The 121,896-nt window shown below is 48.9% G+C and overlaps 1 protein-coding gene across 3 annotated transcripts; it reads right to left on the reverse strand.

Moving 5' to 3' along the window:
- Window positions 1-53,375: 53,375 nt before the first annotated feature.
- FGF18 (fibroblast growth factor 18) lies at window positions 53,376-118,007 on the reverse strand. 3 transcript variants are annotated; one of them, XM_066196956.1, is made up of 5 exons: window positions 117,702-118,007; window positions 117,406-117,442; window positions 95,256-95,436; window positions 69,731-69,837; window positions 53,376-54,540 (listed from the first exon to the last, which is right to left on the reverse strand). In XM_066196956.1, exons 1-5 carry the CDS (start codon window positions 117,731-117,733, stop codon window positions 54,274-54,276), a joined length of 624 nt encoding a protein of 207 aa, XP_066053053.1. In that variant the 5' UTR covers window positions 117,734-118,007; the 3' UTR covers window positions 53,376-54,273. The 3 variants fall into 3 exon arrangements, with proteins under 3 accessions (XP_066053053.1, XP_066053054.1, XP_066053055.1); XM_066196957.1 differs by lacking the exons at window positions 117,406-117,442; window positions 117,702-118,007 and adding an exon at window positions 104,988-105,069 and having other exon boundaries at window positions 53,377-54,540; XM_066196958.1 differs by lacking the exons at window positions 117,406-117,442; window positions 117,702-118,007 and adding an exon at window positions 100,354-100,514 and having other exon boundaries at window positions 53,378-54,540.
- Between the last annotated feature and the right edge of the window lie 3,889 nt (window positions 118,008-121,896).

Raw genomic sequence — 121,896 nt, forward strand, 5'->3', positions numbered from 1 at the left:
CTCTGCACTGTCCTAGATGCTTTCGGTTAAGGAGCAACACAGTGAACATTAACCAATGAAGCCTCAGGTTACCAGAGTTCTCCAGGAAATTCTGAGCAGTCCCATTCTGAGCCAGAGACCATGGGACATCTCAGCTCCGTGTTTCCAAACTGCCTTGGGCTCTCTTGTTTCTGCCCTCACTTCAGCTGAGGGCAAGACTTCCCGTGCCTTCAAATGAAGCAAAGTTTCAGTGATTTTGTGGGGCTTGCTTGAAAAATGTCAGGTTCAAAGGTAATAGAAGTGGAATTCAAAATCCAGTCCGTGAAAAGGCAGCAGCTGGTGTGGGGTGTGGGGCCTGCCCTGTTGGCATCTCCCTCTGACCTCAGCAGTGGTGGCACAGAACTTTTCCCCCTGCCATGTTGCCCAGCTACCCAGGCTGCTGGCAGATCTTAAGTACAGATCCTTTGGGATAATTTTTTTTAAAAAAAGAACCCTGAACATTACAGGTTACCCCATAGAATTCTGTGATTCTAGACCGATTTTTATTTTCTTTCCTTGCCTTTCTGGGCAAGGTTCCTGTAATTTTCTAGCTGCAGTGTTCCCAGTGTAAGGCTTGCACTGGTACTGGTGAGATGGTTGGGGAGGGGAGGAAGAAAAGGGGTCCAAAACGCATTAAAAATCCTGGGAAGACTTCTCTGCTGCTGACCACACTCAACAGACAACACACCACAGCATTCCCTTGGTGTTCTGGCGGGATGCTCAGTAAATTGAGCTGTAAATAACCCCATAAACTGTTTACTGCTGAAATTATGTTTCCAAAAGCAAAGAGCTCTTGAGAGCAAGTGTGTGAAGATGCAGCACCGTGTGGTGGGCATGGAGGGGAAGCCAGGCAAGAGGTGGGCGAGCATGCAGGGCTGCTCCAGCCACTCCAGGGCTGGTTCTGCTGCTCCAGCCCCTCCCATTGAGCCCAGTGCTTCCTCAGCAGCTGCTCTGGTGGGAGACTTCGTGCTCCGTGAAACCCTGTCTTGCTGGGCTCGGCCAGGCAGGAGCTGCCACCAGCCAATCCAGAGGGATGGTTTTGAGAATTTAGCACTGCTATAAACTAGTCTGGGCAAGTGAGAAGCTAAGAGGACTTTCTGGAGATAATTATAAATATTGAGAAGTGAAAAACGCAAAAGAAAGAAAAAGAAAAAGAAAAAGAAAAAGAAAAAGAAAAAGAAAAAGAAAAAGAAAAAGAAAAAGAAAAAGAAAAAGAAAAAGAAAAAAGAAAAAAGAAAAAAGAAAAAGAAAGAAAATTGGGATGTGCTGACAGAAGGAAAAGCAGAGGAAAGTGCTTCCATGCCAAGTTTACAGCCAAGCTGTCCTGCAGTAGTTGCTGGACTCAGGGAAGATGTGACTTTGGAATGGAAGAGGAAATCATCTTAGGACTTCTGAACCACAGGAAAAATTTGGGAGACAATGGCTAAAAATAACAAACAGACCGAGCAATAACAAAATTCCTGTGTAGAAAGGGGATTCCTTCACCACATGAATGTGACCAAGCACAATCCCCAAGCCTTTAGTCATCAAGACCTTTATTGTAAATTCTGGTTCTTTCTCATTTAAGCTGGAAATTTCTCTATTTTCTGTCTGTAAAAGTGACAACAGATGCCCAGTGCAATAGTCTGGGCTCTTGGAAAGTGGTGGGAAGAACCAGGCTGAGAGAGTTTAGGGTGTTCAGTTTGGACAGGAGAAGGCTCCAGGGAGACCTCAGGGCCCCTTCCAGGGGCTAAAGGGGCTCCAGGAGAGCTGGAGAGGGACTTGGGACAAGGCATGGAGGGACAGAACACAGGGAATGGCTTCCCACTGCCACAGGGCAGGGATAGGTGGGATATTGGGCAGGAATTGTTCCCTGGGAGGGTGGTGAGGCCCTGGCACTGGATGCCCAGAGCAGCTGTGGCTGCCCCTGGATCCCTGGCAGTGCCCAAGGGCAGGTTGGACATTGGGGCTTGGAGCAGCCTGGGACAGTGGAAGGTGTCCCTGCCCATGCTGGAGTGGAACATGGTGATGTTTAAGATCCCTTCCAACTCTTATAATTCAATAAAACTGCAACATGGCAAAAAATATAAATAAAGCAGGCCAAGAACATTGAGTTGTTTTAATTTATTGGAACTTTTCTACATACACTGGTCTCCTTTTTTCATTTGAAATTGGGATTCTCCATGAAAGTGTGTGGAGAGTGTAGAACTGGATGGGCTTGAAAGGTCACCTGGCTGAGAGTCCCTCTGCCCCCAGCTGAGCCTTGGCTCAGTCCCTTTGTAGAATGCTCAGCAGAGGAGGTGGAAAAAGTAGGCCAGGTTCTGCTCACAAACACACCTCTTACACATCGCCAATTCTAGTGGAATCAGGGAATGAATCAAAATTAAAAGCTGGGCAAAGGAGTTCAAAACCTGGTTGAACTCTCAAAGGGACAGTGAGTCCAGCTGTAGCTACTGACTAGCCATGTGTAAAAAAACTTTAGAAACTGGGCAAAATAGGTCTGTGTGTTCTTAGAGAGAAAGGGACAGTGAAGGCAAGGGATGAAAGCAGCCACCTTCACACAGCATTTGATGCAGACAAAGCCCTGGGCCCTCCTTGACTGCACCCCCATCTCGAGTCCGCTCCCTCAGTCCAACACTGCAGCTATTTTTTGGTGATTTATTTCACAATCAAAAGCTGCTTAACAAGAAAAAAAAAATTAAAAAATCAAACAACAACGCAGAAAGCTGTCTGACTCATCCAGGCAGGACCCTGTCGGGTTTGGATGCAAACACTGGGAAAGCAGCCGTGGGGTGTGGGAGCAGCTGCTGGGACAGCGTCTCTGGGATGTCAATTCAGTCCTGACCAAAGTAGCTTCTCTTTTTTTCTTTTTTCTTTTTTTCTTTTTTCTTTTTTTTTTTTCTTTTTTCTTTTTTTTCTTTTTTTCTTTTTTTCTTTTTTTCTTTTTTTTTTTTTTTTTTTAAATACCCTGACAATTAGTGGTAAAAAGGTCACTAGTAAAAATGAGTTTTGTGGTTTTGCAACTTTGCATTAAAAAAACCACCACACTTCTGGCACAGCGTGCCGGGGCTGGCAGCCATTCCCCAGCCAGCACTGAATAAGCACACTGCCTGAAAAGCCCATTCACATCCGTTCCTCTAGGTCAAGCTCGCCTTACGTTAGCAGGGTATTTGGGAGTTTGTGTTGCACCTGCCTGCGGTACATCTGGCTGGAGAACTGAAAAAAAGCAGGGGTTTAACGTTGCCTGGTCCCAGCTTCTCACTTTGCATGAGCCCTGAAATATATCATTTGCAATTAAAATATAATTAAATCAAATTGTGAGATCATGTCAAAGTTAGTGACCCTAGTGTTTGACAGGGTTTAACAGAAAGTTTTGAGAAAGGCTGAGGTGATAGAAATATTTTATTCCATATTCTTTATCCTTCAGAGACCTCAGAGTAATAAACAATTAAGTCGAATTCAAACTAACTGTGGATACTAGAAATTCTCCTTTATTGGGTGTCCAATACACTGCTCTTTTTCTTCACTCTCCTAAAGAACTGGGACCAGGCTTGAGGTGCTATCAGAGATGATGAAAGTAACTAAACATCATAGTTCCACTGGAAGTTTTGCAAAGAGAAATCATATCAAATACAGCCTGAGAGGGGTCTGATGCTCTTGTCTCGAGGACTTGCAAGCTGGCATTATTTCAAGCAGGACATCTGGGGCCAGATGCCTTGTTAGGAATTTAGGGCTTGTCTGAAGCTTCAGTGAGTTTCATGGAAGAAGCAGCAAGTTGTTGTATGAGATGTTAAATTTCCGAGACTAATTTCTCATGGATTTTGTCCTCCTCTTAGTCCTTGCACAGTTTCCTCTCATCTCTATGACACAACCCAGCAGCCTCTCTGTGTGGAAGAGCCTCAAGTGCAGTGGTATTAATGAGGTTTCTCACTACGATATTTTTACCTAAGAATTACCAGTGTCAATGACCAGCCCAATCCATCTTGTGACTGGCTCTGGTCTAGAAGTGAAGTGATTTTTTCTGAAGTTGTTATAGAGTTGTAATCCATTTTCTCCCTAATGGGCAAAATTACTTTGGCAATGCTTTGGTGGAACTCCAGCCACATTGGAAAGGAACAGAAGCAGCATTTTTTTCCTTTAACAAGCTAGGATTTCATTTCTACACTTTCAAAAAAGCTCGTGATGGGATCTGTAGGAAAACAGAGGCAAAATCCTGCTGGGTCTGGACTTCCTAATGAAGATGCACTGCAGAGCACAGTGCTGGCTCAAGGACACAGCTTCCAGCTCTTTTACACCAAGCAGTTCCAATGCTGCAGTGTTGGGGTGGGTTTCAGAAGGAGAGAAAATTACAAGACTGTGGCAAACAGCAAAAAATAGTATACAACACCTGCATAATGCAGGTGAGATCACTCAGTAGCAGGAGTTCAGGTATCAAAGCATGAAAAAGGGAAAAATTAATCTGTTTTCTCTCTGGATGATGCTCCCCAGGGATGAGCAGATTCCCTCCAGAAGCCTCACTCTCCACCCAACCTGTGCCATTAGCCAGGAGCTACACCAGTGACTCAGGAAAATGGGGAATTCATTAAAGCCTTGACACCTGCCCTTGCTGCTGTAACTTGGCAGGATTTATGGTGTTGTTTTGGAGGGTTTCATGGAGCTGTGGTCCATCTGTATGGAAACACATCAGGGCTGGAGGGGGCTGCTGCCAGGGAGGGAGGGGAGCTCAGGTCGGGCCATCTCCTGCTCCCGGGCTCGGTTGCTTTCGAGATGCATGGTGCTCTTCTTTCATCTCTTGGATTCAAATCCACCATAATAAATAAAATTCTTCCTGTCTGAAAGATACATTAATTTTGGTGGTCTCAAAAGTAATGAAAATAAATACTTGACTTGGCATGCAGAGCCTGACTGGAGCAAGGAGCAGAATGTGTGTACTTGGAGCTGTTTTTACAAGAACATAAGCTGTGGAAAAAGCTTGGCTTTTTGCTCATGGGCTCTCTCCGTCTGAAGAGACATGGAGAGACTTGAGAAGTTCAATCAAACAGACAGGAACACTGTCAAATATGAGTTTTCTATCTCGGTTTTAATGCTTTGAAAAGTGCACATCAAAGCATTGCAGGGAGAGGCACTGTCTGAACCCAGAGGGATGCTTGGGCCAGCCCTGGCGCAGCACTGGCTCTGTCAATGGAGAGGTGTCAGGGTTGGCCCGCATCATTTCAGGCCTTTTTAAAACACATATGGGGATATTGCAACAAAAACAAGCTTTTGTTAAATTAAAACCATTAAATTCCCTAATTAGAAGGAACCTCCACCATTCACTGTGGCTGTGGTTGGAAGAGCCTGGTCCTGCTGCCCTGGGGGTGAGTTGGTGTGTGCTGGTCAAGTTAATAATCTGAGTTCTAACCAGTGCTGGATCCAGCATCCTTTCCTCATGTGGCAGCCGTGGGAAGGGCTGGGAGAATGGGTAAAGTGAGATGTGCTCACGGCCAGGCAGGATTGGAGGTGATCCTTGTGGGTCTTGTGGAGCATGTGGCCATGGGCCTTGTCTGGCACCCAGGCCTGGGGCTGCCAGGGCAGGGGAGTCCTGGGCTCTTGGTGCTACTCTGTGCCCAGCTCAGAGGGAGAAAGTCCACTAGTTCTTTGGCTGGTGTTTCTGGTTCTCCACTGGTGTTTCTGGGCCACCTGGGCCGGGTGTGTTCACACACACGTATACACATATGTACACATGGAATCATTGCAACACAGAATTGTTAGGGTTGAAAAAAATCCTCCCAGCCCATCGAGTCCCAGCTGTACCCCATTCACACTTTGTCCCCAGCCCAGAGCACTGAGTGCCACCTCCTGGCCTTCCTTGGACACCTCCAGGCATGGGGACTCCAAACCTCCCCAGGCAGTTCCAGTGCCTGGACACCCTTTCCATGGAGAAATTCGTGCTGCTGTCCAGCCTGACCCTCCCCGGGCATATGCCCATACACACACCCACACACACCCCCCTCTTGCTTCTGCCCTTCTCATGCCCCACTGAGAGCAGGGCAGGACATGTCTGGACACTCTAAGTCCTTCTGCAGCTGGGCTTTGGCTCGTGGTGTCAGTCCCTGCATAGCTGCTGCTGCTGCAACAGTCGAGGTTGCTGAGACCACCAGTGCAACCACTGACACATCTGACCTCAGCAAAGATGGCACTGGCACAGGGGGTGGCACTAGTACAGAGGGTGGCATTAACACAGGGGGTGGCACTAGCACAGGGGATGGCATTAGCACAGGGGGTGGCACTAGCACAGGGTGTCCCAGGGCAGCTCTTTGCAAGCCAATGGGTGCAGCAGCCCCATCACTGAAAAGCTGAGCACTTCTCAAGCTTTGCTGCAATTCAACATGAGACTGGGTTTGGTAGTTATGTTCATTGAATGATGTTTATCATTAGAGCATAGATGAAATGTCGGCCATTATCTGTGCGTATGAACTATGGCAAATTATATTTACATTATTCAGAATACAGACAGAAGCTGCTGATGACTTTGGACCACCTCTGACTTGCTAACAATTGTCTTTTCCTTTGTCTAAAAGAGATGTGTGCCTCAGGAAGGGGTGGTCTTACTCTGCAAGCTGAATATTCCTGTGGAATATTGGCTGCTTGGTAGTACAGAGAGTGATGAAGTACAAAACACACTTTATTAAGTTTTCTAGAAAATATCTGGCATCTAAATGTTGTAGAATGAGAAAGCCATTTCAGTCGTGAATTATTAAATTGCATCACAAAGCCAGCTCTGAGACTGACACAGATATGAACAAAAACCAGCATGTGTGCCTTACAAAGAACCCCATATTCTATAAAGTGCTGCAGCAATAAAGAGGTTAATAAAAAGCTCATCTTATTTCAGATAATTAATAGGGAGTCTAAGAAGTGCACCTCTTCTCTCTGCTGATAACCAGGATCTTTATTGGCAGGTTCTTGGAGGGGAGATGTGACGAGTGGCACCTATTTGAGATGCAGAGTCAAGAATCACTCCAGGCTGGCTAGGGGGGAAGGTTCCACTCTAGAAGGTCTGTGATGGTTGGGCAGCACTGGCTGAAGGTTCTTGAGAGAGTCAGACACCACTGGGTGAGTTCTGTGTTCAGGGCTCATTCTGAGCCCACTGATTTCCCTTCTCTGGAAAAGCCAGCAGAGACACGGCAGTCTGGAGACAACAGTGCTTCATTCAACACTTCCGACAGCACTTCCAGCGGTGTTTCAATGAGTTGGTATTTTGATAAACAGCATCCATGCCAGGACCTTTCCAGGTGAAAAAGCACACACTCAGCACTTCCCAGGAGCTGCAGCATCCTGTTTGGATGCAGAAGCCCTGTGATTTCATCTCCAGAAGCTGCTTGCTTTCATTATAACGTTGCTTTGTGCTGGTTGTGTTTTGAAAAGCTGGCTACTGTGATGGACCCAGCCCATGACAGGGTTGAGAAAGGGTCAGTTTAGATACAAAACATCCAGAAAAAGCAGCTGTGGGGCTTGGAGCTCCCTGTGTCAGTTGTTTTTAGCACAGGCAGTGCAGCAGGGATGACACAGGCTGCTCAGCACAGGGAAGGAGCACTTCCAGCAGCAGCACTGGGCAGGGCAGTGATGAGCCTTGTGTGACTGTGACCAGCCAGCCTGAGCAAAGGGATCACTGCTGGAGACCACCCCTAAACCAGGGGCTGTCAGACCCCATCCAGCACCAGGCAGTGTGTCCAAGGACACTGAGGGAGGCCATCTCTTACTGGCAGGTTATTTGGTTTGATTGTGGTGGCTTGTGTCTCCTCTTCGCCATCTTCTGTCTCACAAGGATTGCTTCCAAATAGTCCACAACCGTAAACTACCTTAACTAAAAACAAGCAAAAATGGGAAAATAAAGATATATCCATGGTAGTAGAGAGGTGTCAAGTTGTTGAATGTGCCACAAAGATTAATTTAAAAGTTGGGAGGCACAAAAGTCACCCAAAGCCATTGCTCCCTGCTGCAAGGAGCTTGCCTCCTCTTTCCCTTTTCTCACACAGCCTCTCAACCTGCTTGTCCCTCAATGGGTGAGGAGCTTTTGAAGTATAATTTCTAGCAGGCTAATTCAGATTTCAACAAAGAATTTAGTACCAATGTTCTGGGTCAGGTGATACTCGTTTTTCCTATTTAGCTTTGGGAAGCAGAAGAATTAATCAGACTGTAAGCACACTGATGCAAAAAAAGAAGGAAAAATTTAATAAAAGCTACAGTGTTAACAAATACTGAACTAATGACCTTTGATATATGAAGCAAATGCTTCACCCACTAGCCCATACAAGGTTTCATTACCAGCCATGGGGATTTACAGGTGTTAAATTAGCTGCAAGATAGCTCCCATATTGTTGCCTGACTGCAGTAGAGCATATTGAAAAAGTTAATAAAGAATTGAGCATGGGGGCTGCAGGGTTCAAACAAAACCCACTTGCCAGTTCAGTCTGAGATCTTCATCAAGCTAAATTCTACCACAAGCCACAGTTTTGTGTGTAATTGTTCATTCCCTTTGCTCAGGCTGCAGGACAGCATTCACCAGAGAGGCACCTAGTGCCAGAGAAAAGGAGAGGCAACATGGAGGCACCTGGAGCTGCCCTGGTCAGGTGGAGTATTGACATATCCCCTCTTTTGGTTTTTAACCTTTTTACCACAAGAGATGAAAGTTATTCTAAACGGGATACCTGGAGTTCCCTTTTTGAATCAGTTGCCATCAATCTCTTGGGTAATTGTAGAGATTGAAAATGCACCCAGACTTCCCAGTCAGCTGTGATCAGAGCACAGCTAACAGCTACATCCCTGCATTTGACAGTTGGGTGTTGAATCCCGCACAAAGGGTATTCCACACTGTTCACAAGTCTTGACGGAGACAGGATGTCCACATCACTGCTTGGAGTCATTCAGTGCAAACCTGATCCCTTCTATAAATGCTCTTGTGCCTTCCACTGACACCAGTGGTCACTGGTGTGATGGGAAAGGGCTCCCTCTGTACACTTTTTGGGGTAGTTACTGATTCCTCTCCTGTAGATAAAAGTATGCCTTAAAAGTGCAATGTATTACACCTGGGTGGAGGAAGGACAGGTGAAGGGAAGAAGGGGGTGAATTTAACATAAATGGAACTCTGAAGTGAAATTATCTATTTTTTTTCTTAGAACAAGATTTTGTGTATTCAGAAACCCCTTGGGATCACCAAACCCCCAGTTCAAACACTCAGTTTTATCTAATAATATGAATAATTTAACAGTACCAAGTCTTTAATATACATCTCATAAATATTGAAAAACATGGGATGATGGTGCCATCAGTGGCAGTGCAAATTGCAATAAAAACTGGGAGTGAAAAAGCAAAAAAACCCAGAGAAGGAGTTTCAGAAAGCCTTGTTAAAGGCCCAGTGTGTACTCAGAGCATCCCCAGGCCTGCCTGCTCCTCAGACTATGGTGTCACAGCCCAGATTTTGTGCTGGGAGCAGGAGACTGGGGACAACTCACACTTCCCAACAGACACTTGCTATGAGAAGGAGTTGAATCTAGAGGCTTTGACTGAGCTGAACAGAAAAATCAGAAGAATCAAAGACAACAGAAGAAAGGCAAGGAAGGAAGAGCAGATCCACCTGGTTATTCATGTTTTTATATGTGTGTGTGTGTGTGTGTGTGTGTGTGTGTGTGTGAAATCACGTCTCCTATGGCTGAGTTTGCACCCAGAGCTTGAAGGGCTTCACCACCAAAGGCAGTGAACTGCTCCAGTGAGAATCCATCTCTCAGCTGGGCACTGGGAATGCAGAGGGGATCACTAAAGTAAAAAAGAGCAATTGCAGCTCTAACTTAGGTAGATGAGGTTACAAATTAAGGCAAAAGGCTGGCATAGGAGAGGAGGGGGCAGCCCTGTCCATTTCCTGACATTTGGGTTTACAGACTTCAGACATTCTCCTTGGTGCTATGGAGAAGTTACATGTTGTTCCACAAATACAGCATTCGTTTTCCATAAACAACAGTCATACAATTATTTTAAAGCTAAATTCGCCCATGTGCATCATGCAATGTCCCCCTGTAAAGAGGGGAAAATGTAACAGATGGGAGAATATAGTAAAGTAATTTTATGACAGTTGTAACAAGCCAAGAAACTCTAAAATGGCAGCAGATAGAAAACATAATTATAAAATACATGCATTGTTAGCTCTTTTCACTGGCACCGAGCTGGTTGGTAAAATTGGAAGACGATAACTAAAATTCCCAAACCCAACAACCTTTGATTGCTCCCCCATGCCCCACTGGCCCTCCAGGGGAGGCAGCAGGGTGCCCCAGATCTGTGCGGGGTACAGGGAAGGCAATAATGAACATCCAAGTGCTGCTTGCCCTCAGAGAGCTTCCAAGCATGGAGGAACAGTTCTGCATTTGCTATTTCCTGCTGCTCGGGGCTGCCTCGCTGACCCCTCTCCTGGTAAATGAAACACCTCTGGCAGCACAGTGAGTTTGATTAAAGCCCAGAAAATATAGGAGGTAAGGCGTTTTCAATAATGCTCCCAAATTGCACCTGAGCCGATGGCCCAGAACGCACCAGAGTCGGGGCAGCGATCGCAGAAGAGATGTGCGCTCTCGTCCTTGGCTTGCAGTAAAACCACCTCTGGAACGAATCTCAATTGTTTTTCTTAATCTTTCTCCTTTTCATTTTTGTTTTAAACACAAGTTCTATATGGCTTTCTCTGATGGTGTCTCCTGGGGGTTTGCGTTTTCTCTGCTCTTTAGCACTGAATCACAGTATCTTACATTTATATGGTACCCAGAGGAACCCCAAGCATGCAGAAATTATAAGCCAAATTTTGCTCTTGGAAGCATGAGCTCAGCTCATACCAAAGTTAATGGGAGGTGAGCACAAACATCTAAAGGGAAGAATTTGCCCTTTCAGACAAAGAGGAATCGTTTCACCCACTGCTGAAGTGCAGCTGCCTGTGAGGCAAAACATGGCAAATGGTTAAAGGTTCAGACCTTGGAGGTGCTGATCTCTATCAGCTCTTGAAGACAACGAGACCTAAGGATAGTCAACACCCCAGCGGGGTGCTGAGCTGAGTTTCAATTGTCTCGAGGCACTGTCTCATCAATACACAATTTTCTTGGCTTTTATCAGCAAAAAATTAAAAGGCTGTTAAAATTAACTTTCTTTGTTTCTATTTTGAGCCGACTTGGACTTTTCAACTTGAAACATTTCATTTCAGGGCTTTTTAAGGCCAAGATTTGCAGACTGGGAAAGTTGAGTGGAGCTCCTGGGCGCTGGTGCAGAAATCACCATGGCAGAAAGCTGGGCTTGTTCTGTTTGCACTGCTGATGGAAGGGTTATTTGCACATTCAGGAATTATACATCAGTTTGTTTTTCTTGCTCTAAAGATGCTCCGGTGGAACAGACAGTTCAATGCAGAGGGTGTTAAAGCTCCCTTCGCTGGCACAAGCCAGCGTGTCAGGTTAGGTGACAGTGGCTTATGGTATATCCGGCTGCCTGAAGTATTCCCTGCCTTTCCTCCACCACGTGATGACTCTGACAAGTACTGAGATAGATCCTGGGTTTAAATCCAGAGTCCAGCACACCAAATAGCAAAGAAGAAACTCCTTTCCCATGGTCTTGTTTTCCTTTGGTTTTGTTAGCAACGGCTAAATTTCCAACTGCTCTGCCTGAGCTCTTTTTTGGATAACCCACCCCCAAGATGCAATCCAGATGCATAGCCAAGTGCCTTAAACCTCTGAACTGACTAAACCAAGTTATATAAAATCTTCTGAGTTTGCAAAATTGAGTTGGGAGTCTTGAGAAAACAGGCATGCTTAGGGGATTTCCAGCACTTCCTCCTCCTCCTCCTCAGGCTGGCAGTATCACAGAGCAGCCTCTTCCCGTGGTGTTCTGGCACTCAGGGGCTCCATCCCAGCCAGAAGTCATTTGCGAAGGTGCCCAAAGTTTAAAAAAAAATGTGGGGGAAAAATATTATTTGGCCTCTTCAGCACACAGAAGGCTTCTTTGAAGCATGGGACAAACTGATGGCTCATTGCCCAGGCAGGTTCTCCTGTCCCTGACTCTTTGGGTGATGGTTCAGTCAGACCTCAGCGGTGAGCCAAGCACTGCAGGGACCTGCGAGTAAGTCCAAAAGGCTTTCCCCCCTTCTGTTTCACTAGTGGATGGGCTTTAACCAAAAGCTAAGAGCCATATTGAAGGAAAACTGGAATAAGGAGCCAGGACCAACTCTCACACAAAAGTCCTTCCACTCTCTGTTAGTGTAATTAACACCCTGAAGGCAAACCTAGGCTTTGGGAGCACCTGAAGGAAGCCTGGAGGTTGCAATTCACGGCCATTCAAATACTCAGTGGCATTTGCTAGCATGGTTCTGCACTTTGCTAAAGGCAAATGTAGCTCCACTTGCCTTTCCAGAGGAGCTCTGCCTCTCTCCAAACGCACTGCTGTACTCCAAAACTCAGAATAAACCAGGAGCCAGATTACCTAATAAATCAAGAAGCTTCATCCCCTCCCCATCCCCCCATCTCAGCTGTGGGAGCACAAAATACCCGGCTGTGTTTCGAGAGGAGATGTTCAAACTCAAGTGGCTAGGACGCACCAGCAGTGCCTCGTAACTGGTCTGAGGATCGCTGCCAAGCCAGTGCAAATCCGCAGGAACTCTCTTAGCTCAGATCCTGGGGCTGGATGAATGGGAGCGTGCTTGCACGCACACACACAGGGCTGCTGCGGCTTGGCAGATGAGCAGCGGCTCATTAAGTTGCAATAACTCAATCACCCGCTATCACCCCAATCTCGAGTCTCTAACGCAGTGGGTTGGTTTTTTCAAAGACTGGGGAGCGCTCGCAGGTCCCAGGGGCAGCGGTGGGTTTTGCAGGTGCTCCAGCCCTCTGAAGATCAAGGAGTTGGTGCAGGTGGGTGAATGCAGCCCGGTGCCCAGCTCGGGGCAGCCGGGCTCCAGCGCTCCGTGCCCGCAGCCTCCGCACCGGGGCAGCCCCTGCCGGGAGAGGAGGGCGGGATGGGCATCGCCCAGCACACGGGAACAGGCTGGGGTTTGAACGAGGAAAGGCAATACTTGCCCAAATCATGGGGGAGCGCCTGACCTCGGTGTGACTCCGCAAACCCTAATGACTATTTATCGTTGTCATTCTCGCTCTTTAGGCTCCCAAATGCAATGAACCAGTTTCCCTGAGATCATGTTTTAAATATACTGCCCCGGGGCTACTCTTTAAAATTCAAAACATTGAAGGACACACAGGGAGGGCGTTTCGAATCATTTTTGACAAGCAGAAATTCTCCTTGACAACCTGAAAGGTGAGCGCCGGGAAGCCCTGAACCCCACACACGGTGCAGCACAGCATCAGAACAAGACCACAAAAATGCAGTTTTCTTGTCAGACACTGCCTTTTCATCTGCACAATTTGCCAGCAAATCTGAACCACGTTGCCGAGGGTTTAGATGTTGGATAACCCCTCGGAGGAGAGGAGGTGGCAGGGGAGCTTGGCTCTGCACGGCCTGCTTCAGCAAATGCAGAACTGATGGTGCTGAGGCCAGAAAGACACAAAGCTAGGGAAGGGCTCAGATGATGGACACTGTCCCTTCCCATCTCATGCACTGGCTGTCCAGTCTCTCAGATTGGAAGGAGAAATCCAAGGCAGATGGTCTGTGCCCTCTCATCAGAGCCCCGAGGCTGTGTCCCTCCCCATTTGGGGCAAAGGAAAACTGGCAGAGTTTAAAGCCATTACTTCGGAGTTCAACCAAAGCTTTGCATTCCTGCCAGCAGCCATCCCAGTGGACAGACCATATACCTTTAAGTGCTGCTCTCTTGCCCCCTAAAAGGGAGAAAATAACTTAAAAAAAAAAAAAAAAAGGCTGTCAGGAGTTATATTACCTGCAACAGCTGAATTTAATTAGTACAGCAATCACAACAAATATTTAAAAGGTCTAAAAAGCTGTGAAGGGAAATTTTCTTTCCTAGCAGAGACCTGTGCCTCGCGTGCTCTGTGCGGGACAGAGCTGCCATGAATGACTCATGTTGGAGACACTTCACACAGCTGTGGGTTTTTGCAATCATGGCATGAGATGGAGTCTAGAGACAGGACATGGAGATTTTGGTACAAATCGGAATTTCCTCATCCCGTTGCCGACACTTTCCAACCATTGGCCTGTTCCTGGATGTGTTGTTGGTGCTCTGTGTGCTCTGGTCACTGCAGTCCCTCCCTTAGCTCTGCCTCCAGATGGGAGGGGAGTTTTTCCTCTGATAAAACCTGAAAAAACCCAGCAACAATTAGGAGAGGGTAAAAGTTTTTCTGCTTAAGGCCTGAGAGCAGTGCAGCAGCCACCAGGGAGATCCCAGTCAGTACAGGGGTAGCTGGGTGACCTCTGTCCCAGCACTGGGCTTCAGATGGGGTGGGTGGAGATGCTGCATCCCTCTCCACAGCACACAGCCTGGACCAGGTAGAAAACAAAGATATTTGGCCAGCTGGATAGCACTAACACCTTTATCCTTACCAGGTTTCCACTGTGTATTTACTAGAGCCTGAAAGATCAAGGATCACGGCTTTCTCCAAGGGATGGGCACAGATGGCAACAGCCTTGGCATTCCTTAAAAGCCTCATGGTAGGAAAATACCCCTGGTGGAGAAAGGATCCCACAGTCTTGGAGCTCAAGTGATGTGGGTTGTGGCACTGTCCCAAAATGTGAACTTGGAGCATCCAAAGGGTTCATTTGGAGTGCCAGAATGGTTTTGTAGCCCCGAAACAGCCCACAGCCTCCTTCAGCCCACTAGGTTACTCCTTCTCACGCAGGCTTGCTTTTGTGTTCATGGCCATTGGCAAGGGTCATTGTTACTGGTGCTGGGTGTCTCTTTTCCTGCCCTTGTGTTCTATTTTAAGGACAATATATGACACAGAATGTGATTTAACATGTTTACATACCAAAAAATGGAGGGAGTGTAAAAGAGTCATCTTTTTGGAGAGGAATTCTGCTAAAAAGGAACCAGAGTGGGGCCAAAGAACTACAGAAATAGTTAACTTAAACATGACACAGTTTGGTGCAGCTTGGCTCTGCTCACAGCCAACACATGGGAACTCTGGGCAAAACCATATTGCACTAGTTACAGGCTCATCCTGTGGACTTAGCGGTGGAAAAGGCTTATTAGGTCATTGAGTCCATCCCACCTGCCAGTGAAGGATTGTTCCCTGCAGAATTTCCTCTATTGCTTTGTACAGTCCAATTTTAAATGATCCAAGTGATGTGGGCTCAGTGACTTCCTTGGGGAGGCTCTTGCACAGATATTTTGTTTGACTCAGTCCTTTAAATGGCTAACCCTTTTCTTTCCCAGTGTATCTTGCATTTTTCATTCTATGTCTCCACTCTCTGAAACATGGAGAGTTTCATTTTATGTTTCCCTTGCCCTGTACTTACACAGTTATGGTTGTACACCATTGCTGCTGCTGGCTCTGAAACACAGCATCATCTCCAAGGGCTAAAAACATGACAATGTATTGCACAAAATCCCCAAATTTGCTTTAGCCATGTATGCCAACAAGCTCCTCAAACCCAAGAATCATTCGGGACATTCCAGCACAACATAACTATCATGTGGATGCTCCAGTACATTCCTGTTTGGTAGGAAATCAACCAGTTTCTAGCTCAATACATTTCATTGTCACCATTAGGACGTAAAGTCAGTACAGTTCAGAGCTCAATGAAGGTATTGAACATTGGCAAACTCATCACAGATTATCCCTGTTACTTTGGTACCTAAGGGCAGAATTTAACCCCGGGACAATCCTGGCTTGTATTTTGCCCATCTCAGTGGAAGTGATAATATAATAATAACTCTGGATAACCGCGTTTGTGCTAGATATCAAGAACAGAAAAATCCTGACCTGGCTCTTTATTGTTTCTCTCTTTCTCTAGTTGTTGCTTTTGGCATTTCATGTGAAGTGCACCATAAATACTGACCAATAGCTGTCAGCTCACAGGGCTGTTTCTGTCGCTGACACAACTCAGCTCTCATGGCAGAGTGGGAAATCAGAGCCCCGATGCCAACATAAAGGCAGGCACTGACACAGGGTTCTTGAATGGAGCCTTTGGGGTTTTTTCTTCACGCTGCAAAAAGCAAAGAAATCCAGGACATGCGGCTCCATGACTTGAGGAGCTGCAAAGAAGGAATACAGACAAGGAGGATGGTGTACAGGTTACAGAGCAGTGTCCATCCCTGCAACACCAAGAACATAACAAAAGGTGTTGCAAAACCTTGTTGGTTTCCCTCAAATCAAATGCCAGGGATTGCTCCATTAATCTCTTAATCCATAGGATTCATAGAGATTGTGCAGTTTCCTTTCTAGAAAGGAAATTTGCACAGAGATAAAGGTAGTAAATTTTATCAGACAAACCAATGCAGATGAGAACAACCTGTGCCAAGTCTTGGGGTCCAGAGGACAGCTATGTAAGACACTGTCTTTAAAGCTTGGGGGTTTTTTTCCCCCTGCCCATTGTGATTTTAATATCAGACAAGTTATATTCCTCAGACATAATATACATATATTTATATACATACTAATATATTTAGATTTTGCTGCTGCTGTTTCTTCTAAGACCTTTTCCCCAGAGAGCTGTTGATCAAACACTGGAGGTGTTATGCCTAAAGACAGCTTTAGTTCTTTGGCATTTCAAGGAACATTTTAACTGCTTCCCAGCAGCAATCCAGATCAATCCATCCCATGCTGATTTAGTTGGTGGAAAACAATGTTCCACACAAGATGAACAAGCCACTCAGATGACCACCTCTAGGCTTTGTTTTTCTTACCAGTACAGCAGTAAGAGTAACCAGTCACCAGTAACAGAGATGATATAGCACAGCAACTCAGAAGGGTGGGAAGCAAAGGCTTTACGTGGACTGTGCTCGGTGTCCTGCAAGGACCACCCCAGCTGATCCCTGGATGGCTGATCCCGCCCCTGCTGGTGCTTCTCTGGCTTAGGGCTGGGTCGTGCTTGGCCATGACTTTGTGTGAAAGGTGGCTTCTCTAGGTAAGCAAGAGGTAAGCAAGAGAATATCAGCAGAAACCACAACCTTCCGCTGGTTTTTGTTTGTTTCTTTGTTTGGCAACTCCCAAACCACACAGCCTATATTTAGAGGGAGGATCAGGAAGTGGTGGAGAGGGAAAGCTGTAGGTGAGAGGCAGGTAGGGGAGGAGACTCCCAGGTGGAAATGAAAACACAGGCAGGAGCCAAACTTGGCAAGAGCAAGCTCAGCACCGGCCCCAGCTGCAAGGGGCTGCCAGGAGGACGGGAGGGGAGCAGAGGCATTGCAGGGGAGATGCCGGGTGGAGAAGGGAGAGGGGAGATGAGGTCAGGGAGGTACTAGTGGGTGGAGTGGGTCCCGTGAGGGAGGTCACATCCAAGAGTGCAACTTTATATAAGCCAGAGAGAGTGATGAATTATCCTGTTTAGTGCAGCACAGATAGCAGAGAAGGAGGCTGAGGCTATCTCTGACTCAGGTTTCCTTATTCTGAGCTTTCTAAAAGATCACCTTTTACTGCCTTGTCTACAGCCAAACAGATAAATAACCCCATGCCTCTCCCCCAGGCTGGCTTATCAAAAGGGTGTGAGTAAGCCTTGATGCCTGGATCCAAATCCACACTCCCAGCCTCCTGGGATGTCCATCACGCTATTCTATTCAGACCTACATCAATCCTCAGGATTGAGCGTATCCTCACCAGGGGCTGTTCCATGAACCCCACACCACTTTCCACGGGAGACCTTCTCGGTGTTCTTCAGAGAGGCCTGCTACAGTCACTGGTAACCCCATGGGCTGGTAGTCAGAGAAGCTGTCCAACAGATGAAAGGAGTTCCTCAAATGTAGCAGGATCCTTCCTGGAGGGTCTAACTGGAGATTTCAGCTCCAGTTGTTTATCAGTAATTAATTCCATCACGTAGTGATGGTGGTGACGCAGGCAAGAACCAGTTGTTGGGCACTGAGCAGACCAAACCTGCTGCCAAGAACCAAACACTGCTGAGCTCTTCACCATTCCATCTGTGCAGACAACAGCTCTCCCCACCTTCCCAGACCCCTCCTGGTTTCACCCAAAGCAGAGTCTGCTTTAAAGCACTGTCTCTTTCTTCCCATACAGATCTGGAGGTGGGTAACAGTTGGTAGCAACACCCTGACCCTAATGTGCAAGCTGAAGCATTTTGAGGCTTGTGCAGGAGTTGGTGTGAATGGACGGTAGTGATAAAGACTCGAGAGTGGTGTAAAAACTGCTGCTGCAGTCTCACAGATCTGGGTGGGTGACCCACCAAGCCAACAGGTCTCACCAGCTCCAGGATGTAGAAGCATCTCCATCCAGACCTAAATCAGTGAATCCAACCTATGGGGCTTCATGTCCCTTCCAGTCCAGTCAAGTTTGAAGCCTCTGAAGGTTCCACCAAACTCCAGAGATTTCAGCATGGCTCCTGAGGTTTTAAGGACCCAGGAGCCAATGCCCTCACATACATGTGTAACACAGCACAACAAGTGGTGATAACAAACCAGTGGATGAAAAGCATGTTCCTCTTACATTGCACATGATGAAATTGGTAATGTGTTGATAGAATCCACTACCCTTCAGGTAGAAGGTACCACCCTTCAGCTGAGATGCAGTAGCAGTGATTTGGATCCTCCCAGAAGCAATTTGGGATGGTACCAGCCCTCAAGGTGCAGGTCACTAGGCACCGTAAGCCAGTCAGGAGCTCCTGACCTGATGCAGGGAAAGACCAAATGTTCTCCATCATTTCCAAAGGAAACAGCAGAGTCAGCACAACCCTACCTACATTCAGGCTCTGGTGAGTCAGCTCCAGATTGGAAAATCCCATTACCACCCATGGAAATCTGGTCAAACAATGCCACAGTGCCTCTGCACTTACAGGCTGTGCCTGCCTGGGTCACACAGAGGCTTCCCAAAGCTCTTAAATCCACCCAATTCAGTAATGCAACTTGTTGGCCCAACCAAGCTTTGACGGAGAGTGCTCCGCACCACCTACAACCAGGCTAGCTCTGAAATTGGGGTGTTTGGGGCTGCTGCAGAGTGCGCCGTGGAAATACCAAACATACCATGCAAAGTGCTCTGCATCTCAGCCCTCGCTTGGCTGGAGGTAGAACTCTTCCCAAAGCAAGTATTCCAGGCTTGCATATAAATTAAAGCTCATAAATCAGTGGAGAAAAAATCTTCTCTATGGAAATGGCCAGCTTGTTAGAAGGGAGTTAAAGGCTGCAGACGGTTTCAAGGGAGCCTTCCTGGCTGTCAAGAATGCACAAGGCAGCAGAGTTGTTTGGGTTGGGAGCATGAGTCGGATTTTTCTCCCCTCTTTTGAGGACAATGAAATGTAACAGCTTTCCTTCCCTATGAGCTGCTCCAAGCAGCCTGTGCTGGAAGACAACAGCACAGATACCATCTCTGGAAATCATGAAGTGACTTAAGAATGGCTGAGGAGTTCTGAATAGCTAAATAAAGCCCTCTGTGTTTTCTTTAGCAAGTAAAGAAAATACTTTTAGCATTTTAGTGTGACTTTTGGGGTCAAGGGGGAATCTCAAGTCCAAATACAACAAACCGGTGTGGAAATTATTGCCAAGAGTCTGATAGGCTGGGAGCTTGCCTTAAAGCTCAGATGAGAGAATACCGCTCACAGAAGGCAAGGCTGAATCTGAGGTTTCGCTCAGATCATGGGAATCTTGGCCTTCCTGGACATTCTTGCTTTTGAAAGGTTGAGTGTCCCTCAGCAGCCCATGGGAACGGCAGGGACTGAGGTCCAGTGCTCCCTGGAAAGGAAGAACACCCCGGGAATGGTGGCAGGTCTCATGTCCAGCAGCACTTCCAGGACACCAAGCACAGAGTCACTATTCAGCCATCAGCAAGTGCTTTCCTGACAGAAAACACATCTTCTCCTTGGAATTCTCAGGTCCACTTCAGAACACCTGAAAATGAAATGCTCCCAAACTGTTCACCATGGGACAGCGCCGAGAGGCTCCACCCAGTACCCAGCACAGACCATTGCATCTGTGGCAACCCAGTACGTCTTTGGCGAAACCATTCTGCTTTCACCAGTCTTTTCCCCAAGCAGGAGCTTTCAGATTTCCTTCTGTGTGCCATGATGAAAGCAGCAGCTTCCCAGCATCAGCTGGGAGATGGAAACTGTATCTAAAGGAGCACATCAGCACTGGCTCCAGAGAGATGTGAGCTGGGACGAACTAAAAGGCCCAACAAAGAAACAGGAAATGAAGAATTCCCATTTCTCAGCTTCCTGATTTTTGATGCATTTACTATCAGAATTGCGATCTCCACCCATCCCACTGAAGTTCTAGCCTTTGTTTGGCTTGTGCTGTTAATTCCAGTGCTATAGTCTGAATAAAGTAAATATTAATAATTCTAGCTTCAAATATGCATCAATAGATTTTTGAAGAGGATTCTTTGTTGGCTGAGGTAGTAAATGAATACTTACATTTGTACATACACCAGAGACATGTCAGACCTGGTTCCAGTTTCATTTTCCCTGTCTGTCGTCATCAGCCTGGGTCGAACAACCCTGCTACCATGAAGAGCAGAACAGCACATCAGAAGCATCACATTTATTGCTTAAGCTAACAGTGGTACTGCTGGAGCATGAGAGGCTTTTGTTAGCCCAATCCAGCTGGAGAAACAGACGAGCTTTCAAGTGCACAAGTGCTTCTTCTGCTGTCGTGGTATCACCACAGTTAGCCTAATAAAAGCCATGACCTCTCTCTTCAAAATGGTCTTTGTTATTCATGACATTCAGTCAAATGAAAAGAAGATTACAATAAATAGCATGTGGTTTTTTGTCTTATTTTCTTTTGTTTCATTACTGTGTCTGCAAGTGAGGGGCACAAAGGATTCCCAGAGAATTTCCTGTGCCTCATCTAGTGTGGAGCCTCATTGGGAGCCCTTTGCTCCCAGAGCCAGCCAGCATCTGACACACTGTGTCCCAGGGACCATGGCACAGCCTCCTGTGGCAAAGGATACCCTGCATCTGCTCAGCTCACAGTGATTTCCAGCCACCTCAGGTTTGGCTGCAGCAGCTCTCCTAAAGCCCAACACATCTGCTGGCTTAGAGGCACCACAGCAAAGTAGACTAACAAACCAAAGCAATTGGTTTTAGTAAGAATCTTGGCTTGTTTTGACAACGCACTGAATCTTCACGTTGGCACAATGAATGTTTTTTTAGGAAAATGTATGCATCTTTACAGCACTCAGCAACTAAATCCCCTCTTCTCCTCATGGAAAGGGTTTCCTGGCTATCCGCTTTCTAATGGATTCCAAGTCCCTCGCAGCTGTTTGTTGTCTGAGCTGGAAATACTTTCACATGGAGCTCGGTGTGCCCCCGTTGTGGACCATGTGCAGGCAGGGGTGCAGGGCACGGGCGGCACACCCCATGCCCCCCATGCTTCCCAACGTGCTCCCAAAGTGTGCAGGGGCATGCAGGGATCCCCGTGCTCCTGACCCTGTGGAGCAGAGGTGTTTGCCATGGCTGTGGGAGTGGCCGTCTCCTGCTCCCGGCCCTGTTACAGGCAGTAGCAAAACTCCCGGAATTCAAAGGCATTTCATGCTCACTGAGCGTTTTTCAGCAAGAAATCTGAGATTAAATAAACTTGAATCCTCTCTGAGGAGAAAGCAGAAGATGGAGGGCGAGGAGCTGGCTCTCAGCTGCACAGCACGATCCTGGTGTACCTTGGAAAACTCCCAGGTGAGGTGCACCTCAAACCCACATCTGGCCACGTTTCCCTGTGGGGCCAGGTTTGTGCCTGTTGGCAGCGCTGTGGATTTCAGTGTGCTTATGCCACAGCTGCCAGCCTGCTGCACACCCCAAAGTCACCCGAGATACTTTCTAGCCTTTTGTACCAGGAGATTGCTGAGGATGGAATTTACAGTGGATTCACATCTTTTCTCTATTTTCATCCATAACTGGTGACCAGTTAGCTTGCCACCAACAGAAATGCCCAGCTGTCAGTGAGTACAGGCATGACACCCTACCTCTCTGGAAAGAGCTGAGCTGTTCACAAGCAGAAGGCCACATTCACCGCTTGTACTAAAGAAATAGAGCCCTGAGCACATCAGCAGCTGTGGACTGAAAGGTGGCTGACCCAGGACTCAGAGAGCACAAAAAATCCAACCATTTGATGTTTTCCCTCTCCCTGACAACTCTGCCTCTTGGGAAAAAGAAAATATTTGGGTCACACAGCTGACTGAAATGTCATTCCCAGATACGCGGGCTGTTTGTGCAGTCTCAGTGATGGAACAAGTTGGAAATGCCTGTCCTGGGCACCACCCCCATCTGACTCCAGGACACCAGCTGAGTGCAGGTGAGCTGGGAGGTTTTATTCAGCAGGTGAGACCATTCTCCAGAGCTGGGGTAAGATGTGTGCTCATCTTCCAGGCTGGGATTCACCATCACCAGGCTCCAAAAGGTGCTGGTGTTCCTGCAGATGTGCAGATGTGTCCAGGGCCTGGAGACCCAGTGTGTTTCAGAGCTTAACTCCATTGACTTCCAAAGACAGACACATAACCCCACTGAGGATATGGGCCCAGTGTGATTTGGAAAATCCTGCTAGATACCATTCCTCGTCTTTAGGTGACTAAATACTTCTGAAATCCCATCCCAAACACCCTCAGAGACTTCGGATAGTCTGCATATAGTCTTTCCTAGGCTGCCCAGTTGAAAGCCTGGCTTTGCTGGAAGAACTTTCCAGGTCAGGTCTGACTTAGGCCTGTCCTTGAAAAAGCCATGGAACTCTCAAGCTGAGAACACTGCAGTGGTAATTAGCACATCTTCTCTGCTGTAGACAAGACGAGTCCAGGACAGATCTGAAAGCTTGAGAGACAGACATACAAGAGCGTTATGTCCTCTGTCTGAGAGCTGAATTCCAGGGAGGGTGGAAACAGCAATGTAGGACAGCTGTAAGTTTGCTTAGTATTAATATCAAATATAATGGTAATTCAAAACAGAGTCTTTTGGTACAGATCTGAACTGCATGAGCCAAGTTATGAAATGATATTAGCAGCTGGATCTGAGAAGCAGCTGAGACTAAGCTGGCCAGCAATTGCCATATGTCTCATCTGCAGAGAATATTTAAATAAGTAAACGCAATGAGTTAATAAATACATGAAATGACTTTGCAAGATAAGCACCTAGTGGTGTGGCAGGTTGTCAGAACGATCATATCCAGGGGAAACCCTGAAAGGGAAAAATGTATATGGCACAATTCTGGATACTTTTTGAGTATTCAATTGACTGAACAGCCTAACACAGAATGGTGAACATTTATGATGATCCTTATCTGCTGGCAGGTGAGAGGATCTTGTTGCCATTGCCTTAACTCATCTTGAAACCATAAGCCGAAACCTTTTAAAGACCTTCTTGTTACATCCCTGTGTAGGCAAAAGGGGCTATCATTTTAACAGCATCAAAGGTATAGAAAGTCAAGCTGCTTTCCAGTAATTCCGTGATAACACTTAGCGGGTGGAAGAAATCTGCTGGTGGTCTAATCTGAACTGGAGGAACAAAAAAATGCTAAACATTGATTCTGGTAAAGAAGCTATTCCTTGAAAACAAGCCAGACAGATCCAGTGTCCTGAACTCATCTTAATTTGTTCATGTGTCTAAATGTCTCCAGTGAGGGCTTAACCTACAGACGACTTCAGGATTTGACCCAAGGGAAGCTCTTGAGAGACCACCAGAGTTCAAGGGTTTTATTAAGAAATCTCTCCTCCTTGAACAGCAGATTGAGGGCTTGAGCATGAGGTCAATGGCATCCAATTGCTCCCCATCCACAGCTCCCAAACACATCCAACCCCCTTGAGCAGTTCCCTCTGACTCTGAATCACATTCTTTTATTGACAGAGGAGGCAGAATATTAATTGCATACCAAGGACATTTTTCACAGAATTTTTTTGTAATCTCAGCATCTCCCTAGAAGATGTTAACCATTTGATTCTAATAGGCTCTGGCAATGCATGATACCATCAGTTTATCAGCCTCAGCTTTTTTGCTTTGGATGGTACAAAATGGTACTGAAAATTAACACTACTATTAACAATAGGTGCTCAAAGTGATGTTTGCAGTCATTTTAGAAAAGTGCAAAGCCCAAGTTTATTTTGGCTCTCTAATCTAGATTGCATAACACTGGTTTAATTCAGAACAGGACCTTGCTTCAGTTCTTGCATGGGTGGGTTCAAACAAGACTGACCATCTCAAAGATACACAAGTTGAATCCTTCTGACTTCATGCTTGTTTGCTCTCCTTTTATGCAGGATAGGATACATTGGATCATTCAGTAGATTCAAACTGCATCCATTTCCTGGGGTTTGTATCCAACAGGTGTAAAATCCCTGTTTTAACATAAAGCAGCAGTGCGTCTCTCCAGCAAGTCTTCCACCAATGAGAAAGGTTTACTCCATGACGGCAAAGAGCTGTGTCAAGACCTGATACATGAAAGCAGGTCTCACCGACTATCAGTATCACTTTTTCCTTGCCTCTTGTGAATAATTCATGAACAAAGTTAAATTTTACAGAGGCTGGTTGTGATGGGTAGTAGATTAAATGGTTGCGATGCTTGGAGGACAAGTGCTTTAGGATTCAGTCTGACTGGCACAAAATAAATTCAGTTGCTACCCCGTCATCTTCTCCCCATTTTGCTCCCTTGTGGGCAGCTACACATCTGCCAGGCAGGGGAGGCAGAGGAGCTGTGCACCACGGGGCTGTGCTTGGGTTCACTACACCTTCCCACCTCTCCCAGCCCTGAGCCAATAACATGAAGGCTCCATACGCCCAACAGCAGCCCTCAAAGGTAATTTGCACTTTCACAGCCTGGTTTGAAGTTGCAAAGCATATTGAGGGAGTTAGTTAATGATACAGACAGGTATAAAATATATGCAAGTGAATGAAACAGAGGAGTGAAATGGCTCAAACCAACCAGACAGAGCACTCAGCCCAAGAGCACAAACACAGAAATATGATGGGTATGAAATCATTGGGAGCCAATCAGTAAGCTCCAACTTCTAAAGCAATTTCATAATTGAGTAATGGGACACAGCAGGGTCTGAACTATTGTGTATTATAATCTGAATGGAATGCTGTGAGAAGGCTGGAGCAATCTGATCGCACCGAGCCCTCGCTCACCAGAAATGCCTTTGACATATTTCCTTAAAGCACAGCAATGAGAGCAGAGTAACTGCTTGTTAATGACACCCTGATGGGCTGTCTGCAGCACTGAAACTGAGATAGCATAGATTGGAAAGCATGTGCCTCTCCTTGGCTGGAGTTAACACAGCAGCCCCCACGGACTGCCCACCCACTGCAGCCGTAATCGCCGGCGTGCCTGTGCAATCACCAGTTTCACTTCACTACATATTTCCTCCCCCAGAACGTTGCTTATAAAACAAGAGGCACTAGTAATCTGAGATGATCCCACGCCAGCCTCCTGTCATGGCACAGTGCTCCTGCTCCGTGCTGGCCAACCCATGGATATCTGCACAGCTATATAAGCTGGGCTCTGTTCCTTTCCCATTTTTCAGCCCCTCTATGGATATGTGTGTACTGACTCCACCAAGAAAATATCACCTCTTTCCATTTCAAAAGACATCACCCATTCTACCTCCTCTACACCCCTTCCCTCTGCTCTAGTTGCAGACAAGCCTGGAAGGAGACAAAAGCTGAGCTCTGCAGGAGTTTGACAGTGGTAGAGTAGGGATGGGTTTGGGTCTGGATCCCAGGAGATGCTGTGGGAAGCAGGCCATCCCTCAGCCTGCTGTTAGGCAAAGGCTGGAACACATCTCTCTTGTTCAGATCTCGTTCATAGATGTGCTCCACTGTGGACAGGGCTGTTCTGGGGCAGCAGACTTTGTCCTGCTTCCTGTGCTCCAGGCCAGCTGGAACCATGGTGTGCAGAGGGAGAAGGTGCAGCTTTCTGGGGAGTAAGAGACAGGCTTTGCTGGAGAAAGCTGAGTGGGTGCAGCAGCTGTGGCAGAGTTTGCACCATGAAGGCAAATTGGGAGACTCGTGAAAGAGTCAGGAAGCATGAATGTGGTACGGACCAGACTCACTGCCAAGCCTCAGAGGTGACACAAAGATTGGGAGACAGAAGAGATCTGTGCAAATCATTGAACCGGCCACTGAACCTTCTTGGGTTGCAAAAGAGCCCCTTTTCTTCCTCAGAGAGCAGCTTGTCCTTTTGGTACTTTGCTTCAAGAAGCCGCCTTGAGCACTCTTGCTCTTGTTCAGCATTTCCACGCTCTAAGAAGACATCAAATGTTGCTGCGGTTGGGCTGTGGGCTCCAAGGAGCCTGATGTGCTTCATCAGCCAAAGTCCCAGCAGGCAAAGAACAGGGAATGAGGGAGATTTTCAAAGAGTTGAAGGGCTCCTGGGGACAGTCGAAGGAATTCACATTACAGAACCAGATTTCCGTAGGTCCCTGAAGATACAAGAAAGCTCCAGTTGGGAGTTCATAAATGGGAGCTGTAGTCCTGGAAACCGATGGCAGCACCACAGTACTGGATGTCCCAGGAGCTCCCCTCCCAGCACCTCACAATCACAGGTGGCACCTGTGGCCCACCCAGACCTGTGGTGGTTCTGGGGGAGAGATGGGTAGCTGGGTATTGCCAGGGCTTAGGAGTCAGGAACAGAGCCAGCAATGAGAGTTTGAGTGGGCAAACCAACACAAGAGAATGAAAAGAAAGTGGGAGTTGGGCTTGGAAACTGGAAAGGCACTTTCAGAAAATTCATCCCACATAATTCTAGCCCTTTAAATACCAGGCTGACTTCTCTCCTCTGCCCAAGAAGCTATTTTCAAAACCCTGTTAAAAATCCCTTGCTAAATTCTGAGCTTACAAGGACGCTGCCCAAAGCTCAGTCAGACTTGTTGCCAGAGGAGTTACTGGACGGGTTTGTTCCCTGAACTGACAAATGTTGAGCCATTATTGTAGAGTCTCAGCAAGCATGATGAAAACCTATAGCCAGGTGCAAACATGGAGAAACCTATTCTGGAGTATTCCTGTCCCTTTCAGATCAGGAGGTCCTCTCCATCAAACTTCCAGGGCCCAGCAATGCCAGCAGGAAAGCTCCCTGGGTTTTAGACGGATTTAATCAGGCCCATGTGAGCTGTGTGCATGCATGCAAGACAGCCTGGACTTGGACTATCAAACACTAACAACAAACTACTCACTAATAAGCTCCAGACCAAGATTTTTTTTCTTTTCAGAGATTTTTTTTTAAACCTCCAAAAAACCAAGTTTCTCAAAGAAAAATCCAACCTTTCCACATAGACAACTCACATACTGGAAAAACAGCAGCACTGCTATTTAGACTATTCATTACAAATTACCCACCTATTTCTTGCCACCAGTGGTGCTTTTTGTACACCTGGAGCTGTGGAAAAGTTAGGGTCACCGCAGAGAGAAGGGAAGGGTCACTAAAAGCAGCCCTTGGGTATCAAGCCAGATGAGGTTGATGGTGGAGTCTCCTAACCTGGCATTTGTCACATGTTCACCAAAATCTCCTTTTCAGCCCATCAGTTTTTGTCCACCCAACTCTAACCTTCAATCTCCATCAAAATGCAATCAGGAGAAGTTATCCAAGATGTTCCCAGCAAATCAGCATAAAGATTAAAAAAAAAAAAAAAAAAAAAAAGAAGACTAAGAAAGAGCACCTGTTTACTGAGAGCTTCCTAAGGGTCAGCAGAAGCAAACAACAGAACTTCACTGCAAAGCAGAGCTTTGTTCTGTGCAAGCAGTGTCCCCACGTGTGTTGGGATGCCTTTGTTCCCTGTCCGTGTCCGAGGCCTGTGACTGGCAGGTAACAGCTTTCATCTCCCCCTCTGCAGGTACTGATCCCCTGTGTCCCGCTCCACCGCGTGGCCAAGCTGCAGCACAAACACACCCTGACTTCCCTGGGCTCACAGCACCCCAGAGTGTTAGGGTTCACAAATGAACACAGCTTGTGTCATTGCAGTCGTATTCTACCTTCTTCAGGCATTCAAAAATGGTCTTATTTCCTACCATGAATCTATCACATGCATATTCCAGCTGTGAAATGCTTCAGACAAATCCTCCTGTAGTGTAATAGTCCGAATGCACAACATTTGAGGAAACCACAGAGTGGGGGGATGTTCTGCATCTGTTGTCTTCCTACATTTTGCCAGTATAGCCATGGCCAGACTGGACCATGTACATGGGTACCTGTGGCTGAAGATCCTCAGGCTGTGCTGAGTCTGGCTGAGTTTTCCACCTAGAGACAAAGCAGCACATGGTTATGTACCCAAAAACCAGGCATACGTTTTTCTGACTGACAGCTCTTCTTAAGTGTTACATTATTATTATTAGTTTTTAGCATTTCAAGTATATAATTTGACTAGCTTACAAGGAATTGCTGGAAGTGAAGCAGTTGTGGAATTCAGCATGTTTGTTTCCTCTAGCTCTGAAGCTGACCTCAGAACAAAGTGGGCTTTCAGTCTTAGCAGATAGTTAAGATCCATGTGCCATGGATACACATGAAATCACCTTAGAGGAGATCTAGTGTCAGTTTGAACCAGCAGTTCCTCAGATCTGATGCTCTCATTTGGCAAAGGCCCATCCAGCAGAAGACACGAGCACATATTCCAGGAGGTCTGTTCCAGAGAACAGCTCCTCTCACTATCTTCCTCTTGCTTCCACATCTTACATCTGCTTGGAATTTAGAGGCTGATTTAAGACCTGACTCTGGCTCCTGGCAAAGACGTCCTGACTTGTCAGTCTCTGCAATGGCTGCTGCGAGAAGCCTTGATAACAACTTGGGTTGTGTCCACTCTCCAGAGCCAGCGCCTGATGCAGGGCCATCTGGACACCCCCGAGGTGCCAAACGCTGTCGTTCTTGTCCAGCCCAGCTTCCTGCTCCAGGCAAATGGTGTTTGATGAGTGGCTGCTCAGGTGCTGGGGGTTTGACCCTCACATGTCTCCAGCCCTCCCCAGCAGTGACATGGTCTGCTCATCAGCTGTTGACTCAGTTTGCAATAGAGCCAGCTGAAAATTTTTCAACAGAGCGATTTCTCATCCAGTAAAGTCTATTTAAAAATCAAAATATTTCTCGGCAGTTTGTCAATTTCAATGAAATTTTACACCAGGAGAATGTCAAAACACAGTGTTTCATCACCGCTGTGCTGGTTCTTCTCAGTGGCATTGACGTGCTTCATTTCATTCTGGTCTTTTTGCTTCCACTGCTGTACATAGCTGATTATTGACTCAAACCTTCTAGAGATTTTTGATTTTCCACTGTCTTCGTTTTTCCTGATTTTGGATAATAGGAAAGTTGGTACAAATCATTTAAATAAGGCTTTCTTTTCTGAACATTTCCTAAATTTACATTTTGTGAGAAACTTCCAAATTTCACCTTTTTATCTTGATTCAATAACAAAAGAAACTGTGTCAGAGCGTCTCCTACAGTGGAAATTCTACCTTCTGAGCAGCTCACATGAATGCCCAGCCTGACTCAGCTGCAACCCTTAGGTTTGTGGGAAGGTCCAGAGTAGATCTGCTTCCCAAGCCCAGCAACAGCCGGAGAACACAACTGGCAAATCAGCCCTTTGTGAATTATCACAGCTCCGATGGAGCCTGTCCTCCATGCAAGGAAAATGTACCTCTGCAACAGAAATAAGGTCTTAAATCAAATCGGACACAGCTTGAAATATTTATCTACTGTTCTGGGAGGAAGGATTGTAGTGGAACAAATCCTCAGAGTTATTTTGCTCCTAAGGTGGGAAGAAGATAAGAAAATCTGAATGCAGTTTGACCAGAAATGAGGAAGATGACACACAAATGTGAAGAAACTCTGGCCACCAAAGTAATAACACCAAATGACACTGAACAGGCAGCCTCCCCACAGGCTGAGGAGCTAGAACCCACACGAGATACCTCCAAACACAGAGGAAACACATGCTGGTGTAAGTCATGACACCAGTGCTTGTGAAACATGAGACTGCAGAGTGCAGAGCATCAGATCTGGGTGAGATTCAGCCGCTCCCCTCTTCCAGAGCAGCACTCTTGGGACAGAGATGCTCCATTGTTTCTGAAGGTGCCCTGTGACTGCTGGAGCTCATCTGCCGTCTGCCTGAGCCCTGTTTCAGATGCTGCAGCTCCTCACTGTGTGTTTGTTGATAACCTGGCAGGGCAGGAAGCAGGGGGCAGGTGACCCTACAGGCTGTGGCACCATGAGGTGACAGTCATCTGCAGAAAGACAGAGGAGCACAAGCGGGCAGGATGAGACATGATCCAAACCAATGGTTCCACACTTCTCTAGAGGAGCCACCCCAGAAATCAGTAGCACCTAGGGGAATGTTCGCCTTTGAAAAGGCTTCAATCCTGTTACAGGGGCAGTTTCTAAGATCACCCAGAAAATTACTTCACCTCTGCAAGGCAAACCAAGGGTTCCAGTCCTAGGAGGTGAAGAACCTGGTCTGTAAGAGAATTTAAAGGATCAGCTAGTTCCAGGCTGATCTTGACCAAATGGTTCCAGTTCCCTCAGCCTTTGCCCCTACACCCACCAGCAATCTGTTTCACCTAAACTGGCTACAGCCTTTGGATCCCATTCAAGAGGAACATGTCCTGTCTGTGACCTGCTCTTCTCTCCACTTCCCTACAGCCGTTTTCCCTGGTCATCCAACTGGAACTGAGTCCAGTTGTGAAATGACCACACTCCCAACACAAAGCAGGGGCAGTGAGTTTTCCCTCTCATGGGTGCCCACCCCCAGCCAGAGGGTTACGAACTACAAGGTTAGACCATAAGTAAAACAGAGTGGGAACTTCCTAGCAGAGCAAGGAAGCGTCTCAGGGCAATCTCAGTGCAAATAAACAAATAGTATATTTCAAACGTGACTGATGTGGAGCCCCAAATATTTGGGGCTGGCTACCCTGAAGCAGAGCCCTGAGGACTAGAGGCCCCTCTGAAATGCAGGGATTAGAGTGCAGTAGCCGTGTACTAGGAGAGAGTGAAGTGACAGAGCCAGGCTGTGGTTTCGCAGCTGCACTGGCCTGGGCGATGAAATCAGGCCCACACAGGAAGCAGTTTTCCTCAACAGTAATTTGCTATTTTTACCCATCTCAGTTCTCCGGTCTAAGAGACATTTGGGGTCAGTGGACTCTGTTCTGCTGCCTATCATGATAGCGCCAGTGTCTGGAGTGGGGCTGGGCAATGAGCCTGGCTGGCTCCCCTCTCTATCAGTATCCCTCTGCTATCTCAACATCCCCCTGATCATCTCAACTCCCCCCTGGTCATCAGCATCACCTGCACAGGTCAGACCACTCAGGCCTGAATCCCAGTGGCTGCATCTGCACTGTGTAAGAGGAGCAAGTTTGATTTCCAATGGAACAAACAGCCGCAGGCGAGCACAAGAGGCTGCAGCAGCCTCACCAGCCACTCACCCTGCTGCTGCACCACCCAACACACAGCGTTAGCCTCCAGAAATTATGGAGGAGGAGCTGCAGGGCATGGACGTGTCCAGTGCTTTCCTATCTCAGCTGCTATGCGAGGATCTCATACTGCTATTTATACATGGAGGCGATGGTTTCCTTCAGCTCCTGCATGTCCTGGCCCTGGTCACAGCCTTGGCTCCCATCTCGGAGCTGCAGCTGGGCTGGGCAGTGCAGGCAGCTCCATCTGCCACTTTGTGCAAGGTGACTGCTCTGTTTATTCCCCATTTCTGCTTCTCCCCACCCCACAGCAGCAATGTGGGCTGAGGGAGTGGCAGCACTTCCCAAATCCCAGAGCAATAGGTCTGGAGTGAAGTCACGAATAACTACTGCTCCACAGGAACAAGCTGGAAAATAGAACTAGGAATGGGGAACAAGCTGTTTATGCCAGAACTGCTGACATTCAGTAACACCAAAAAGCAATGAGGGGGAACATTACTGTCCCCTTCTCCAGTGGTTGACTTTCCCCCAATTTCAGTGCTTTTCTGTGGGAAATCTGAGCTCAGCTGGAAGAAGGTGAAGTGAGACGAGCAGGGGTTTGCAGCTTTGGCAAGAAGGAGTCCCACCCTGGCCCGGAGTCCGACTGAGGGCTGAGGCAGCCTCTGTGGATCTGTGCCATCCTCCTCCCCACCAGGCACCATTATGGGCATTCTTTCAGCCCTTTGCTTGATGACTGTGCACGTGCAGTGACCAGAACATCCCATCACACCACCCTAACACTGTCACTGTCCTTTTCAGCAGATGTTCAATAGCAGAAAATACTCTGATCTCCAGCTCCCAGTGCTGTCTCCCTTGCTGACTGAGGACCCTGCCACACTGCACAGGCAAATCGGGAAGCTGAAGACTAGACTTAATGAAAACATATAAATTAACATATGCCTCCTAGGGGGGTTGTTAGGCTCAGCTCATTAGTGGTTTAAAGCATATCCAATGCTCTAAGTTATTTGTTTGTTTGTATTTTTGCAGCTGTCCTTAGTTTTCTTAGGTCAAGTAGAGGTGTTAGGTCCAAAATAGCATCGGGATGGCTGAGCTTATGTTTCCAGCCCTGAAAAAACAATGAAGTGCTAATAAAATAAAAAGCCTTGTGAGAAAGATTTCACTCCAAAGCTCTTTGCAAACAACACACACAACAGCATGGAAATGCAGGAGCCTCTTCTCCCTGGGGAGGGGAGCTGCTGCCAGCTACTTTGGGAGGAGAAGTGGAATCTTGGTGGCCTGGGGAGAAATTTTGGATGTGGATATCAGAGTAAGAGAAGTCACTGAATCTTTGCTTTCTGAGCACTGCAATTCAGCTGGGCAGCCGACGGGGTCAGAGGAGCCCGTCCATCCAACCCTGCTGGTCACTACCACTGAAATCCAGCTCTGCCTGCACCAGCTCTCACAGCTCTGTGGGAGCAGCCCCAGCCCTGCAGTGCCTCTCTCAAGCAGAGGCACTCTAGCCCAGGGTCATTCTCAAGATACAAAGCAAGGGGGTGCATGTTCTGAAAACACAGGGACCACGCTTGGGCTGTGCGGAGCAGCTCTTCCTCAAGGGAGCTGCTTTCTCCCCATACACTGCCTTCAGAAACAAAGAGGTGCTTGAAGCAGACCTGTCCTCTGCTCCTCCCTCTTCCAGCTGAGCACAGCATTAGAGATCTGGAAGTGCAAAGGAATAAGTAAGGCTTAGAAGCCTCAAAAAATGCTACAGAAAAGCTGTCACCCCTCTCTGGAGTGCACTGAGCCCAGCAGCTTCTGCACTTCCCTGTGCAGGCTCTGAAAGAAAGAAGATCTGACTTCTCCTCCAGCTGGCAGTGTTGGCGTGGACCCGCACGTTTGCATCCTGGAGTGAACAAATATTGAACTGTGGTTGGAGAGTCCCATTTCTGCAGGGAGCAGAGACAGCTCTCCAATGGACTTGGCCTCATTTGGTGACAACATCACTTGTTTGAGATCTACTGGATGAGAGGCAGCACTGAGGGGATACGGGGCAGCACGAAGGTGGTGTGCTGAGGGCAGGGCAGCATGTTCACCTTTGGATGACATAAAATCAGACGGAGGGTTCAGGCAAAGCCTGCAAACCAACAGAGAGTTTACGAGAGGACCTCTTCACTTGCTTTGGTTAACTCCATCAGGGACGTGTCATCATTTTTAAGCAAAGAAACGCCACTAAAAATAAATGACACCTCAGCTTGTGATGGCCTCTCCATTCCTGGCTGTAAACACTGCCGGGAGGTGATGGAAGAACAAACCATCAAGCAACAGTCTGATGGAAACTTTATCCCTGAAACTTGCCCTGAGCATGGCAGGAATTACTGCTCAGTGTCCTACCTTTGAGAAGAGGTCAGGGAGAGTTTTCCCACAAGACCCTGCTCTTTCTATAGCAGTCATTAACTGCAACCCTCTTCGCCATCAAGAGAAAAAAATCGCATCTTTAGAGCCTCAGAAGTAAAAGCACAGGGTTTATCACAGTGTCCAGTGATGGGGTGACTTTTTGAGCAACACTGAGGCACTTGGACTGTCCCTTCCATTTAACAGCAGCCTCTTAAAAAGCAAGACCCTTCCCTCCCCTGGCACTCCTGTCCCCACTTCCACCTCACAAATTTAATCTTAAAAGTCACTAACAGTGGGCTCAGCCCAGGCAAAACTATAACTCTGTGAAAACCACCAGGATTCCAATTTTTTTGGGGTGGAGCCAGAATCCCACCAGCCAGATTTCAGATGGGCAAGAAGAGGTTCACTCTCAAGTAGGAGAGATGCTCTGTGGCTGCAGGAGTAGCTAAAGGAGCCCTCAGGCAAGGCTGCATAGCCAGGCAAGGGCTGAGCTCCATTCCTGCAGGCAGGACAGAAGCTGGGACAGCCTTATCTCACACTGCTCAAACTCAAGCCCATTCCAGGAAAGTGTTGTTGTTTTGATCCATCTTCAAGGGAATGAGCTCAGATGAAACTGAAGCAGGTGCTAATTAAAACCAGGACTATTCTTCAAACTGGGCTTTTAATTACTGTAAATATATGTCAAGGAAAGTTGCAAAGAAAAATAGTAATTTCTTGTGCTACCTGCCATTTTCACTTGATTACCATCACACTTTTCTATAGAGCAAAAACATCAGTCCTTCATAACAAACTCCTCTCTTGGGGGCTAGTGTGAATTGAGAGCTGTGAGGCCCTGCCATGGGTTCCAAAACTAGCAGCATAATGTCTGTAACAGACATGCTACCTAATTAAATTGTTAGGGAACAGGCTTTTATATCTTTAACACCTAATTTACTATTGTTTCTTTGAAAGTGTTTGGCTTCCCTGTGGTTTTTTGGGCCTCCCTTCTCAGTTTTACGATGGCTTTTAAGTTTTTCGTGTGTGTTTCAACTAAATAACCATTTTGGAAGTTTTGTTAGGGCCCCAGCTCAAGTTGGACTGAGGGAAGCAGAGGCCTGTTTTACTGTTGTTCATGCTGGGTGAGTTACCACTACAGTGCTAATTATGTAATTACCCTATTTAAATAGCTATTGTACACTACTTTATTGCTAACAAATCTGACTTCTTTTCTTTGCTCACTGATCGAACAGTAAAGGCAAAGGGACACACACAAACATTATACAGCTCCATAAACCTCAACACCAGAACTGGCAGGGCTCTAACCATAAAAAAGCATCTTCAAGGCAGCAGGTTTAGCCAAATCTACTCCACACTAATGACAATATAATTCTTGCTTACTGGGAAGACACAAAATTGAATTCATTTCTCAAGAACCAAGTGCTCCACAGCTGTTGCTCAAGGAGTGTATAATGTGCTCACCACAAAAATCAGGGGCTATACCTGAGAAGTTTAGACTATGCTGTACCCGAAATGAGTAATGAATGTATTAATCAGCTACTTCCTCCCTTGCATTTGAAAAAAAAAAACAAAAAAAAAAAACCCAAAAAACCAAACAAACAAAAAACCAAACCAAATCAAACAAAACAACAACAAAAAAAACCCAAAAAAACAACCCAAAAAACCCAAAAAACTGAGAAATATTTGGCCCCGGAGACATTGGGGAACATATGTTCCAAAATATTTCTGAATTCTGCACAGTCATTTGGAGTCCATGGCTGACAGGACAAGGTGGGGTACTCAGGGATATCAGAATGCAGAGGGGCAGGATGAAAAGGGGAAATGTTACCCAGCACCTATCCCATATGAAATTCAATCATAATAGCAAAACCTTCTTTTTCTCCTCTCCTTGTTTTTGCCCACAGCCAGCCCCAGGTCTTGTTCCCAGTTTATCTGAAGGAGAACCAGTCTCCAGGCAGGTAAAACATACATTGAATTGAGCTGTACTTTCAGCAATAAATCATTGTGCCTGCTCCTTTCCACTGACACTGATGGGCCCCAGTGCCCCCACTGACCCCACTGATGGCCTCCTCTGCACTAGGAGGATCCCTGCAAACAGCAGCAAGCTCTGACGCTTCACATTCCTCCTTAAATCCATCCGTTGCCAGCATATCTACTAAAAAATTGACAGGAAGAAACATTGCATTAGGCTGCTGGTGTGCTAAGACCACTGTCTATCATAGTGAGCAATATTGGCTCGGCTCTCCCTGTGCTCGCTCTCTGTCTGCACCCATCTGCTGCCTTTCCTCTCCTGCTCGTCACTGGGTCAAGGACAAAAGCTTTGGGATGCTGGAAGGGTAGCAGTGAATACAGAGAGGCACACACACACGTGTGTGTGTGTGTGTGTGTGCGCGCGTATGCATAAAGGGTGTTTGGCTGTCTGTGGCTGTATGTGTGTTTATGGATGTATAGGCATGTGTATGTATATATTTCTGTATCTATGTATATCATCTAGATCTATGTCATGCATCAAAAGCAGTGTGGGCAGCAGGGGAGGGGGGTTTCTGCCCTGGTGCCCCTGTGCTCAGGTGAGACCCCACTTTTGCAGAGCTGCCCCAGCCCTGGGGCCCAGCACAGGAAGGAGCTGGAGCCGGGCCAGAGGAGGCTCCAGGATGAGCAGAGGGATGGAGCAGATCTGATGGGAGGACAGGCTGGAAGAGCTGGGATTGCTCACCTGGAGAGGAGAAGCTTTGGGCTGAGCTCAGTGTGGCCTTGCAGGGCCCGAAGGAGCTGCAGGAAACATGGAGGAAGACGATTTCCAAGGGATGGAGGGACAGGACACAGGGGATGGCTTCCCACTGCTGGAGGGCAGGGATAGATGGAATACTGGGAAGGAATTGTTCCCTAGGAGGGTGGGGAGGCCCTGGCACAGGGTGCCCAGAGCAGCTGTGGCTGCCCCTGGATCTCTGGAAGTGTCCAAGGCCAGGTTGGATGGAGTTTGCAGCAGCCTGGGATAGTGGGAGGTGTCCCTGCCCATGGTAGGGGATTGGAATTAGGTGATTTTTAAGGTCCTTTCCAACTCAAATAATTTTGTGATTCTCTGATTCCAGGACTCTGGACTAGTCCAGAAAACCATCACGACCACACTGACTGAGCTCCACCTGCAACCTCTGCCTTTCAGACCCCTCATTCATTTCCCAGCCTGGCTTTTAGGATGTCCTTCAGAAGGGTCCAAACCTGATCACTTGGTCACAGGCTGTGCTCCTCAAAGCTGTATGGATGTCAGGCCTCTGAGCAGAGATACCTTGCACAAGCTCCATTCCACCACCTTCTGTCTCCCACCCTGAAGGAGTTAAGCAGAATTTATAGCATTTTTAACTTATATTACTCACTTGTATTGAATTATTCTTGGATCAGATATTAAATGGAGATTTTCCATATAATATCTGTCACAGAAGGAAAAAAGTCCATCATCTATGGATAAGTGTAATCCATTCATTGGTTTACGGATGCAGCCCTCTCCAGGGAATGTCAGAAATAAACACGATGTCCCTGCTTGCTGGATTTTTGCATTTGGATTGCTGAGCTAGCTGAAAAAATGTGTGAAATCGCATGAAAGCCGACAGCTCCCTATTGACTCGGCATACGAACAAGCTCCCATGTGTTATTTATTCCAGCAAGCCCATGGACTGTGGCATGTACGTGAAATGCAAGCCCGCACTGAAATTCGAGGGGATAATAATCAATAATGCTTTGTTTGGAATGCAGCTTTCATCTGCAGAGCCCGGAGCGGTGGCAGAGAGCTGAGGGAGAAGGGAGGGGCAGATGCACAGACCCTCACTCATAAGACAGAACTGGAACCTGTCTCTCCACTCTGCAAACCCCAGGGACAAGCTGCCTGCTGACAAGGCACCTTTGGCATCTCAGACATGCTAAATCCGTGGATTTTTGTTTCTTTTCTTGTTTTTTAAGAAAACAGTCTCTGCCAGAGCAGCTTTCCAGATACCTGCAAGGATGAACTGCATTGGTTAAAAACTACTTGTTCTTTTGGGAATTCCTGGGAGGAATTAGGGATATCAGTATGCCCAAAGCAAGTGTACGGCGAGATGGGAAAAGCCAAGCCTATTTCCAGCCCTTGCTTTGATTCCTGAACATGCAGTTTACTGCAGCATCCTCTTGCCAGGCTGGTATCACCACGTCCCCCGTGGGTCACCCCGGGTGGGCTCACCCCGCTCCCTCGGCAGCGCAGTCTCGTGCTGAGTGGCGTGGCACAGCTCCAGGACAGCATCACCCTCACCACACAGCTACCATTCGCTCGGGGATAATTAGTATTTCCCCCATCTGCTAGATGAGCTTGGGGAGGGGAGGCAGAGGAGCGTTGCCAGGGTGTGCTTAACTCTTCCATCCTCAGGCGTTTCTCTGCCGCTCCCACTCCCAGGCTCGTGGCAAACCCAGCTGGAGACTCGGGAGGTCTGGGAGAGGTGGCTGGATCCTGCCTCCCACCTGAGCCTCTGAGGGGCTGTGGAAAGGGTCTGTCCTGCTCCAGTGGGAGACACCACCAAATCCCTGCGATTCCCTGGCTGTGGCAAAGCGCCCGCTGCCGTGCCCAGCACGGGCAGCCTCCAGGTGAGGAGGTTTGGGTTCCTCAGCTGCAAACCCTCCCCAGCAGGCCCTTTCTGCCCTCCCCAGCCAAGGCAGGGCCCCCTATGCCCGGGACAGGGTGTGGGCACCCCTTGGAACAGGGCCCTCGTGTCCAGGAGACAAAGGAGGACGTTAACAAGCCCAAAAGGCAGTTGCAGGATTTAGTGCTGCTCCCGGCAGCAGGCTTCTTTCCTGCATTAAAGTCAACACATCACCCAACACTTACTTCCCACCTTCCCTGGGGTGGCCAGAGAGCTCCCTTTCTAAGATTAATGCCTCCTCCTCCCCCAACACCCTGAGAGAAACAGGATATTTCCTAGCTAATTTGTATGTGTCTAATTTTCATATCAACAAAGCAAAGTCATGATTTGAGGCTTTTTCGGCTTAGCTTTCTTTTTCACCACATTCCTGCTCTTTCTGAGGCCGTTTCCATTCCTCCACTCCTTTCCGAGATTTCAGTATCCATAAGATTCTGGGTTAACAACAAATTAACACAGGCTGGAACCTGTTCAGATGACATTTTAATTAATTATTTTTATTTTCTCGCTTGGAAAACCTTTTCCCCTCTCTTTCACCCTCCCCGCCAGGGAGTTCAAAGGGACATGTTCGCAAACAGGGGCAGGGCAGCTCTCCACACCCACACTTGCCACCTTGAGGGAGGGAGTGGCACGAAAACTCGCTGGTGAACATTTGTGCAAATATTCATTTGGCATCTGCTAATGTCAAGTCTGGCTGGATTGAGGCTCGGAGCTGCAGAAAAGCATAAATGAGTCAGGCAGACAGCAAAAGCCGAGCTCTTCGTTATGCAAACAGGAGCCTCTCACAGCAGCTCTTGTGCACAGGGAAGGGGCTCCTGCTCCTCACCATTTCTGTCATGCTTTGTCCTGCCCTTCAGTTACCATGACTTTTCTCATGCAAAGCCCCCTGTGCAAAATGCTGGACAAACCTCCAGCCCCCAAAAGCACAGCCTCAATAAACCCCGGTCTGACGAGGAGAGCTTGGCAGCCACGGGCAGCAGCAGCAGCAGCAGGGATGGGGGCTGCTCACACTCTTACCCCATGGCTGTTCTGCTTTCTTGCTTTTACTGCCACAAAACCCTGGCAGGACTGAGTTCCTGGGACATACATGGAGCTCCACGAGCCTTTGGTCCTGCCAGTTCCCTGGCTATGGCAAACGCAGCAGAGCAGGTAGCGAGGGAGGGAGAGCTCCTTGCCAGCACAAGCAAAATGCTCAAACAAGTGCAAAAAACCCACTCGCCCAACGTTAACAGGGCAGCCACAGGTGGGGTATATGTCTTGTTAGTAAAGTGTCCATATGTGAAAACAGACCCAGGTCTAAAGGTTGGAGTCAGTTCCCACTTACCTGGTGAAAAACCTTCCCCAGAATCAGCAGGACCTGATGGGGCACAGTTGAGCTCCCACAGCCACGGGAGAGGTTTCACTGCAGGAAGTTCATCCCTCCCGTGTAAACTCAGCAGCACCATTGCAGTGGCTCATGGACCACACAATCTCTAATTTATTAGTAAATTAAAAAAGGAGCAGGATTGATTCCTGGAAGTGATGCCTCCAGCACCGAGCATATGGATCCTGGGAAGGAGGTCACAGCACACCTTGCTCTGGGGCTTCAGACACAAACTACTCAAATACTTGGATGGCTAGAGCTGGACTGACCATGTCAACACAGCCCTGACTTACCCAGCAGCTGACCTCCTCCCTGGTCCCCCCCTGCTCTTGCTCAGTACTGCCCTGCCATGGGTGACACAGAGCTGGGGCCAAGAGGAGAGGGCCTGGCACTGCACTGTTAACCATGGGAAAAATCAGTGTTGCTATTTCAAATCTTATGAACTGAATAATCAATGTCACAGCTGACTGGAAATCTCCACACATTTACAGGTAAGCAAAAATTTTGCATTGAAGGAAGCTTGTATTTCTGTAAAAAGCAGAAAACCTGCATTCTTTTCACATCTCCATATTTCTAGATTTTGTTTCTAGGCTGGAAAAAGACAAAGGACTTTCCAAAAAAACCCCAAAAAACCAAACTCGTTTAAAAATGCAAAATGTGATCCTTTTCCTTCAGCTGTACTTTCCAAGGCACAAAGGACAAAATTCCCAGTCATATTTCACCAGACCCCTAGCTGATTCCTGATTTAATGTTTAGTCCTTGTTCAATCATCCCAGTCCAACCCCAGGTTCAGCACGGCCTTGGTGAAAATGTCCCCTGAGGTGGTGACAGGCACAACTGAGGATGTCCATGTGTGCGCAGGGCAGGTGGTCACTGGTGCACAGCAGGGTGGGAGCTTCTCCAGGGCCCCAGCTGCACCCCGCTCCTTGCCTCGGTTACACCATGGTCAGAGCAGAAAGGGGCACTGACCCTCCCAGCAGCTCTCACCAAGTCTGGCTGCCTCCCTGTCCCTTTGAGGGGCTTTCCCCTGCCAGTGGGCAGGGTTAGATTGGATAGCAGGAGGAAATTCTTCCCTGTGAGGGTGAGGAGGTCCTGGCACACGGTGCCCATAGAAGCTGTGGCTGCCCCTGGATCTCTGGAAGTGTCCAAGGCCAGGGTGGATGGAGCTTGGAGAGGCCTGGGATAGTGGGAGGTGTCCCTGCCATGGCAAGGGGTGGGACTGGATGGGCTTTAATAACTGAACCAGTCTGTGATTCTGTGACACATGCCAGCCAGAGAAGCCCTGGGAGAAAACCTGAGCTCCTCCAGGGTGGTCCAGTGTAGGTGTAGGTGTAGGTGTTGGGTGTAGGTGTAGGTGTAGGTGTAGGTGTAGGTGTAGGTGTAGGTGTAGGTGTAGGTGTAGGTGTAGGTGTAGGTGTAGGTAAGCAAAGACTTGTTCCTTAATGATGCAAACAGGTGATGAGTCCATGGAGCAGGACCAGCAGGTGAGTCAGGTCTCCAGCTTTCACCATTGCACCCACAGCCTGAGCAACGATCCCTGGATCCCCAACAGCATCCCTGCTCACTCTCAGAGCAGCAGGGTCTTGGGTTCCTGGGTTTGACTGAAAACACTGGGGAGATGAATCTGAATTTCTCCTCATTAGCCTAAAGACTTCCTTATTATTTATGACTGAGAAAGAGTCCCACCAGAAATGTGTAGTTGGTTATAATTTAAATGTTTCTCCTAACTTGGGAAATTTCCAGGAAGGTCTAAGAGTAAACACAATAATGTGCCCACAGGTTACAAACCAGTGATCCTGTTTGTTTAATTCATCTGCCCAGAAAAATAATGAATAGAAACTGGTGGTGGTTTTTGTTTGTTCCCTAAAACAATATTATCAGTACATGCCCTCGGTGCATTTTTACTGCAATTATAAAGGTTTTTCCAGCTGGAAAGTGAGTCAGCTTAACTTTTTTCTTTTAAACTAATGACTATTTAATGTCAGATAAAAGGTTGAAAGGAAAGGATTAAGTACCACTTTCAACAGAGATGGTGGGAGATAATTGACTAAATTTACCCCTGATATCCTGCAGGACACTGAATGCGTGTGTTTGAGATCCAGCAGAGCAAGGCACCCCATGGGAGGTCCTGCACTCTCCCCATGCAGGTGGGTGCTCACATTGTTCCCTCCATTATCCCAGCACATCCAGCATCCCTAGCGGGTGTCCCTGTGCCCTCCAGGAAGATGCACTTCCTGCTCAGGAACCAGCTACACCTTTCAAACAGCAAAGTTGCACAGCAGATGTGAAGCTGATAATGTGCCCCCAAAAGGAGATAATGGAACAAAATGCTCCAGTTCAGATATTTGCCAGCAGACAGAGGCACAGCCCTCCCAGCCACAGTTAGATTCTCTAACCTCCAGCCACAGTCGCATTTTCACCTGCACCCACCACAACTTCTCTGGAAACCAAATGACTTCTAATCTTTCATCCTGCACACTCCTTTGATTCATTTTTTCTGCCATTTTCAAGGACTCGGGGTAATTTCTCCTGGAGCAATCATTTTCTGACCTCTTTGAGCAGGACAGACCCCACCAGCAGGGCTGCTTCAGGTGTCATTTCTCCCCTCTGCTCACTGCAAACCCACCCTGGAGCGTGTTGTCTGTGTCCCAGGGGCAGTATGGCCCTTTTCTCCCCGGCTGTGAGGCTGCCAGGAGAAGCTTTGATTGCTGCTCTGGTGTAGGAACCTCTTGGCTCGGGTGGAAAGGTGTTTAGTGAAGCACAACCGTAAGGCATTCGCTCCATTACTGCTCCCTCACTACGCAGAAGTCACCTATAAATTCACATGTCATGAATTCCACCCAAGGGCAGGGTTTTGGTTCATTTGCCAGGTCAGTCGCTTCCTGAAGGTGATCCCTGCCTCCTGAGGCAGCTGGGAGCTGCCTGTGGGATCCGGCTTGCTCCGTGCCCTTGGAGAGTGATGCCCTGAGAGGGAGAAGGGCCTCGTGGCCTTGCGGCTCAGTTGGTGGCAGGCGGTCGCAGCACACGAGCGAAGCCACCCTGCGTTTGGAGGAGCCGCCTGGAAAGAGTGAAGGTCCGCCCTCACTGCGTTCTCTCACAAGCAGGCCGCCATCTGGGTTCACACCTCGCACAGGTACGAAGCAAACAGCCAGCCCTGAGTCACTTGGCTGCTGCCGCAGATCAGAGATCAGGGCACCTTGGGCTGCGTCCAGACCACCCACGGCAGCGTCGGCGGGCAGCACCCACAGCCGGGCCCATAGCTGGACCCACAGCACCCACAGCACCCACAGCACCCACAGCACCCACAGCACCCACAGCACCCACAGCACCCACAGCTGGACCCACAGCACCCACAGCACCCACAGCACCCACAGCACCCACAGCACCCACAGCCGGGCCCACAGCCGGACCCACAGCACCCACAGCACCCACAGCACCCACAGCACCCACAGCACCCACAGCCGGACCCACAGCACCCACAGCCGGATCCACAGCACCCACAGCACCCACAGCCGGGCCCACAGCACCCACAGCCGGGCCCACAGCACCCACAGCACCCACAGCACCCACAGCACCCACAGCACCCACAGCCGGGCCCATAGCTGGACCCACAGCACCCACAGCCGGATCCACAGCCGGACCCACAGCACCCACAGCACCCACAGCACCCACAGCCAGACCCACAGCACCCACAGCCGGGCCCACAGCACCCACAGCCGGACCCACAGCACCCACAGCACCCACAGCACCCACAGCCGGATCCACAGCCGGGCCCACAGCACCCACAGCACCCACAGCACCCACAGCACCCACAGCACCCACAGCCGGGCCCACAGCACCCACAGCTGGACCCACAGCACCCACAGCACCCACAGCCGGGCCCACAGCCGGGCTGGGCCCGCCGCTGGGCTGCCCAGGCCAGCCCTTCCTGCTTCTGGAGAAGACACCCAGCCACGGCAGAGCCCCAGAGCTCCGCAGCCGGACCTGCTCCTGCCCAGCAGCTGTTTGTGCTGCTTTCCAGCAAACCATTCCATGCAGCCATTTAGATCCCCAGAGCAAAGGGCCTGCTGCATGCATGGATCTTCTCCCGAAACCACAGGAGAAATCTGGCTTCAAGATGCCAAACGGATGGGATTTGAGCACCCAAAGGCCCCAGGCCACAAAAGATCTCAGCCCAAATGTGTGTGAGAAGCTTGTAGGATCAGGCTGTGAAACACAAAAGGCAAAACTTGCCCAGTTCAAGAACAGACAAGTAATCCCAACTTCTCCACCTCCAGAATAGGACCACTTGTGCTCAGCTGTCTGTCTGGCTGATGTGAAAGGCAGCAAAGTGTGGGCAAGTCTGGGTCACCCTGTGAAGGGGTAGGACAGTTCTCCTCTCCAACTCCATGCAACACACAGCCATACATCCCTGCCACATCCCACACTGGCACTGTCTCGATGGTGAGCAAATGGAATGGTCCCTCTGTGACACAGGAAGGGCCTGGGAATCTAAAAAGCACCGAGAGAAACGGCAAGGTAGGGTTTGCAACCAGGGTTGCCACATGGGGAAAAGTCTCCTTGGAAAGAGGTGCCTGTGGAAGCTTCTTGTGGGGATGGAAAGGCAAAAGACTGAGGATGGACCCCACAAGTGTCCTGCAAGGCCATTATGGAGCATCTTTGCTGCTCTTTCAGCCAGCACAGGAGTGTGAGAACAGCAGGCCTCTGCGACACAGGACAGGGCAAGGACTCAGAGCACATGTGGAGTTATTTCATTCTTTCTCCAGAGCTATTTAACGTGGATGAAACAAGGTTGAACCCCAGTGGTTTTCACTAGGCAGGATGGATGAAGCACCAGTGTGCTGCCCAACATCCTGCCCCTCTGAGGCTGCTCTCCAGGCTCCCACTGTCTGAGCCCAAAGCTAATTTCCATGCTACATGTTAATTTTCCCCAAGTCAAGAACCCCTCTCTTTCAGCAGTTTTGACATTTGCTGCCTTTCATTGAATTTCTCTGTGTTGGGAGAGCAGGTGAGTGGGAGATCCCAATTTACTTTCTCTGCAGTCTAGACTATTCATTACTTTCCTGTCTCTAAATGAAGCAGGCACAGTCCTTTCAATACCTACATAAAGCATTCCCTCACCAGGCCTCTAAGTATTTTCATTGTCAGCCTCTGAACACTTATTATTTCCACTACATCCCCTTTTGAGATCAGATATCCAGAAAGAAACTCGGCATGTTAGCAAGGGTCTCCTCCAGACCTATCCTGTGAGCAGACAGGAATTAGGGAATATTTTACATCCCTCGCTTTTACCATCCTCATATTTTGTTTTACTCTCACAACAGCAAAGAGGAAAAAAGACCCCAGAGTGGCTGTGACTGTGCTCGTTTTGTGAGTGTAAATGATTACAATTAATGTGGAACCCGACAGAGTGCAGGCACAGCTCGAATTATTCCTTGCCATGCCTTGCCTTGCAGTTATCAGGGGTGAATTTTATCTGCCATTGTGCTGCCCATTCACCTAGCTTTGTGTGGTCTGACAATATCTCAACCCAAGGTGGTATATGGTTGCAGGCACTGCCGCTCTTGTTATTTACAATGGCTAATTAAGATCCTGCTACAACCTTCATCCCACCCTTAATTCTTATGAAGCAGCCAACAAAAGGTTTTGATTTCCTTTTTGGCTGGAAGACCTTTTGGCTTCTGCAAAAAGGGGATTAAGAATGAAAGCACATAAAGGTATGTGCACAATCACAAAGTCATAACAGCTCTCCCAGTGCAGTCTCGCAGGAATGAAACGCAGCATTAGCAAGAAGGGCTAATTGGGACCGGTTTAAAGAGTGCACATTGTGTAGCTCAGTCCGGTAACACTTTTGATCAGGCAGACAACACAGCCACAAATTGCTTTCTTCCCCCTCCAAAATATCTGACCCTGCAGGAAATGGTGTTTTACCTTTCCCAAGGAATCCAGACAGGCAGGCAGGCAGACGGATGGTGCACACGAGCTGTGTGAGCACCCAGCTGCTCTGCGGGGCACAGCCTGCATAAGCCCAGATCTCTGTCAGCTCTGGGCAGATGCAGGGTCCCTATACCTCACCCTCAGGGTCCCCTGAGGCTGAGGTTGGTGCTGGCTCTGATGGTGGTTGCCACTGTCACTATCATGGCAATTTTAAGATCAGATGGAGTCACACACAGGCAACTCACCCAGACTTTCTCTCCAGAGAGTGCTTTAGGCACTGCCGTCAACTGTGGGTTTCCAGGCAATTGCTCTCCGTCACCCTTTTGCCTTCCAGAGGAGTTGGGTCTCAGATCCCTGTTCTCAGGCTGCTTCTAGAGAGCCTCCCCATTGCACACCTTTCTCTGAGCCTCTCCACTGCCCACCTTGCCCCATGGGAATCAGCCCTCCCCACTGCCCTGTCCCACCATGGGCAGGCACCCCATGCAGGGGTGTGGTCCCTGCGGTGCTGTGCTCCCCAGAGGCAAAGGCCTCTCAGTCCCTGCATCCCCAAGCCAACTCTGCAAATCAAGCCTGGGAATCTGGTTTGTTAGCTCTTGGCAATGCCACCCCCCCAAATGTCATGGCATGCAGAAATCTATGAAAACCAGAGGCCTGGGACATGTGTTTTTGTTTGTTTGCATGTGCCAACATTTCCAATGGCTCAGAAATGTGTGCCTGTGAAAGCTGCATGTGTGTTATTCATTTAGGATTATTTTCAGTCCTTATAATAGGAGGCTCATTTTATCCTTTTGAAAGCTTTCGAGCAGAGATGATCACAGCCCAAAAGCCTGCCATGGCTGTAAACAACATCTAAGCTCCACATAACTGTCTCTCCTTGGAAAATGGTCCCACCAAGGAGTGGAAGGGTTTTCACTCTGTGCTCATGTCAGATACACAGATAAAGAGGCAGCTCATTTCTCTAGACTCCTTTGTAAATCCCAGCCAAGATTTCTATATTCTGATTCATGCAAATCTGATCATCTGATCAAAGTAACATGTGCTACCTCCCAGGAACTCAGGGCCTGCTGGCTGGGCCATGGCTCGTTCCTCGCACACCATTGCCTTCCCTCTGGTTCCTGGCTGCTCCCTTTGGCCTCACACACAAATCCCTCTGGCTGGCAGCAGCTCTAGGCCTGTACCGTGGTCACCTCCCAGCTGGCCACGGTGGGGTCTGCTTCCAGCCAGCTCCAAACTGGCCACCACAGGGGCTGCTGACCCTGCACAGCCTCACAGCACACTGGGACAGCCTTTCCCTGCACCCTCACTGCTCCGCCCACGCCAGAGTTTCTGGTGGCACCTCTCTCCTGGGTAGTCATAGTGGTGTACCACAAAATGGGCACACGTCTCTGGATCCCCAAGCTGCAAAATTTTGGGGCGAAATTTGTCAATTACAAATTTCTCCCATGATTGCCACAGCTCATTGCATTCTCTTGGGACAAAAACAGGTTCAGAGTTTACTCTTCGGCAGAAAAAATTGGCCCTTCCAAGACTGGGATTGCACGAGCCGCTGAAAACACATCCCTAGGGAGGAACAAGCCCTCAGCTGGGAAGGGGAACGTCAGCATCACCTGCAGTGCTTCCCCCAGCTGGGCCACGCTGTCCTGCATCCAGGACATCCCTCAAAACACACCGCAAACCTCAGGATGCTTGCACTGCTTAACACAGGAGGAAACTCCCATCGGAGGCTTTGGTGCGGTTACGTCTTCTGTTATTCCTGGCCGCTGCAGTTATTTTTTTCAAAACAAAGGCAGTGTTTTCTATCCTTTAGGCCTGAGCAGACCAATTCATCTCTCTTTAGATGGGTTTGATGTGGCTTGGGAAACTCAACGGGTTGTTTTCCAAGCCCAGCATAACTCAGTTATGCTTCCTGTGGCTCAGCCACAGGTCTTCCAGCCTGGCAGCCACTGGGATGTGCAGACAGTTGCCCTTTAGTCTGCTCCAAGGCTGGGAATCAGCCCCTGCCCAGGCAGGTGTCAGCCACCTTCACGCTGCACTGGTTGGACTAAACTTTCCGTAATTTTCTGAGTAGAAACGAGTCCCACCCACAACAAACACAGTCAGAGACTGGTCACCATCAGCCCAGAGCTCACAGCTTGGCTTCTCTCTGTCAGTTAGCACTAAATTCACAGGTCTTGATGGCCACGAAACCCCCAGTATGCGCCAGACCTTGCTGAGGGATGAGAATTCTCTGGAGGATGCTCCCAGTGTAGAACTCCTTGGGTTGGCACCTTAACACAGGCACTGCAAGATTAAAATGCCACGGGAGAAAGGAAAAATTGTTCTGACCTTTGCTACCAACAGCGAGGATTCAGCCCCTGATAAAAGGGAGAGCAGAAGAAGGGCAGCAAGAATGCATGGGACAGGGAGAAGGTCTGGGTCTGCACCCATCCATGGCCTCCAGAAAAGGTTCCATCCAAGGCTTTAGCAAGTGGAGAGAGGCAGCATTTGAGAAAGCAACAGAAAACTGCCATATAGGATTGAAGGTTCAGTGGGGGGCTTAAATCAGTTTCAACTGACAAATAGGCAGGGGAGACTTTTTTTACACATCACATAATTGTTTTTTACTTTTGAAACTTCTATTTTTTTCCCCTAAGAAATCACATGTATTTAAAGAAATTAAAGAAATCCTTAATAGAGTGAATTAAATGTCTCTGGTAAACCCAAATCACTCCACTCAGTACTTTGTCTCACTTAAAAAGAAAAAAAAGAAAAGTTTCAGTTTGACCTGGTTTTTCCTCCCTAATTTTTCAGCTCACACTGTTGGAAATAACAGTCTACATAGGTTACATCATTTGTGAGGAATCTCCTCTCATCTGTCTCCAAATGAATAACAACAAACATTCAAAAAATAATTGAAGTTTTATATATATCCCTTGGCCATTCAGGTGGTATGGCTGGCACAAGACATAGGCACATTAAACAGCTGTTGTGAATCTTAAGTATAAACTTCCACCCTTTGGCACATGACCAGGAAATTCTGCATAGGAGTATACCTGCTCTGCCTCGCAGCAGACACAACCCATGGTGTTTAATACCTTGAGAGTGGACAGCAGAGAAAAGCTGTTTTCCTGCAGGACGCCCCTGCTTTGTGTGACCCCCTTCCCTCTGTGGGATGAGCGTGACTGAGTGGGGCCTGGGGGAATGTACAGACCCACATGCACACAGTTTCTCTTCCTCCTGTATCAGCAGATACTTAGGTTGTACAGTAATCCAGTGGCCTAAAAAAGCTCAACAACCACTACACACACACATTTTCACCTATTCCAACTTTATTTCTCAAAGGTAGGCACGGTAACACAGCGTGCTCTGGGAGCCAAAGTAACCCATGTTTTCTGTTACTCAACCTGTCCCACCTAGAGTTGGCTCCAATTGTTCAGTTAGATCTTCCTTGGTCGACAAACTCTCCTAGACAACAAAAAGACCATCTTCTCCAGCTGGAGTCTAAAATCATGGCTGAAATCCTATTCCACTGCTTTTGTGAAGGTACAGATTGAGTACAGTACACCAAACTGAGCAGAGAATCAGGGAAAGCTGATGGACATCACCAGGCACATGGTGCAGAACACCACCCCTATGGCTACACGTGTGCCTGGCAAGCCTTGCTCCAAGAGCTGGTCTAGGCTGGTTGTTTGCCTAAGCCAGACCTAACTTCCACCTTGCCATGTTTCCATGAGCCCAGGTAAATAAGCTGCTGCAAAGACCGAGGCAGTGCAGCAGGCAGGGCTGGGAGGAGCACAGGCCTCATGGTGCTTTCAGGGTCCCCCCCAAGCTCTATCCCGCTCCAACACCCCTACAGACGCACAGGGCTCACAAGCTTGAGAGCATCCAGCCCGTTTAGACTATGGCCTTAATTCCAGAAGCCAGGGACATAGAAATTGGGTCTTCTTGTCACTGAACTACTAGGGTAGCACCCCTTCCCAAAACTTCATTATTTTTGACCCGACTGCTTCCTTCTCCCCTTGTCCCACCTCATGACATTTATTGGAGGATGGATCAGCCATGGTCCCAGAAGATGTTATAATTGCAACTGCAGATATCACACACGCTGATGTGTAAGAGATGCAGTTGAAGGGATCAGTTCTTGTCACAAGTCAGCTACACCTGGTGCAGACGGGCAGGGCCAAACTGCAAACATGCTCCTGGTCTGCCCTGCTGCTTCATGTCTGTGAAAATGCATCCAAACTGTCTGTGTGACCCAGCACCATGGGGGTGATCCTGAGCTAAAGACTGCAAGGACAGCACAAGGAAAAAACACAGATTTCTCATGCCTGTGCTCCCAAGGAATTGTTGTCAAAAGCCAGCTGCTGGCTGAGGGGGGCAGATCAGGCTCTGTTGGGGTGCTCCAGGTCAGAGCCTGCCTTGGCAGCTGCATTTTTATCAAAAAGGCAGACACAGAACAAAACTCTGCTGCTGGGCAGGAAAGACCACACCAACTTTGGGGCTCCAGCTGCAGTGATGTGAACTCAGTCACCCACTGACAGCTCTGTGGGCCAGGGCAGGTTGGCAAGGGGCTGGAAGACACCTTGCACAGGGACCAGGATGCTCTTTGTCCTCTTGGCCAGTGGTAAGCCCCAGTTAGGGCACAACACCGCCGTGGTGAAGAGTTTGCCCTGCCTTGACCAGACACTGAGCCTAGCTGACCTGTGACCACTGATCCTTCACCCTCACAGGGACAGCACAGGAGAACAACCACAGTCCTGGGTTGTAGCATAGGATGTGCACAAAGTATTCTATCACCATCTTCATGAACTGTTGAATCCAGGTGGGGCAGTGCTCTTCCCAGGCCCCCTCCCTCAGGACTATCTCCTGCTAATGGCCCATCAAATGCCTTGCCCATGACTCATAGATAACTCCCTCCGGGGGTTGTCTCTGTTTAATGGGCCATCAAAGACCCACTGCATGACCCATCATCCCATTGTGAGATGCTCCGCCCAGGGGGAGGAACCAAGCATTCTCACTTGGATATAATGTGGGATTTGGGACAGTACAAGCAGCCCTTACCCACTGGATTCCCAGAGGAACAGAACTACCAGACCTTTCTACAGGATCACTGCTTCAGGAAGACCACCTCATCTGGACTGCTTCCATCACCCTGCTCAGGTTGTATTCTGACCCTGTCAGTGGTCTTTTGTATTATTGCATCTATTTTATTTTACTTTTTTATTTTCTTTTCTTCCTATTAAATTGTATCTTTAACTTGGAGCCTCTCATTTGTTTTGCTTTCAAACCACTACAACCCCCCACCCAGAAGGTCTCATCAAACAGCTCTGGTTTGTGCAACATGCTCAAAAAACTTCCTTGGACCCACAAAGTTTCCCTCCTGGGCGCAGTGGCTACTGACCCTGACAAAGCCAGCCCAGCTTTATCAACCCATGCCTCTCTCTGATCTTAGCTATCACAACAGTGTGACAAATCCAGCAGTGTTTCTGAGGCAGTAGCTCCAACATGCTTTTATTAAAGCCAATTAAGCAGAATACTGGTTATAGGATGCCCGCTCAGAGCTCCACACACATTAATGCCATCACAGAGTGTTACGTCCCTCGCTCTTGAGGAGAATCCCAGAATAGCAATTAAATCCTCATTAACAATCTTCAGTTATAAAGTAAATCAAATGCAAAGCCTTCATGGGAAATCTTAGCTCATCTTCAGAGTGACTGAAGATTTTCTGAAAGGACAAAATGAAGTAAAATACCACAGACAAGCTACTTCTCTGCTCTGAAGGTCAGAGAGGGACCTGTCCAGCAGGCTGTCCACCTCTAACCACTAACCTCCACCTCTAACCTGGCCCGACCCCCAAGCACATCCCAGGGCAGGAGTACCATGTGCCCCATGCACAGGGTTGTCCCTCACTGGGCACAGGATGGATTTCCCCTATTTCTGTTCACTCCTTGAATGTCTCCCACCCAGAGCACCCTTCTGTCCAACGTGAAGGTCCTCTGAAGGGGACCTGGTGTGAATTCTTCTCACCTTTGCCCCTGCTTTTGTTGTTAATAAAGCCTGAAAGCAGATGTTCAAAAACAAATACTTAATGTGCACCATCAGCCAACAAATCCCTCCAGCATCACCTAATCTCCTCACCACCCTGCCTTTCCACAGCCTGAGGAACCTGTCCCACTGCTGTGCAGGAAATACTTCTGTAATCCCATGACATGAGAGACAGAGGCCCCAATTGCATTCTAATTGTAGGGCCCCTCACTCCCATGTGCCAATCTCCCATTGTGGGACAGGGAGCAGATCCTCCCTGGTTGCTTCCAGCCTCAATCTGGAAGAGGGGATCCCTTCTGCCCAGCCTTCTCCAGCCTTTACTGCCCCCACCCCTTCAAATTCCTCCAATGGCAAACAAATCCTGTCATTCTAACAGTGAAACCATTAGGGCCATGGCAATATTTCAAGGAGAAAAAAGGTACCCATAAAACCTTTCTCTCTCTAGAAATCAACTGGGTGTCTCCTCTTGGAGGTACTAACACAGCAAATCTCCAGCTGCTCCCAATCCTCCACCCCAGCACTCTTCTGAAGTTTCCCCAAATCCTTCCCACATGAATCAATCCGAAGACAAAGCTGGCAAAGCCTTCCAGCTCCCACTAACCAATTCCACCACTGGGTCCTTCTCCTTTGCTTGTCTCCAGGTGCCCCAGGAGAGCAGCTCCCAGAAATCCCCTGGGACAGGGGCTGTTGAGTGACCTCCCGTGCTTAGCTGGCATGAGGCATCACCTGTACAGCTGCCCAGCTCCTCCTGGAGCAGTGTGGAGTTACCCTGCTTAGCACTGCTCATTTTTCTCTAGGCTTGCAAGGTTTGGAGATTGGTTCAGATAAGCATCCTCAAGCTTGCATGCTTATCTGCACCATCTCCCAAACAGCTTTGATCTACAGGATTTGGCTGCAGCTCTCAAAGTTATCTTGGGAAAGCTTATTCTAGGGAGAGTCATTCTCCTGATTAACAAGAAAAAGCTTTCTTAGTGGCTTTGAGCATTTCCAGCCCTGGCTGTAACCAGGGAGCGTAGCCATGTCTGCACACAGAGAGAAAGAAAAGCCAAGTGAGCTTCTCCAGAAAACCACTTGGGCTCCATTGCCATTCCAGCTAAAATCTGAGGTCAGATATTTCATCTTGCTTCTTTTACCCATTTTCTGTTTGTGGGACACTTTACATCACCCATAACCTGTGCAGAATTCCTGGAAGGAAAGCTGATGGGACTGAGCAGGGAAACAAGTCCCTGGATGAGCTGGGTGAACCATGCAGGACAAAGGAGAGGGATTTGTCTGGCTGAGGGCAAGTTTTAAAAGGCACAATTTTGAATTAAACAGTTGAAAGCAAGAGCCCCTCTAAAAGCTCTAATAAAGGAAACACAAGCTACACATAAGTACGTGTTAATGCAGCCAGATACTCATTTTCCAGTTTACTTTCTGCTTGGCCACAGCTTTAGGAAATATTCCTTGGACAGAAACGTATCAAATGTGCTGCTCTTGAAAAACACCGGCGTGGATTCCCTCACACTCAACCCTCCACCACTGCACTGAGACTCTTCTCTGTGACAACAACCAGGGAGGAAAAGGAAGATGGTATTAAGGAACAGGAGGAACTACAGAATCAGCAATGAAGTTTATAGTGGGTATACTGCCCCGAACATTTCTTGTTGGCCTTGCATAAAGGATAAATATGCATTAAAAAACCACTACTCAGGGAGGGGAAAGAAGTGTGAACAGCAAAAATATGTACATACGTTTTAAATAATTTTTTAATTGTTGAGGCAGTAATACTTGGTTCATGGAACTGCAATATACAGAGAGGTGAAATAAATAGCTTATATATATATAATATATATAATATAGCTGGTTTTAAAATATTCCCTTATCATTGGTGTACTAGGTCATCTTGTAGTCACTTGAATGTAGTTAGCAGCATTCTCCAGAAGTGAGCAGGATGCAGGATCACGGAGCCGTGACTCCCTATGTCGTCAGGAGGGTTACAGAGGATCGGTGCGCCAAGAGCTCCACGGGCCTCATCCCTGCAGCTCACACCGCCTGTCCTGGCCGGCGGGCAGCAGGCAATAAATAGATTACTGCCAACCGGAACTTGGCGGGGCAGGGTCTCAGTAACTTTGGGAAAGAACTTTGGTTTTCTTTGGTTTTATTTATTTATTTTTAATAATTCTTTTGTTTGTTTGTTTGTTTTTTCCCCTCTGGGGATATGCTTGAGAAGTTGTCCTTTCCAAAAAAAGCAAAATAAGCACCTGTGTGTCATCAACAACAAAAAGTCAATTTAAATAGAGCAGTTCATTTCATTTTTCAAGTCACAATAAATCCCGAACAGCTTTCCCCAGCATTTGCCATCTAGTCTTTTATTAATTTTTTTTTATTTTTATTTTTTTTTAAACACAATGTACAAAAATAGAGCTTCTTCCTTATTTTTAATGTAAAAATATTCCTCTGGTGCAGTTTTTTTTTTTTTCTTTTTGTGGTTTCTTATTGTGACACTATTTTTGTCTATTTTTAGCTGGGGTTGGTGGGTCGTATCCTCTTAGTCCTCTTGGTGACTGTTGTGTACTTGAAAGGTTTCTGTATCTCCATTTGCCCCTTTGGGTATCTCTTCATAAAGTGTACATCTTGCTGGTTTTCCCGGGTCTTGGGCCCTTTCCGTGGCCTCCCTTTTTTGGTGAATCCAACATACCAGCCTGAATATTTCGCAGACATCAGTGCTGTGTAGTTGTTTTCTAGGACTTTTTCAATGAAGACACACTCCTTACTGGTGCCATCAGGCTGAAAAAGGAAAGAAAAAAGAAAAGAAAAAAATATAATCCAAATGCAAGCTCAGTGACCAAAACCCAATTTGGCATAAATAAAAACATCACATCTGGACCTCTTTTTTGGTTCAAACATTGTTAATAAGAGCCATAACATGCATCAGCTGAAATAGAATTTTTTTTTTTTTGTTAGCATGAAAGCGTGAGGTCATAATTTCTGTTTTTTAAAATGCTCTTATCCAAGGGGAGAAAAATTTTTGAAAGACAACAGTTAAGTTTATCCAGTCCAGTGCCTTCAACTGCAAGCAAAGTAAGACATCCAGCTTTGCTTTTTTCCATTAGGGAGAGAGGATGAATTGAACTCGTGCCAGGGAAACATCATACTTAGTCAGAAAATCCCAAACCCCAGAATCTCACGTGGTCCAAACAACAGCATTTCCCCTTCTACCCCTCATTTCTGATGTTTTCTGAAATACCTTATGGGTTTTCACCCACAACTACCCAAATCCCACTAAAATTATTACAAGCCTCAGTCTAAGCCTGCACAGGAGTTTGAAAACCCTCCCCCATGTGATTCCAGGGCAAACCCTGACAGATGGACCACATGTGGTGCCCCAGGGGTGCTGGAGCCACTGGCGTCTCCGGCCCCACTCCAGTCCCTGGGACCCTGGAGAGCCCTGAAGCCAAACTGGTTTCAGCTCAGCCTGGAGATCAAGACTACCAAACACAGAACTGGGCTTTGAACTCGGCAGAACATGGATCTCTGCATTCAGGACTCTCACACAGCACAGGCAGCACTGGAGGGAGTGAGAGCATCACACAACTGCATCTTCAAGTTCTTAAGCACAAAGGAAATTCTTCTCACCCATAACCTCCTGCCAGAAAACATTTTACCCTTTAACTGTTGATTACTGGTGCTGTACCTAGAATGCCACGTCATGTGCACCCGCACTTTGATTTATGCATCAGAAGATATTCAGGATAAGTAGATATAAACCATTGCACAGGACTTCATTTAACGCTCAGCAAAGCCAAAGGAAGGATTTCCATCATAGCCCAATTCAGCTTGCCACTGAAATCAAATGAGTTTTTCAGAACTGCAGGCCTACATTTGCTATTAAACCCTGCTAACACCCAAACTAAACTGTCAGACCCTCTCAGTCTTTAGCCATCACATCCTGAGGGGGCAGGGAAGCCACAGCAGGGTGAGCTGCTCAGCCCCCAGCCCCGGCTCTGCTCAGGGGCTCCTCTGGGCATCAGGCTGGGGCAAGGAGCCAAGCCCTGCATGGTCACCATCCCTTCCCTAAGGACAGCTCAGCCTGCCCTTCCAGGGGAGTCATCCTAAAACATGCTGCGCAATCCCTGTGGAGTTTGCTGCGGTTGGTGAAAAGAGCAGGGGATCATGGAACAGGAGGGAACCCCTGTGGGCCACTGAAGACAGCAACAGAGGAAAGCCAGGAATGACTGGTCATCACCAGCCCCCAGGGCCAGCCATTCCTCCAGGACTCAATGCCTTTGGCAGAGCTTTGGTTCCACCCGTGTGACAGAAGGTGATGTTTGCCCTGAAGTCAGCACTGCACCCCCCTGCCTCAAGACTTTCAGCACGAGGGAAGGTCTCATTAAGAGGGCAAATTCTGGCAACTTTTGCAACAATTCTGCTAATCCAGGGCCGGCACAGGGGCTCTGCCTTAGGACCAGCAGTCTCCATCCTGGATAGGCACAAAGGTCCTCATTTTACCATCCACAAATGGAAGCTCAAAAACACTTTAATGAACAGCAGAACTGGGCAAAGCTCAGTGGTTCCAGTTCCTGGGGGTGTCATTCTCCGAGTCCTGGGTTTGATCAAAGCCACATGAGTGGCAAAGGGGGAAATCAGTCAACACCACAGGGTTCCACCAGATTTCAATGGGAAGCCATAAAACCAGCTCCAGGTTTCTCAGGGCTCAGCCCACTACAAACCCTTCCCCAGTGAGTGGAGAATTTTTAAACAATACCATGGCTGGGATTCAAATCCACCCAAACCCAGGTGCCTGTGAACCGACCGGATCCATACCGCAGGGGGAGCAGGTAATTGGAAGGGTTGTTCCCCCCGTGTTTGTGGAAAGGGACTGGATTTGAGCCCTGACCTTGTTGCTAGGAGAATTAAGGGCTTTTCATGCAATTTGGGAGGTTTCTACTTGTACTGCAATGTCAGTTTTTCACAGAAAATGAAAACTGGAATGAAAAGAAAACGTGTGTAGGAGGGGGAACTTATTCTATTAATAACAAAGAAGTATTTACTTATACCATCAAATTTGCCAACAGAGCCTAAGACGGAGACAGGAGGTGAAGGAATAACAAGGTGCAACTTCAGGCCAACCTCAGGGCTAATTTAAAGTAAACAAGGTACATGAGATAAAATAACTTCATTCTGGAAGAGGAAGAACTAAATGGTTTGATAACATGAAATTACAGCAACATTTACAAGTACCTAAAGATAAATCAGGATAAGGAGCTCACTTCCCCAAACAGAGCATTCCTGTATGTGCTAAGACACGTCACAGACACACAAATGATTTTCAAATACTGACAAGATAATTTTACAGTTTCTTTTATGATCCCCAACAGGATAAATCATTCACACAAGTTACCTACACCATGAAGAGCTGTACCCACAGCAATCTATTAGGGGGAAAATCGATTTGTGAAGGTTTTCAGTAATTTTTAAGCATCAGGTGCCCACCACTTAAAATTTAATCAGTTCCCTATTTAAGCCATAGCACATCACTCCTCGGGTCTGTCAGCCATCCCCTCACTCCTCCAAAGAGAGGGGTGTGAAAGAGAAGAGGGAGACAGCTTTGGCCAAGCATTACGCCCTGCTCCAGCCACAGGCTCACCCTTCTCCAGGAGCTCCTGGTGCAACTGACCCAAGGCTGCACCCTCCATCACCAATGCCAGCTGGGAGCTGAGCTGCTGCCAAGCCACATTTCACACACACTGCACTGGCAGGGATGTGCCATGCAGAGCACCCACCCTCCAAAACACCGAGCTTAGTGTTTTCAACTGCTTCTTGACAATAAAGAAGTTCTTGAAAGCCCCAGAGCTGCACAGGGCCACCTGGCCCAGTGTGATGGCCCAGCCACAGGACAGAGGAGGTCCCACATGCAGCCCCACATCCCTGCCCCCTCCACAGCAGGAATGAGGGATTCACGTGCCCCATGTGTGCCCTACTGGCTGCTCCTGCCTTTTGGCCTCACCGTCCAACTGGCAGCAGCTCCAGCCACACTCCCTGCTCAGAGCAGGACACAGCAGAGGCACAACCCTGCTCCTGCAAAGGTCTCTGCAATGAGACCAAATTGTTGGTGTTGGCCCAGGGGCTGCTGCCTGGCCATGCAACAAGGCTGTGCCACCTTGCAGGTCAGTTCTTTGCAAAGAAATAATTCAGAGAATGTCTTGTTTAAACACACCCCAACAGCTTTGGGAAGATGCGGTATCTGTTAGCCAAATTTCTGATAAATACTTTATAAAATTCCTGATCTGAACGCCACCTTCCAGGGAAAGCTCTGGGGTGTGGCCCAGGTCTGTGCAGAGGGAAGGGAAAGCACAGCCTGAGCAACACCAAGGGCTGGCTCCAGCAGAGCATCTCCCGGAACAAGGGCTGGGGAGCAGCCCTGCTGGCAGTGGGTCAGTGCCCAGTGCCAGGCAGAGACCTGAGCAGTACCAGAGCTTTTACAGAGCAGGGTTAGACCAGCAGCATCCAAGGGCTTGAGGAGAGTTTCTGCACGGTGAGCCGGCTCCACCCTGCTTGCAGCTGAGGGCAGCAGAGCAGAGGGGCCATGCTGAGCCAGGGGCTCACCAAGGAGGAGCCCTGCATTGTTTGTGCAGAGCATTTGGCGAGGGGCTCTCCAGTCTTAAACGTGAAACATGTTGAACTGACACTAAAGCAGAATTAAGTGCCAAAGCATTTGCTGCTTCTACAATTACACTCCGGAGCGCTTTGGTGCTCCTGCTCTCCTTTTTATGACCCAACTTGGTCTTATTGTAGTTTGGCTTTCTCGTTTTAAGTTCTCCAAATGGAAAGGATCAAAGAGCTCTTTGTTGTCGTAGCAGGAGTGCTCCTCGGAGCGAGGCATTCCTGCCACGAACAGCTTGCAGCTCAGGGGGAATTCGCGGCCGCTCTGCGCCACCAGCCTGAGCCAAAGCATCAGCAGGTGCAGCAGCCGCCTCCGCCTTCCCCCCGCAGCCTGCCATGCTGAGCCACCTGAGCAGCTCTTTATGGCACAGGGAGGCCAGGGCAGGTTTTCTCATTTACGCTTCACAAATCTGGCGCAGTGGGCACCGGAAAATCCAAACTTCCCTCGGCTTTCACAGCAACAATGAGCTCGCGCCAGCAGCTCGGGTAACACCACCGAGTGGGAAGAGAAGCCTCCAGGATGGAAAAGTTTCTCCATTTGCAAAGATCAGGGCACAAATTAAGCTGTTGTGAGCTAAGTTTAGGTTAAAACACTTTCCCTCCTCAAGCACTGCTGCAATTAGGAGTTCTCTGGGTAAGCGACTGGTGATGTGCTGCAAATAACAACAAATCCCAAACGCCACCAAACACGTCTGTGACGAGCCAGGAATGCCGGCTTGGCACAGGCCACAGCAAGCCTCAGCACTCCAAGTGAGAGGGGGCTGAGTTTCTGTCTAATTATCACCTTTCTGCCAGCTCATCCCCCTGGCTCGAAGTCAAACTGTGGTGACACCAGCCCCGTGCACGATGAAGAGCATCCCCCTCTGCAAGGGAAGCAAGCCCCCACCTCCCAAAAATCCTGGAGCAGGGAAAGCTCCCATTCAAGCAAAAGGTTTCCAAGAGCTGCACACACCGAGGCTTTTACAAAGAAAACCACTGAAAATGGACCCTTCCTGCACCCATCCTTCTCTCCCCCTCCACAGACAGACAGACAGACAGACAGATGGGGTTCCCAAGCACTGGTACCCCACCATGCTGGGTTTCATGCCACCCCCAGGTGTGAGGCACATCCACTGAGCTCAGCAATCATTTCAAAGGGCTGCTGAAAATTCCCTCGGACACTGACACGCTTAGATTCACCCACTGCATTACACAGAAGAAATCCTACCCCGTGTCTCCTAAATTTCACAGCAGTGACAGCAGGGAAGGCTTGGGTGTCCAGAAGCAGCATGGCTCAGCAGTGCCCACGAGCTGCTCCTGAAGGACACCCAGCTGAGGACTCAGGGCTGGTGCCCCAAGCAACACTTATAACCCCTGACAGCCCCAGAGCTGTTGCTCCAGCAGTGCCCAGCGACGTGTGGCTTTCAGGAAGTTCCTTCTCTGCAGTTTTGCACAAGCTTAGCTCAAAGTCAGAGGGGCAATGCTCGGAGCCACCTCCAGACTTGTTCCACATGGCTTGGAAAATCCCAGCTGGAAGGAGGCAATACAGGAGCAGTGTTAAGGTCTCAGCTTTTAGCACTGCCCCTCTCCCCCCTTGACACACACGCCTTCTAAATGCAGGCCAGAAAACATGATGGGGAGGTGAACACAGCCCTGCCAGAGCCCACCCGGGGTGGCAGAACCTGCTCACAGCAATGAGCCTCAGTGCTCAACCATCCCCTGCACTTTATGGCATTATCGGGACAGATCTGTCAGCAGCATCTTGATGCTCAGCATCCTGGATTTATGACAAGGCATCCTGACCACAGAGACACCTCTTGACCCAAATGCACATTCCTGCTCCTAGAGCAGGCTGTAAATCAGGGAAGCTACATCCATAACTGCCAAGAGTCACTCAGCCTCATGCGCGTTTCCTCCAGCTCTCTGCCCTCTGAACCTGCACAATCCTCCGAGGAAAATACTTAGGAGTCGTGATGGGCAGTTCAATAAAAGTGTCTGCCAGCACAGCGGAGAGGTTAATTATGTATATAGGACATCTAAGTGCATTCACGAGGCAGGGAAGTAACACGAAACCACGCGGAGGAGATGCTCCGTGGAGGGCACATCTCCCTCCAGAGGCCCCGTTTCAAAGCAGCCCTGCCCACGTTTGCCCCCAGCTGCTCCCACACACTGGGAACACCCCATCCCTCCCAAAAACAGGCAAAAAAGGGCATGGTCCTGCATGCGTGGGACAGGATATCCAGGCTTGGCAGAGCCCTGTGCCTGTCTGTGTCAGACACAAGCTGCAGGAACCAAGGAAGGAAGAGAACAGTTTAAAGTTTTTCTTTCCTTCTACCTTCCATTCCAAAATTCTCCTTTTCTAAGTTCAGTAACCCTCACATTGCCCTGGGAGAGCTCTCTGTCACAGGATAAACAGGAGGTCACAGATGAAAGAAGTCTCTGTAGGCTGAAGCGGGCAAGGCTGGGGTTACACCGGGACAGGCCTCCTCACCTGCTCCTTCCGTCCCTGCCACGGCTCCTGCCAACACTGCAGCAGCGTGGCCACGGCCCGAATTAGGGCAAACCAGGTGGCTTCAGCTGGAAAGATGCACATTTGCTTGATAGACATTCCTAACTGTATCTCAGCTGCATGGACTTACTGTTAATCAGGAGAAGTATCAACTGCTTTTTAAATGAACTTTATTCAACCAAGAGAAAATTTAGGAAACTTAAGTCAAAACTGCAGGTTTCCTGGAGCAGGAAGCTACTGCTCTTCAGGAGATCCAAATCCCAGGCAGGTTTCAGATGTGATATCTGAGCAGATCTATGGCATCTCCTGTTACCTGCACCCACCAGGTCCAGTTACATGGAAGTTGGGAGGGGCTGCAGATGGTAAGGTGTTTTTAGCCCTTTGTACAAAGCACAACCTGTTGCTGAAGGGCTTCTCTGGGCTTTGCTGGGAGTTCTTTTCCAGCAGTCATTTCCAGCCTGCACAGGCCAGTCCTGAACTTTCTGCAAAAGCCATCTAAGAGCAGCAGCATATTTCATGTAGGCTTAAATTCAACATATAATTGTAGCAAGGTGGGAGTCGCTCTTTTCCCTGGGAGCAAGTGACAGGACAAGAGGACAGAGACTCAGACTTGGGGGCAGTTCAGGCTGGACATCAGGGGGAATTTCTTAAACATGGGAAGGGGCTGCCCATGGAGGTGGAGTCCCCAACCCTGGAGGTGTCCAAGGAAGGCCTGGATATGGCACTCAGTACTCTGGGCTGGTGACAAGGTGGGCATCAGGCACAGCTTGGACTCCATGGTCTGGGAGGGCTTTTCCAACCCCAGTGGTTCTGTGATACAGAGAGTTGTGCCACTACAGAAAATGTTTTCTTAAAAAATTGTTTAAAACACCAGGTATAGACGATGAGTGAAGCAAGACAAGCAGACTAGGAACAGTTGCTGACCTCATAGCAAGTCCTGGGTCTGTCCCACATTTATTCACATTAAACAAACACACACACTTACTGTATGTTATAATTTCAAACAAATGCAATCTCATCCAGCCAAGATTCCAGGAGTGACACCACTTTCCCTGGGGCAAGCTTAAATGGGGGGAATTTAATGGGGGGAACCAAGAAAGGTCACTGCTTGTATGCAGGATTGCATTAGTTCTCTTGATGTCAAGTTATATTACTAAGAAAAGAGAGAAATCCATCATCAAATCAAATGCCATCCATAAAAAGTGATCATCCAGATTTGTTCCAGTCTGTGAGTGACCAACTTCCATCCCTATGCAACAAATGCAAGGCTTGAGACTTGTCCTCCCTCAGGAAAACTTCATACCTTTGGGTATCCAAAAGACAAGGAAAGAAAATCTCAAGAACAAAAATATATTTAAGCAGGATCTATTTTTCTTTGACCTTAAATATAGTTCTGTAACTGCTATATCAAATAGACTCTATTTCACTACTGTTGGAGCACAGGTTTTATTCTCCACTGCAAAAATAGCCTGTTTTCTCACCTCCTCTCCAAAACCAAACTGCAAGCCAAGGAGAAACAGTCCTTGAGAAGCAGGAGTCCCCTAAATGTGATCTCAGCTACACTCATTTGAGAGAGACAAGGCTGCACTGCTTTGTTCCTTCTTGCAGTTAAGTACATCAGTGTATATGCTAAGTAGGGCTTATCTTAAGAGATGCTCAAGAGCAACAAAAAATTGCACTTAGGAGATGAGATGCTCTGAGGAAGGCAATTAAATCCAACTTGATAACTGTCAGCACAAGATGCATTCAGCAGCACGCCCTCCTCACCCAGACAAGACAAGGCATGACCAGGGCTCAGGGATCCCTGTCAGTAATTTTAATTAACATTAAACCTTAGGCAACTGAAATAGTCCAACAGGACACACATCTGCAGCCACCATGAAACACAGGGGACAGGAGGTCAGGAGCTTTATGATGACACTTGCTTCCTGAACACAGCAAAGATTAAATTAAATTATCACACAGCTTTCAAGAAGATGGTTTTCTTCCCTGGAAGGGGATAGACATCTTCCAGCCATGGGATAAGGAAAAGATTCAGAGGTCAAGGCTTACAAGCCTGGTCTGCAAGTGAACCTTGACTTTGCAAAGCTCAGTCTGAGAGAGAACTGGGGCTTCTTAAAAATATCCAAAGGAAACATGACATTTCCTAAAGAGGAATCACAATAAATCTCTAAATGTGTTACACAGCTCTCTGGTGACCTGACACAGCCAGGACACACAATCCTCACATCACCAGCAGAGCACCTGCAAATCCTTATCACAAAAATAATATAACAAATATTTTTATTTTTTTTTAAATAAAAGGACCACTTGCTTTATTTCAGAGCAAACACTTGAAGAATTATGGCTGTGCTGAGAAACTTAAGTTAACTGGAGATGTCCGCAGATAGCTAAAAGGTTACTTTGTTATACTGTGTCGCCCCAAACTGCCCCAGGACTGGAGGTGAGGCTGCCCCAGCCCAGAGCACAGCTGGACAATCCCTTCCTGGCCCCTGATGTCCCCAGGACAGGGATGTCCCTCCTGGCTCCAGGGCACTGCTGACTCAGATCCAACTGGCCATGGACCAGGACACCCAGGTCCTTTCCTGCAGCTCCTCTCCAGCTTCTCAGTGATGTTTGGGGTCTGAGAATGGAGGAGGGTGGTTTAACTTCCATTCCCACTTTTGATTTCAAGAGAATCTTGGCTTCTAAATTTTCAGAAAAATAATTCAATTTTTTTTTTCCACAGGTTGCAGGAAAAATGCCTGATCAGGTAAATGCAGAAGACTCTGATGGCCCAAGCAAAATAAAAGTGGTTTTGTCATGTCATTGATTTTAAGACCTTTGCAATCCTGCAGGCTCTGATTCCAGATTTTTGGACACTTGAGACGGTTCTGGATCAGGTCTCCCTGTCCAAAGTATGGCAATGTCCAAAGTTGCTTGGCTTCAGGGTCCAGTGCACGTGTTTATTTAGATGACTTAAACTAAAACAAACTCACAGGAGAGTGAAGACCCAGACTGCAGTTCCAAACGAGATCTGAGTGAGGTCCAGCAAAAGCCATGTCAAGTTTTGCTTTCACATGAGATGCCAAGTCAGAACAGTTTATGGCTAAGCATGTCACAGAGAGATCCACAAAGCACGTGCTATTAAACCTGACACCCCACGAATCCTGCTCATGTTTATGTTGCATATTCGACATTCAGAAATTGTTAGGTTTTACAAGCCTCTTTCAAGCAATCTGAATACTGTGCAACTCCTGGAAAAATTCTGGAAAAGCATCAAACCCCAGTGAAACATAGAGTTCTGCCCCAAATCCAAGATGCAGTTAGGTGTAGTTTTAAATGTACAAACTGAGGAGGGCAAACGCTGCCTGTACTGCACCAGAGTTCCAAACTGCATCCCCAGGGTGTCCCTGCCCTCTCCACACCCCTCCTGACCCCTTTGCAGCACCCCAAGCTGCCAGGATGGCCCTGGCATGGCAGGCACTAGGAGGGCTGGCACCCAAATGCCACATAGGACTGGGGCACATGGAGGGCACCAGGCTCGAGGTTCATCCTGGAGTGTCCTTGCCTCAACCCCCAGCCCTGCAGTGAGGAATTGGATGTCCACCAGCATCTTCTCAAAGACAGCTTTTCAAGAAAGTTTAACCTCATTGTCAACCAAAGCCAACTGATGAAAACCTGCTCCAGGTACAGCAAAAAAGGCTTTGGAGAATCCCCTGGTGTCTCCCACCCAGGGGAGTCTCCTTCCCTACAAAGGGAGGCTCCTGCTGAAGCCCCCACAGCTCCTTCTGCCATGGGGCCAGAGGAGTTTCAGGGGCCAAGAGCACATTTACAGGCCACGGTGGGCACCTTCACTCTCTGATGCTGTCAGATTTTTTAGCCAACTTTCCTGACTAAACACACACATGCCTCAAGAAAACCTCTATTTTAAAGCTGTAATGTAAACAACCCTGAATTATTACTATCCCCTAAAGGCTACTGCTGGCAGGCATCAGTGATAAAGCTCTGCCAGAGCAGTCTGGCATCTAGCAACAATTTGTTTGTTGTCCTGCAAAAATACAGAGAGCCTTGCCATATGGTATTAGCAACTTTCTGGTAACATTAAGAAATATATTGGCTTGGAAAGCAGTTATCACACCAGCAAAAATGCGGTGTCTGAGAGGCAGGTCTCTGCTGCGAGTGGCACCAGCACAGTGGTGCTGGTCAGGGCTGGGAGAGGCACTGGAGGCCAGCAGCCGTGCCACCTCCTGTCCCTTGTACCAATGACATGCCCCTGGCACAGCCAGGCTTTGGCTGGAACAGCTTTTGTTCAGAAGCTGGACTGCACCTGGGGACCAAAGCTCACTGCTGCTCGTTGTGAGAGCTGGGAGGGCTCCAGTGCTGCAGATGTGGTGCCAGGGGACACGTCCCCAGGAGGAAACCAAATTATCTGTCACCAGTCTGGAGCTCTGCCTCAGTCACCTGGCTGCCCACAGCTTCCTACCCTTCTCCCAACAGCTTTTCCCCTCTGCTCACATTCAGCTCACAGAACAGCGAAATAAAATGAAACTCATTAAAATGCTTTTACAAAAATAATGCCCCTATACTGAAATGATTTTGACAGTGTGTGGACACCAGATCACTGAGGATCTTTGAAAGAAGGTGGGAGTGTGAAATACCCTCCCCACAGATACCTGCTGCAGCCTGAGCACCATCATTGACCAGACTGCCTCATCCCACAGGGGGATGTCAGGGAGCCACAGGAATTCCCTGTCAGGGAATTTCCTGGAGACAGTGCTGGGGGTCAGGAGATGCTCTGCTCTGTTCCCCGTGCAGCAGCCACCAGCCCTGGCCATGCCTAAAGGAACGGCAGGCGCTGGCCATCCTTTGATGATTCAGGTTTCACATAGAGCTCTGACTGAACTGCTCTCCTGCCAGAGGATGGGACAGGGCAGGGAAAGGCAATCTCTGCAGCAGCATCCTGCAGTTCTAGAGAGCTGGATGTGCTGTAAGGACAGGCTCAGCAAGAGCAGCTGAAGCTCAGCTCAGGTAAGAGCCACCTGCTCAGCCCAGGCTGCTCCTCACTCTGGGAGACTTCAAAGACTTACCCTTGCCAGCCTTCAGCAAACATGAGATCCCCGTTCTACCGATGGCCTTATCTCAATGCACAAGATAAGAGAAGCTGAGGCAGAGATAAAAACCACAGAAGGACTCCCCAGGAGAACCAGTTAGAAGCTCAAGAGCTCCTCCAAAGAGACCATCAGCTCCTCTTTGCCTCTAGCATTGAATTACTGCCAATATTCAGTTGTTGCGTTCTAGATGATTTGTCACCTTGTCGCAAGTGGGTAAGTCACATCATGCCTCTCCTTGGAAGAAGAACTGCACCTTTGAGTCGTGTTCCCCCCATGTTTTTAAGAAGCCTGAGATAAATAAATAGGTTTAATAATTTTTTTTTAAAAAAGACAAACATTTCTCAGAAAAGCAGTCGGGATTCTTGTTCTGGGTTTTCATATTTTCATCTCTCTCCTTGTAGTACGATTTCACCATAAAGCCTGGAGAAGAGTGGGCTCTAGGAAGAACTTATTGCAGACTTTCAGCATTTAAGAAAGGTTAAAGAAAGGTGGGGACAAACCTTTTGGCAGGACCTGTTGCAATAGGAAAAGTAGTAATGGCTTTAACTAAAAGAAGAAAAAATTATACCAGATATAAAGAAGAAATTCTTTACTTTGAGGGCACTGGCACAGGATGCCCAGAGAAGCTGTGGCTGCCCTATCCCTGGCAGTGTCCAAGGCCAGGCTGGGCAGGGCTTGGAGCACCCCGGGATAGTGGAAGGTGTCCCTGCCATGGCATGGGGTGGAATGGAATGAGCTTTAAGGTCCCTTCCAACCCAAAAAAATTCTGTGATTATTTTTATAATACAGTTCAGTGGTCCACAGAAAACCTCAGGAAGACCAGAACACTCAGGACCTACAATTTCCATGTAGCACCAAAAACCCCATAGGTAAAGAAACGTATGGGCAGAAGTAAAAAGAAATAAAATTAAATGTTTCTTGGGCCTTCTCCTTCAAAACAACACCAAGAATCCACAAAATCACACTCCAGTTTGTTTTCCCCAGGTGCTGCTCACCTGTATCAGGGAAGTCACTGCTGTACAACACATCCCCTGTCTCGTTTTCCAAAGCATCACAGAGTGCCAGGGACCTCAGCAGCTGCAGTTATAACACAGCCAGGAGCCTGCCCAACACAGCTCTGAGCCCTTTGGTCACTGCTGGCTGTGAACACGCACACAAGCAACACATGAGAGAGGCAAACCCCACGAGGTTTGGGCCTCCTGAGCAGGCTCCATCAGAGGGCTCTGTTGGGAACTCTGATGGTGCAATTATCAGAAATAAAGACACAAAGGCTGCTCTCTTTACCCACGGGGGGTTAATCTGCTTCCCTGCAACACAGCCAGCTCCAAGGTGGGGAAAAACCCTGTCCACCTCTGGAGCTCTTGTGTTCATCACCAGTTCCAGCTGAGAACAACAATCTGCTCCTGACTGTGGCACTCTTTGTAGGTGATTACGGGACACAAAAGGGGCTAAATTCAAAGCAGGTTTTCAACTGGAGGGGGATCCAAAACTACTGAGTGAGGAGGAGAACAAAGCCAGGTGGCAGGTGGTGGTCTGGTTAGGGATTATGCAGTGTAAGGCAATGGGAAAGGAGCAGAGGAGAGGCCCAGGTTGGTCCCATGGCTCCTCTCCTGCCAAAGAAACAGAGCAACATAGCAGGACAACTGTGGAACAATCACTTTGTGGGCTTCATTCCCCTCCACCCCCAAAGTGAACTTAAATATTTGTATAAGCCCAGGTGTACCTTCTATCTCATGTTTTCCTTGGGCTTTACTGGCTGTTTAGAGCATTCAGGCTAAAAAGCATTCGCTCAAATTCTTGCCACAAAGAGAGCTGAAACCATGACACTAATTAAAACCACACTCTTTGGTACAAGAAGGCATGCTGTTGTTTTCTTTTGTTGCTCGTGAGGAGCTGTTAAAGTGGGCGACAGGTCTGGAACATTTTCCTGCCCAGTGCTGTGCTCCCTCCAGCCCAGGTCGGCTGCTTTGGGAATTTGTCGTGGGCTGGGGTGGAAGGGCAGCAGTATTTACAAGAACAGACATTTATTCTTTGCAATAAAATATTTGCCAGCTTAACACCATGAAAAGCACATCGTGGTGTGGGGGGGGGGGGGGGGGGAAGTTCACACTGCTTGAAAGGTGACAAGCTAAAGAACTGCGCTGCCTCAGTGCCCAAATCAAGGGATGAGCCTTAAATACACACTCCATACAAATATACGGTATGTTTGGAAAAACTAATGCTGACTTTGCCAGGATGCTCTGGGGCAGAAGAGGAAAGGCTTTGGGCTGCCCTGTGCCACTGCTGACTCACCTGGGGCAAGGACTGCTGAAGAAAAAGGTAAGATTTTGTGCTCAATTTATCCCACCTGAATGCTTCTGAGGTGTCCATGACTGGTGTCAGCACCTCATAAACATTAACAACATTATCCTTCCAACATTTCAGGGGAAAATGCTATGATCACATTTAAAGGAGGGAAAATTAAGGCACAGAAAAATCGAAGGTAGGTTTGTGTCCAATGCAACCTTCAGAAGCATCCAGGGTGGTTTAAATCCGATGAAAATAATTTTCCTGTCCAAGACCAAACAATGGGGTCTCACACAGGGTGATAACACAAGTGCAGGAAGCAGAGACAATTGGCTGCTTTGCCCCAGTCCTCCCAGAGTGCTGATTTCCACTTCTCCCTGGTTTCAAGCAATGCCCTGGATGCCTCCTGCCTCGACAGGCTGCTCCGAAGCAGGTCAGGCACAGGGCCCTGGCTGGCAGCAAATAACCTGAGCTGAGCCTCCACAGAGCATCTGCTCCCCAAGGAAACAGAAGTGGAAGAGGGAGGGATCCTCCAGGGACAGCAGTCCCAGAGGTGTCATTCCTGGGACCACAGCAGTAAATAATTTTTCATCAGAGTCATTTGGTTTTTGTTTGGGAGCATGGCTTTCACTGCCTTGACTCAAAACAAAACTCAGCTTCACTTTTTCACAGCCACAAACATGCAAGATTTGAACTTCTGGCGGTACAAAGTGAGGGCAGTAGAGGTTTGAAGGCTGGAATATTCTATTTGGCATTTATTTTTTGGTGGCACTTCAGCTTTGCACAAGCCTCTGCCTGGTTAGCAAGCCTCCAGCTTTCCCAACAATAAAGAAGGACTGTGTGGATTACAAAAACAAGTTAATACACAAAAAATACTACTTCAGCACACAAGCTGGGCTGAAAGGGAGAACACACTGTAATTTGTTATTTGCTTCCACTGGGGGGGCATCCCCCAATGTTCAGATTCCAGCCCTGGCTGTGCCACGCCAGTCCCTGGCTCCTGGCTGGCAGGAAGGAGCTTTCTGCTGCCCAGCACGAACCACCAGCAAGAACTCTGCTCGCCCTTCTACTCTGAATTTCTCCCAAAAGGAATTCTGGAGGAAACTCATATTTGAATGTCCCCCAAAGAAAGATCAGGTGAGGAAGGTACTATGGAGGTGGCCATGGCACTGGAGGTGGCCATGGCACGTGAGGCATGAGCCTGTGCACACCTGCAGCAGCACTGGAGAGCCCGGTGAGGCTGCAGGGCTCGTTTTACAGGTTGGGGGGGCTCGATAGAGTGTCAGGAGAGCACCTGGGACAGCAAGTGCTGCCCTGGAAACCCCACATCCCCCATCCTGCTTCTCATTTGAGGCTGACAGATGAGGCTCAAACACATCATTGCAGCCTTGAGGAGGCTGCTCAAGGTAACACTCGGGTTACAAATGAATTAATAGGAAACACTTACCTTCCCCACTAGCTTGCCTTTCCTGTTCATGCAAAGGTAGAAATCTGTCTCCTTCCCTTTGATCCGGACTTGACTGCCAAAAGTGTCTGTTTCCACTAGAAGCTGGGCTTGGAAAGGAAGAAGAAAAGAAAGCATTTACCAGTGTGGTCCCACAAGCCACGGGGTGCAGAGCTCCCCAGGGCACTGTCCCACTGAACCAAACCATACCGGGGTGCTGTGCAGGAGACAGCCTCAGGGACCAGCCAGTGGCCAAGCTCATGGCCAGGTGCAGGTGCAGCACTGATACCTCTCCATTCACAGATACTCACTCACTGATACCTCTCCACAAACACAGATACCCTGCATTTAGAGTTTACCACAGAATAACCAACACACATGTGGTTCTGTCTGTCACCCCACCACCTCACCAGCAATATTAGCTCAGTATGAACAGAACCAGAGAATTGCTTCTGTTGGAAAAAACCTCTGAGATCATCAAGTCCAACTGCTTCCTCAGCACTGTTGTGGCCACCACTACCCCCCGTCCACAGGTGTCACATCTACGTGGCTTTTAAACACCTCTGGGGATGGTGATGCCACCACTGCCCTGGGCAGCCTGTTCCAGTGACAGCGCTCTCCTTCACGCTGCAGGAGGGTCCTTGGAGGGTAAGAACGTAGATTTTATTCTCATGAAAACGAAAGATTAGCATGACAAGAAAGAAAATCCTTTCCCCACAGCCAGCAGCCCTCAAACACTGCACAGAAGTGGTTCAGCCATACACTCCAGAGCAAAACATCACAGTGATCTCCCAAAGGTCACCACAACAGCTAGCAGGGAGAAATTTGGCACTGCTTGTTCTGTCTGATGCACACCCACCCTGCACATGTTCTCCATGCCTGGTTGTGCTTCCAGGAGGTCACAAATTTCTTTCTGGCAGTCCAGGCCCAGGTCTCTGGCTCTAGATGGGAGAAATGTGGCCAATCTCACTGTCCTGCAGGGCACTGATGCCAGAGCTGGTTTGCAGCAAGAGCCAGGGTAGAGGACAGATTTCTGCTGCATCTCCATAGACCCCCTGCCCTGCCACAGCTGTACCTGGAGAAGGGGCCAGGCTGCCACCCAGATGAGTGGCATGCCATCATAATCATCATGTCAAAAACCCAGACCGATCCAAATCCAGCCTTTTATTCCATCTCTGATCTAAACACAAATTCCAGTCATGCTCAAGATTCAGATTCCAGGAATTTCCCCAGAGAGGCAGGAACAGGCAGACTGGACATTTTGATTCAGATCCATCTCCGACATGGAGGAGGAGAAAGGAGACATGGTTGAAACACAATGCAAGAATGTGTGAGTGTCAGCAAGTGCAGCTCCACGCTCCTGCTCTGGAAATACTCACGCCTGTAAGCTCTGAGCCCCACCGTAGAAATATAGCTTTTGCCAAACTCTGGAAAATGTTTGATCTGTGCTGCAAAAAGTCACATTCTTTTTTGGCATTTATATTTCAACCTTTAAAGCCCTCTTAGAGCAAATATGTTCATCGTAAGGATTTACTATGGGGATAGAAATAGGAGTTTGTTTCATTTAAACACATTAATATTTTTCCCACTTGTAAAGTCAGCTTTTGGCTTCTGCAGCAGTGCAAATATCACAAACCTTTAACTCACAAGGGCCCTAAACAATTTTCCCCTCAGAGCTCAGTCACATCTGTAAGTTCAGGGGTTTCTGGTTACTAGCTGCTTACATTTATTTAGATATATTTGTTAAACCTGTTATCACAGGGGATATTTAAATTATAACTTTCTTCTGACAGGAAGTGGGATAATGTCTGTATTACAGCAGGATACTACTTGCAATCATGCACAGATATGGATATTTATGGAAGTTTTTCAGAAACACCTCATGGGTTTAGGTACCTGTGATGGAGAGCAGCGTGAAGCCACAGCTGTGTGCTGCCCAGTTCGTCCCCTCACCTGCCAGGGCAGTACCAAACCTGTGACCAGTTCTGTGAGGAAGGGCCCCGAGGCACAAACAACCCCTCAAAGTGAGGATATCAAAGTAAGCCAGCCAGGAGGGGGGTGATGGCACAGGGCCAAGGACAGCTCCTCCAGGGCAGGCTGAGCAGCATGCTTGGAACCCAGTGAGTGGCCACTGCTCCAGGAAGCTCAGGGAGGCTGCTCAGGTGCAAGGCAGCACTAACAGACAAGGGAACAGCAAAGGTGGGACTGTCTGCCTTTAAAGAGGTGACTCTGAAAGGGCTTCTCCTCACATGAGCAGAGGATGGAGGTCAGCCTCAGAGAGGGAGACCAGCAACCAGCACACGAGTGAAGCCAGCAAAGCCTGCTCCAGGAGTCACGGCCAACACCCAGAGCACCAAGAAGGTGCCCACAGATGTCCAGTGGCCAAACCACTCAGGCAGGAACACTGGGTGCAGGGCCACCCAGCGCAGGGGCCAGGCAAGAACAGGACAGCAGAGTTCCCTCTGAGCTATGAGGCATTCCCTGTCCACTCCAGCCTGAGAGTAAAAAGCTGCTGAGAATGACTCTGAACATCAGACGCAGGCTCTGGCCAGCAAAAGGAGGAGCTAACACTGACAAAACCCTCCACCATGAGAACCGTGAGCTGTGGTCCCACGGGACAGCCAGCAGCTCCCACCCCTCTGACGCAGGTCCCCCTGGCAGCTCGTGCTCAGATGGACAAACACGGGGCACACTGGCTCGTGTTCCCCACCCCCTCACTCTGCAGCCAGTATGAGTAATATCCAAGCTGATTTTAATTTGAAAAATATCACCTTAAAAAGATGCCGGTTCCCTGCTGTGAAAATTAAAACCATCTGGATGGAGTGATTTCAAATAATTAATCTAGGACTCCTTTGGCACCGCTACTAATTAAAATATGATACCTTCCTCCCCCTTTTAAAATAAAAAATTTAACTAAAGTTTAAAGATCTAATAAAATAATGTCATAATTTAGAACTAGATGGAAGTCACCTTTCCTGTGGGCTGCAGAGGTTATGGCAGCGCTGAGATCCCTCCCAGGCAAGTGCCACAACACAGCCCAAGCAGCAGAGGATAAGCAGGCATCCAGTGAGACATTTGTGCTGGCAAACACAGCAGCATCCATCCCAGGGCCCCAACGGACAGCCCAAAGCCCCTGGGACCATCCTGCACCCAGTGCCGAGGAGTGAGCAGAGGGCAAGAAGTTCAGCAGAGGATGTCTGATCCCTGCTGTCACCTGAGCTGCCCTAGGACAGGCCAAGGCCTCACAGAGGGCCCCACTTCTGCAAAATCCCACTTTCTGCAACATCTTTAGATGTTGGAAACATCTTCTTATTTCTAGGGACCTCTGACCCCCTTTTCTACAAGAGAGATCCGTGCAGCTTTAGGGTGGGTTACAACCCAGCTGGCTTCTGGTCTGCAGCACCTGTGACAGCTGATGCTTCTTTGAGCAACAGGCATCTCCCTAAATTCTCTCAAGAGCAGCGACAGGCACCTTAAACAACACATCTAAAATCCTCTGGGATGAATCCTAGCCCTGACGCATGCAACCAGAGTTCCTGGAGGGTGGAGGCTGACCCAGCATGAGGGGCTGCTCGTGTCTCCCACTCCACTCGCACACAGCAGGAGAAAAGCTCAGCCACCACCAACACATATTACATTAATTCAAATTGGACTTGGAACGCTGTCCTGTCCTGTAAAAAATATGCCATGGCACAATGGAAGTGCCAGGGAAAACCCAAGAGAATGTGCAGGAGAGCTCAGGTAAAATGAGTGCCATCATGCCAGAGCAGCATCCCCACAGCACTCTGCTGCTCGGCACACCTGACTTCCAGCCCCATCTGTCCCTGGACACACCACACAGAGATTACAATCTTTATTTTCAAAGGTCCTGTGCTCCAATCTTCAGATCAGGTGTTATTGTTTAAATTTTTTGACAGCTAGATATTCTGATTCATTTTCCAGGGGAATAAAAAAAAAGAGTGAAAGAGAAAAGATGTCTTTAAAGGGTGAGATATCCTGCTACATGTTTTGCCTTATTGGCCCATTTAACCTAAACCTTCCTGAAAACTCCCACTGGAAGAGACTGGAATTCCTCACAAGTCTAGGTGAAAAGGACTATATATATATATGTATATATGTTGAAAAGCTATCTACCAGCTAAGAAAACACAAAGTCAGGGAGATATGTGAAGGTGGCAGAAAATATGCCAAATTATCTTTCAGATATTTCCTGGGAGTGGGAGGACAGGAGCCAGAAAAGCACAGGGAAAGGGAGGAGAAAGGGGGCACCTGAGAAGTGTAAGGTTCACAAGTACCAATCACAAAATCCTCAGGTCCGGATAGAGATAAAGGGGAAAACACAAGAAGGGGGCAGAAGGACTGGATGCTTCAAGTCTATCCAGCGGTTTGGGGGTTTTTGCAGGTGAAACTCCCCAAAAGGGAGCCACAGGGAGAAGGAACACAGCTGCTTACACTGTCCATAGGCACCCAGCAGCTGGCCAAATACAAAAGATTTCCTGGGGAAAGGGGTCTCAGAGGGCACCAAGATTTTGTTGCTTTGGTTGCACTACTTTTTCTGAAACAGTCAGGGAAACCATTCTCAGACTTGGAACCATTTCTAGCAAGTGAAGAGGATGCACTCACACTGAGGCTGGGAACACTGCATCTGGGATGGAGGGCAGCTTTCCCAGTTTGTTACCCTGGTGCTGTGAACCAGGACATTCCCATCGTTCACAGTGCATAGATCACATCTGACGGGCGTGTAAAATCCACTCTCTGCTGAGACTGAATCTTCTCCTGGGACTCCTAGCACAGGCAACAGCGCTTAAAATAGTCAAAATCTGTTCAAACACTGCCTACCCCTACCAAAACCATGTGAATCCCTGCCATGACCACAACATAGGAGAGAATGACCCTGTCTCCACAGCCATGATGTAATGATGAGGGAATAACACCAAAATTAGGTAAAGTCTGGAGGGTCTAATGAAGCCTGCAGGCTGTGGCCCAGTGAGGGAATCCCTAAGGCTGCATCCCTAGGTTTTGTCTGCACACTTGCACAGTCCTGCAAACTGAATGGTATTTAATAGTTATAATCCACAGAACCCAACTCCCTTCTCAAATATTCAGGTGCAAATTGGGAGTAACCACCCCAATCAGCGAGGCTGGTGCTCAGGAGGGCAGTGCTCTGACCCACATACCACTGCCCTGAGCTCATCCCGTCTGTCCTGAACACAGCATATGCACGTCCAAGTATTAAAAGGGATGCTTATGGGAAGGAAGACAAAGAGCAGCTCTGAGACCTAGGCGCCGGATATTTTCAGCCATGGCATTGCACAAGGCAGGGAAGTGCTCCGTGGCAGCACAGAGGCCGCCCAGGGAGCAGTTCCCCGTCCTGACCCAGGGTTTGAAAGATGCTGTTACTCTATGAGGATTTCTGTTAAACGCTGTAGCTTTCACTCGGTCAGCACCCTACCTGTTGCACCTGGGGACAAAGACTTTTTTTGGGGTGTAAGGCCCTCAGGGCATCAACATTTACACCGAGTGCCAAGTCCCCGGGCATGTTTTCCTGCCCCATCACGCGGTGGGAAGGGAAGCAGGAGCGAGGGCTCTGTGTGAACAAAGGACAGGCTGCAGACACAACCTGCCACCCGCAGAACAGCCTCGGTAGCTCTCAGGAACCAGACAGGTTAAATATTTGCATGGGAGACATCAGAAGAAAATCTATAATGCAGCAAAGACCTCAAAGGCACTTCCACTACGGCAACCTGATCCTGTAAATACTTCCACACAAAGGACTTCACACACATCGGAAGTGCCTCGAGTGCTGATAAAGACCCCTACGCGGCTTCAGGGTCCCGCCTCTGCCAGCGCCTGAAGGGTGGGAGCGCAGCCTGGGACAGGCTTTGGGGGCAGCTTCCCCCGAGGGCCCTGTGCTGCTCACCTGCACCGCCCCAGGGGCAGCGGGATGGGGAAAGGTGCAGGATCCCGGCACAGAGCCCGCTTTCCCCTTCTGGCACGCCTCCCTCGGGGTTTCACCTCTGCAGCAGGGATAGGAGCTGCAGGCTCCGGGCGATGCTTTTGGGCGCTCCCACTCCCAAAGCACCACCTCATACCAGGGAGGCTCCTGTCCCACATCCAGCACTCTGAGCTATCCCTTGGCACTCCCTCGGCTTGTCTGCAGCACACAGGCCAAGACATGCAGAAATCTCTGTGCTGGTGCCAAGCGCACCAGCCCCAGTGCCCAGCCCAGGCCAGCTGTGCGGGCAGGCCAGCTGTGCCGCAGTTAACCCACAGGGTGCACAGCCCAGGATGGTCAGGACAGAAACTATCACTCTCACGCTGTTTAATATCACTCTCTATTTAAGCCTGACACGCCGTTCCTAGAAACATGAAATCACAGAATGATAGGGCTGGAAGAGATTTTCAAGCCAGTCCAAATCCCTGGGCAAGGACACCTTGCACTAGATCAGGTTGGTCTAAGCCCTGTCCAACCTGGCCTGGACCATTACAGAATTCTTACCTGTGGGATGCCCACCCCAAAAATTTCCCTACCACTTCAGCAGTGGCTAACAAAACACACCCAGGGGACGATGCTGAGCTGGCGTTCCCCAAGCATCTCAGGGACCATCTCAGGCAGATTCTGCCTCCCCAGCCTGTAGGGATGTGTTGTTTGTGCCAGAATGGCACTATCAAGGTAAAAAGGAGGCGCTAAACATAAAAGTCCTCTTCCCCAAACTGGCCCAGGTGCCTGTAGGAGTACAAAGCTTCCAAACATAGTCCCAACAAACTCACTCTAGTCACCACATCTTGGGAGAAGCTTAAATGAAAATGTGCTAATTTGAGGTCTTTTATTAGCCTACACAAATGAAATTTGAGATTTCAGCAGATATAAGACCAGAATCAGACCAGAATAAATACCAAGGTAGGTCTAAGTGATTTTTGTCCAACTTAAATAAAACTTTAGTAAATCCCTGAATCCGTAATTCTGTGAAAAACAAACCAACCAAACAAACACACACGGACTACCCCCCAACTCCTTCCATCTGAGCTATAAATACCTTATTACTGGCCCAAGCTGGCACTACCCAGAGGCTGGTCATCCTTTAGCCATGTGAAAAATGAACGCAAAATACTGTCGTTCTAACATGGAGCCATTTGCACCCTTTCGTACATCTAAGAAAATAGGATTAGACAGTGGGAAATCAGACTTGACCTCTTGCAGATGCTTTATACATAGTTCACCATAAGAGACACTAAAAATATTTTGGCAGTTGCTTCAACGATGGTGAATAAGCTTATCTAGACAAGATTCAGTAAAAGCAGAGGCGGGTAGGTTGTGTGCTTTAGAAACGCCTGGGCGGGGAGAGCTGTGAACAAATTCTGCCCTAAACTTCACCACCTGCAAACTTGCCATGACTAAGAAAAAAGCCTGGAAAGAGAAACGTTCAGAATGTTAGCACAGAAATTCCTCTATCTCACCAGGGTGTCCTGCTGCCTCCAAGCACAGCTCAAGTGGACAGTAGTCCTACAGAGGCAGGAAAACTGGTTGACAAGCTGCCAGGCTCTGAGTCTGGAATTACTGAAGGATGATCCTCAAAAAAGTTCAGAAGATCTGTTATGCTTGAAAAAGCACCTAAAATGAAAAATAAAGGGCCAAGCCCTGATGTCTTTGATCATTCTCATTTGAATAAACTCCTACTGACACAGTCAAGCCCAACAGACAACGACCTCAAAACATGGCCCTGAGCTCCTCGCTGAAACACATCCAAAGCACTGGAGTCTCTTGGGTCTGGAAAGAGTGTGAACCTTTCCCATCCCTGCAGAGGGTTAGAATTACTGCAAGAACAAACCCCAATGAAGTTATTTTGACTCTCTTGTTCCCAGTCTCAACTGGACCCAATAAAAACACTGATGTACACAAAAATAACAGTAAGGAGAGAATGACCAGCCCAGGAACCCCATGTGCTCTTGTGTCTCTGCAGAGCTGCTCTGTCTGTGCCCAGGAGCTCAGGACAGAGCACGGGGCCCCTGCAGCACTGCCCTCCTCCCTTGGGCAGCTGCTGGCTGGCTGCTTATCCCTAGGGATGAAGTAGGAGTGATGCCAGCACCACCATCTCCTCTTTCCAAGGAGTCCCAAACACATTAATCTCTCCCACATCCCAACACCAAGACGGTTTCACACACTCCAGAAATCAGCCCGTCCAAGCTCCACTGTTGTGTTTGTGAGTGCTCCAGAAAAGGGGCTAACTGGGAGAAATGGGTAAAGCATCTGCAGTATAGGCTGAATTAGGATTATCAGACGTGCCCGATACACAAAGATGTTAAGTTCTACTAAGCAGGGTTCTTATTCTGCACCAGTAAAAGCTGAAATTAGGATAATTAATTTTATGGATCAGAATGTAAGTGTGTTTATGCATTTTCTCAAAGGGACTCATTGTAATATTTCCTTCTTCCAGCAAGTGAAAAATATGCTGAAAATAAAGTTGCAGGATGCTCTGGTGTTTTCAGTGGGATTCTTGTGGCTCTGGAAGCCAAAGGAGCAGAGGCAGCAGCACAACCTACCAGAAGAAAATGTTCTGGCACATGAGGAATATTCCTCTCTGTTTCAAGATTTTAAGCAGGATTTGTTCTTAGACATAGTCACAAACACAACTTCAAAGATACCTGACTTTTTAATGCTTGTACTGCTCAAGCTCCCTTTTGCCATTATTATTAAACAAAGTACAGAAAATCATCACTCTTGGGTCAGAGGATGTAAGAGAGTGTGACAATTTGGGGGTAAGGGTTAAAAGACGTGGACAAGGACTGATCTTCTACAGCCCCTAGGGACATCTGGAACCAGCTGCACCCTGAAGAGTGTCTTGGGAAGGACCTTGGAGAAAAGTTCTCTGCACCAATCCCTATGGAGAGGTTTCTCCCCACAGACACAGCACAATTCTCACAACTGTTCTCAGGGCAGAAGCAACAGAAATAACACAACAACCACCAAAATCAGGTATCACATTAACTCTCCCTTTAGCACCTTTGGTTTCACATATTTATTTTTGGAAACATTTATCACGGGACTTCTCTTAAACTGTTACCCTTAGTCCTCAGCATATGTAAGACTATATACTTCCCCTTTTACTGCATTTTAATTGCATGAGAAGTTTTAAGTCTTTTTTTTTTCTTTCCTGAAGTCATTTGGGACAAAAGGCATCTGGCACTGGGTATTTAAATAAGACCTGTCAGAACTGTAAAATTAGTTTTATGTTTTAATAAAGGTACTTTAAAAATCTCAAATATAATTCTGCATTCAAACCATAAGTGTTTGGATTAAGAAAAGCAGATCCCATGTTAAATCTTAATATAAAAAATAAATCAAGTACAGAACTAAGCCAGTCCTCATCTGTGGCATTATAAAGAGCAGCAAAGGAAAGAGGTAATATCTCCAATAGCTTTTCTGGGGGTGGGGGGGGAATTCTGAGTTTAAAGCATTGACAGTAGAAAATTTGTTTTATATAATTTGCTACTCATCCCAGTTTATCTAGAGACCCAGACCACCTTTAAAGCTCTGACTCAGTCCCATGTTTTCATCCAAAATTCTCTCCACCTTTTCTATCCTTGCTGGGATGGACCATCCCGCCCTCCTCTCGCCACCCTGAAGGGGTGGCCCCAAGGACCTTCACGGCTAAAGATCCCTGGAGGTGGTGGGTGCCACATTGGCAGGGGGCATCTCTGTTGTAGGTGTGCAGCCCACACCCATCCAAACTGGGATTGACAGAGCTCACTTAGCTTGAAGGACTCTGTGGTCAGCTCTGCAATCAGCACAGAATTCACTCCAAGGATCTGCAGACATACGGACAGAGAACAAACCCAAAACCAAACCCTCCTTCCAATACTCACTACCCCATGCCAGCGAGCACATCCCTCCTCCCCGCCAGGACACCTTCTGACTCCCCTCCTTTTATCTCCCTCCAGCCTTTGGAATGCCCAGGGAATTGCCCACCCCTACACAGACCTGAATATTTGCAGACAGCCCTGCTGGACACATCTGTGTGCCAAAACTGAGAACTGGCTCCGCCCACCTTTGGCATGGGGGGACAAAGCCACCTTTGAACCCTGCCAAGGTGACCAAATCTCCCCATGTTTGCTGCCACCACCTGAGCTCAGCAACCACTGCTGGGACACTCACGGCCAGCACCACCAGCACAGAGGAACCCAAGGACACACCACAGTAGTGGGACAAGAGACAGCCCCTGGCCAGCAACACCTTCTCCAAGGGCTTCATAGCCCAGCACAAAGCTGCAGCCTGACCTATGCCAAAAGGGAGCCACTTCTCCATCCAGGACCCCAGAAGAGGAAAGGAAGCAGCTAACATGGACTAAGGAGCTTCAGTGCAAGCTCCTGGTGGGGAACTACCTGACCTTTAAGATCCCTTCCAAACCGAAGCATTCTGTGACTGTGGAGTGGCTTTCCAGGTGCCTGGCAGGCTTGGCCCTCTGCCGAGGTCACAGTGTGGATGAGGGGAGCGGGCAGGGAAGTGTCACAGGTGCAGACAGGCTTGGGGCAGCCCCCACCCCCCAGCCCCAGCCATGCTGTCACCTCCCTGCCCCCAGCTGCCCTTCAACCTGGCACTTCACCACAGGTCACCTCCGGTGTGAGGAGTTAACGCTCATCCCCCAGCAGGCGCGATGAAAAGGAGACAAAAAAGCAGGATGCTGGTGAATGACAGCAGTGGGTGGCCCAGCCCTGCACACAACAGGCACAGCCAAGTGTGTCTGGCACCAGACAATGCTTGGGCTGGAGGTGTTTGGGGCAGCAGCGCCAGCGCCGTTCTCACGGCGGGGCAGCCGCCTATGCCACCTCAAAAATCCACTCCTCTCCTCACTCCCGGCTCTTCCCCGGGGTTGGGTTTGTTTTTTTCTGCGTGGTCCTTCCTATTGGGACATTAGCAGCACTGAAAAGAAAACAGGTCAAACCGCCTCAAATGGTGTATTTAGAACTTCCCCTTGGATTCCCGTGGCTTCCTTGCCATTTCCCCACTGCTCTGGGAAGCGCAGCCTGATTTTGGGGTAGCAGCCTGACCCCTGGGCCACAGGGGCCTGACGTCAAGTGCGGCTAATGCATTTTGCACTTCTGCTCCGGGGCAGGAAATCTCAACTTCCAGTGCCAAGGGGTTAATTATAATTTATATAGCAAGAGCTCAGGCTGCGGGAATTTTTTTCTCCATCTAATTAGGAGGTGCAATTACCTTTGAGAATCAAAGGGATATTCTGGTACCCAGCTCTGAGAAGCAGATTACAGGCATTTAAGACACAAGGCCATCTTTGCTTTTCTACATGCACTTAGTTTTTGCTGTTGATCATTAACAAGGAATTGTCATATTTCTCCTGCATCATCGCAATGTCCTGTTGACCACCTGCTGGAAGGCACTGCAACAGGGTAACACAGAGCATTGCTGCTTTCCCTGCGATTACCTGTCCTTCCAGTAACATGCTCAGCTGGCCCATCACCTGCTGCTCAGAGTTCTGGCAAAACTTCCTGCTTGTTAGTTAACAAAGCTTCATGATGACCTTGAGGTGGGCAATACCAAACAGCCCAATCTGTGCTCAGACCACAAGCTCAGGACTACTTATTCCCAAAGCAAGCAGTGCATTGATGAATGTTGAATTAATTTAGTAATAATTACTGTATTTATTTATAATTATTATTATAAGTAATAATTATAAGTTGATGTAATAATTATAGTATTGTATTAATTTAGTAATAAATATTACTGAACTGTCCCACGGCAGCCGCTCTGCATGGCCCTATCCTACCCAGTGGTGCAGTGCAAATTGGAGGACACCACTTGCAAATCCACTCCCTCCGACAAGCTCTTCCCATCAGCTCCTTGCCTTCATGTCTGTGCAGAGGCTTAACAGGTCCAGCTCTCTCTTCCCACCACTCCCGGAGGTGACTGCTGAGCCATTTGCGAGGGGTTAATGTAGTTGAATATTCAGATGTGGGGAGAGGGGCGTCTGGGCTAAAGACAGCAGTGAAAGGTTCTAGGGAATCCTCAAAGTCCTGCTCTGGGGACTCAGCAGAGTTACACACGCAACACAGGCTGCAGCCTCAGCCTGGCTTGGTACAGACTGCACAAATAGACCCTCAGCTGTTCATGGTTTTTTAGGGATGCACTGGGCCATTGCCCTCTGGGAAATGGAGTGCTTAAGTTAGAAACTGGTGCCTTGCAGTTGTCAGCAGCCCACACACACTGCAGGGCTCTCACATCGCAGCAGCAGCCTCCACCCTGACCCAGAACACAGCCAGAAGTAAGAGGTGAGGCTGGCAGTGGCAGGAAGACCAACTCTTCCTCTAAAGAGGGGATTCCAAGCAGAAGATCTCTCCATGTGGGTTAGAAATTAGGCTCATGCTGGCAAAGCTGACAGGGGAGCTCAGCAGCTGGTGCCAAACATCAGCAACTCTCTAGCATGAGTTGATTACGCTGTGGCAGCTTTATCAGGCTGCCCTTTGATGTGCTGACAGCAGCAAACTGGCTGCATTGAACTTGTGGCCACGCAGGCAGAAACACACACCCCACAACCACACCACGTGAGGCATTTTGTTAAATGAGGAAGAGATAACACAGCTGACACCTCAGCATGGAGGGATGCCAACTGGCACTGCTCATCTCACAGGGACCTCCAAGAAGCTCCTTTAGACCCAACAACCGACATATCCCACAGGTATTGCCATCTCTAAGAGCCATTCTTTGGTAGGTGGCTGCCAGAGAAGGGGCGCACCAGTTGTGAGCCATTTTACAGGAACGTCTACAAAACTACAGAGACCTGTACCAGGCAGAACATTTCCAGTACAACCAAGCCCCCAGGCAGAATAATCTGTTTCTCTTCAGGAGACTAAGCAAAAATCAGGAAGGCTTTCCTCTGCAAGGTTGAGAATAACCAGAGTAGAAGAGAGGATGGCAGTTTAGAGCATTTATTACTCTACACATGAAGGCATCTTGCTCCTTGCTGGTGCAGGCAAGAGGCTGGGAAAGGACCTGGCTCAGCCCTGGAAAAAACAAGAGAGGGATTACAAAACGATGCTTGTAGTCTCAGCTTAACCCACGAACCTGCACAGCATTCAATGAAAAAGATTGTAAATGCTTCATCAGCAACGCGACCAAGCTACATAGGAAAGAAAAAGGAAGGGCAGATCCAGAGGGAAATAAATTTACTCCAGCATTACCTTTCCCTACAGTTTGCTATTTATTGAAGAAGCAGCAAAAGCTTCGGTGCACTTCAGGATACATACGCTGACACGGAAATTCAGAGCCCTGAACCACTTCCAACAGGGAAAATATACTGACCGCAGTCTCTTTGGAGGTCAAACAAAATCAATAGCCTTTCTCTCCAGTCTGTCTCTAAACTAAGCTTCTTTCAAAGACATCCAGAGAAAATGGATCATCTTTTGTTGCTGTGTGTGGTTTCGGGTTGGGCTTTTTTTTTGCTTTGCTTTTTTTTAAGTGGTCAAACATTCATAGAAGCATAAGAACTCCTTCCTCCCTAAGCATACTGAAAGGATTGTATAGAAGTCAACACTACCCATCAGTTTTACTACACAATAGATGAGTTATCCACTTGTTGGGGAGGAAACCAAGCTGGAAGCTGCTTAGTGCTTGGCAGGAGAGGAAAAAATAAATCAATGCGTTTGCTTGACTGGGGTACATTTAAAGCTGGTTGTCAATTAGTTCATCACAGTTTGCTGTTAGAGAGCACAACAATTTAGCCCCAGGAGCTGAAGTTTGCTGCATTTCCTCAGATTCCTCCTGCTGAGAGACAGATATTGGCTGCAGCCAGGTCAGGCACAGAGGAAGAGAAGGGCTGAGGCTGAAGACACAGCCACAGAGTGAGAGCCTGACATCGGACACAGCCAGTGGTGGAGGCTTCCTTCTGTTCTGAGCACACAGCACACCAGACTTGTGTCCAGAGGGGAGCAGAGATGACAGCTGGTTCTCACCCTGGTACACGGTGTGCCTCTCCTCTCCCCAGCACATTGTTTCTTGAGATAAACTACAGCTTCCACACCCTTGTGCAGACGGTATCATCCCTTCCACACAAGTGGGTCACCCCAAGCAAAGCAAAAGGGCAGAAGGACCAAAGAGGGAGAAAGAAAAACTTTCCATAGCTCCAATTTTTTAAGCAATAGGAATTCTTAAAAATCTCAAGACAAAAATCACAAATGGGGACAAACCACAAAAGTCACTTCCCAAGGGTCCCACTGAATGCATCCGAAGGAAAATTCAGAGCAAGGGATCACCAATGGCTTTACCTGCCAGTTCTGACAATCAGTGTTGAAAGACACTCTTCAAAGCAATAATGCAGGCTGAGAAGGCTCTCAGGAGGTGACCCAGCTCAACCCTCTGCTTCAAGCAGGACCACCAGGGATAGGGACCATCGCTTCCCAGCTGTGCTCCAGCTGCCCTAAAACAGGTCACTCTCTGAGCCAGTGACATCCTGACCTAAGCACACCTAAGGGTGGCATTGCTGTGTCGCAGGCATGGCTGGAGAGGGACAGACACATCTGCAGCTGACTGAGGCCCCAGCACCAGCAGGACTGAGCACTGACCCCGGCAGAGTGAGCTGCCCCTGGCCATGGCCATGAGCATCTGGTGCCCTCGCAGCCACAGGGAGTGAGGTTTGCACTGGCACCCATCCCACACTGCTGGACTGCTGCTGGCAGAACCTTCACGGGCTGTGTTCAAGCCATGCTGTGTCTCCAACTGCCCTTCCAAGCAGAGCACACCCTGACTCACAGGAAGGAGGGTTTGTTCCCCCAGCCGACGTAAGGGGCACCTCGTTTCCGAGCAAACACATTTGGCATCCTATCATTAGGATCCTAGTCCTGTGCCCACACAGGTCTAATGGCGCTGGAGAATCATGGGGAAGCTCAGAACAGGCTCCAGCAATGGTGACCATCAAACATCCACCCCAGCTCCAGTTAGCAGCAGGAACAGCCAAGGCTAGAAGCTAGAAACAAAAGCGCTGTTTCTTTGTAATGCTTTTTATCTCCCCTCCTCCAGCCCCCCCAGGTGGGACAATTTACCCGGTGACTATAAAGCTCTTACATGTGCTTGTTAGCACCCCCAAATTAGTAGGTGTAAAGTCAATATCCTTTTTCCTATTTACTCCTAATGAGTCACCAGTCAGAAACTTCACTTGAAAAAAACGGTTACAAATGCAGATGCCGAAGCAAATGAAATAAAGGCAAGAATCACAAACGTTGCACAAAGGCAAGGGGTTGGGCACACCACACAGCACCAGGCCATTGTCACCGGCTCAAACCTAACAGCTTTGATTTGCCTCCCACCGGCTAAAATGGTTTGAAATGCAAGGTCTGAACAAAGGTGCAAGACACAGGAGGAATGGGAGGCACTGCTGGGCACTTAATCTCCTTTCCATCTCACACAGGAGCTCCAGGAATGGCTCTGTTGAAGTCGATGGAGATTCAGGAGTGTAGGAAAAAGGATAAAGAAGCCCTGGCTGTAACAGAGATCCAGCCCTGTGATCCCTCCGTGCAACCAGCAGAAACCTTAGTGGGGATTTATGCTGAAGTTACCTTTAGGCAAGTTCCTTCGGCACCAGAACCTGGGCCTACATCACTGATCCCCACAGGACAAGACCAGCTTTTGGGAGCTGCGGTGTTCACCCTCTAACTCAACCCAATATGTGATTTAAAACCAGGAGACCAAAGCATCCCCCAGACTGCTTCAGCACTCACCCTTGCAAACTGTGAGCCTTGCAGCTGTCCCTGGCCAAGCACTGGGTGTAAAAATTACCCTCCGCCCGCCTCAGGGGGCTTGAGCTAGCTCAGTTAGTAGGAGGCTTTGGAGGGAATTTTACCAAGGACGAGATAAAGATATCAGAAGAGGCCCTTTCCCCAGGACCTTTGTCCCAGGCGTTTATTCTTCGAAATTCCAGGGGGCAAAGAGAGAGAACAAGGAAACGCGAGGCATTATATAGGCCCCCGCGCAGGGAAAAGACAGTTGGACCATAGCCAACGGGGGCACAGAAGGAAGGAAGGGTCATTCTATGTGGTAAGGAAACTCCAGGGGGTCAGAAGGGAGAAACTATTCCCCTAGAGAATTACAACAACTGGGGACACCTGGACAATATTTTTTAGATTTATCTGGTGCTTACATGCCATCCTACTCCTAGCCCTTTCCTGCTGCTTCTCTACTCTAAGGTCCTCACAGCCTCCAGAGGTTGGGGGCGACATCCCCTGATGCTACAGCTCCCCTCTCATATTCCAACAGCCATTTCCTCTCCTGTTTGTCCTTCCAAACGCACTTAAGAACATCAAGGGTAAAGCAAACCACACCAGCTCGAAGCCAGGATCCCAAACATGCCACCCACCACCATCTGGTCAAACACCAAAGGCTCATATCACCATCGAGCCACTCAGGAGCAACAGTCCGCTCCTTCTCTGCCCCACCAGCCCAGCTTTGGGATGAGGCCAGAGCAGCTGAGCAGTGGAGGACAACAAGGACTCCTCTCCACAGTCCTACCTGGGGCCATTCCCTTCCAGCCAGAACAGCTGCCATCACTGCTGGAGAACACTCAAAACTCCAAAACTCATCAAAGCTGAAAGGGGCAGGGTGACGGCGCACGGCTGGGTTTTGTTCGTATTGCTTGGAGAAGAAAGGCACCTTTTTTTGGCAGCTGTAAATGCAGAAGAGGAGAAGGCCTCTGGGAAAACATTTCAGCTCACAGGGACAAGGGCAAAAATAATCTGAGCACCACCCAGTCATCCTCCAAACTCTACCACTCCAGGCAGCATCAGCAAAGAGGAGAGACATCCCCAAGGCCCCTACAGCACAACTCAAGGACACAAAGCTCAGAGAAGGTCTCGGCTCCTATATCACCATAAAAGCATGAACTGTCTATTATGGGCATTCAGAAAATACTGAAAGTTCTTCAGGGACCAAAGTGGGCACTATTTATTGCTGGCACAGCTCATTAAAATGGATGCTCGCAGAGTGCAGCCATGTGCCCATCTCCCTTGAACCCCAATACCCTCACTCTAGGTGTTTTTTTTTTTACTGGGACTTCTCACTGCCTTTACATCCAGCTCGCCTTCCACTTCTTGCGAGCACTGCAACCGCAGACACTCCACACGTGTTCTCCTCTGCATCCGACTGGCAAGCAGTCTGGAAAATGCCAGTATTGGAACGTCCTGGATTCAGCGGTTTCTGAATGCTGATCGGACACTATTTCGTTCAAGCCACAGATAGTCATTTTTGGGGGGTATTTTCAGCTCCCTTTTTGGACTCTTCCAGCTTTCCAAGTGTCACGCATCAGCAGTTTCTCTTCTTCACAGCTTCGTTATGTTTCACCTTTCTGCCGAGCCTGGGGCTCAGTGCAGTTCTGTAGGACCTGGGCGCTTCCCTGTTCTTGCAGACAGCCACTGGCAGAGCTACTGGCGTTGTAAATGTTTGCTGTGCTCCAGCTTGCAGCTGTGGAAATTCCTGACTATCTGGTTTTTCAAAGAGCTGAGGTGAAATCCGAGTGACTGAAGTCCTTATTTTTCTATAAATTTAACACCTTTCTTGAGGAAACCCCAACCTGAAAACAGAAATGGTCTTACAGCATCTCAAAGCACCAAATAATTACATCTAACCAGGCTACCAGTGTGATCTCCATTAGCACTGTCTCCTTATCATCTCTCCATCTGCAAAGCTTTCATCCTGCTGGCACACCACGAGGTGAGAGGGTTCTGGCGTGAGGGAGGGACACATGAGGACCTTGACATGATGAAATTCACGCCACTTCATTATAGGTGAGGAGCAGTTTTCTTCGTCCAGTGTCTGGAGGGTTCAGCCCCAGTGCTCCACCACCCCAGCTCAGCCAAGTGAAGCAGGAGATGCTCCAGGTGAGTGGTGAGGCCAATGCCAACACCACCATGAGTCTCCAGGAATCTGACTTTGGGAGTATCAAACAGGCAAGTGAGGTTCCATGGTACCTTCAAGGAGAAGTGTAATCTTCACATCAAGTTTTGTGTTTCCCATCCTGTCTTTAGTTAAGCAGTTCTTACTAGGGTAATTGACATTTCTCATTTCTTCCAAATGTTTCTTGTGAAGGAAAAAAATCTCTTTGGCCACTTCACATCATGTACGGGAATGTTCACCCAAAGCAAAATGTACAAGAGCATTTGTTGACAACGTTTTCCTTCCTTCCTCTCTAAAGTAAAAGCAATTAAAAGCCCTTTTGGAAATGCAGACTAGCCTATTTGTAGGGTACTTTTAATTGCACCCCAAGAACCGACTTGAATTCGTCCATGACTGGCCACATGCTTAGACATGGGAAAAGCTCAGAGAGCACAAAACAAGGTTTGGTAACAGATACCAACACAGAACAACTGCAATAAACCCAAAGGAGCTCTCAGCATTTGTGCGCAGAGTCGCTCCCGGACTAGAAATGTATTTAAAAGTATGCAAACTTCTTCCAGAACTTCATCATAGAATAATGTTGGATGATATTTAGGGTTGGAAGGGACCCTAAAGATCACCTCCCAGTGCCCCCCCCAGCAGCCCCCAGTACAGATTTCAGACAGAAGTAATCACTGGACTGACAAGCACAGCACATTTCCAGAGCCATGGAGGAGAAAGGAAAGCCCTAAGTTTGTTTCTGTGTTATTTCATGAGAGCCAGGGAAGAACATTTAACAAAGCAGCTGCTTGACCTTCATGGGAAAGCACCATAAACACAGCAAGGCAGGAACAGATAACATCATATTGACCTGTCTTCAGGGGCTGGCATTCACATTTTCATAAAGTGTCTAAGAAGATAAATCACTATACTAATAATATTTGTATTGATTATCTAAACTGAAGCAGCAATCGACTCCATTGTCTCACTTCCTCTTAAATTGCTCACAGATGGGATCCTATTTCCTATTCTGCATTTCTAATGGGAACACTTAAATCACAGTGCAGAATTATATACACACACAGACTGTTAACAAAAACCCTTTTATGACTTGCATGAAAATAAAGGTTTTTCACTTTGCAGCCCACTTTCCACTCCACACAGAAATTAAAAATGACAAATTATCAGCAGATCTCTAAATTACCTCTTCTCGTTATTTCTGGGTCCCTAATATTTGCTGACAGACAGACCTATGCTTTCCAAACTCTGACCAGTGCTTGTGGAGACTCGGAAGTTTGGACACGGAGTTAAAAGGAGATTTTTTTTTTCCCCCATGAAAGTCAAGGTTCTTTAAGCTATCTCCAGATCCAGGACTAGGGAAATCCAAAATCACTGTGGTGTCAGAGGGAAAATAAATTAAAGGTTTTGCTGTTAGTGCAGGTACAAAACAAGGACCGCTGCAGAGAGACTGGGCTTCAGGCGTGATGCTGCTTGCAGCAGGAGCTCAGGAGAACAGCTATCAAAATCAAAAGTAAAGGAAATTGGCAACAAATTCATTGTTCAAAATAGGTTTGTAATGAATCAAAAAGGCTTGGATTTTTCTTAAACTTCTCATCCTGCCTTAGCAAGGCTTTTCCCCACCCTGGCACAGGCACAGGATATGGCAGAATAAAAACTGAAAATGTCTTCATTACAGTGTGTTTCTCACAGAATGCAATGTCACACATTACAATGTACTTCAAACAGAACTTTTCAGAGCCACCAGGAAGGTGAGGGCAGCCAAAAGCCCTCGCTGCCCACAGCAAGCTGGGAGCCCCAGCCCAGGCTCCTGCCTCACACATGGTCACAAAGCCCTGCATGAAGGCTCAGCTTATCCCCTCATCTGCTTTCAAGGAACAGCTACACCACTGCCCCACTGCAGTTGAAAAAGATGACGTTTTAAGGAGCAAAAAATAACACAGCTCTCAGGGATTGCTGGCCAAGCAGGGAAAAGCCCAGAGCCACAACAGGCAGCTGGAGAGCGAAGGCTGCTCTGGTTCAGGCCAGTCCCCAGCACCAATATGACTACAGCTGCCATGGTGAATGATCATCCCCTACGCTGAGGTCAGCTCTGCCCCCGGGCTAAGTAAGTGAAAATAAATGGTTTAGAAGATTAAAGGTCTTTTTAAAAATTTATTTGTCTTGTTGTGATGTCAAAACTATAATGGGAAGAGACTGGAGGCAGCGATACGTCGTTTAAATGGGAAACAGCCATCCTGATGGGTCAGCACAATAAATTACAAAACAGATCCCCGATCATGCGGGATTTGGGGCTGAGCTGCATCAGCAGACAAACCCTTGCACGCACCTGTTCCTGGCAAGAAAAGTAGCTTGGAAATACACGCGGAAAAATGGTGGAAATTCGGCGATATTTCACAAATCCAAATTGCTCTTTGGACTCTATCTCATCTTGAAGATAAATTCTGAGCCTTCCAGCCACAATGAATTTAGTTTGTTTCTCCTGCCCTTCCCAGGAGAGGGATCAAAATTGATTTAAACTATTCCAGGAAGGGAAAGGGTTAATCAGATTTCCCAAGGCAGCTTGCAGTTAAGGTGCCAGAAATACTGAGGGGGAAGAATGACTTACTAAAGATGGGACAATGGCACTGGTATTTTGCATTTGTTTCCAGGCTTTCAGAGAGAACAAATGGGAGTCATTAGTGAAATGAGTTTAGGGAGTTCTAAATTAGCTGTCAGGCTGCCAAGCCCGAAGAAGTGCTATGTCAGCCATTAATTCTGTAGAGCACCGGACTACCCAAACCTAGGAAGGAATCCTGCAAAATTTAGAGTCAATTAAAGGAGGCTATTTTGCTCTAATAATATTTTCCACATATATTACACCTCCTCATGGAACAGAGCCCACTTCTACCACAAATGAAATCTCTGGCAGGATGGAGTGTGACTGATGTCTAGACAGCTGTAATGTGCTCTCCGTGGGCAGCTCCGCTGGCATCTCAGGGCAGCTCCAGCTCGAGCAGGAGGTGGGGGCTGCAGGGCTCAGCATCCCAGCTGGAGTGGCCTCAGGAAGTGACACCCGTTTGCCTCAGCTCCTTGCTGTCTGTATACCCCCCAAAAAGCTCATCCATATGGGGCGTGATGTCTGTGCCCAGAACGGCCGTGGCATGTGGAGGTCACAGCCGGCACCGTGTGCACCCCTTCCCTTCCCTTCCCTTCCCTTCCCTTCCCTTCCCTTCCCTTCCCTTCCCTTCCCTTCCCTTCCCTTCCCTTCCCTTCCCTTCCCTTCCCTTCCCTTCCCTTCCCTTCCCTTCCCTTCCCTTCCCTTCCCTTCCCTTCCCTTCCCTTCCCTTCCCCCAAGCTCTGCTAAGCCCCCGAACCTCCTGTCCCACGGGAGCTCCAAGCTAATCCCACTGAAGCCGCGGGAGCCTCCAGAGGCTGGCACTGCCCCAGTGCCCAGTGCTGGGATGCTGATGTCCCACCTGTGCCCTGCCCCTTGCACAGAGTGTCTCTAAATAAAGCCTCCACGCTGTAGACTAAAGAAGTTAGTCGAAGGTTTATAAAGCACAAGGTTTATTAACTCAGGAAGTTTCCTGAGGGACCTGAGAGTGTTTTTAAAACTGTGATGGAATGGATCCATGGAAAAAACACCACCTGGATCGAACCACAGCCCAGCCTTCGGGACACCCAAACACCCCGCAAATTGAAGTTCCCTCCACCGAGAGGAGCAAAGGGCTCTCGCACCTCTGCACCGATGGCTATCGCTGCTCAGTGCCCCGCAGGACAGCAGTAGCTGGGGACAAATTAAACCAAAAATCCCATGGCTGTGAAATACAAATGAGGCAAAAAATGCCTTCACCCAACCAAGAGAGCTCTTTCTGCCCAACTGCGCCGGATACACAGATCGTGAACAAACAGGATAGAATGTCTTCTGCCTTTTGTGAAATGAAAATAAATGAAAGGATCTAAGGTTTCAGGTCACTGATCCCTCTCTTCCCTATCTGTACCATTTATCGGACGTAGAATATAAAGGTTCCAGGTCCTTTTCTTTTTTTTTTTTTTTTTTCGGTCAGCACTTTAATGGTTGTTTTTTCTCCTTCACCCTTTCATTTTCTGAATGAAAGGACCACTTAGGAACCTGTAAAGTAATAATAAGCTTAAAAGAGGAATATTGTTTTTCTGGGCTAGTGCAAATTCTTTCTCAATAGGTTGAAGAGATTAAAGTAAAAATGCAATTTGTAAATAGATCAGCCCTTTAATTAGTTTATAGTCTGTTAAGAGATAATATTTTGCTCACATAGATCATCTGTTATCTAAAGATCTCAGAGCACTTTAGGAACATCAATTAAGCCTTAAAAAAACCCCAACCTTGGGAGATAGGTAAGTGTAGTTAGATTAATTAGTGTTGCTGTGAGCAGCAGGCATTATTATTAGATTTAATTTAGTCCAATAATTGACTTATCTGTTAATGGATTCTAATTCATCTGAGAAGGGATCAAATCCATCTGATTAAAAGGATTACATCGACTCAATTAATTCTATTAACTAACTTAATTTGCTATTTAATAATCTGACACACGGGGCCAGATCTTGGCCCCAAAGAATGCATAAACCAAAAATTACACACCAGAATTATTGACAGCAGAATTATGCATTGCAGAGCATGCATTTTGCTTCACGCATAGCATTTGTACACCTGGATAAAACAGTCAAGGGGGATTCCTCTGGCCGGATCGCCCAGCCCTGCAGCATCCCTGAGCCAGGGCTGACTGCTCATTCTGCTGTACTTGGGGTGGCTGCTCGGAAAGCAGCAGTTCCCTGCCTGAGATCTGCCACCTCCCCTCCGTTCTGGACATTCTCTGCAACCAAGAGGTGAGAAGTTTTACAGAAGTCAATAAACCTTGCAATAAAAGTAACCTCCTTTCAAAGGCAGGACAACCCGCCCATTTGGAAGCTGGATATGTGAAAAAAAAAAAAAAAAAGAAAAAAAAAAAAAAAAGGCATCTGGACACTGTTGTGAATTTAAGGGAAGACAGGAAAGAGGTGCTAAAATGCTAAAACATTATTTGCTGCGCTATCCTGAAAACGGGCTGGTGCTAATGGGCTGGTGATGAGCACCAGGGACCTTTCCCCCGACAGAGCGCGCCACGTGAACCCTGAGCCGGCGTGGCCCTTGCCTGATGTAATCTTCTCCTAACTGGACCGGGCTGTTGAGAGAATTCACGGCTGGAGCCAGCTCACGGGCACCTTTTCTCACGTCTCTTGCCTTTTCCCAGATATTTCTCAGACGTGCTTGTCCTGTCAAAGCCTCTTCCAAACTGCAGACCTTAGGCCACCAATCCACATTCTCCTCGCCTTGCACTGCCGCAGCAGGGCCCGGGCAGGCGTGGCAGGAGCCTTGGGAGCCGGTGCCATCTGCGGAGGTGGCACAGCCCTGACGCCAGCGAAGCCTGGCTCTGTCACACCATGCCAGCACGGACAGGGAGGCAGCCGGAGAGGGCAGGAGAGGAAAAGGGCAGGGGGACGCTCAGCCGTCCGCTGCGTGGGAGGAGAGGTGTCCTCCTCCAGATGCAGACCTGACCGGCAAGACGGAGATGTGGATCAAAAGTTTGCAACTGTTGAGATCCCCAGACCCCGTTTAAGCCTCTCTCTGGTCTTGATCAAAGGTTACTCCATAATAATGCCTCAGGGGGAGGGGTTCCTGGCACATAATGGACCCTGTGTCATTGCCTTTGTGTCCAGGTTGGGCTGTAATACAGATGGTTCTCACTCCAGTAACTCTGACATCTCTCCCCCCTCCGTTATCCCAGACAGGAGCTTTGCGGTCCCATCCCGGCCCGCCGTGCTCCACCTCACTGTCTCCCCGATTATCATGCTCCGAGTGTTCCGTGCCAAGGACCAAGAGCAGATTTCCATAACTTTTCAGAGGGCTGGGGGCGCGAACGCTCCGCAGACTCGGCGCGTTTGCTGAAGAGGCTCCGGACGGAGCCGGGCGGGGTCTGGGGGTGCAGGCAAACAACCCACGGCCGGAGCACTCCGGCAGCCGAGAGCGGGGTTCGGAGACAGGCGGGGATGGGGGAGCGGGGTTCGGAGACAGGCGGGGATGGGGGAGCGGGGTTCGGAGACAGGCGGGGATGGGGGAGCGGGGTTCCGAGACAGGCGGGGATGGGGGAGCGGGGTTCGGAGACAGGCGGGAATGGGGGAGCGGGGTTCGGAGACAGGCGGGGAGGATGGGGGAGCGGGGTTCGGAGACAGGCAGGGAGGATGGGGGAGCGGGGTTCAGAGGCAGGCGGGGATGGGGGAGCGGGGTTCGGAGGCAGGCAGGGATGCAGGAGCTCCCGGCCGGGAAACTCGGGCTCTGCCATGGCAGCACCGCCCTCGGCCACGAGCACGCTCCCGCACGCGCGGGTTTGTTGTTCAGACACGATTGCATATGTATGAAGGGGACAAGATGGGCTTTGACACATAAATTAGCACTTGTCAGCTGCTCCCGGGAACACTTCCCTGCTGCACCCACTGTAAATGCCGCCTTCTTTCACCGAGACGAAAACTCCATCACGGCACCTGACAGCCACCGCGGGCAGGAGCCGTCCCCGGGCGGCGGCGGCAGCAGCGCCCAGCGACTCGTTTACACATCAGAGCTCAGGAGGATGAATGCCATAAAACGACACAATAATTAGCAACCAAGTGGCACTTCTCACTCCTGTAATATCTGGAAATTTGGGAATGACAAAGGACAAGGTTGATGAGACCTCAGGGCAGGGCTTTCTCAGAGAGGGGCTGACCCCACACAAGTGCCTTGGGGCGTCACTTCCCACCTGCCAGGTGCTCTCTGGCTGTCCCTTACCGTGGCACAGCTCACGCTGCTCCTGCACTCGCGCCGGCAGTGGCAGCAGCTGCCCTCAGTGCTCAGCATGTGCCTCATCTGTCCTGAAGCTTCCTGAGGGAACAACCGCTCCCAGATTTTGACCTGCCCTCCTCGTAGCTCAGCTCCACCTCACCAGTGCTGCACCAGAAAATCCCACACGAACGGTTGAGCCAACAAACTCACACACACCTCTGCAGCAGCACACGAATGTGCGGGGCTGCACATCCCAAACACGAACAGGACCAGTGTTCTCAACAGCCCTAAAGTCCTCACAACAGCTAACGAGAATAAAAGTGTCTCAGCGGCAACCATCTCAAAGTGAACCAGAATTACAGTATTTCTCATAGCCCAGCCTCTAGCAGCATTTCCAGCATGTTGCTTGTGTGCATATTACAGCAAGAATAGTTGAATGTGCTGCTAGCACAGGATATTGTTTTTTGTGCAAAATCCACACACTCAGAGATTCAGCTTGAGCTCTGGGGTACTCTCAAAGCTCTCAAAGTCTACTTTCAATTCAAACCAAATATCCCACCACCGGGAAAAGATGAGAGTGAGACATTCTTCTCTTCAAACATATACTAATAAATTGGGGCATGGCAGTACTGTGGGAACTGCCCGCAGCTGGAAGGCAGTGCCAGCAAAACAAATCTCACGTTCTTAACCTGGAAGGAGTTTTTTTTTTCCTTTTGTTTTTGTTTTTATTGCTCTTATTATTTTTCTCCCAAGTGGTTCTTAGCACAACACCCTGGATTAAAGCTGTTGACCTGAAGTCTGGGGGATTCCAGTAAATATTCTTACCATATTTATCTCCATCTTCTCCTTTGGCACTGATCCTCCTGCCAAGCACCTGGATGTGCTTCCCACTTGTCCTGCTGTAGAGCTGATAGAGCCGAAGCTGCTTCCTGCTCACATCATCCCTTGCCCGCGTCTGGTTCTCCACGTGTATCCGAAAATCCACATTCTCCTCAGCAGCAAACATCTGAGATGGGTGGGGAGTGGGGAGAGAGAACAGAACAAACTGTGAACACAACAAGGCTCTGGGGCAGAGGGGCTGCACACCAGCCTGCCAAGGGCACTGCGGGGCTCAGGTTTGGCTGCCCTTCACTTGGCAGCGGTGTCAGGCACTCGTGTGTAATTCCAGCCAGAGCTGGCTCTCCACAGTAAACCAAACCTGGGGGGTTACAATCAATCTGGGGGTTTTTGAATAAAAACTTCTGCTCGTCCCTGCTTTGATTTAATCCTGGTCAGCCACACTGACCATAAATTAGGGCTCTCCATTGCATATGCACAGCCTCTACCAGGTTACATGGGCACAAACTGGAGAGTGGGGACAGCCAACCCCTTCTCAGAGATTTGGTGCATGACCTTCAGCAGCCGCATGGAGTCTCTGGGTTAACTGCAGGGAGAAGTCAAGGGAAAAAACTCTCTGTGATGCCCTTAGCAGACTGGACTTGAATTTCACACTGGCATAAAATCGACTACAAGAGAAGTGTCACTTGTACACTCTTCAGCTTAACTGTTTGGCCACCTCTGCTCTGCAGTGAAGCTACCTCATGGTCACCATCCATGGATGTGTTTCTGTCCACTTCAACAGGGCCACAGGAGATCTCTCTTGGGGAGAGATCATGAGGACTGGTGAGAGTCAAACCAGCTTTTCCACCAGTGGCTGTGATCAGCACAGGTCTGCAGCCTCAGCCACCTCATCTGTTCTGTAACCTTAGTTCACTACAGCTTAAAATATTACCATAAACTTTTTGTTTCATTTCCTATTTTAAGTATTCCCAAGAAATATCAAAACAGGAGTCCCACTTTTCCTTCCAAAGAGTCGCCCGGACTTGCCCAAGGTCAGAGGACCCAACAATACCAATGTTCTCGAGATACCCTCCCAAGGGGGAGACTGGGCAGCATGCACCCAAAAAGCTCTTCACACCCAAACAATAAGAAAGCCCAAAATTGCTCCACGATCTGTCCATCTGTGATCTGTGGAACATTTGCACCACAACATCCACACTGTCTGCTCCAAACTCACAGACGGGCAACATTTTGGTGTCAGAGACTCCCTTTACAGGACAATAAATGACTTAGAAATATGGCCTGCAAGCAAAAGTGTTCTGATGTATCAGCGTGGGAAGGGAACTGGCAATGAAAATGAAAAAAGTCAGTAAATCCTTGTTCAGATCCACTCCAGACTAAAACACATACAGAAAGTGGCCACAATACACCAAATAGCCCCACTTCAGCCTCCTGCATGTCATCTCACACCAGCAAATACTGTGAAGCCTGAAAGTCAAAACCTCAATAGAACTCTGCAGCATTCCCAGCTATCGGGGGACACCCAGGCCTGCAGCAGGAAGAAAACCTCAAGCAGGCAGTGCTGCTGAGCAGCAGACCTTCAGAAAGCACCCTGAGCCAAAGCCGAAGCTCGGCACAGCAGCAACAGCAATGAGGTGCCCAGTGACACTGCAGGATTGCCTTTGGTGCTGTTACTAACAGCTGGGACTTTGGTAGTTGACGTTTTGCAGAGAAAGTGATTTAGCTCTGATTTTGCTGTCAGAAGCCCATAGGGAGCTGAAGGCACAGGCACAGGCTGGGCAAAGGAGGCTCAGGGCAATGCTGGGACATTCACAGCGATGTCAGAGGTGACAGACGGGGGTCACAATAGTTCCCGCTCTCAGAAAACAGCGCAGCCAAGAGCTGTGACCCAGTGCTGGGGATGTGAGAGGAGGAGCACCCCTGGCCAGAGGGCATGGCAGGGTGCCACAGCAGGATGCTGACAGAGCTCTGGCCAGCACAGACCTGGGCTCTGCTTGCCCCGTGCTCCCCAGGCACCGCACCACACCTACACCTGAGCACAGCACACAGGACTTGGCTTTTGACAAATCATATTAATTTCTATTTCTCCTTGCTACGTCGTTTCTTGCTTTCTTTTCAAATGCCATTGTTGCAAAGGATGCTAAATTACCAAGACCAGAGATGTTCCAGTCATGCTGACAGTCTGCCTTGTGCCCACAAAGCAAGGCTATTTGCAGCTAAAATTCTAGCTCCATCATTTTAAGATTTAAAACAGATTTTAAATCAAGATGGGATTGTTACATTGCTTTCACCACATGTTAATGAATTTCACATTTTTCTAGAAATAAAAACAAAACAGGTGGGATTTGAAGTGGGGGGAAGGGCAGGTTGCTTTGCTTTTTTGGAAACTCCCAACAGAAAATGCAATCTGTTTTCTAAAACGTGTTTTAATTCTCTTCTAATTGTCTCTGGAGCACTCACACTGCCAAGGCCCTAGCCTGTAGCTGCAGTGCCTTTGTGGGCTCAGGAGTATCCACGGAGCATCCTGCACAGTGCTCGGCTCCAACATGTCACCAACACACCTGCGCACCTTTGTCACCTCTGTCCTGCTTAAGATTAGCTAATTAAGTGCCCCTTCCCTTTGCAAGGAGGAAGCTGGCTGGCATCACCCTCAGCTAAGCCCTGAAGTAGCTGATGCAGGAATCAGCAGGTGATGCTGACCCCAAAACACAGTCAGCCCAGTGTATATCCCTCCACCACTTCCCTAGGAGGTGCCCAGTTCTGACCCAGGGCAAAAATCCTGGAGGAGGAACACACTACAGGTTCCCCTTGCAGCTGAACTGTCCCCTGGCCAGAAGCTGTGGTCAGAGCAGCAGTGAAACCACCCGGATTTAGCTGCCTGCTTAAAGATAAGCTCACACTTAACCACTCTGTGGAAACAGGATGCTCTGCTGGAGGGTGGCCAAAGGGAATTAACCGTGCCAGCCTGAACTGCATCTGGCCTGCAGCAGAGAATATCAATACCCAGAAACAAAATTTCACGCTGTGTTGATTTCATGAGATAAAATCCGTTTGATCATTGCTAAAATCCACTCTCACAGGACCCCTGCCCTACAGGGTGCACTCCCTCAAGCAGCAAACCTCTCTGAGATAAGGAGGTCCATGTATATATACCATAAGAGAGACTCTTCTATAAATCTCAAAAAAATTAGTAACATATGTCTCCTTTGGCAACTGTTCGCCAACACTCAGTCAGGGACGTCACCTGAAACCAAGTACATCCACCCCAAATACACTTGAATGCAGAAATGTCGTTAAGTCCCTTAAACTGAAGGGCTTTCACTCCTGTTCACCACAGCAAGTTTTCCTTTTTTGTTTTCACTACAGAAATGCTATTACTGCACATAAACGTGTCATACACAAAGTGAGAGCCCTTTTTTGCCCTTTTAGTCTGATCATCGACACCTCCATGTAGGCAGCAAAACAGACCCTGGGTCCAGAGCTCCACACAAGGGAAGGGCTCCTGAAGGGAAGGGCTGCTTGCACTTCCTAGCTCCCACGCAGCACTGTGGGACACAGGAGACAGGACTCCTCCAGGGATTTGGGGTTGTATTATGGTCTGTCTGGCATCAGTCCGACTGGTATGGGCCACTGTCTGTGCATGCCGATTTCAGCATCTCAGGACAGTGGTTTCATATAACTCCATCTCATTCTTTGGCAAGAATTTATAACCTGCAAAATCCCAGTTGTTAAATCAGAGCATTGAATTTGGTTTCATTTTCACTCTCTCTCTTTTTCTTTTCCATCAGTTTCTTATCCATTTATTATCTATTTGTCACTACACCTTTCAGTGATAATATGCAGCTACAAATACAGTTGGCTACCCAGTGTATATACAAGGGAATAAACAGCATTTATTTTAAAAACAACCATCACCTCAAACCCCAGAAGCAACAGAAATGCCTCACTCCTGAAAAGAAGCTGTTCTCCCTCATCTGTCGTCCCTGCCCAATCATTCAAGGTGGAGCATTCAGTGCTACCTCCTTTCCCAACAGCCAAAGGAACCAGAAATTACATCTGTCTTCTAGAGAGTCCACAACAGGAGATTTTCACGTGCTTTTTTGCCAAATGATTCTCAAGTAAGAGTGGATTTCATTTTAAATGGCTTTACAATGATCCTTCAGCTTAAAGAATGACTCCCCTCTTTGTTAAATCCCAGACGGAGGGTGAGGAAAAGACCGTTTTGCTGATGCAGCCTAAGGTTTCACTGTGCATTAATCCAAGAAAAGCTCAGGAACAGCAAAAGCCTCCAAGAGCAGCATTGTGATGTCAGCCCTGTACAGGCTCGTGCCCCATCTCTGCACTCTCAGATGCCTCCTGTGAATGGAGCAATCCCAGCCCCGCCAAGGTCAATGAAACTCTGGCCGTGCCAAGCCACGTTTACAGGATTTGGCTTTCCACCCAACCAACCTCCACACACTTCGGATTTTCTATTTTGAGCTTTCCAGTAACAGGGGATGTTAATCTGTTATTGTTCATGTCATAGAGCGTTACAGCGTGAGATGTCCAAGGCCCACAGCATGGCCAAGTTAGCTGGGAGCTGGACTTCAGAATTTCCTGGTGTTTTGCTATTTATGCTACAGAGCACTCAAAAGAGAGCAAACCATATGTCATTCCCCCAGCTGAACCAGGAATACAAAATCCCTCTCTCTAAGGGCTGTACCGATTGCAAAAGATAAACAAATCACGCTATTCAGAGTCCTCTCAAACCCCATCTGATAAGTAGGAAATGCTTATTACCTTTCAGCCGTCAAATCAACCTAATATTAATGATTTTCTCCATGACCTTCTAAACATATGAAAGTTAACTCAATAAGGTCAACAAGAAGATATCCGAGACAGATCTCTCTCAAACCCTCAAAGGCAAGTAACAAACCACTTTGATTCCATGACTCTGGCAAAATTCCTATATGCAAATCACAGCAGGATTTGCTAGCTCCCCACGACAGCCACCCTCGGCACACACAGTGTAGCAGTGAAACACAATGCACTCCTTTTTCCTCCATTTAACTGCAAAGTCAAGCCATCACCAGGACGTTGTTACCTTCATGTCACAGAGCCTAGTCCAGAGCCAGGCGGGAGTGGATGAGCATGGCTTGGGCGTGGTCACTTCTTTGGGTGTAGGAGTATGTTTGGAAAAGCAGCTCCATGCTCAGATAATGCAGACAGTCTGTACATCCAATGGGAGAGAGGCCGTGGTGCAACAGTGCCAGAATTCCACAAATGGAGCTGAGCCCTTCCAAATAGCAGAACTTATAGCTTTGCTTTGGTGTTTGTTTCTTCCTGGTACCCATGGAAAAATATTTGTTTCTTGAAAAATAAATACCCAAAAATTTAAGCTGCACTCTAAGCCATGGGAGATGTCACCATGGATGGTGACTGTGCACCCTTTGGGATGGTCTGTGAGAAAGGGCATGGAGCACTGTGGAAGCGATTGTTCAAAGTGATCAGATATGAGACACCACAAAACACTCTACCAATGGCATTTACAAAGTATTTCACTTGAAATGCTTTTTGGTATTTCTTTTTCTTTTTGGTGAGAAAGCTGGAAAAGGAGAAGGAAATGGGGTGATGAGGGGGTCAAGCCTGCCCGTCCCTTTGGATTTCAGAAATGTTAAATTAGACCCAAAGAGAACACATTTCCAGGGCTTGGATTTTTTGGATCCAAAAGCTGCTCTGCAAGCGAAGCCGCCTTTCCTCCAGAGAGCTGTCTTGTGCACTCAGAGAGGCAGACTGAATCTCCTTGGGCAGTGTCAAACCCCTGCTCCCTCTGAAACACACAGCCTCTGAGAAATGCAGCCATCACTCAGCCACACTTCCAGCAGCTCCGAGACCCTGCCAGCTGTCCAAGCCATGCACCACTGCAAAAGCAATGCATCTGTCGGCCTTGGGATGGCAGGCACAGTGTTACTGAGCCTGGTATGAAACCAGGAGGGAGGCTGGAAGCAGTGCCAAAAGACTGGAACCTGAGAGTTTTAGGAAATGAATGTTTTATGGCCCATCAGTCAGCATTTGACCATTTTCTAGAGTAAGATGACGCCACCTTCAAGAAAACTAAGTTTCTCCGTTTGATGGTGGAATGAGCCATAGCCAGAACTGTGAAAATGCACCAGTTGTGATATGAAGAGATTCTAAACTTGTTGCCCCCCGGGAAATGGTTAATCCTGAGGAAGAGCAGGGTTTAATTAATGACTTTTGGAAGACCAGCTGGAGGCAGGATGGCGCTGCCCACGGCGCAGCCCAGCACCAGAGTGCTGCTGAGGTGCTGAAATGCAGCTCCCAGAGGGGCTCCAACTCCTCCAAGCCTCTCATCTCCCCCTGCACCGGCCTGTTCTCACTGGCTCAGAACAGGTCCCTGCCAGCAGCCCCCAGACACATTATTGACAATGTCACCACGAGCAGCAGCAGCAGCTCAGCTGCCTGCATGAGGCAGCCCTAGCGTCCTCCGTGCCCCTGAGCTGAGCCCTGCTGCCTGCAGCACCAAAAGGGCTGAGACTGAGCCTCCTCCTAGTGCCCAAAGGCAGCTCTTTCCCAGTGGGACCAGTTCCTACTACCTGTGTTTACCAAAGCAAACCAACCTCATGCACCTCAGCTGAGGGAGATCTGAGGATGTCACAGCTTGCCATGGGCTCTTGACAGTTTGAGTCTCCAGAAATACACTTTAGACCTTAACTCTTTTTCTTATTTTTCTCCAGTTGTGATATATCTTGATGAGGATGATGATGATTATTATTATTATTTAACAGCTGGTATTATTTTACCACACTATCCATCAGGCAAGGAGCAAGCAGGGCTTTTTCTTTCTTCCCTTCTTTCTTTGTCTTTTTTTTTTTTTTTCTTTTTTAAAGCTTGTTATATCTCTGCTATATACTTCCTCTCCCCACAGAAATATCCCTTCAAAGCTTGATATTATTGAGCAGCTTTCAACCATGCCCAGCAGAGCCATGTATTCTCTGCAGTTGTCTGGCCTTTGTTTCTAGGAATGAAATACCAATGGCTGAACAGTGTGACTTCGTTTCACTCCTTCATTCCAATACTTGTTCTATTTCTATCCCACTGGGTCAAACTCACCTATTGTGAGACCTCACCGATTTCAATTACATCAGGGATTAATTTGTTCCATTGCGTTGAAGCTGTTAATACAATCCTGGCTGGCTCTAGATTAGAAAAGGCATGGTGAGACCTCCCTCGCAGGCAGTGTGTTTAACAGCAGTCTTGATCTTCAGTTTTGTTTGGCGGTGGGGTGGGTTTTTCTTCCCTTTGTGCCCCTTTGCCCCTCTTTTCACAATCTTCCCCTTCCTTTCTAAATTGCCCTTATCAGAACTGGGTGGTCCTTCCCCTGCGCCTGGCCAAGTGTTGCCTCCCCGAGCCGCTGCCCAGGGCTCGCCAGGGAGGTGTGACCTCGCCAAGCAGGTGTGATCACTCCAGCTCTGGCTCCTCATCTCCCCCCAGGGTGCACTCTGTGCTCCAGAGGAAGTTTCCATGTTCATCCGTGTCCCGTATGCTCTGCTGACCAGTGGCAGTGTCCTTCACACTTCACATGGGCCACGCTGGACCCACATCCCTGAGAGGCTCCGTGCTGCTGCCACCACTCCTCACTGCTCACACCAGGACACAGAGATTACTCAGAAGTCATTTCATGCTCCTGTCCCTCCTCAAAGCATTGGTATTGCTGCAAAGAAATCTGCAACAGGCTTTGCAGAACAGCCCCCACCAACCCCTGTGAAACCATGGACTGGGGGAGCTTAGCATGCTACAACTGCCTCCACTACCTTAACAAAAAAACCCCCTTTTCTTGATGGAGAAAGGTCTCCTGCTGAAATACCCTGCCATGCTGTGCAGGAATTAAACCCTTGCCCAGCACAGGTGGCTCTGCACAGGTAAGCACAGGGCTGAGGGGCTGCCTACCCCACCCCAGGGTGCTGCTGGCCAAGCACAGGGGCTGTCCCCATGGCCCCCTCCTGCTCACCAGGCTCACTCAGGGCTGGAGGAACCTGGGTGGCAACAGCAGTGGGGCTGCAGTGGAGACCAGGGCAGAGCTCCCAGCGGGGTGTTCCTGGGACAGAAGCTGCAGCACCCCACTAAAAATACTTTACCAGCAATTTGTTCACCTCTTCAAATGAGACCGGAGTCCAATTACTGAGAAACCTGCCAGGTTCAAAGCACTCCTGACCTTTTCTCCCCTCTCCCCAGGGCAGATGCTCTTGCTGCAAACCTGTTTGGCCACAGCAGCAGAGCAGAGGGGAAGCCCTGAGCCCACTACCCTGAAATTGGCCAGACATTTCCTAAACCCTGCAAAAAGGCAGAGTTATTCACCACAAGGACTTAAAATGTCAGTTTTAAGCACAGGCCTGCTAGGTTCAAGGTGACGTCTCTGCTCTTCTGCTTGATTCCAGCCCAGTCGAGACCTCCACAAAAACAGGAGCAAAGGCACAAGGTACGGAAAACCCGAGGGATACTCAGGAAAAGCCTGCCATCAGAAGGAGATGGAAGATCATCAAAAACCAACTTCCCCATAAGAGAATAAACATTTGCAGAGGCAGCACTCAGTGGTGATCCAGTGCTTATCTTGGGAGCTCCTTTCTTCTGGTCCCCTGACATCCTCCAAGGAACACAGATCCCTGCTCCCACTGCAGAAAAGCAACTCCCTCTAGGGTAAAACATGGCAACTGCCGAGCAGTGCACACCAGGTCAGGGCAGGACTCAAAAAAATACCTTCTTGCATTGCATTTGCAAAGAAAACAGAGACTTGGCCAACAGCTGTCCCCACAGCAGCTCCCAAGCACTAACCACAGGTGACAGGTGGCTTCTCTAAAAGCTGATTGAGCAGAGATGCTTGGGGACCTGACTGAATTATCCCACATCACTTTCCTCTATCAAGTGTCTTCTCTGGAAATCTTTTACTAAGCTCCAGTCAGTTCCATTCCTGCTCATTCTGACAAGGTAACACCCAGTGACCCTCTGGGAATGGTGCCAAGGGGAAGGGGCTCCCTCAGGAGTCCCTGCCAGTCACATCAGCCCTGTACCTACTAACAAAAGGATCAAGCAGCAGTTCGGCATCCCGATTTCTCTCTGTGACAACCCTGCTTCCATGGAGTCCCCTTCCTGAGGAACCACAGGATGAATCATAGAATGGCCTGGGTTGGAAGGGACCTTAAAGATCACCTGGTTCCAACACTGCCATGGGCAGGGACACCTTCCACCATCCCAGGGTGCTCCAACCTGGCCTTGGACACTGCCAGGGATCCAAGGACAGCCACAGCTTCCCTGGGCACCCTGTGCCAGGGTCTCACCACCCCCACAGGGAACAATTCCTTCCCAAAATCCCATTTAAACCTACTCTCTGGCAGTGTGAAGCCGCTCCCTTTTGTCCTGGCACAACATCACCTTGTAAGTTGTCTCTCCATCTTTTTTGTCAGCTCCCTAAATGCTTCACCACTGCCTGCGCCTGCCTGAGGACTGATCAATTCTGCTTGCACCAGTCACCCTCGATGCCAACCCCAGCCCAGACCAAGGGGCTCCACGAGCATTTTTGCTGCAAGTTACAAACTCTGCTCCAGGCTGTCCCATGGAGCACCCACAAAATCCATCACCATTAAGAGAGAGAAATAAAAAAATAGCCAGGCTGAGCTGGTCTGTAAAAGCTCTTCTTCCAGCACATCCAGGATCAGCCCTCACCTTCCAGCAGTCACGGAACTTCTCCTTCCCCAAAAGCGCTTTGAAATACATCGAAATACGAGCCCAGTATCTCTCCTGTTTAGACCATGCTCCCTCTGTTATAGAGAAATCTCCGAATAATTTATGAGCCTGGAAACTCCTGTGCTAACAGGGCCATAAATCACATTTATAAACCCCATCACCTGCTGTTCCCAGGGCTGTGGGCCACGGCTGGACCCCGGGAGCAGCTCCCAAGCCCTCCACACCTGTGTGTTCTGAGGAGAAGGCAGCTCTGTTCTGCACCAGCCACAGGTTTGTTTCCTAAGCACCCAGAGAGAATCCCAGCCAGTGTCCTGCCTCACTGTGCTCTCCCCATCTGACCCCAACACAGGCACACAAAAGAGGGTTTTCTTTGCACTAGATCAAACCAAGGGAGCAGGATGTTTTTGGCTATTTTCCTTAAGGAAAGAGGTTGCCCATCTAATAATCCCTAAATGGCCAGTGGGTTGTTGGGCTTTTATGTGTGCCTCTGAGCTTCCCCTCACCGTGCCAGGTCACTGGTTTTCTTTTCCATGGACTTGCAAAACCCCTGAATAACAGGGTTTGTGCATGGAAGTGCTGACACAACCCGTAACTACAGCATCCTGAACATGATACCAGAATAAGGATGCTCCCTGTGTGGCCCAGCCTATGGATAAATAAAGCATTTCAGCAGCCAGTGCCAACAGATCATAAACCTCCACAAGCATAAATACCAACAACAACCCAAAAAGATTAGAGGGCTTATGGGCGAGGCAGGCTGGGATGATTTAGAGTTGGGGTGGAAGGGTCATTATTCTGAATAGGTGGGGGTGAGTGGGCCACAGAAATCAATAAACCATTCTGTTCCCAGGGAAGGAAGGGGCCACACTAATGGTGCAAATACACATTTTCCATTCAAGGCCAGAGCTCTCCAACTCACCAAGCATGGAGGGATGCAGGGAACCCAGTCCACTTGCTAAGGGACAAGGACCTCAGTCCCAGGAGCCATCACTCAGGGCACAGCTCACCTGAACCCATTGCTGGGCACAACCTGCTGCTGGAGGCAGCTTCAAATGAATGCAGATGCAGGCAAAGTTCAGCTCCATTAACTCCATTTTCAAGGGAGTTAATATCCAGCTAGTACAGGTATCTCCGTTGCTTTCAGCATCACCATCAAGTCAGAGCTTTTCTAGTGCCCAGTTCTAGCACTGAGCAATCACCAGTGGGTCCTGCCAGCACCAGTTACCTTCAAGCACCAAAGACAGCTCTGGGATCCATTTCACCCTGATTAAATAACCCCATCTGGAAGTCTCCACACTGGCATCAGGCATGGAGATGACCACAGAATGAGCCACAACAGCTCTCTGGATCCTCTAGCGAGGACAGACCCAGAGCTTTGCAGACAAGTTTCCAGGCACAGAGCTGCTGAGGCACAGAGTTCAAAGGCAGCGAGCAATTCTGCCTTTGGACCTCCCCATTCCCCATTTTTCTAATTTCTTTCCCCACTTTCTTTCTAGGAAAAAGGATGCTCATTTTGGAGAGTGAAGCCTATTTATAAACAGAATAAATCTATACCATAGCAATACACAGCTGTTTGTACCCAAGGGGCAAAGGGTACCCAAAGCCCATTTTTGGGACACACCAAGGAGGGAACCAGCGGCCAGTGGCAATGCCTGTTATTCCCATGAAGAAGCCTGAGCTCACAAGCATGTACGGGTGCAAATGGTGGCAGTTTTCCCTCCTGACGGTCGGAACTGGGTGCTGGAGGTAAAGCACAGGGATCTGCTCTTCTCCCCCTGCATGAGCCAGTCTCCTCCTCTCTGCCTTTCCAAAGGTATTTAAAGAAAACACTCTCTAGATCAGTTAATAAAATAGCTTGAAGTTTCCCCAGCTCACATCCATCTCACACCAAGCTTACAGCTTGCAGTTAATGGATTTCAACTTTACTTGGGATTTTAAGAGTTTTTAAAACAAGTACTTTCATCTTCCCTCCAGAAATAAATTCTTCAATAGCTTCACTGAAAAAATATTCCCAGGAATGGACAATTCTGCTGCTTATGTACTAAAGACAGCCCGGAAAAAAAAAATCAGATTACTACTGAGCCTTATCAAAAATATGGCATAAACCATGTGTTGACTTTAATCCAAACCAAACTGTCAATCTGCCTTCAGGATCCCATATAACAAACATGAGCTGAGGGCCAGAAAAGAAAAGCAGGGTTTGTTTTCTAATAGAAGATTTGTTCTGATCTCTATTAGCCACGGTTCTGCCTGGAATTATTTACACTGCAAAGGCTGGGCAAATAGGATTTCTTATCTCTCTGCTTTGTTGAGTTAGGGAAAAGTCTCATTTGGTATTAATTAATTTAGATTGCAGGTTTCCCATTTTCAGGGAACAATTCTCAACAGTTTCAGAAAACAAATATGTTTTTGAAATGTTTTAAATAGGGGAAAAAATAAAGTGGTGTTAAAATCCCTGAGGTTTGGGCTGCTGCCTCCCTGCACAGCTTAGGGGTACCAGAGAAGAGCCCCACACATTTTGCTCCATCCATCACCAGTCACCAGCAGTGGGAAAATGCTGCTGTGGGGAAATTCAGGCCAGACGTGGGCAGACACAGACATGAGACCTTGCGGCATGAAGCTGGGGATCCCCCAAGAGCCCTTCCTTTGAGCCACCAGCATCCACACCCACAGCACTGGGATGATGTAAGGTACTGTGCCTCATCCAGACATCCCCAAGTCCCTGCCTGGTCTGGGGACGCCGACAGGTGCCACCCCCTGGGCCACCGCCCAGCACAGGGCAGCTCTGCCAGCTCAGCCTTGCTGAGCTCGGGTCAGACTTTGCACAAATTTTCTTCGGAAGTGAAACCCCACAACTGAACCTTGGTGGTGCTCAGTGTCTTGGCACACATGGTGATAGTGCACACTGGGGAAATCAGGCTCCCAGAAAAGAAAGCTGAGCAAATAAATTCCATTTTCTTGTTTGCTATATTTAAACAGCAATTAAATTCATATTACCTACTCTTTCAACATAAACAGCACAAAGCAAGCCCTCCGCCTTGCTGGCAGACTGTTCCCATTTATTACGGGACAAGGGGGAATGGGTTTAAAGTAAAAGAAGAGAGATTTAGATTAGATGTTAGGAAGAAATTCTTTCCTCAGAGGTGGTCAGGCAAGGGCACAGATTGCCCAGGGAATCACAGAATATTCTGAATTGGAAGGTATTCATTAGGATCACCCAGTCCAGCTCCTGGCCTTGCACAGACACCCCAACATTCCCACCCTGTCCATCCCTGAGAGCGCTGTCCAAATGCTCCTGGAGCTCTGGCAGCCTTGGGGATGCTTCATCCCTGGCAGTGTCCAAGGCCAGGTTGGACACTGGGGCTTGGAGCACCCTGGGCTGGTGGAAGGTGTCCCTGCCCATGGCAGGGGGTGAAACGAGATGGGCTTTAAGGTCCCTCCCAAGCCAAACCATTTTGGTTCTGTGATGAGCAGGGCAAACTCTCCGTGCTGGCCAGAGCTGTCCTCACTCCTCCCTTCCAGCCTGAGATGTTCCAGCTTTGAGAACTCCGAAGGAAACACACACAGAGTCCCTCCCACCCCCACAAATGGGGTCAGGCTGGCACGGCCCAGCTCCCAACACAGAGTTTCAGGTTGAATTCCAGGGGAAGCTGGCAGCACTGCCTGCTCCCCAGGACAAAGGTGCCACGTGCATGCAGCACCCAGCGCTGTCCCTGCAGCAGAGCTGCTGCTTTCCTATCGATTGCTGGGGGCTGCCTGCTACTCTGATCTCAGCTGGCCGGGACTCTCCCAATCACCGCAAGGTCGCGACCACGGGGTCAGAAATCTGCACTACATACATCATAATTTATTGTACAGCTAATCAATACTGCACTGCCCTGTGCAGTCCTATGGTGCAGCCTCCCACCCGAGGACCGAGGCTGCTCATGTGGGATCATAACCTTCCGGCCTGGGAGAGCCAGGGGGTCAAAAGCAGCTTGATGTTAGAGCTGCAGAACATGGCTGGAAATGGAGCACAAATTCCACTCACTGTTCATTCCTACGTTCCCATAACCTAGTCTAATTCCAGCTATGGTTTGAATTCAGCTTGGGAAAGCAAATACAATTCTCTGATCAGGACTGTACGCAACACTCCAATGGGAGACGCGATGCAGCCACACCGTGAGGAGATCACCCAGGGTGTGACAGGAAGGAAGTTACCCCGGCCCCTGTGGTCACAGCACTGCCAGCTTTCCAGACCACCCTTCTCCTCAAATGGATAAAAAGCATCAGAGAAGTAGCAAAATGCCCTTCACACCACTTTCTAATTTATACTTCCAAGGCTTCCCATCCCAGCAGCCATGCCCACAGACACCCAGCACACACACTACACACAGTCATTGACTAGGCTCACCACTGCTCCCTGCATTTTTCCTCTTAATTCTGGATTTCTGTGCAAGAGCAGCTCAGGGTATTCCAAAAGATACAAAAGCTTTTTAACAAGCTGTCCTTCAAAATGATGCCAAAGATAGTATTCCAGCAGGAGAAAAGGGATCTGAAATATGTAGCAGGAGAAAAAGGGAACTGGGAGGACTAAGGAGTGCTGGGAATACCTTGTAGAAAAAGCAACCCATTATTAATTGCTGCATCCTAACATTTGTAAACACACAATATGCACTTCTCTGGGACCTTCACCAAGGTTTAGCATCCATCCATTTGGATTTTAAAAGATGAGCAGAGGAATCACAGGGCACACTGGGGCCCCTCGCCACCCTGCTCCGCCTCAGTGCCAGCCCCTCACTGGTTCCAGATCCAGCCCCTCAGCCTGGCCACCACGGGGGCTGTGGCTCTGCCTGGGGCAAGTGCCAGCACCCCCAGCCTGCACCTGCTTCCATGTCCACGTGGGTGAGCCCACAGGCAGGACTCTGCTCCATCTCCTGCCATCATCAGCTGCACAACAGTGAGCAAGATGTGCTGGGCCATTCCCCACTGCCCACTTCTTATCACACAATCATTTAGGTTGGAAAAATCCTCTAAGATTACCAATCCACCTGTTAACCCAGCACTGCCAGGCCCACAGCTAAACCATGTGCCCGAGTGCCACATCCTCACATCTTTTGAACGCTTCCAGGGATGGTGACTCCACTCTTCCAGTGCTTGACAACACTTTTGTTGAAGAAATGTTTTCCTAATATTCCATCTAAACCTTCCCTGGCACAACTTGAGGCCTTTTACCCCAATGCCACAGCCTCAGACCTTCCCTTCTCCTCCCACAGCCTCCAAAGCAAAGTTCACGTCCAGCAGCATCAGCAGCAAATGCAGCAGCACCAGCCCAGCCCCAGCCCTGCAGCCAGAGCAGCACCAGCCCAGGCAGGAGCCTCGTGCAGGCAATCATCAGAGCCTTGTTCTGCACCCTGACCTCCAGAGGTTAAAGGCGTTCTGGCTCTCCCAGCCGCAGCAGAACCCAGCCAGGAACTCCATGAAAAAGCAAACACAGTGAGCAGGGTGTGAGCAGAGTCTGGCAAAGGGGAGGATGAGCTGTCACTACAGACAACACTGCCATGTGGTTCAGCCTGAAATGCGGCTGTTTGTGTGGGCAGAGCAGGCAGGGGGCTGAGGAAGCACTGCTCAGGAAACCAGCCCCACATGGAGCACTAGGGACATAGACCCACAGCCCAGCCCCTGCAGGGGGAAGCCCCTGGGGTTGTGAGGAGGTAGTACAAAGGGAAACACACAGACCATGACAGGCTAAGCCTCCTCCTTCCTCTCTGTTCCCCTTTCTTTCTCTTCATGCTATGGTGAGGCTGAATGGCAGTAGGGAAATACTTTGGCAGAGCCAGACAGTCTTTTATACATGGGGGCTTTTTTTCTTACTTTCCTTCCAGCTGCTTTGCCGGATGCCTAATCTTCTATGGACATCTGGAGAGGTACCGGGACACAGAGGCAACATGCCAGGTAGGCAGCACATTGCACAGCTCTGCATAATTTCTGCTTGTACCTGCTGTTATGGCACAGCAGGTGATCAAAACACAAAAAACCAGGGAAGGAAAGAAAAACAATCATGTCTGGACCTGCCAGGCCACAAATACCAAGTGGAAGCCCCCTGGTCTCAGCATCAGAGCACAGGAAGGCCATGCCCTGCAGCAGAGCATCTCACAGGCAGGAGGGCATTTAGGTGCCTCCCTGGGTCCAGGGCTCCCAGCTTCCCTAGCACAACCCACCCCAGGCTTCCCGGGCCAGAGCAGCTCACACACCCCAGGCAGGTATCCCCATCCCTGTCCAGGCACCAACAGCAGCCATTCCCCTTTTCGCTTTTTAAATCACATTCCATGAACGCATTTTTCACCTGCACTTATAATAAAGTATCCAAATCTGTGGAAAATAAAGCAAAAGCAGCTCTGCAGGGGAGAAGAGAAGAGAGCAAAACAGAGTTCTAAGGAAATGAAGAGATACATAAAAATTCTTCCAAGGATCTGGAAAGTAGCTTTATATATCCAAAATAATGATTTTCAGTTCAGGGGAGTGTCTCTCTTGAGCTCAGCCTCCCACAGCACAGGGAGATACCCACTGACCCGGGTGACCAGCTCAGTGCTGTCAGCTTACAGAAAATCATATATCCTGTGTGTGGCTGCCCAAGCCCCCCAGTGCTGCTCATCCTCCCTGAGCCTCCTGCAACCCCCAGCAGTCACTCCCACACCAGATGCATCCCACATCCCAGCCACACCGGCAGAGCTCAGGCAGTGCCACCCTTTCTCTCCCACCTTTGTAAGCTACAGCCAAGCTACTCTATAAGTAAAAACTAATTCTGGGTTTGAGCAGGAATCCCTCCTGTGAATCCCACTCCACTCCAAACACAGCACTGCTCCAAACCCAGCAGGTCGCAGAACCCTGCAGCGCTCAGAATCCCACACTGCTCTGAACCTTGCACCACTTCAAATCCTGCACCGCTCCATACCCTCCACTCCTCACCTCCATCCAGTCTTGTACTTGTCAGGTGAAATAAGGAAAGCAAAACCAAAATACAATACAACCACCCTGCTGCATCTAATTAAAATCTGAACCTCATGGCGTCCTTCTAGGCACTCTCTTCAAAAACACCCACATCCATCTCTGTTTTTCTGAAGCACCTCACACATTCTCTGGAGTTTTGGAAGAGCAAACTGCACTCACGCAGGGGGGCAGAGTGAAGCCCCCAAGCAGCTCTGCTCTGCTCTGCTGCTCATTGCCACAGCACACCCAGGAAGCCAAGCCCCCAAACACTGAAGCAGCTCATGTTTGTGTCAGCCTTGCTGGGGCGACAATCTGGAAACAGCTTTGCAAATCTTCCTGCTAAATGACTTTGAAGGGTCTTTGTGGCAGAGAACCTGTCCCAGCACTCTGAAGGGCTGGGGACCTACAGTGAGAAGCAAAGGCAGGGTGTGCCCAGGGCAGGCAGCCCAGAGCTGCTGGTGGGACCCAGGCTGCACATCCCCATCTGTGTAGGAGCAAGACTCACACCTACACTCACTCAAGCTAAGTCTCGCCTCCCCCACACGACAACCCCAGCACACATCAGCTCAGGCACCAGCCCACAGCCACTCAGCTTCCCTGCTCCAGCCCAGGCAACTGCTCCAACGTGCCTCCTCTTCCTCCACAAGCCCAAACTCTCTGAAGTTCAGGAGGCAGAAGCAGGATACACAGGGCAGCTTCAGGACACAACACTTCATAGTCTAGTGCAATGAGTGAGCAGCAGGGAATAAAAATCCCTGGTGGCAAGCCACAAGGTTGTTTTCTGGAGAGCAAGGGCATCTGAAACTGGAACAACGATTTCATGTGCAACAGGACCCTGCCCCTGCAGGTTGCAGGCCAGCAGAGCCGCACCATCAGGAACTGCATCTCTCACCATGAGTCCAGCACAGCACGGAGCCGGAGCCAGGGACCATCCCATCAACTCGAGCCCATGATGGGGCCATGCACTTGCACTTTGCTGAGCACCTCTGCTCATTAACTCAGGCTTTGTTCACACAGTTTCTCTGGTCTTCTCACTGCCTAGTAATCAAGGCAGGTGCAGTCCAAAAAAAACAACAGAGAGCTGCCCAGCCTTTCACAGACCACGTTTGCCATGTTCTGTCCTTCTCAGCATGACTTCTCCACCCTCGTGGAGCAGGAGGTGCTGGCACAGGGATGCTGTGCCGAGGACGTGGTGTTCCCAATCCAGGCTGAGCAGAGGGCAGGCATGGGATCACCCAGCCTGGGGGGCTCTGGACCCCACTGAGTCTTGGCACGCAGGGCTTGACCACGAAGAAGGAGCAGCCCACGGAGGCACCACCTGCCCGATCCCACAGCACTTCAGGAGCAATGTGGGGATGCCCAAAGCTCCATTCCTGGCAGCACAAGCAGCCTCTTGGCATCGCCTCAGGACAGACATTGTGCCACCCAAAGAGGACAAAGGCAGGTGGGTGCCCATCTGCAGGGAGGGTAGACATGAGAATAATCTTGTTGGTGATGTGCAGTCCAGCACCATGCCTTTGGTGCTGTCACGGGGAGGGCAAGGGCAGGGCAGGCAGGGAGCTGTGGCTCCACAGCTGCCAGCATACCCACAGAAAGAGTGGCCAGGCAAGGCAAGCTGGGCAGGCTGTGACCGGGACCTCCTTTGCCTTCTCCACAGTGAATCCCCAGAGCCATTTGGTGGCTCTTATCACCCATCCTGCTTGTCCCAGTGAGGATGGCCATGGCGCAGCAGGCAGGGAGAGGGGAGGGAGCTGCTCAGCAGGCTCATGCCTCTGACATGTGCTGCGTGTGGCTTCGCCAGACCGCAGGATCTGGCTCACTGAACGTGTGGAAGCAACACTTCTCTGCGTCTCACTTTACAAAGCCCCAAACAATAACTGTCTGTCGCTGCACAGGAGCTTAGGAGAAACATAAGTTGCTATTGGCATGGCGCACAGCAGCCTTCCTCTTACACAACACCAGCAGATGTGAAAATAGCCCAGTGCTGCCTTGTGTGTTCCTCTGACCTCCTGTTTGCTTCTGGATCAGATTCCAAAGCTGGATCTTAACCTACAAGAGCCATAAAAGCAAAGGATTTGGCCCTATCAGGGACCTCTTCATAATCTAAGACAGATGCACTTCGTGTAGGAGAACACGGTGAGGTTTATCAGGCAGGGAAGAGGCTGAGGCAGGACCACCCTCTGCTCTGCAGCACAGCCAGGGCAGCGCACGCTGGCATTGCCCCGTGCTCTGCCTGGCCATGTACTCGAGGTGGCTCAGGGACAGAAGAGCTGGAAGCTTTTGCAAACCAGGACAGCACTCAGAACTTCACATCCTACTGCTCAACTTATACTGAAGCTGCCTCTAGCCCCCACCTGCCCTGGCAAAGGGGGCCCTCTGAGGTTCTGTGTCCCCAAACTTGTTATCCTCAGGGTCACTGGTGCTGCCAGAGCCAGCACAGCATGGGGCCATCCCCTCCAACCCCACAAGGTGCTTCTGGGGTTTCTCACCTGCTTGAAGAGCAGACATTGATTCCAAAGCCAAACCCAAAACCACCTTGGGACATACAGAACGAAAAAGCACATGAAAGAGAAATTGCTCCTCCAAGTACAAAAAGGTAGAAGAATAAACTGAAGAACACTAAAAATGTGATAGAGGGAGAGCTCAGTAACCATCAGCAAAAGGGCATCCCTAAGAACAACCTGCATAAATAAATTAATGTCTCCAGGGTCTGCGAGGGTATCCAGTGTCCCTGCTTTGGAACTGCAGCAACCCCGAGCATCAGAGTGACTTCCTAAGAGGCAAGAGAAGAAAACAAGCGGGGCTGTGCTGTTGCAGGGGAAGGGACTGGTGAATGACCTGTCCTCCAGGCAGCCCTGTGAGGTCCAGGGCCGCTCCCAGGGCTGTGCTCCACCCACGCTCCAGCAGTGCTCCCCTCTGCCCCACCATGTGTTAGTCACTGTGCTCCTTGGTGGAAATGCCACATGATGGTAAAGCCCTGGAAGAGTCCAACTCATCCAGAGGTCTAAATCCTGCTCCTGGAAACTCCCGACCCTCCAATCTCCCTGTGGCCAGGGCTGGGGAACACCTCCCAGTGCTGCCATGACCTGCCCACAGGAGATACTACGCCTGCCCTGTCACCCACTGGCAGCTGCAGGGTGGCCTTAGAGTCTATGAGAAAGCTTTAGGCCAGAGCTGAGCCCCCACCACAGAACTGCAGTAGCTCACCTGTCAATGCACCGCAGACATCATACATAAGGAGCCACCAGAACACACAGAGCATACCCAAACCATGGTGTTTCGTCCCAGAATCCCTCCAGCCCCATACATGCTGGAGGGATTTCTACCTCTAAACACAGAGCCACAGGTACCAGGCAGCAGCAGAGTGATTCTAAGACCAGCACATGGGACAAGCCGCAGATCATAGCTTGAACACAGGGCGAAAGGCAGCCTTAGAATATAATCCACTTCTGGAGCTCTTAAATCTCCCCAATACAACACAGAGCCCTTTAAGCAAAACTAAACAACTTCCTTTAGACTAAATAAATATTAAACCTAAGTGATGCATTAATTTACTCCAGTTCACCAAAGGCTAACTCCTACCCAAACTGATCATTATTAAAGAAATCCTATAATCCCTCGCTCCCATTCAGGCTCAAAACATGTAATCCCATGAATAAATCCAGAAAGAAAGTGTAACAAAATGGGCAATAAAAACTTACAGCATTCACATCTTTTCATCTACCATTAATACTGTAAACACTCACTCGAAGGCCCTCGAGTATGACTAATCTAATGTTTTGGCTCCCCACACCAATCACCGACGGAGCTCCGCTCTGCGTGTGACACCCAGTGAGCTCCGCCGCCCCTCCGGCCGCAGCCAGGACACCTCCGCAGAGCCCAGCCCAGCCATCCCACCTTACAGCCCCCAAAATGCTGCAAAATCAGCACAAAAGGGAGCAAGTATGGTTCTAATAGCACCAGAGCATTAAGCTTTTTTTTTTGCTTTTTTTTTTTTATTATTATTTTATTGCTTTGGAAGCCTGCAAGTTCCAACTGTATAAATGCCAATAACTTTGTTTTAAGGCTGCTGAAGTAAGAGATCAGATTTTAGCAAGTGCTTTCCAGGCAGCCAGCCAAACTTTTTCTGATTCACTAAAAGCACCAAAGGGAGGGGGAGAGGAAGGGGGCTGGAGGGCTGATTAACTGCAGTTACCGCACAAGCGCAAAAAAACCTCTCCCCACTGCAAAGGGTTCCGGTGCTGCGAGCCCTGAGCAGCCTGTGATTCCTTGGGCTGAAAAAAAAAAACACACCAGAGAAACAGAGCAAACACCTTCCAACCGCAGCGTAATTTACAGCTGCGGATCCTCTCCTGCTGGGGAGGCTGCTCCACCAGGGGAGGCTCTGCTGGTGTCGGGCTCAAGCTGCAGCTTTTGGAGGGGATGAAGAAAAAAATGTGATCGGGGACTTTTTGGATGGGTGGGAGAGCAGGGGATGGGGCTTGGTTCGGGTTTTAGCTTGGCCAGAGGGATGGAGCTCCCTCCAAGGCTGTGCTCATCCAGGACCATCCCCTGCTGCCGCTGGAGATCTGGAAAGGGCGAGCAGGTGCAATCGCGGCCAAAGCAGAACTCAGGGCCAAGGGTGGCACAAGTGTCCCCCAGCCCTGGCGGGAGAGCGGCTGGAGCCACCGGAGAAGTGGCACCTGCTCTGCCCGGCCCTGCAGGTGGGTCTGCTCCAGCACGCCCAGCTAAAATCCCTGTGGCAGTGGGGCGCGTGGCCACCGGGGCAGCTGCCATCCCCGTCCCGCGGGCACCTGGGCAGCAGACCTCGCTCAGGGTGCTGCTCCAACGGCCTCATTCCTGCCAAGGCAGGATCAAAGGCTGGAGCTGACTTGGACGGCGTTCTCCTGAATAATGGGGAGGGAGCTCGCAGCCTCCTTCTCTTGGCTGGGAAAACTTGTGTTTTTCAAAGCATCAGTTTTTGGGAGTGAGTTCCCGAAGAGGGGAAGAGGGAAAAAAATGTAAAAAAAGAGAGGGGGGATAAAAAAGGGGCGAAAAGGGCGAACTGGAGAGCGCCTGCTCTTCCAAGGCAAGTGCATCAATCAACATTGTGCAAGGAGAGTCCAGCACTCCCTCTCACATCATTAGCCAGGCTAATGCACTCCAGAGGATCCCGCTACGGCAGGCTACCGGCGCACTGGCTGCACCCCTGCCCGCACCGGCGGCCGAGCACAACCGGGCACGGAACGGGAGCTGAGCACACGGGGAAGCCCCGGTCCAGGGCAAATGACACTCCAGCATCTGGTGGGGGGGTCGGTTTCCACAGCTATAAAAACTAGAGGAAAAAAAGTGAAAGCCCCAGCCAAACCTGCCTGGCACTCGAGGTCAGCACGCCGCCTTTGTTTCTATTTTACAACCAAAAGCGAGAGAGGACAGAAAGGACACGTACCTGTACCTGAAAGCACAGCAGCAGGAAATGTAAACATCTGGAGAGGAGAAAAAAAAAAAGGCAACAAAAGATCAAATGATGTGGTAGAATTATTAAAGTTGATTTTTTTTTTCTTTGTTTTTGTTTGCAATTTTTTAAAGGGCTGAGAGCGATGCTCTGCTTAGAGAAGGCTCAGGTCCCCATTACCACTGGCTGCAAGGAAAATGCAACCACAGCTTCCAGAATGAAAGTTTAAAAAAAATTAAAAATATTTTTAAAAATTAAAAAAAAATTTAGAAATATGCCATAATCCTTACAGGCAAGTGCAGGCTGAGAGCAGTGAATACATCGCTGGGCGACGAGGGGCTTGGCCGGCGGCTGGTCGCTAGCGGAGCGCAGTCCCCCGCCGCCGCGCTGACATGGGAGCGATCCGGCCAGCGAGCTGCGATCCGCGCCGCGCTGCTCCGCGCCGCTCCGCGCCGCCGGGAAGTTGTGGTACCGCCCGCTCTGCCTCCGCCGAGTGACTCGTCAGGCATCAGCTCTCCTCTCCCCCTGTCTCTCCTCCTCCTCTCCCTCTCTCCGCCTTTGGGGGGGATGAAGGTGCTTATTGTCAGTAACTTCCGATCATCAGCAAGTGCCCCCCCCGCGTCCCCCCGGGCCGGGCCAGCCCCGCCGGGCGGATGGAGCCTCTCGGCCGCCGCCGCGCCCCGCTCGGGGCTCCCCTCCGCACCCCGCGCTGCGCGCTCCGGGCGGGCGGCATAGCGATGCGCGGAGCGGGAGGCGGGACCCGCCCGGGCGGGCCCGGGGCTGGCACCGCCTGCGCGGAGGGGGCACCGCCCGGCCGCGGGCAGCGCCGGCCGGGGAAGCGTTTATACAGAATAAGTGAGGGAGGGGGTCGGGCTCCCCCGAGCCCTCCCCGGCCCGACAGAGCGGGCGGCGCCGCCGCTCGTCCGGGACGCGAGGGGCTCGGAATCCCCGGCACGGCGGCCGCTGCCCCGTTCCTCCTACACGTGCGGCTGCCCGGGGTCCGGTGCGTCCTTACCTCCGACGGGGCAGGAGCGCGTCCTGCGCCCGCCGAACCTCGGGCGGGCGGCAGCGGGGCCTGGTAGCCCCGGAGCGGCCCCTCGCGGGCCGGGACAGCCACAGCCGCCCGGTCCATGGGCCCGGCACCGCTCCCCGGAGGGACGCGGACGGCGGGGACAGAGCGCCGGGCTGCCGGCGCTGCCGCCGCCGCTCCGCACGGCTCGCCTGCCCTCCAGCGGCCGCTCCGCCGCTCCGCACCGCCCGCAGCCCCGGGGAAAGCCCGCAGGCTTCCTCCGCCTCAGCTTTGGGGAGGTTTTTGGTTTGTTTGGGGGTTTGCTTTAGGTTAAAAAAAAAAAAAAATCACACGCTGATAGCGTGTGGTAACTCTTTCCTCTTGTCTGAAAGCTCGTTTATGGCATACAAGATGCCAGGAACCGTTAACCTCCACACATAGCCGAATTCTCCAAAGAGCACCCAACATCAGTTAACACCTTATTAAGTGAGAACATAACCATAGCTCAGAACTCTGAGCTTTCCAAGTTCTCCACTCGAATAACAGCGTACATCAGTGCAGCATGTCGGGCCCAGCTGCTCTCACCTCTGCAGGGACCGAGGTGCTTGCTCCCCTGGCACTCTCAGCCACAAATCAAGCAGCATCTTTAATCCCTGGAGTTCGTCACTGAGAGCCTTCAGGTATCAAGTCACAGGGTTTTTCGGCCCATAGTTTCAGGCCCAAGAGGCACAGAAAACATTAAGTTTTAAAACAGTGATGAAAGCAAGTCCTTATAAAACCTCCAGCAGTAACATGTCTGTGATGCATCTAAGAGACTTCACACTTTTAGTCTTATGGATCTGCAAGTTTAAAAAAACCAAAAACCCAAACTGCTATCAATTGCTGATGTCATCGATATCAGAGGCCCTATGCATCCCTGTCCTGGCAGTCCCGTGGTGCCTTGCCACAGCTGAAAGCTGTTTTCACACATGGCCAAGAACATCAGAGCCACTATCTTGAGCCCTACAAGTTGAGCTCACCAAGATGCCTATGCTGTAACAATACAGAATCTGGGGACTCACAAGATCACAGTATTTAGCTGAGATGGGAAAAATTTCCATATATCCCTAATCATCACCGATACCTCATTTCTTGGAATCAGTGTGGGTGGCAGAAGCCCAGCCTGTGCTATCTTTTAGTATATATATACACACTATATATAGTGTGTGTGTGTGTATATATATATATATATATATATATATTCTATAGTGTGTATATATATATATATATTCTATAGTGTGTATATATATATATATATATATATATTCTATAGTATATATAGTAGGTGCTGCTCAGTCCCACAGGAAAGGTCCCCACAGCACAGGGTCATGCCCAGCATCTCCACATGCCCCAGCCCTGCACCTTGTTAAGTCCAGTATTTGCTGCCCAATGCATACAGCAGTTCTGTCAAAGCCAGAGGCAGTAACTCCTCCAAAACCCTCACAGCCACCTGCGGGTGTGAGCTTTGACTGCTGCTCAAGGCTTTTCGCCATGGCAGCCCCATCACCTACCTCCAAGAAAAGGCTCCTCAGATGGCGACTGATGGCTCTGCCCAACACTCCAGCTGGCTCAGGGCTGCTGCACCTGGCTGGAAGCAGAACAGCTAGAAAAGGAACTTGTGAAGCTGCTGCTAACATTTATCATTTTAATTGCCCCAACAGCAAGTAAAATTACAGCAGCTACACCGGAGCTGTGAGCTACACATGGAAAAACTCATCCCAGGTGACTCTGGCCCAGACCATGCTGAGAAGCTGTGTACTGGCAGCACAGCTGCCCCCACAGCCATGACCCAAAGGACTTGGATCCACACAGGCCAGGAGGACCTGGATGCCTCAAACAGCAAGAACTGCCAGGGCAACACCAGGGGTTGTTTTAAAGAGGGCACATGAGGGTTTTCTTCTTTCAATTATTTCATTTGTAATCACACGAGTTCTTTATTTAAAACAGATCCATCCTTTGTGCCTCAGTAGTCTGGCAAAACCCCTTAATCTTTAATATCCAAATAGTTACCTGGAGAATAATAGCAATATTAGGTGAATCTCAGACTACCAGTCTTGAACAACACAGATGGGACACAGAATAGAGAAGAGGCAGCTCATATGTGTCTCTGAAAAAAATGGAAATATCCTTTCGCTCTATGCTGTTACGAATATACATGAGGGTGTGTATATATATGTGTGTGTGTATATATCTATATATCTAATATTAAAATCTCCACACCCAGACCTTGTTGCTTCACTGCTGAAGGTTCCTGTATGATCAGATTCCCAGCACAAATCCAGCCAGAGCAGCTGATGCCCACTGGAAAACCTTCAAGGCTGTTTATTTTTCTTATAGCACACTCAGGGTGTGAAGCCTGGCACAGCACGTTCCTGAGAACGACGTTCTCAACACTTTATAAAGCAAGACAGGGCCAGGTAGGACCATGCACTGCAGAACACCCAGTGAACTCCTGGGGTTACTGCCTTCCACTCACCCTTGCAAATGCCTGAATTAAGGCAGTGTCCTACAGTGCCCTGGTGGTTTTATTGGATTAGTGACCGCCCTTCAGCAGCTCAAATCAAAGTCTGAGCAGCCTGACCTTTCACTTGCAGGGCAGTGAAGGTGCTCCCGGTGAAATGAGCTTCGTTCACTCTGCTCCACTGGTCCATATCCCACGAGGAGCGGGCATTTCACAGAGCGTGGAGCCCATTCAATGGGGCCGAGGACTTAAGAGCATGCTTGAGGGGGAAGCCTGCCCACCCCAGATACGCCTTTGGAATGTGAAAGAGAAGCCAGCAGGAACGGCCAGGATCTAGCCCAGCCGCATCTGGCACACCAAGATTTAAATTAAAATGAAAAACCTGGGCTGATGTTTTACAAAGACCAAGTTCAGCTCTATATCCCAGTCCTGCTTCGGGTAAGCAAATCCGTGCGTGGTTTGCTCCTGTAATCAGCATCCTCAGCCTTGGGTTGTTTGCTTGTTAAGGAAACTTTTCCTTAAAGAAAATCCAACTGAAGAGGTTTTCTCAATTTGAAAGCCTTGGTAAAAGGAAAGACAACTTTCAGAATGACTGGAGTGCACGTTCTGTCTTTATCCAGTTTACACACAAAAAGACAACTTCATCCCAAGGTAAGGAATGCTTCTGCCACATAGTCTGGATAGACAGGGAAGGAGGGGATGCTTTGCAGTTACTGACATTTGACAGAAGAGCCACCTCAAAACAACCCTGAATTGTCCAGGAGGACAGGACTTCAGACTCAGCTCCGCCACATTCAGTCACAGTCTTGCAGAAGAAACATGGTGAAGAACAGTCAGAACTTGGATTCAGCCATCACAGCTTGGACTTCTTGGGAACAGAGGTAACCACAGCATCCCTTCCAGCTCCTGACCACAGGGATGTCTTGTGGCTCCTCGCAGAGGGAGAACCCAGCATGCTACAGCCCTTATTTTGATG

This window comes from Chamaea fasciata, unplaced genomic scaffold (assembly GCF_029207755.1).
Source record: "Chamaea fasciata isolate MVZ Bird 193981 ecotype frontalis unplaced genomic scaffold, bChaFas1.0.hap1 SCAF_15, whole genome shotgun sequence".
Lineage (NCBI taxonomy): Eukaryota > Metazoa > Chordata > Aves > Passeriformes > Sylviidae > Chamaea > Chamaea fasciata.

Bases quoted from the DNA above. Each gene is read 5' to 3' on its own strand.
- FGF18 (XM_066196956.1), bottom strand. From the start codon at position 117,733: ATGTATTCACTGCTCTCAGCCTGCACTTGCCT. The intron at 95,437-117,405 runs GTACGTGTCCTT...CACCCATCTCAG, and splicing joins TGCTGTGCTTTCAGGTACAG to ATGTTTGCTGCTGAGGAGAA. The intron at 69,838-95,255 runs GTAAGAATATTT...TTCCTTTCCAAG, and splicing joins AGAAGATGGAGATAAATATG to CCCAGCTTCTAGTGGAAACA.